This window comes from Pristiophorus japonicus, chromosome 2, assembly GCF_044704955.1.
Source record: "Pristiophorus japonicus isolate sPriJap1 chromosome 2, sPriJap1.hap1, whole genome shotgun sequence".
NCBI classification, from domain to species: domain Eukaryota; kingdom Metazoa; phylum Chordata; class Chondrichthyes; family Pristiophoridae; genus Pristiophorus; species Pristiophorus japonicus.
Window position 1 is genome coordinate 192971341 of NC_091978.1, and position 144179 is coordinate 193115519.

Here is a 144179-nt window from a genome sequence, read left to right on the forward strand (position 1 = left end):
TGAAGCCTTTGTTGAGCGGCTTGACCAGTACTTCATGGCCAACAAGCTGGATACGAAAGATACCGCGGTCAAGCGCAGGGTGATTCTCCTCACCGTTTGTGGGTCCATGATATATGGCCTCGTCAAAAATCCGCTAGCACCAACAAAACCAACAGGCAAGACATATGCAGAGTTGTGCACGCTGCTTCGGGAACACCTCAAGCCGAAGGAGACCATCTTAATAGCCAGGTATCGCTTTTACACGCACCATCGCACCGAGGGCCAGGATGGGCGAGCTATGTCACCGACCTAAGATGCCTTGCGGGACCGTGCATATTTGCTGGATTTTGGGGCGAAATGTTTTGCGGGACTTTTTTGTGCTTGGAATCAGCCACGAGGTCATTCTTCACAAACTGTTGCCTGTCGAATCCCTAGATCTGAGCAAGGCCATCACGATAACCCAGGCTTACATGTCCACGCACGAACGATAACACTAAACAGATATCTTTGCAGCATTGAAACTCACCGGCAAGTACTATGCATAAAATAACACCTTCAGCAGGCAGAACTGTACATGGCAGGCCCTACACGCCTGTAGAGGCCAGACCTAGGATAACTCAGAGACCGCTGTGAGGTGTGAATGCGAATCCATTAACACCATGTTGGCACTGCGGGGTAATCATCGAGCCCATCAATATCGATTCTAGTACTACGTGAGCAAGGGCTGTGGAACAATGGGGCACGTCCAGTGAATGTGCAGACGTGCTGCGACTCACCACGTGGTAGAGTCGGCAGAAGGTGACCGATCCGGCACGAATCACGCTTAACAAGTACGAAAGGCAACTCAACCTGAGGATGAAGAGGAAGGGTATGGGGTACACATCTTCACCACCAAAAGCCCTCTGATAATGTTGAAAGTCAAATAAACAGCATTCCAGTTTCCATGGAATTGGACACGGGGGCGAGTCAGTCAAATATGAACCAGAAAGCTTTTGAGAAACTGTGGGGCAACAAGGCACAAAGGCCAAAACTAAGCCCGATTCACACAAAGCTGTGCACTTACACCAAAGAGCTCATACCAGTCATTGGCAGTATGGCAGTGAAGATATCGTACGATGGAGCTGTGCATGATTTATCACTATGGGTTGTACCAGGCGATGGCCCAATGCTGTTCGGCAGAAGCTGGCTAGGAAAGATCCGATGGAACTGGGATGACATCAAAGCACTGTCTTTGGCGGATGATGCCTCGTGTGCCCAAATGCTAAACAAATTCCGGTTGTTATTTGAGCCAGGCATCGGCAACTACACAGGCGCCAAAGTGCAGATCCATCTAGTCCCTGATGCACGGCCCGTTCATCACAAGGCCCGAGCAGTTCCATATAGGATGCGAGAGAAAGTTGAGATCGAGCTGGACAGACTTCAATGAGAGGGAATCATATCGCCAGTCAAGTTCAATGAGTGGGCCAGTCCAATTGTTCCAGTCTTGAAAAGTGAATGGACGGTCAGAATCTGCGGGACTACAAGGTAACGATCAACCGAGTCTCGTTGCAGGATTACTACCCACTACCCAAAGCGGATGACCTGTTCGCAACACTAGCAGGGAGGAAGTCGTTCACCAAGCTGGATCAAACCTCTGCTTACATGACACAGGAGCTAGCTGAACCTTCGAAAAAATTGACGTGCATCAACACGCACAAAGGACTGTTCATATACCATAGATACCCTTTTGGGATTCGCTCGGCTGCAGCCGAGGTCATCCACCTTGGAAAAAAAAACAGTAAAAGGGAATATTATTTGAATGGGGAGAAATTACAACATGCTGCGGTGCAGAGGGACCTGGGGGTCCTTGTGCATGAATCCCAAAAAGTTAGTTTGCAGGTGCAGCAGGTAATCAGGAAGGCGAATGGAATGTTGGTCTTCATTGCGAGAGGGATGGAGTACAAAAGCAGGGAGGTCCCTCTGCAACTGTACAGGGTATTGGTGAGGCCGCACCTGGAGTACTGCGTGCAGTTTTGGTCACCTTACTTAAGGAAGGATATACTAGCTTTGGAGAGGGTACAGAGACGATGCACTCGGCTGATTCTGGAGATGAGGGGGTTACTTTATGATGATAGATTGAGTAGACTGGGTCTTTACTCGTTGGAGTTCAGAAGGATGAGGGGTGATCTTTTCAAAACATTTAAAATAATGATAGGGATAGACAAGATAGAGGCAGATAGGTTGTTTCCACTGGTCAGGGAGACTAGAACTAGGGGGCACAGCTTCAAAATACGGGGGAGCCAATTTAAAACCGAGTTGAGAAGTAATTTCTTCTCCCAGAGGGTTGTGAATCTGTGGAATTCTCGGCCCAGGGAAGCAGGTGAGGCTAGCTCATTGAATGTATTCAAATCACAGATAGATAGATTTTTAACCAATAAGGGAATTAAGGGTTATGAGGAGCGGGCGGGTAAGTGGAGCTAAGTCCACGGCCAGATCAGCCATGATCTTGTTGAGTGGCGGAGCAGGCTCGAGGGGCTAGATGGCCTACTCCTGTTCCTAATTCTTATGTTCTTATGTTCAGCCACCTTCCAGAGGAACATGGAGAGTCTGCTGAAATCAGTTCTGCGCACCATGGTGCTTCAAGACGACATCCTGATCACTGGTCGCAACACCACCGAACACTTGCACAACCTGGAAGAGGTTCTAAAGTGACTGGACAGAGTGGGACTCAGGCTGAAGTGCTCGAATTGTGTTTTCCTGGCGCCAGAGGAGGAATCCCATCCTCATCACCAATTGTTATGTTCAGAATAACTCCACAAGACTGTATACTCTAAGCTCAAACTTTTGTGACCTTGGTCTCTTTAATGTAACTCCAGAGTGTGGAAGCAGCATAATAGACTGCCTTTTATACCTGCTTCCCCAGGTGTGCAGGTTACCTTTGGGTCTCCAACAGGTGTGCCCCCTGGTGGCAAGTCTTACACACTAGTAAAGTATACATATATAACAATTTTTGCACCTTTATTTCTTGTGTAATAAATCTTTATTTTGTGTTCCCATATCTGCGCAGGTCTCTCATTCACTGTGGGCAATGATGTGTGAAAGGGCTCATTGGGATGGTCATTGGGATGGCCAGGAAGGGTGTAGGGCGCATGAACTCATTATAAATGAGCAGCAATGAGACACTTCTGCATTTCCCTTGCAGGATTTGGATGGCGATGCTACCTCCTGCGTGGTCCTCCTCCTGCACCTCCTCTTCCTGCACATCGTGCTCCTGTGCCTCCTCCTCCTGGTCCTCTCCTCAGGTGTTGCTGGTGGCTTGTCCTCCAATGGTTGTGCCCTCATGATTGCTAGGTTATGAAGCATGCAGCAGACAGCCATGAATAGGGAGACCCACTCAGACGAGTACTGCAACACCCCACCAGAGCGATCCAGGTAACGGAACCTCTGCTTAAGGATACCGATGGTGGCTGAACGAGTGCATTGTAGGCTTGCTGCACAGCAGTCCTGGAGTTGCGAAGGGGAGTCAGCAGCCAAGTGAACAGTGGATAGCCCCCGTCTCCAAGGAACCAGCCGCAATCTTGGTTTTGGCCAGCAAACATGCCTGGCACACTGGTCTGGCGCAGGAGGGGGGTGCGGGGGAGGGGGGGTAGCCAGAGAGAGAGAGAGAGAGAGAGATGCTGGTATACAAAACACTCTTTTTCTCCCCTCCCCCCCACCAAAACACTCTTTCTCTCTCCCCCCTCTAAACTCTCCTCCTCCCCCCCTCCCCAATACACTCTTTCTCTCCCCCTACCCCACCATTCACTCTTTCTCTCCCCCCACCCGAAAACTCTCCTCCTTCCACCTCCCCCAATACACTCTTTCTCTATTCCCCCCCGCCCCGCCCAAAACTCTCCTCCTCACAGCCCCCCAATCAAAACTCTCAAGCACAACCAATAAATAAAAAAAAAACAAAGTTCTACCTCGCCTGGGAACTCAGTGGGCCGGCCGGTGCGGGAGACCACTCGGCTGGGAATAGGGTGCGGCGAGATCGGGCGTCCCTTTGGCCGGAGATAGGGGCTGCAAGCATCGGGTCCTGCTCACAGCCCGCAGGACATGCTGGAAGGGCGGGAGCATGCGCCCAGCCTTCACTGAGCATGCGCGCAGGTGCTGGCACTGTTTTTGGCGCTGGCCTTTTTCTCCACCCCCCACTTTAGACTGCACGCCACGCCAGGACTCCAGGGACTCTGAAGAGCGGCCAGGAAGGGGCTCCTTTTTTCCAGCGCACTTTCCACTTCAGGTAAGTGCGCCGAAAAAAGGGGTTGAGCAAAGTTGGGCCCATAGAGAGCATCTCTCACTTGATAGATGGAGCGATGCGAGGCGAACTGAGAAATATTCGATATGTCTGCTCTAGCAACTTGGAAAGATCCTGTGGCACAGAAATTGAGTGCTATGGTCACTTTGGATGCGACAGTCAGAGTTGTCCTCAACCTTGTTTGTGGCTGGAGGTCTGGCTGCAGGAAATTGCACAGTTTCGTCATGATGTCCTTGCAGAATCACATTCTCCGGAGACACTGGTCATCCATCAGGTCCATGGACGAAAACTGCTGCCTGTAGACCCTTGAACAATAGTGCGGTCCCACCGCCGCCCCCCCCCCCACACCCCCTCACCCCCCTCGCCCAATTCTATGGTTGGGTCTTCCGATGACAGCTGCCTCATTGTCTTCTCCCTCATGCAATTGCTGCTTCTCATCCTCTACAGCCTGCAAGCATCAGCCTCCTGTGCATCCTGCCTTCTTTCGATTTAGCCCCCTATCTGGTTCGGCGGGGTCAGCATAACTGACCCTCCTCCTGACGGCAGGCACTTCCTGGGCCATCTCTCTGGGTTGAGGCCTGTCACCATTTCCATGGCCTTCTGCATGTTCGGCAGCCATGTCTGCTGCATCCCTTGCCGCTGCCTATGGAGCTGTTGCTGACGGCACTGCCTTCTCCTGCGTACCTTCCTGCTGCGCACAATGTGCAGGAGGTTTTCCGCTGCCAGCACTGAGCTGGGAGATCTCAGAGATGCAATGATCCTGACCATCTTCAAAAAAGGGGACAAGTCCGACTGCAGCAACTACAAAGAAATCTCCCTGCTATCAGCCACTGGGAAAGTTGCCGCTAGAGTCCTCCTCAACCGTCTTCTCCCCGTGCCCGAGGAGCTCCTCCCAGAATCACAGTGCGGATTTCTTCCCCTATGGACACAACGGACATGATTTTTGCAGCACGACAACTGCAGGAAAAATGCAGGGCACAGCACCAGCCCTTACACATGGCTATTTTCGACCTTACAAAGGCCTTTGACACTGTCAACCACAATCGTCTATGCAGTGTCCTCCTCCGTTTCAGATGCCCCCAAAATTTCATCACCATCCTCCGCCTGCTCCACGACGACATGCAGACCATGCTCCTTGCCAACGGATCCATTACAGACCCAATCCACGTACGAACCGGGGTCAAACAGGGCTGCGTCATCGCCCCAACCCTCTTCTCAATCTTCCTCGCTGCCATGCTCCAACACACAGACAACAAGCTCCCCGCTGGAGTGGAGTTAAACTACAAACCAGTGGGAAGCTGTTCAACCTTCGCTGTCTCCAGGCCAGGTCCAAAACCATCCCAACCTCTGTCGTCGAACTACAGTACGCAGACGACGCCTGCGTCTCCGCATATACAGAGGCTGTACTCCAGGACATAGTCGACGTATTTACTGAGGCGTACGAAAGCATGGGCCTTACGCTAAACATCCATAAGACAAAGGTCCTCCACCAGCCTGTCCTCCCGCAGAGCACTGTCCCCCAGTCATCAAGATCCACGGCGCGGCACTGGACACCATGGGCCATTTCCCATATCTCGGGAGCCTCTTATCAACAAGAACAGACATTGATGACAAGATTCCACACCACCTCCAATGCGATACTGCAGCCTTTGGCCATCTGATGAAAAGAGTGTTCGAAGACCAGGCCCTCAAAACTACCACCAAGCTCATGGTCTACAGGGCTGTAGTAATAACAGACCTCCTGTATGGCTCAGAGACATGGACCATATACAGAAGATATCTCAAGTCGCTGGAGATATACCACCAATGATGTCTCTGCAAGATCCTACAAATCCCCTGGGAGGACAGACGCACCAACATTAGCGTCGTCGACCAGGCCAACATCCTCAGCATTGAGGCACTGACAACACTTGATCAGCTCCGCTGGGCAGGCCACATTGTCTGCATGCCAGACACGAGAATGCTAAACATAAACATAGATAATAGGTGCAGGAGTAGGCCATTCGGCCCTTCGAGCCTGCACCACCATTCAATAAGATCATGGTTGATCATTTACCTCAGTACCCCTTTCCTGCTTTCTCTCCATACCCCTTGATCCCTTTAGCCATAGATGCCATGTCTAATTCCTTCTTGAATATATCCAATGAACTGGCATCAACAACTCTCTGCTGCAGGGAATTTAACAAGTTAACAACTCTCTGAGTGAAGACATTTCTTCTCATCTCAGTCCTAAATGGCTTATCCCTTATCCTTAGACTGTGTCCCCTGGTTCTGGACTTCCCCAACATAGGGAACATTCTTCTTGCATCTAACCTGTCCAATCCTGTCAGAATTTTATATGTTTCAATGAGATCCCCTTTCATCCTTCCAAACTCCAGTGAATAAAGGCATAGTCGATCCAGTCTCTCCTCATATGTCAGTCCAACCATCCCGGGAATCAGCCTGGTGAACCTTCGCTGCACTCCTTCAATAGCAAGAACGTCCTTCCTCAGATTAGGAGAACAAAACTGAACACAATATTCCAGGTGAGGCCACACCAAGGCCCTGAACAACTGCAGTAAGACCTCCCTGCTCCTATACTCAAAACCCCTACCTATGAAGGCCAACATATAATTTGCCTTCTTCACTGCCTGCTGTACCTGCATGCCAAATTTCAATGACTGATGTACCATGACACCCAGGTATCGTTGCACCTTACCTTTTCCTAATCTGCCACCATTCAGATGATATTCTGCCTTCGTGTTTTTGCCCCCAAAGTGGATAACCTCACATTTATCCACATTATACTGCATCTGCCATGCATTTGCTCACTCACCTAACCTGTCCAAGTCACCCTGCAGCCTCTTAGCGTCCTCCTCACTGCTCACACCACCACCTAGTTTAGTGTCATGTGCAAACTTAGAGATATTACACTCAATTCCTTCATCCAAATCATTAATGTATATTGTAAATAGCTGGGGTCCCAGCAGTGAACCTTGCGGCACCCCACTAGTCACTGCCTGCCATTCCGAAAAGGACCAGTTTATTCCAACTCTCTGCTTCCTGTCTGCCAACCAGTTCTCTATCCATGTCAGTACATTACCACCAATACCATGTGCTTTAATTTTGCACACCAATCTCTTGTGTGGAACCTTGTCAAAAGCCTTTTGAAAGACCAAATACACCACATCCACTGGTTCTTCCTTGTCCACTCGACTCGTTACATCCTCAAAAGATTCCAGAAGATTTGTCAAGCTTGATTTCCCTTTCATAAATCCATGTTGACTTGGACCGATCCTGTCACTGCCTTCCAAATGCGCTGTTATTTCATCTTTAATAATTGATTCCAACATTTTCCCCACTACTGATGTCAGGCTAACCGGTTTATAATTCCCCGTTTACTCTCTCCCTCCTTTTTTAAAAAGTGGTGTCACATTAGCTACCCTCCAGTCCATAGTAACTGATCCAGAGTCGATAGACTGTTGGAAAATGATCACTAATGCATCCACTATTTCTAGGGCCACTTTCTTAAGTACTCTGGGATGCAGACTATCAGGCCCCGGGGATTTATCAGCCTTCAATCCCATCAATTTCCCGAACACAATTTCCAGCCTATTAAGGATATCCTTCAGTTCCTCCTTCTCACTAGACCCTCGGTCCCCTCGTACTTCCGAAAGTTTATTTGTGTCTTCCTTCGTGAAGACAAAACCAAAGTATTTGTTCAACTGGTCTGCCATTTCTTTGTTACCCATTATAAATTCATTTGAATTTGACTGCAAGGGACCTACGTTTGTCTTCACTAATCTTTTTCTCTCCACATATCTATTGGAGCTTTTGCAATCAGTTTTTATGTTCCTGGCAAGCTTCCTCTCATACTCTATTTTACAGCTCCTAATTAAACCCTTTGTCCTCCTCTGCTGAATTCTAAATTTCTCCCAGTCCTCAGGTTTGTTGCTTTTTCTGGCCAATATAAATGCCTCTTCCTTGAATTTAAAACAATCCTTAATTTCCCTTGTTAGCCACGGTTGAGCCATTTTCCCCATTTTATTTTTACTCCAGACAAGGATGTATAATTGTTGAAGTTCATCCATGTGATCTTTAAATGTTTGCCATTGCTTATCCACCGTCAACCCTTTAAGTAACATTTTCCAGTCTGTTCTCGTCAATTCATGTCTCATACCATCGAAGTTACCTTTTCTTAAAGTCAGGGCCCTAGTCTCTGAATTAACTTTGTCACTCTCCATCTTAATAAAGAATTCTACCATATTATGGTCACTCTTCCCCAGGGGGCCTCGCACAACAAGATTGCCAATTAGTCCTTTCTCATTACACATCACCCAGTCTAGGATGGCCAACCCTCTAACCCTCTAGTTGCTTCCTCGACATATTGGTCCAGAAAACCATCCCTAATACACTCCAGGTAATCCTCCTCCATCGTATTGCTACCAGTTTGGTTAGCCCAATCTATATGTAGATTAAAGTCACCCATGATAACTGCTGTACTTTTATTGCATGCATCCCTAATTTCTTGTTTGATGCTGTCCCCAACCTCACTACTACTGTTTGGTGGTCTGTACACAACTCCCACTAGCGTTTTCTTCTCTTTGGTATTCTGCAACTCCACCCATACAGATTCCACATCATCCAAGCTAATGTCCTTCCTTACTAAAGCAAGTGCTTTACTCGGAACTCCTACATGGCAAACAAGCCAAAAGTGGGCGGAGGAAACGTTTCAAGGACACCCTCAAATCCTCCCTGATAAAATGCAGCATTCCCAATAACACATGGGAGACCCTGGCCAAAGACCACCCGAAGTGAAGGAAGTACATCTGGGAGGGCGCAGAGCACTTCGAGTCTCATTGCCGAGAGAATGCAGAAATCAAGCGTAGGCAGCGGAAAGAGCGTGCGGCAAATTTGTCCCACCCTCCCTTCCCCTCAACGACTATCTGTCCCACCTGTGTCAGGGACTGTGACTCTCATATTGGACTGTTCAGCCACCTAAGGACTCATTTTAAGAGTGGAAGCAAGTCTTCCTCGATTCCGAGGAACTGTCTATGATGATGATGATGCCTCCCTGCTGTGCACAATGTGCAGGAGGTGTTCCGCTGCCAGCACTGAGCCCATTGCCTCCATAAGCACGACTTCCACAATGAGGCCTCTGTGTGGTAAAAATTGAGGACACTAGCCCACTAGCACTCAATCCCGCTCTGAATAAGGCAACTGACAAACTTGTCAGAAGTCTGAAAAATTCTCGGCCGAAAAAATGGAGATGCACGCAACACACTTTTGAAGTCCGCTGGCTGTCTGTGCACTGACCCAAAAAACTGTTGGGGGCTCCGACATGCGGCCGGAAGACTTTTTGACCAGCATTTACCTTCCGGGGCAGAGCCGCTGCGGTGTGCGCTCTGATGGCATCGTTAAGGACGCATCTGCAGGAGCGGGGCGGAAGTGGGGGGAGTGAGCCGGATCCTCATACCGCAGCTTAGAGCCCGAGGGCAATTCTGTGAACGTTGGCCATTCTGTCGTGACTCGGTAGCCTTATTGGGAGGGGCAATTTTGATTCCTTGGTTTTGTATTCTCCAGAAAACATTATATATCAATAAATATATTCATTTGCTCACTTTTTTAAAATTAAATTTGCTTAATAATTGAACTTTAAACAAAATACGGTGTTGTCCTGCTCTATCATACATCAAAGACTGGAGAAAGCTCATAAGAACATAAGAACATAAGAATTAGGAACAGGAGTAGGCCATCTAGCCCCTCGAGCCTGCTCCGCCATTCAACAAGATCATGGCTGATCTGGCCGTGGACTCAGCTCCACTTACCCGCCCTCTCCCCATAACCCTTAATTCCCTTATTGGTTAAAAAATCTATCTATCTGTGACTTGAATACATTCAATGAGCTAGCCTCAACTGCTTCCTTGGGCAGAGAATTCCACAGATTCACAACCCTCTGGGAGAAGAAATTCCTTCTCAACTCGGTTTTAAATTGGCTCCCCCGTATTTTGAGACTGTGTCCCCTAGTTCTAGTCTCCCCGACCAGTGGAAACAACCTCTCTGCCTCTATCTTGTCTATCCCTTTCATTATTTTAAATGTTTCTATAAGATCACCCCTCATCCTTCTGAACTCCAACGAGTAAAGACCCAGTCTACTCAATCTATCATCATAAGGTAACCCCCTCATCTCCGGAATCAGCCTCGTGAATCGTCTCTGTACCCCCTCCAAAGCTAGTATATCCTTCCTTAAGTAAGGTGACCAAAACTGCACGCAGTACTCCAGGTGCGGCCTCACTAATACCCTATACAGTTGCAGAAGGACCTCCCTGCTTTTGTACTCCATCCCTCTTGCAATGAACGCCAACATTCCATTCGCCTTCCCGATTACCTGCTGCACCTGCAAACTAACATTTTGGGATTCATGCACAAGGACCCCCAGGTCCCTCTGCACCGCAGCATGTTGTAATTTCTCCCCATTCAAATAATATTCCCTTTTACTGTTTTTTTCCCCAAGGTGGATGACCTCACACTTTCCGACATTGTATTCCATCTGCCAAACCTTAGCCCATTCGCTTAACCTATCTAAATCTCTTTGCAGCCTTTCTGTGTCCTCTACACAACCCGCTTTCCCACTAATCTTTGTGTCATCTGCAAATTCCTGTGGGAACATAGTATAATTCCAGTAGGTTAAACTTTCTTAAGCAAAGCAATCACTGTCTGCCACCCTTTCTGTTCCCTCAGGTCTGAGGGGCATAAACTCAAGCGCATCTGGTGCGTATCTGGCCTAATCATTAATTTGCTCGTCTGGCATGATTACAGTAAGCACTAACTTGCTTTGCTCTCCTCAGTCAAAGCCAACCATTATTCAAGAATTATCCGAGAGCACAAAAATGACCCCAGGCTCCAATTTTCTGGAACTTAACCTAAGAGGTATGGTAATGTCGTGGTTGTGTTTCTGGACTTGTATTTCAAAGAATACAAGTTCCAATCCTACCGTGGCCGTTTAAGAATTTGAATTTAGATTAAAAATAGAGCTGCGATCAGGCTTTTAAGAAAAGTCATAGTGAATTTTACTGAAACTGGTGGATTGTCATAAAAGCCCAATTGGTTCACTAGTGCCTCTGATATGTCTTCCTTTTACTTCAACCAAGGATTCCCCTCCATCATGGTTAACAGGGCTCGCGACCATGTCCATTCTATTTCCCACATCTCTCTCTCACCCCTTCCCCTCTATCTCAGAACCATGATAGGGTTCCCCTTGTCCTCACCTTTCACCCCACCAGCCTCCACATTCAACGGATCATCCTCCGTCATTTCCACCACCTCCAGCGTGATCCCAGCTTCAATCACATCTTCCCCTCACCTCTCCCTCTGCACCTCCCCCCCCCCCACCGCCTCTCAGCATTCCAAAGGGACCGCTCCCTCCACAACACCCTGGTCCATTCCACAGTCACCCCCAGCAGCCTCTCCCCTTCCCATGGCACCTTTCCATGCAAGCGCAGGAGATGCAACACCTGTCCTTTTACCTTCTCCCCAAATACTCCTTCCAAGTGAAACAGTGTTTACTTGTACTTCCTGCATTTTTGTATACTGTATTCACTGCTCACGATGTGGTCTCCTCTACATTGGGGAGACCAAATGCAGATTGGGTGACCGCTTTGCGGAACACCTCCATTCAGTTCGTAAGTGTGACCCTGAGCTTCTGGTCACCTGTCACTTTAATTCTCCACTCCACTCCTACTCTGATCTCTCCATCCTCGGTCTCCTGCACTGTTCCAATGAAGTTCAACACAAGCTCGAGGGACAGCATCTCATCTTTCGTTTAGGCACTTTACAGCCTTCTGGACTCAACATCGAGTTCAACAATTTCAGACCTTAACCTCTGCCCATATTTTGATGTATTTTTTCTCGCTCTTTGTTTCCGATGGCAGCTGATAATTATCCTGCCATTCACACCCTATCTAAACTAATCTTTTTAAAACTTCTGCTATTACCATCTAAAGTCGGCCCATCATCCCTTTTGTCTCTCAAATCTCTCCTGTCTTCCGCCCCATCACAGACCTTCCCTTTTATTTTTTCTTCCCCTCATCCTTTCAGTCCTTCTTAAAAATGTGTTCATTTGGAGCATTCGTCAGTTCAAACAAAGGGTCAACGTTAACTCTGCTTCCTCTCCACAGATGCTGCCTGACCCGCTGAGATTTCCAGCATTTTCTGTTTTTATTTCAGATTCCAGCATCCGCAGTATTTTTCTTTTGTACCTTTATCTTTAACTGTTACCTCTACTTTTCAAATTTTATGTTGAATCTAATAATGTTATGATGGCTGTTTGCAGGACCCTTACATTACCTGCTTGTCCCAATTCATTTCCTAGAATTAGATCCAAAACTGCCTCTTTGCTTCTAGGACTAAAAATGTACTGATCTGGAAAGCATTTCTCTTCACGTTATACAAACTTTTCCTATTTGCCACTTTTTCTCCCCATTATGATTTTCTAAACAGCACAAATGAAGCAGAAACCCAGCAGATCCAGATTCAACACCAAATTGAAAACTCTTGCTGTGACTGCACCACATTTACTTCCTTCTAGGCCCCAGGAATTTCAGGCTTACTATGTTTATGTACTCTTATAAAATTAGGTTCAGAAATATGTATTAAGAAACATTATTGGCCCAAAAATTGCTGTGACAGGCTAACAAACGATTTTGTTAAAATTGCCATTGCCCATTTAATCTCTGATATTTTGCCCTGAGAGTTGCTGGAAGTGTGAGAAGGAAATGACACAGTACCCTCTACAGGCATCTGAGATATGTGTGAACAGGGAAAGCAACCGTGTATCTCCTTAACCAATCAGATTGAAGAATTGTGAAATTAACAGCGCAGGGTCTGAACAAGGAAGTGTAAGTTAGCGTGAGTGAATTCAATTTCAAATCAGAAAGTGAAATAAAGAGAGGGAAAGAAACATTAAGAGAGGGAGAAAAAAGAGACAGAAAGAACAAGTAAAGAAAATTCAGTTACATTTAAAAAAAAATTTCAAACAACAATTAAATCTTGAAGGAATGATACTTCACACTTGTAATAGTTAATTTTCAGTGCCAGAGAGGTCGACTGTCAGTAATGGACACTTATCACACCATACCATGCAACTACAGCAAATTCACTTCTGCTCACTGAATTTGAATTTGGAGCCAGACATTGAGATGCCATTTTTGCAAAGCAAACATCAGTGCGGCACATCTCGGAGAGCAACTTTTGGTTTTCCACATTTAATCACGCATCTGCTCTCACCTGAAGTTTCTTTAGTATTTGCATATAAATAATGCAGTTAAAAGTGCGAGCAGCCCAGACCCAACACTGAGCGCTGACCACCTGGACCTGTGATGAAACCACACTGGCCGAGCAGTTAAAAGTGCGAGCGGCCAGCCACTGCAGGGAACAGCACGAACAGGTAAGAGAGGGCGACAAAGGAGAATAGGGCAACTACATTCAACATCACAGGAAGGGAGGGAAGTGATTGGTTGATGAGTTTTCCTCTCTCTTTTCATTTCTTGTTTTAAATTAAGGATCTTACATTAGGGGCTGGGATTAATAACTAAAAACTAAATCTAATTAATTAAATACAATAGAGATGGCAGGACAGGTGATGTGTTTCTGCTGCAACATGTGGGAGCTGGTTGACCCCATTGAGGTCCACGGTGACCACATCTGTAGCAAGTATCTGTAGCTCGAGGAACTTCGGCTCCATGTTGATGAGCTGGAGTCCGAGCTGCAGACACTGCGACACGTCAGGGAGGGGGGGAGTTACCTGGACGCTGTGTTCCAGGAGGCAGTCACACCCCTCAGATTAATTAATTCAAATTTGGTCCATGGTCAGGGATAGGAGGGTGTGACTACAAACGAAGCAGGTAAGGGGATCCAGGATGTAGTGATGGAGGAGCCTCGGCCCTTGCTCTTGTCCAACAGGTTCAAAGCTCTTTCTCCCTGTGTGGACAAGAACAGTGACTGCAGGAAGCAAAAGCAAACTGACCACAGCACCGTGGTACAGGGGGCCATTCAAGCGGGGGCATGATAAAGAAATGTTTTAGTGGTAGGGGACAGTATCACTAGGGGGATAGATACAGTTCTCTGCAGCCTAGAGCGTAAGTCCTGAAGACTGCGTTGTCTGCCTGGTGCCAGGGTTAAGTACTTCTCCTCTGGGCTGCAGAGGAACTTGGACGGGGAGGGGGAAGATCCAGTTGTCATGGTCAACGTGGGTACCAACGACATAGGTAGGACAAAGAAAGAGGTTCTGCTGAAGGAGTATGAGCAGCTAGGGACCAAATTATAAAACAGAACCACAAAGGTAATAATCTCTGGATTACTACCAAGCCACGAGCAAATTTGCATAGGGTAAATAAGATCAGAGAGTTAAACACATGGCTCAAAGACTGGTGTGGGAGAAATGGGTTTCGATCCATGAGGCACTGACACCAGTACTGGGGTAAGAGGGAGCTGTTCCGTTGGGACGGGCTCCACTTTAACTGTGCTGGAGCTAGGGTTCTGGCGAATCAAATAACTAGGGCAGCAGAGAGGGCTTTAAACTAATTAGTGGGGGGCGGGGAGGATTCAGCTGAGCGAAAATTTAAAAAGTCAAAGAATAAGGAGGAGGCAATAGATCAGGGTAACATTGGGGGAACTAAAAACCAGAGCGTGCCAGGAAGGGACAGACTGTATAAGCGTAAAAATGAGTCAGAAAGTGGGGTCAAAGCAGCAAAAAATAGTAAAAACAAATTTAAAAGCTCTTTGTCTAAATGCACATAGCACTCGTAACAAAATAGATGAGTTGATGGCACAATTAGCTACAAATGGGTATGATCTGATAGCCATTACAGCGACGTGGTTGCAAGGTCACCAGGACTGGGAACTAAATATTCTGGGGTATTTTACAATTAGGAAGGACAGACAGAAAGGAAAAGGAGGTGGGGTAGCACGATTAATAAAGGATGGGATCAGTGCGTTAATGCGAAATGATATTGGCTCAGAGGATCAAGATGTTGAATCAGTTTGGGTGGAGATAAGGAATAATAAGGGAAAAAGTCGCTGGTGGGCATAGTCTATAGGCCCCCCCTAACATTAGCTACACAGTTGGATGGAGTATAAACCAAGAAATAAGGGAGGCTTGTAATAAAGAAACAACAATAATCATGGGCGATTCTAACTCTCATATTGATTGAACAAAGCAAATTGGCCAAGACAGCCTTGAGGAAGAGCACATAGCATGTATCTGGGATAGTTTCCTTGAACAGTACATTGCAGAACAAACCAGGGAGCAGGCTATCTTAGATCTGGTACTGTGTATGAGACAGGATTAATAAATAATCTCGTAATAAAGGATCCTCCAGGAATGAGTGACCATAAAATGGTTGAATTTCAAATTCAGTTGGAGGGTGAGAACGTTGGTTCTCAAACCAGGGTCGTAAGCTTAAATAAAGGAGACTACAAACGTATGAGGGCAGAGTTGGCTAAAGTGGACTGAGAAAATAGACTAAAGAATGGGACAGTTGATGAGCAGTGGCAGACATTTAAGATGATATTCCATAACTCGCAACATAAATATATCCCAATGAGAAGGAAAGACTGTAAGAAAAGGGATAACCATCCGTGGCTAACTAAGGAAATAAGGGAGGGTATCAAATTGAAAACAAGGGCATACAATGTGGCCAAGACTAGTGGGAGGCCAGAGGATTGGAAAACTTTAAAAAGCCAGCAAAGAGCAACAAAAAAAATTACAGAGAGGGAAGATAGTTAATGAAAGTAAACTAGCACAAAATATAAAAACAGATAATAAGAGTTTCTACAGGTACATAAAAAGGAAAAGAATGGCTAAAGTAAATGTTGTTCCCCAGAGGATGAGACTGGGGAATTAATAATGGAGAACAGGGAAATGGCTGAGACGTTGACCAAATATTTTACATTGGTCTTCATGGTAGAAGATACTAAAAACATCTCTAGTGGATAATCAAGGGGTTATAGGGAGGGAGGAACTTAATACAATCACTATCACTAAAGAAGTAGTGCTTGGTAAAATAATGGGACTAAAGGCGGACAAGTCCCTTCACCTAGGTTTACATCCTAGGGTCTTAAAAAAGGTGGCTGCAGAGATAGTGGATGCATTGGTTGTAATCTACCAAAATTCCTTGGATTCTGGAACGGTCCCAGCGATTGGAAAATCACAAGTGTAACACCCCAATTTAAAAAAGGAGGCAGACAAAAAGCAGGAAACTATAGACCAGTTAGCCTAACATCTGCCATTGGGAAAATGCTAGAGTCCATTATTAAGGAAACAGTAGCAGGACATTTGGAAAAGCATAATACAATCAAGGAAAGCCAGCCTGGTTTTATGAAAGGGTAATCATGTTTGACAAATTTGCTGGAGTTCTTTGAGGATGTAATGAGCAGGGTGAATAAGGGGGAACCAGTGGATGTGGTGTATTTGGATTTCCAGAAGGCATTCGATAAGGTGCCATATAAAAGGTTACTGCACAAGATAAAAGTTCCCGGGGTAGGGGGTAATATATTAGCATAGATAGAGAATTGGCTAACTAACAGAAAACAGAGAGGCGGGATAAATGGGTCATTTTCCAGTTGGCAAACAGTGACTAATGGGGTGCCGCAGGGATCGGTGCTGGGTCCTCAACTATTTATAATCTATATTAATGACTTGGATGAAGGGACCAAGTGTAATGTAGCCAAGTTTGCTGATGATACAAAGATGGGAAAGCAAATTGTGAGGAGGACACATCTGCAGAGGGATATAGACAGGCTGAGTGAGTGGGCAAAAATCTGGCAGATGGAGGATAATGTGGGAAAATGTGAAGTTATCCATTTTGGCAGTAAAAATAGAAAAGCAAATTACAATTTAAATGGAGAAAAATTGCAAAGTGTTGCAGTACAGAGGGACCTGGGGATCAGTGTGCATGAAACACAAAAAGTTATTATACAGGTACAGCAAGTAATCAGGAAGGCAAATGAAATGTTGGCCTTTATTGCAAGGGGGATCGAGTATAAAAGCAGAGAAGTCCTGCTACAACTGTACAGGGTATTGGTGAGGCCACACCTGGAGTACTGGTTACAGTTTTGGTCTCCGTATTTAAAGAAGGATATACTTGCATTGGAGGCTGTTCAGAGAAGGTTCACTGGGTTGATTTCCGAGATGAGGGGGTTGACTTCTGAAGATAGGTTGAGTAGATTGGGCCTATATACATTGGAGTTCAGAAGAATGAGAGGTGATCTTATTGAAACATATAAGATAATGAGGGAGCTCAACAAGGTGGATGCAGAGAGGATATGTCCAGTCAGAGGGGAAACTAAAACTAGGGGCATAGTCTCAGAACAAGAGGCCCCCCATTTAAAACTGAGATGAGGAGAAATTTCTTCTCTCAGAGGGTTGTAAATCTATGGAATTCTCTGCCCTAAAGAGTTGTGGAGGCTGAGTCTTTGAATATATTTAAGGTGGAGATGGACAGATCTTTGAGCCATAAGGGAGCAAAACGTTACGGGGAGCGGGCAGGGAAGTGGAATTGAGTCCATGACCAGAACAACCATTATATTGAATGACGGAGCAGGCTTGATGGGCCAAATGGCCTAATTCTGCTCCTATTTTTTGTGTTCTATATATATTCTGTGTTCTATTAGCCTTGCCATTATTTTGACAGCAATTTTTGGACCATTGTACATTTGTATTGGACTAACAAAGAAACAAGAGTAGTTCCATAGCCTTTTTGTTATTTTGACAATAATTTAGTATTATACAATACTAATAAGGGGGAGTGGACTTGGGGGTTGGAATCTGTGCTGCATTGATGGTGAGCTGAATAAAAGAACTGTGAGATAAACTGTTAGCCTATAGTTTTATTCCTGCTGACCGTCTATGCTGCCAGAGGCTTTAATGTAATGTTCCTAAATCATTCATTACCAGGTCACCAGTGCAAGAAAATATCAGGAGATATCGAGACATGTATATTTGAACATTATTCCACACACGCTTCTATTGATGGTGATTATAACTGTTAAGTGGATAGTAATACATTGCTGGGCATTCCTGGTTAAGAAGCTAAAGGCTGTTATTGAGTGTTCACATGATAAATGAATGCTCAGTTATTACCAATCAGAAAATCCTTAATTCTTAAAATGCCAGAAGCATTGGCAAGATGGAACAGTTTATAATTATCAGCTTTTTTGCATTCTATTGATCAGTCATTAGATAAAATTGTGATTGTTTTATTTTAGGTGTGATTTACATAATTCTTAGACTTTCTCACCTCCTGCATATCAGTAAACCTCCTGCTGATTACCACCTATCACTCTCCCTCAGCTGCTGAATCAGTACTCCTCCATGTTGAACACCACTTGGAAGAAGCACTGAGAGTAGCAAGGGCACCAAATGTACTCTGGATGGGGGACTTCAATGTCCATCACCAAGACTGGCTTGGTAGCATCAGGACTGACCGAGCTGGCCGAGTCCTGAAGGATATAGCTGCAGTAAGTGGCGAGAGATCCAACATGAGGGAGAAAACTACTTGACCTTGTCCTCACCAATCTACCTGACGCAGATGCATCTGTCCGTGACAGCATTGGTAGCAGAGAACACCGCACAGTGATTGTAGAGACAAAGTCCCATCTGCACACTGAGGACACCCTCCATCATGTTGTGTGGCACTACCAACATGCGAAATGAGATAGATTCAAAACAGATCTAGCAGCTCAAAACTGGGCATCCATGAGGTGCTGTGGGCCATCAGCAACAGTGGAATTGTATTCCACTGCAATCTGTAACCTCATGTCCCAGCATATCCATCACTCTACCATCACCATCAAGCCAGGGGACCAACCCAGGTTCAATAAAATGTGTAGAAGAGCATGCCAGGAGCAGCACAAGGCACACCTAAAATTAAGTTGCCAACCTGAGGAAGCTGCAACACGTCAACATGCATGCTAAAAAGTGATAGCAGCATGTGATAGACAAGGCTATGTGATCCTACAGCCAACGGATCAGATTAAAGCTCTGTATTTCTGCCACATCCAGTCGTGAATGATGGTGGACCATTAAACAACTAATGGGAGGAGGATTCTCCATGAATGGTAGCGGAGCCCATCTTGTGAGTGCAAAAGACAAGGCTGAAGCGTTTGCAACCATCTTCAGCCAGAAGTGCCGAATGGATGATCCATCTCAGTCTCCCCCTGAGGTACCCACCATCACAGAAACCAGTCTTCAGCCAATTTGATTCACTCCAAATGACATCAAGAAATGGCTAAGCGCACTGGATACAGCAAAGGCTATGGGCCCCGAAAACATCCCGGCTGTTGTGCTGAAGACTTGTGCACCAGAACTAGTCACCTCTCTAGCCAAGCTGTTGAAATACAGCTACAACACTAGCATCCACCCGACAATGTGGAAAACTGCCCAGGTATGTCCTGTCCACAAAAATCAGGACAAATCCAATCCAATTACTGCCCCATCAGTCTACTCTCAATCATCAGCAAAGTGATGGAAGGTGTCTCAACAGTGCTATCAAATGGCACTTACTCACCAATATCCTGCTCAGCAATGCCCAGTTTGGGATCAACCAGGACCACCCGGCTCCAGACCTGATTACAGCCTTGGTGCAAACATGGATATCATGTATCTTACATTATTATATATAACTGTATCCTAACAGGCTATACATGACTGCAATAAGATATGACCTGTAACCACTAGCATACATTACCACCAGGGGTGCACTTGCAAGAGACAGGTATATAAGGGCAGGTCTCAGGCAAGTGCAGCATTCCAGAGCTGTGAAATAAAGGTGCAGGTCCAGAGTGACCTTGACTTCACTACATGCCTCGTGTGAATCTGTACTGAGGGGACAGGACTTTACAGTGGCGACGGGTTACGGGATTACAGAATCCACAGAATGGCGAACAACGGATCAGATGAAAAGTACGATGCGGGAGACAATTGGGAGGACTTTATAGAAAGGCTCCAGCAAAGCTTTGTAACCAAAGACTGGTTAGGCAACGATAAAGCAGACAAGAGAAGAGCCCATCTCTTGACCAGCTGTGGCTCGAAAACATACGCTTTAATGAAGGATCTGTTGGCACCCGAGAAACCAGAAAGCAAGTCGTTTGAAGAATTGAGCACACTGGTAAGAGACCATCTGAAGCCAGTGAGCAGCCTATACATGGCCAGACACAGGTTCTACAACTACAGACGCTGTGTGGGCCAGAGCATACCCGACTTCGTGGCGGAACTTCGGAGGTTGGCTAGTTTATGTGAGTTCTCCGATGAACTGAGGAGAGAAATGCTGAGAGACTTATTCATTGAAGGAATAGGCCATGCAGGCATATTCCGAAAGCTCATAGAGACCAAGAACCTGACCTTAGAGGCAGCAGCACTGGTTGCACAGATATTCTTGGTAGGGGAAGAAGAAACGAGGTTGATTTACAATGCAGGTACAACAACTAACGAAATATTGGAACAAGAAGGTCACAGCACTAAACAAGCTGCTACCCCCACACACAGACAAAACCGGGAGAACAGGTTCTCAACAGCAGACAGAAGCCATCAAGGGCCACAGGAACGGCCGTTCACACGTCATCAACCCACAATGCAAGCAATCAACTACAAACTGAGAGAAGCTCAAGAGAGATCAGCCAGACGCAGCTCATTCTTTGGAAACTCTTTGAACAATGGAACAGGTCTGTGCTGGAGGTGTGAGAGTGGCCACTCGGAAAGGGGATGTCGATTTCAGCAGGCTGTTTGCAGAAATTGTGAATATACAGGGCATTTGGCCCGCATGTGCAAAAAAAAGGCAGTGCGGCTGGTATACGAATCGGATGGGTCGGAAAGCGGACCAGAAGATGGTGGGGACAGTACCAGGGACACCGGTGTACAGCAGGTCAACGCGATCAATGGCCGCTGCTCCTACAACAGGACGCCTCCTATAATGATGAGGGTCCTACTCAATGGGATATCTGTCAACATGGAGCTGGATACGGGAGCGAGTCAATCTCTCATGGGCGCTCAACAATTTTAACAACTGTGGCCGCATTAAAGAGACAGACCAAAACTCACAAGGGTCGACACCACACTAAGGACCTATACCAAAGAAATCGTACCAGTCCTCGGCAGCACTATGCTCTCTGTCACACACAAAGGGACAGTGAACCGACTTCCCCTGTGGATTATCCCTGGAGACCCCCCAGCACTGCTGGGGAGAAGCTGGCTAGCAAAACTAAACTGGAAATGGGATGATGTCCATGCCATGTCATTAGAGGAACGGACCTCCTGCTCAACAGTTATAAAGCGATTTGAACATCTCTTTCAGCCAGGTGTGGGCACTTTCAAAGTGGCCAAAGTCAAAATCTACATCACACAGGATGCTAGACCAGTCCATCACAAGGCCAGAGCTGTACCCTATGTGATGAGGGAAAAGATTGAACACGAACTAGACAGGCTTCTGCGGGAAGGCATTATATCACCTGTGGAATTTAGCAAGTCCCATCGTCCCAGTCATGAAGCCTGATGGATCCGTACGAATCTGTGGGGACTACAAATCTACCATAAACAGAGTCTCCCTACAGGACCAGTACCTGCTGCCCAGAGCGGAGGACTTATTTGCCACATTGGCTGGAGGTAAACTTTTCCCAAAATTAGACCTCACATCTGCGTATATGACGCAAGAATTGACCGAGGAATCCAAGCTACTCACCACCATCAACACACATCGAGGCCTTTTCATGTACAATCGATGCCCATTCAGCATCAGGTCGGCAGCTGCCATATTCCAGCGCAATATGGAGAGTCTGCTCAAGTCTATCCTGGGGACGGTTGTATTTCAAGATGACATACTTATCACGGGCAGGGACACCGACTCCCATCTCCGTAATTTGGAGGAACTACTAAAGCGGTTGGATCGGGTAGGCCTATGAGTCAAGAAATCCAAGTGCCTGTTTCTCGCACCCGAGGTTGAATTTTTGGGCAGAAGGATTGCCGCTGATGGAATCCGCCCAACAGAGTCCAAAACAGAAGCAATTCGCCTGGCACCCAGGCCTCGGAATGTCTCAGAACTGCGCGCCTTTCTCGGGCTACTCAATTACTTTGGGAACTCTATGCAGAACTTAGGCACGCTGCTGGAGCCTCTCCACGTGCTACTCAGAAAGGGGTGCGATTGGTTTTGGGGGGACGCCCAGGAACACGCCTTCAATAAGGCACGCAACTTTCTGTGTTCCAACAGTGTTTTGACTTTCTTTGACCCAGGTAAAAAGCTAGTTCTCACATGCGATGCGTCAGCGTATGGGGTCGGGTGCGTTTTGCAACATGTCAATAGTGCGGGCAAAGTACAACCCATAGCTTATGCCTCCAGGTCACTTTCGCGGGCGGAGCGCGGATACGGAATGGTAGAGAAGGAGGCGCTCGCATGCGTGTACTGTGTCAAAAAGATGCACCAATACCTTTTCGGGGCCAAGTTCGCATTAGAAACTGACCACAAGCTCCTCACGTCCCTCCTATCCAAGAGCAAGGTAATAAACGGCAACGCCTCGGCGCGAATTCATTGGTGGGTACTCATGCTGACGTCCTACGACTATACCATAAGGCACAGACCAGGCACAGACAACTGTGCCGACGCGCTCAGCAGGCTACCCCTGGCAACCACGGAAGGGTCTGACGAACAGGACTGTGAGATAGTCATGGCAATCAATGCCTTTGAGTACACAGGTTCGCCCATGATGGCTCTCCAAATCAGAGCCTGGACGGCCAGCGACCCCACGTTATCCTTAATAAAAAAATGTGTCCTAACCGGTGACTGGGCAGAGGCTCGCGATGCCTGCCCCGAGGAATTAAAACCCTTTCACAGGCGCATGCATGAGCTATCACTACAAGCAGACGAGGGGCAGCCGAGTAGTCATGCCTCTGCGAGGCAGAGAGGCATTTGTCCGGGAGCTCCACCGCGAGCACCCGGGGATCGTTCTTATGAAGGCCATAGCCAGATCCCACGTCTGGTGGCCTGGTATTGACGCGGACCTGGAGCTCTGCGTCCGAAGGTGCACCATTTGAGCCCAACTCAGCAATGCCCCCAGGGAGGCTCCACTGAGCCTCTGGCCCTGGCCTACCAAACCATGGTCGCGGGTGCACGTAGACTATGCGGGCCCATTCATGGACAAAATATTCCTCTTAGTTGAAGATGCATTTTCAAAGTGGATCGAATGCACCATTTTAAACTCGAGCATAACCTCCACCACTGTGGAGAGCCTCGCAACCATGTTTGCAGCGCACGGAATCCCTGACATATTGGTCAGTGACAATGGTCCATGCTTCACCAGCGCAGAATGCCAAGCTTTACAATTGACCACGGCATAAATCACGTCAAGACAGCAACATTCAAGCCGGCCTCCAACAGCCAGGCGGAGAGAGCAGTGCAAATCATTAAACAAGGCATGCTAAAAATCCAAGGTCCCATGCTGCAGGGTCGTCTGTCGCAACTGCTGCTGGCATACAGATCTCTACTGCACTCATTGACTGGGATCCCCCCCGCGCAACTGTTGATGAAAAGGACTTTAAAAACAAGGCTCTCATTAATCCTGCACAAAATCGTTGAGGCAAAGCGCCATAAGCTGACTGAGTACCATGACAGAAATTCGAGGGGGAGATGGAATGAGATAGGGGACAAAGTGTTTGTGCTAAACTATGGCAGGGGTCCCAAATGGCTTGCAAGGACAGTAACGGGCAAGGAACGAAACAGTCTACTGGTAGTACAAATGGATAATGGCAAAACCTGCTGGAGGCATGTAGACCAAGTCAAAAGCAGATTTACCAACAACACTGCGGAACCAGAGACAGACTACAATATGGAACTCACACCACACCTGGTGGACAGACAGAGGGAACAACCTGAGGACAGGGCAATCCCAACAGACAGCCCAGGCGAGTCAACAACAATCACACCAATCGGAACAGACAGCCCAGGTGAGATACCAGCAACCACACCCAAAGAAAAATAGACACCAAGGCAAACAACTGAACCACAAATCAGATGCTCCACGCGAGAACGTAGACCACCTGAGAGACTGAACCTATAAAGACAATAAGACCTTGGGGGAGGGTGATGTCATGTATCTTACATTATTATATATAACTGTATTCTAACATGCAATACATGACTGTAATAAGATATGACCTGTAACCACCAGCATACCTTACCACCAGGGTGCACTTGCAAGAGACAGGTATATAAGGTCAGGTCTCAGGCAAGTGCAGCATTCCAGAGCTGTGAAATAAAGGTGCAGGTCCGGGGTGACCTTGACTTCACTACATGCCTCGTGTGAATCTGTACTGAGGGGACACGACTTTACAATGGACAAAAGAGCTGAATTCCAGAGGTGAGGTAAGAGTGACGGCCCTTGACATCAAGGCAGCATTTGACTGAGTGTCGCACCAAGGAGCCCTCGTAAAAATGAAGTCAATGGGAATCGGGGGAAAACGCTCCAATGGCTGCAGTCATACCGAGCACAAAGGAAAATGGTTGTGATGGTTGGAGGTCAATCATCTTAGCCCCAGGACATCACTGCAGGAGTTCTTCAGGGCAGTGTCCTAGGCCTAACCATCTCCAGCTGCTTCATCAAAGACCTTCCCTCCATCATAAGGTCAGAAGTGGGGATGTTCACTGATGACTGCACAGTGTTCAGTACCATTCACAATTCCTCAGATAATGAAGCAGTCCATGCCCGCATGCAGCATGACCTAGACAGGCTTGGGCTGATAATTGACAAGTAACATTCGCAAGTGCCAGACAATTATTATATCCAACAAGCGTGAGTCTAACCATCTCCCCTTGACATTCAACGGCATTACCATCGCCGAATCCCCCACCATCAATATCCCGGGGATTACCATTGACTAGAATCTTACCTGGACCAGCTGCATAAATACTGTGGCTACAAGAGCAGGTCAGAGGTTGGGTATTCTGCGGTGAGTGTCTCACCTCCTGACTCCCCAAAGCCTTTCCACCATCCACAAGGCACAAGTCAGGAGTCTGGTGGAATACTCTCCACTTGCCTGGATGAGTGCATCTCCAACAACACTCAAGAAGCTCGACACCAACTAGGAAAAAGCAACCCACTTGATTGGCACCCAATCCACCATCCTAAACATTCAGTCCCTCCATCACCGACATACCATGGTTGCAGTGTGTACCCTCTACAAGATGCACTGCAGCAACTCACCAATGCTCCTCCCAAACCCGCGACCTCTGCCTCTTAGAAGGACAAGGGCAGCAGGCGCAGGGGAATATCATCACCTTCACGTTCCCCTCCAAGTCACACACCATCCTGACTTGGAAGTATATCACTGTTCCTTCATCGTTACTGGAAAATCCTAGAACTCCCTCCCTAACAGCACTGTGGGAGTACGTTCATCACATGGACTGCAGCGGTTTCAGAAAGCGTCTCACCACCATCTTCTCAAGGGCAATTAGGGATGGGAAATAAATGCTGGCCTTGCCAGCAATGCACACAGGAAAGAATTAAAAATATATATATAGATTGTTTGGGCTTTCATTTCAATGTGTGACGAGTCAGGAATAATAAACGATCTCCTTGTAAAAGATCCTCTCGGAATGAGTGATCACAGTATGGTTGAATTTGTAATACAGATTGAGGGTGAGGAAGTAGTGTCTGAAACGAGCGTAGCATGCTTAAACAAAGGGGACTACAGTGGGATGAGGGCAGAGTTGGCTAAAGTAGACTGGAAACACAGACTAAACGGTGGCACAATTGAGGAACAGTGGAGGACTTTTAAGGAGCTCTTTCACAGTGCTCAACAAAAATATATTCCAGTGAAAAAGAAGGGCAGTAAGAGAAGGGATAACCAGCCGTGGATAATAAAGGAAATAAAGGAGAGTATCAAATTAAAAACCAATGCGTATAAGGTGGCCAAGGTTAGTGGGAAACTAGAAGATTGGAAAAATTTTAAACGACAGCAAAGAATGACTAAGAAAGCAATAAAGAAAATAAAGTTAGATTATGAAGGTAAACTTGCGCAAAACATAAAAACGGATAATAAAAGCTTTTACAGATATATAAAACGGAAAAGAGTGACTAAAGTAAATGTTGGTCTCTTAGAAGATGAGAAGGGGGATTTAATAATGGGAAATGTGAAAATGGCTGAGACTTTAAACAATTATTTTGCTTCAGTCTCCACAGTGGAAGACACAAAAACCATGCCAAAAATTGCTGGTCACAGGAATGTGGAAAGGGAGGACCTTGAGACAATCATGATCACTAGGGGGGAAGTGCTGGACAGGCTAATGGGACTCAAGGTAGACAAGTCCCCTGGTCCTGATGAAATGTATCCCAGGGTATTAAAAGAGATGGCGGAAGTTATAGCAGATGCATTCGTTAAAATCTACCAAAATTCTCTGGACTCTAGGGAGGTACCAGTGGATAGGAAAGCAGCTAATGTAACGCCTTTGTTTAAAAAAGGGGGCAGACAAAAGGCAGGTAACTATAGGCCAGTTAGTTTAACATCTGTAGTGGGGAAAATGCTTGAAACTATCATTAAGGAAGAAATAGCGGGACATCTAGATAGGAATAGTGCAATCAAGCAGACGCAGCATGGATTCATGAAGGGGAAATCATGTTTAACTAATTTACTGGAATTCTTTGAGGATATAACGAGCATGGTGGATAGAGGTGTACCGATGGATGTGGTGTATTTAGATTTCCAAAAGGCATTCGATAAGGTGCCACACAAAAGGTTACTGCAGAAAATAAAGGTACGTGGAGTCAGAGGAAATGTATTAGCATGGATAGAGAATTGGCTGGCTAACAGAAAGCAGAGAGTCGGGATAAATGGATCCTTTTTGGGTTGGAAATTGGTGGTTAATGGTGTGCTACAGGGATCGATGCTGGGACCACAACTGTTTACAATATACATAGATGACCTGGAAGAGGGGACAGAGTGTAGTGTAACAAAATTTGCAGATGACACAAAGATTAGTGGAAAAGCGGGTTGTGTAGAGGACACAGAGAGGCTGCAAAGAGATTTAGATAGGTTAAGTGAATGGGCTAAGGTTTGGCAGATGGAATACAATGTCAGAAAGTGTGAGGTCATCCACCTTGGAAAAAAAAACAGTAAAAGGGAATATTATTTGAATGGGGAGAAATTACAACATGCTGCGGTGCTGAGGGACCTGGGGGTCCTTGTGCATGAATCCCAAAAAGTTAGTTTGCAGGTGCAGCAGGTAATCAGGAAGGCGAATGGAATGTTGACCTTCATTGCGAGAGGGATAGAGTACAAAAGCAGGGAGGTCCTTCTGCAACTGTATCGGTATTGGTGAGGCCGCACCTGGAGTACTGCATGCAGTTTTGGTTACCTTACTTAAGGAAGGATATACTAGCTTTGGAGGGGGTACAGAGACGATTCACTAGGCTGATTCCGGAGATGAGGGGGTTACCTTATGATGATAGATTGAGTAGACTGGGTCTTTACTCGTTGGAGTTCAGAAGGATGAGGGGTGATCTTATAGAAACATTTAAAATAATGAAAGGGATAGACAAGATAGAGGCAGAGAGGTTGTTTCCACTGGTCGGGGAGACTAGAACTAGGGGGCACAGCCTCAAAATACGGGGGAGCCATATTAAAACCGAGTTGAGAAGGAATTTCTTCTCCCAGAGGGTTGTGAATCTGTGGAATTCTCTGCCGAAGGAAGCAGTTGAGGCTAGCTCATTGAATGTATTCAAGTCACAGACAGATTTTTAACCAATAAGGGAATTAAGGGTTACGGGGAGCGGGCGGGTAAGTGGAGATGAGTCCACGGCCGGATCAGCCATGATATTGTTGAATGGCGGAGTAGGCTCGAGGGGCGAGATGGTCTACTCCTGTTCCTAATTCTTATGTTCTTATGTTCTATGTTCACAAGTGAAATATAAGTGCATGTCATGATGTAAAATATAGAGGATCACTGGTATTATAAGATAAAGAGAATCACTAAACGTTCTGAGACAAGCTCGATTTCTAATCCATTTTGAACTGGGTTAGATTTGTCAAACACTAAAAGATATTAACAATGTATTATTTATTAACCATGATTTAAACATTCTGACAAAGTACAACATTTCATACAAAAACAAAAAGATTGTAATATCATCAAACAGTTTTTCATGTACCCACATGGATGAAATAGGAAAAGGATTTGGATTTCTTCCAACAGAACTCATTTAAGCTTCATCTGATTCAAATAATAACTTGATCATGAGTTCAACCATTCCTCTCTGGCAATCAGCCTGATTGCTGACCTTTCTGACAATGCGTTTTGGGTTCTAGTCTTCCCCTATGAGTGCTCACAGGCAAATGGACTGTCTGGCTCATTTCCAGACTGCTGTTTGTTTGATCTATGCATTGTTTAGTTATCTGCACTGATGCTCTATTAACCTTTTGTCTGGCACACTTGCTGTCTTCTCTCTGGCTGGGTTATGGCCCGGCCCCTTGGTTCTCTCAATGCACATTTAGGTAGTGTCTTTCCGTATAACTGCTCTGCTTTCTCATCTAACAGTCTTCCTTGTTGGCTTTCAGGTCACCAAGGAAATAAGGGCTAAAATAAAAATGGAAGTTCCTATGAAAGGTCATCGCACTGAAACGTTAACTCTGTTTCTCTCGCCACAGATGCTGCCTTACCTGTTGACTATTTCCAGCATTTTCTGTTTCTAATTCAGATTTCCAGCATCTGCAGCATTTTGCTTTTGTAAGGAAATAAAGGCTTTCTGTCAACATCCTCCAATTCACCAATGCCAACAATCACAACTTTTGAGAGAACATAGTAGCCCAGGATAATTTTACACCAGACCAAAGCTTGACTATTGACAATACAAAGACAGGATCATAAAAACAATTGCCTCATTTCAAATATTGATTTACTTTTATTATGTATGCTGCTTTACTCAGCAAGCTACAGGGGGAAAGATTTGTGTTCGCCAGCAAAGGTGCTGGTCTCACCGGCAACTGCAGTTAACGGCCGCTGGAAATGACCACAACGCTAACCGAGTGAAATTGGTCTGGGGGGCAGGGAGATAGGTGGCACAGTGCTCACCTTCCATGCAACGCCGTCATGGTAGCATTGCTGGAGGGATCCAGGACAAAGTTTCTGTCCAGGGGTCGGGTGCAGCTTCCCACAGCGTCTGTGAGTGAAGCTGTGAAGCTTGCAGGAAATTGTTATCAATGAAGAGGTCTAAGATTTAAAGGGGCCAGGCACACTGAAATATAAAATAAAATGCAGTGTATGAATGGATTTTTCAGCCATTTCTGCATTATAAGAAATATTCAATATTTAACAAGAAGTTCTGAATGTGAATATTCAGCTGTTAAAGCTGAATTCCCTTCCGAACCTCAACAAATGTGAAAACTGCCACAGCACTAACACAAATGGCTCAGCAAGCCAGGGAATGAGCTCCCAGGGTCTCGCACACAGTACTCCAGCTTTGTGCAGGGAGTCCACACATAGAAAGAAGCAAATTAAAAGTGGAGGGCAGAGAAACCCAAGGCAAAAAGCAAAAAGGGCCACATTACAGCAAAATTCTAAAGGAGCAAATTGTGTTAAAAAGACAAGCCTGAAGGCTCTGTGCCTCAATGCGAGGAGTATTCGGAATAAGGTGGATGAATTAACTGCGCAGATAGCAGTTAACGGATATGTTGTAATTGGCCTCACGGAGACATGGCTCCAGGGTGACCAAGGCTGGGAACTCAACATCTAGGGGGATTCAATGTTTAGGAAGGAGAGACAGAAAGGAAAAGGAGGTGGGGTGGCGTTGCTGGTTAAAAAGGAAATTAACGCAATGGTAAGGAAGGACATTAGCTTGGATGATGTGGAATCGGTATGGGTGGAGCTACGGAATACCAAAGGGCAGAAAACGTGAGTGGGAGTTGTGTACAGACCACCAAACAGTAGTAGTGAGGTTGGGGACAGCATCAAACAAGAAATCAGGGATACATGCAATAAAGATACAGCAGTTATCATGGGCGACTTTAATCTACATATTGATTGGGCAAACCAAACTGGTAGCAATGCGGTGGAGGAGGATTTCCTGGACTATATTAGGGATGGTTTTCTAGCCCAATATGTCGAGGAACCAACTCGAGGGCTGGCCATCCTCTTCTAGGTAATGTCTAATGAGAAAGGACTAATTAGCAATCTTGTTGTGCGGGGCCCCTTGGGGAAGAGTGACCAAAATATGTCAGAATTATTTATTAAGATGGGGAGTGACACAGTTATTTCAGAGACTAGGGTCCTGAACATAAGGAACCTGAACATAAGGAAAGGTAACTTCAAAGGTATGAGACATGAATTGGCTAGAATAAACTAGCGAGTGATACTTAAACGGTTGATGGTGGATAGGCAATGGCAAACATTTAAAGATCACATGGATGAACTTCAACAATTGTACATCCCTGTCTGGAGTAAAAATAAAATGGGGAAGGTGGCTCAACCAAGGCTAACAGGGGAAATTAAGGAGAATGTTAAATCCAAGGAAGGGGCATATAAATTGGCCAGAAAAAGCAGCAAACCTGATGACTGGGAGAATTTTATCATACAGCGGAGTAGGTCAAACGGTTTAATTAGGAGGGGGAAAATAAAGTATGAGAGGAAGCTTACTGGGAACATAAAAACTGACTGCAAAAGCTTCTATAGATATGTGAAGGGAAAAAAAATTGTGAAAACAAACGTAGGTAGGTCCCTTACAGTCAGATTCAGGTGAATTTATAATGGGGAGCAAAGAAATGGCAGACCAGTTGAACAAATACTTTGGTTCTGTCTTCACGAAGGAAGGCACAAATAACCTTCTGAAAGTACACGGGGACCGAGGGTCTTGTGAGAAGGAGGAACTGAAGGAAATCTTTATTAGGCGGGAAATTGTGTTAGGGAAATTGATGGGATTGAAGGCCAATCAATCCCCTGGGCCTGATAGTCTGCATCCCAGAGTACTTAAGGAAGTAGCCCTAGAAATAGTGGATGCATTGGTGATCATTTTCCAACAGTCTATCAACTCTGGATCGGTTCTATGGACTGGAGAGTAGCTAATGTAACACCACTTTTTAAGAAAGGAGGGAGAGAGAAAACGGGTAATTATAGACCGGTTAGCCTGACATCAGTGGTGGGGAAAATATTAGAATCAATTATTAAAGATGAAATAGCAGCACTATTACAAAGCAGTGACGGGATCGGTCCAAGTCAGCATGGATTTATGAAAAGGAAATCCTGCTTGACAAATCTTCTAGAATTTTTTGAGGATGTAACTGGTTGAATGCACAAGGGAGAACCAGTGGATGTGGTATATTTGGACTTTCAAAAGGCTTTTGACAAGGTCCCACACAAGAGATTGGTGTTCAAAATTAAAGCACATGGTATTGGGGGTAATGTACTGATGTGGATAGAGAACTGGTTGGCAGACAGGAAGCAGAGAGTCAGGATAAATGGGTCTATTTCAGAATGGCAGGCAGTGACTAGAGGGTTGCTGCAGGGCTCAGTGCTGGGACCCCAGCTATTTACAATATACATTAATGATTTGGATGAGGGAATTGAGTGTAATATCTCAAAGTTTTCAGATGACACTCAGCTCGGTGGCGGTGTGAGCTGTGAGGAGGACGCTAAAATGCTGCAGGGTAAGTGGGCAAACACGTGGCAGATGCAGTATAATGTGGATAAATGTGAGGTTATCCACTTTGGTGGCAAAAGCACGAAGGCAGAATATTATCTGAATGGCGGCAGATTAGGAAAACGGGAGGTGCAACCAGACCTGGGTGTCATGGTACATCAGTCATTGAAAGTTGGCATGCAGGTACAGCAGGCGGTGAAGAAGGCAAATGGTATGTTGGTCTTCATAGCTAGGGGATTATAGGAGCAGGGAGGTATTACTGCAGTTGTACAGGGCCTTGGTGAGGCCTCACCTGGAATATTGTGTTCAGTTTTGGTCTCTTAATCTGAGGAAGGATGTTCTTGTTATTGAGGGAGTGCAGCGAAGGTTCACCAGACTGATTCCCGGGATGGCAGGATTGACATATGAGGAGAGACTGGATCGATTGGATCTGTATACACTGGAGTTTAGAAGGATGAGAGTCGATCTCATAGAAATATATAAAATTCTGAAGGAACTGGACAGGTTAGATGCAGGAAGAATGTTGCTGATGTTGGGGAAGTCCAGAACCAGAGGAAATAGTCTGAGGATAAGGGGAAAGCCATTTCGGACTGAGATGAGAAGAAACTTCTTCACTCAGAGAGTTGTGGAATTCCCAGCGCAGAGAGTTGTTGGTGGCAATTCATTGGATATATTCAAGAGGGAGTTAGATATGCCCATTACGGCTAAAGGGATCAAGGGGTATGGAGAGAAAACTAAAAAGGGGTACTAAGGTGAATGATCAGCCATGATGTTATTGAATGGTGATGCAAACTCGACAGGCCGAATGGCCTACTCCTGCACCTATTTTCTATGTTTCTATGTTTCTTGGTTTCAAGACATGCCCTCTACTCACAGGGGGACAGCAGGCCCTCCAGAAAGAACGATGTGGGACTACATCACCTAGGCCATCACTGCCAGCTGGTACGGCCCCACCACCTGGCTCTCGTGCCCAAAGAAGCTTCATGAACTCAGACCACTGGCCAAGGTCAGTGAATGCATTTTCAAAAGCCGTCTCCTACCAATTGTACTACTAGCCTCACACACTGCTCAATGCACAACCCCCAATCACTGACCAATCAGCAATCTGCACAAATGACGAGCAAATCTCCCATTCCTACCTTCACCTCACCCCCTTGGAGGAGATTGTTATATGTGTATACTTATATTTACTCTGTACAGCCACCAGAGGGCTCATCCCCTGGAATCCCAAGGGATCCCATAATCCCTTGAGAGCACAGGTATTTAAGGAGGCTTCACAGGTTGGAGAGGTACTCTGGAGACCTGCAATAAAACACTAAGATCACATTCTACGTTGAGCTCACAGTGTTCAGTCTGACTCTTTTTCCATACACAACAACTGGCAATGAGATACAGATATCGAACCCAAAGTTGCAGAGAACAGTGGGAAACCTGGAGAAATTCTCGGAGGGAGATGATTGGGAAACTTTTGTGGAGCGACTCGACCAATACTTCGTGGCCAATGAGCTAGATAGGGAAGAGAGCGCTGCCAAACGCAGGGCGATCCTCCTCATTTTCTGTGGGACACCAACGTATGGCCTTATGAAGAATCTGCTCACTCCAACGAATCCCATGGAGAAATCGTACGAGATTTGTGCACACTGGTCTGAGAGCATTTGAGCCTGAAGGAAAGCGTTCTAATGGTGAGCTACCAGTTCTACACCTACAAAAGGTCTGAAGGCCAGCAAGTGGCGAGTTATGTCGCCGAGCTAAGACGCCTTGCAGGACATTGCGAATTTGAAGGACATTTGGAGCACATACTCAGAAACTTTTTCGTACTTGGCATTGGCCACGAAACCATACTTTGCAAACTTTTGACTGTAGAGACCCCAACCTTGAGTAAAGCCATAGTGATAGCCCAGGTGTTCATTGCCACCAGTGACAATACAAAGCAATTCTCTCAGCACACAAGCACTGCTACAATACTGTGAACAAAGTGATGTTGTCTTCAAATCATAACATACAGGGAAGGTCACACATACCTGTAGCTACACGTCTGCAGATGTCTCAGAGTCCACCATCAAGGGTGATGAATGCAAGGCCATTAACATCTTCTTGGCGCTGCGGGGGAGATCATCGTTTCCATTCATGCCAATTCAAAGAGTACATTTGCAAGGGCTGTGGAACAATGGGACACCTCCAATGAGTGTGCAGGCGAGCTGCTAAGCCTGTTAAACCTGCAAACCTCCATGTTGCAGAGGAGGATAGATCCACGGAGGATCACAACAAACCAGAGCCTCAGATCGAGGAGGCAGAGGTATATGGCGTGCACACATTCACCACGAATTGTTCCCCGATAATGCTGAATGTTGAACTAAATGGATTCCCGGTGTCAATAGAGCTGGACATGGGTGCGAGCCAGTCCATCATGGGCAAAAAGACTTTCGAAAGGTTGTGGTGCAACAAGACCTCAAGGCCAGACTTAACTCCAGTTTGCACGAAACTAAGAACTCACATGAAAGAACAGATTCCTGTAATTGGCAGGGCTACCGTAAAGGTCTCCTACGATGGAGCGGTGCACAAGCTACCACTCTGGGTGGTACCGGGTGATGGTCCCACGCTGCTCGGCTGGAGCTGGCTGGGAAAGATACGCTGGAACTGGGACGACATCCAAGCGCTAACGCCTGCTGATGACACTTCGTGTGCCCAGGTCTTAAACAAATTTCCTTCGCTGTTTGAACCAGGCTTCAGGAAATTCCAAGGAGCAAAAGTGCAGATCCACCTAATTCTGGGGGCGCAACCCATCCATCACAATGCAAAAGCAGTACCGTACATGATGAGAGAAAGGGTAGAGATCAAGCTAGACTGGCTGCAAAGAGAGGGCATAATTTCCGCAATCGAGTTCAACGATTGGGCCAGTCCTATCATCCCAGTCTCAAGGGAGATGGCACCGTCAGAATCTGTAGTGATTACAAAGTAACTATCAATCGTTTCTTCCTGCAAGACCAATACCCTCTACCAAATGACGATGACCTGTGTGCAACGCGCAGAAAAAATGTTCACGAAGCTGGATCTGACTTCAGCCTACATGACGCAGGAACTGGAGGAATCATCGAAGGCCCTCACCTGCATCAACGCACACAAAAGTCTTTTTGTTTATAACAGATGCCCATTTGGAATTCAATCGGCAGCGGCGATATTCCAGAGAAACATGGAAAGCTTACTGAAGTCGGTCCCGCACACCGTGGTCTTCCAGGATGACATCTTGGTCATAGGTCAGAATACAGTTGAGCATCTGCAGAAACTGGAGGAGGTTCTTAGTAGACTCAACCATGTTGGGCTCAGGTTAAAATGCTCGAAGTGTGTTTTCCTGGCACCTGAAGTGGAGTACGTGGGAAGGAGGATTGCGGCGGATGGCATCAGGCCCACCAAAGCGAAGATGGAGGCAATCGAGAATGCACCGAGGCCACAGAATGTGACGGAGCTGCGGTCATTTCTGGGACTCCGGAATTACTTTGGTAACTTCTTACTTGGTCTCAGCACACTGTTAGAACCACTGCATGTCTTACTATGAAAAGGGGACGAATGGGTTTGGGGCGAAAGCCAAGAAAATGCCTTTGTAAAAGCGAAAAAATTGCTATGCTCAAACAAATTGCTTGTGTTGTATGATCCATGGAAGCGTTTGGTATAGCATGTGATGCGTCGTCATATGGCGTCGGGTGTGTATTGCAACAAGCTAATGATTTGGGGAAACTGCAACCAGTTGCTTATGCATCCAGGAGTCTGTCTAAGGCTGAGAGAACCTACAGCATGATTGAGATAGAAGCATTAGCATGTGTCGACGGGGTAAAGAAAACACATCAATACCTGGTTTGGGCTAAAATTCGAATTGGAAACTGACCATAAGCCACTTATATCCCTGTTCTCTGACAGTAAAGGGATAAATACCAATGTATCTACCCTCATCCAGAGATGGGCGCTCACGTTGCCCGCATAAAACGATGCCATCCGCCACAGGCCAGGCACAGAAAACTGCGCCAATGCTCTCAGTAGGCTGCCATTGCCCACCACGGGGGTGGAAATGGCGCAGCCCGCAGATCTAGCCATGGTTATGGAAGCATTTGAGAGTGAGCAATCACCGGTCACTGCCCGGCAGATCAAAACCTGGAAAAGCCAGGACCCCTTATTATCTCTAGTCAAAAGCTGTGTGCTTCACGGGAGCTGGTCCAGTGTCCCAGTGGAAATGCAGGAAGAGGTAAAGTCGTTCCAGCGGCACAAAGATGAAATGTCTATACAGGCAGACTGCCTTCTGTGGCGCAATCGAGTAGTGGTCCCCAAGAAGGGCAGAGACTCCTTCATCAATGACCTCCACAGTACCCACCCAGGCATTATAATGATGAAAGCAATAGCCAGATCCCACGTGTGGTGGCCCGGTATCGATGCGGACTTAAAGTCCTGCATTCACAGATGTAATACAGGGAGGCGCCGCTAAGTTTATGGTCTTGGCCCTCCAATACGTGGTCTTGGGTATACGTCGACTATGCAGGCCCATTCTTGGGTAAAATGTTCCTTGTGGTTGTCGACGCGTATTCCAAGTGGATTGAATGTGAGATAATGTCGGCTAGTACGTCCGCTGCCACTACTGAAAGCCTGCGAGCCATGTTTATCACACACGCCCTACCCGATGTCCTGATGCACGACAACGGGCCATGTTTTACCAGTGCTGAGTTCAAAGAATTCATGACCCGTAACGGGATCAAACATGTCACATCTGTCCCGTTTGAACCAACGTAACCTGAGTCCTGCTTAGCTACCACACGAAACTCCACCCTTGTGCCTTCCTCCTTTCATTTCACACACCCAAGAAATGCAGCCTGCCCAGCCAGTGGGATTATAGGTGGATTATTTCATATCAGATATCCCGGCCACACAGTAGCTATTTGGGATGCATCCTTCCGTCTGGTTCCTCCTTCTCTGCTTCTTCCTCTTCCCTCTGAAAGCAAATGCTTTAAATGTGAAATGACAGTTTAAAATGCTGGAAATACTCAGTTGGTCAGGCAGCATGTCCACCTGAGACGTGAACTCTGTTTTACTCTCCATAGATGTTGCGTGACGTGCTGAGTATTCGCAGCATGTTCTGTCTTCTCAGAGGCCTTCATTTACCATCCGAGCACTTGCAAATGTCGAACAGCACTCACTACACTTTTAAAAAACTTTTCACATCTATTGTAACTAGCCACCACTTCAATAAAATAAAAAAAAACAGTTCAAACCCTTAAATTCAAACTTACCTGAATGATGTTTGTGCCCCTTTAAGAGCTGCAGACATCGCCACTGTCAGTCACTGTCGGTCTGCTTGAACGTTAGGTTAACCTGGCGTGCTTAGGACCCAGTGCTGAATTCAGCACTAGTGTCGAAGATCATGTTGGTGACATTAAGTCGGTGTTGCACAACAATTGATGTCACTCGTCTGCCATTTTTTTTTACAGGCTGCAGCCAATTACCGGCAGTGCAAAGGGAAAGAGGAATATGGTAGCTGCCACAGGGACCTTCACCAACTGGCAAAAGAGCGGCAGCAGCCATTTTATTGCCATTTCATGTCGCTACGGAGTGGCGATGAGTACATGAATTTCTAGCCCTTTGTTAGGTTAGATTAGGGACCGAAAATCACTTTTCTTTATTTAAGAACCAGTAATCATGTTTACAGTAGGAACTAGTAAGGAAAGTTATTTGGCATAAGCTCCGATTGTAAACTCGGGTGCATTTGAGGTAGAGAAGGACATCCTGGAGATCAGTGGCCAACACCCAGGTAATGGATTCACTTGAACTCTTTTGGAACCATTGGCATACCAGAACAAGGTGTCAGCATTTTACTTACAACAGTCCTTTACTTCAGCCACCATACAGCCAGCTGCACAACTTCAACTGCATTCTCAAGACTGTTACCTACAAACATCCAGATTTCATCACCCAGCCTAACTCTTGTCCCTTTTCTCTTTCCTCTCAGTTGTTCTCAGCAGCAAGAACCCCAGTACAAGAAAGCACCTCCATCGATAAAAAATCTCCTGAGGATGCAATGTTCAACATTAGATTCCTCCCAGGTACCAGTTCAGCTTTTGGCACTCCACATGGTTTAGATAGTGAGTTTGAGGAGTTTGCATGTGGTGACTCACAGAGCACCAGTGAGGTGAGGTAAGAGTGACTGCCCTTGATATCAAGGCAGCTTTTGACCGAGTGTGGCATCAAGGAGCCCCAGTAAAATTGAAGTCAATTGGAATCAGGGGGCAAACTCTCCACTGGCTGGAGTCAAACCTAACACAAAGGAAGATTGTTGTGATGGTTGAAGTTCAATCATCACAGCCCCACAACATCACTTCAGGAGTTCCTCAGGGCAGTGTCCTTGGCCCAACCATCTTCAGCTGTTTCATCAATGTCCTTCCCTCTATCATAACTTCAGAAGTGGAGATGTTCGATAATAATTGCACGGTGTTCAGTGTCATTCGCAACTCCTCAGAAAATGAAGCAAGTCCATGCCTGCATGCAGCAAGACCTGGATGACATTCAAGCTTAGGCTGATAAATAACATTCACGCCAGGCAAAGACTATCTCCAACAAGTGAGAACCATTGCTGAATCCCCTACCATCAACATCCTGGGGGTTACCATTGACCAGAAACTTAACTGGACCAGCCACATAAATACTGTGGCAACAAGAGGTGGTCAGAGAGCTGGTCAGATGCTGGGTATTCTGCTGCGAGTGTCTCACCTTCTGACCGCCCCCGCCCCCCCCCCCCAAAGCCATTCCATCATCTGCAAGGCACAAGTCAGGAATGTGATGGAATACTCTCCACTTGCCTGGATGAGTGCAGCTCCAAAAACACTGAAGAAGCTCAACACCATCCAGGACAAAGCATTCTGCTTGATTGGCACCCCATCCTCGACCTTAAACATTCACTCCCTCCACCACCGGTGTACCATGGCTGCAGTGTGTACCAGGAGACCACCCAGGAATGATTTTAACCCCTTCGACCATTCCTTTCCCACCTGGCGGGCTGGGTTAAAATTGACACTTTTGCTTATCTATTTTTTTAGATTAAATATATCTATTAATTGTGACACAAAAAGAGTTTAAATAGCCAGAATGCATTACTTCTCATGTAAATATTCAAAATTCTCCATTGGAGGAGGTCCCTGGACACTCCAAGAAATTCACTGTGGCAGCATTCGGAAGAAGCATGTGCTGCCTGATTATGTTCAGTAAGACTTGAATGAACTATTTGTTACTGGGGATATATTTTTTTTAAATAGAAAATTAATTAAAACTTTTTTTTCTCCTGGCAATAAGTGATAGGGCTGATTCCATGTTGGAGCATTGTGGTGCTGCTCCTCTTCAACAGCCTGCCATAGCCAGTGGGATTGGGAAGAGAGGCCTCAGTGTATTGGATGGTGTACTCCCCATGCTGCAGGAGGAAAAGTCGTTGTGTTTCTGAGACAGAGCTTCTAATGTGCACTGGCCTAATTAGTGGCTACAAAATTATGTCGATCCATTCTAATGATTCCTGTGTATAATTCCCTGTGTCATTTGGCAGTGTGGCTCTTGATTTGCTGGGTCAACCTCAAGCTGTTCTTTGAAGATCTTTTCCATTTAAAGTGAGGTTACCATGTTATTGACAGTTTCCTTGTGACTCACTTCAGTTACTGAACAATGAATATTAGAGTGCTTCTGTTTTTGTTTCCTATTGCTTACTGTTGCTTTACTTTAGATCAACTTTCCATTGGATTATACCTCCAACACCAGCATTCCTGTTGCCACCCGTTCACCTCCACAGTTGCAAACACTACTGACCATGGGCATTTTCTAAATGCCCCCTCAGTAGGAGAGGCAAGTGTTGAATCAGTTAGGACTCTGTGACTTATCCATGATGAATGCCCTATTTCTTCTGGCTCATAAGATGGCAGCACGTCAGTGTCTGTGCTAACTAGCTGCTGCTGCCTCTTTCCTGCCTCTTCTGCAGGCTTCTGAAGCAGCTAACCTGCCGAGTTTATGGATCCTTATCCAGACTGGCGAAGCCCTCATCTGACTCTTTTCCTGCCTTTGCACAAACAGGAATCTGTGTGGTCGTAGACCTTTGTCCAGTAGTAAGCAACAAAGAGAAGGGAACATATGTTAGAATCGGATATGCAGCCAATGGTTTGGTACACAATAGTAAGGCTACGATGGTGATTTGCAGCAAAGGGCTAATATAGTTGCCTGTTAGACACTGACTGAATATGAACTGATAGCAAGAAGAGGACGTTGAAACAAATCTTTACATTGTTGGTCTGGCAGAAAGTCAGTAAGCTTTTCCTCACCCAGTTACTTGATGGCACTACCCCGATTATTTGCAAGGCCATGCTCCTTGTAATGGGTGAGGCAGCACAAGTAAGTTGTTCCGTCATTCATGCAGACTCACCGTTCATGGTTATGTTCAACTTTCATTCTTAAAAGAGAAGAAAGACCCTTCAGTACTAAAAGTAACACGTCAGGTACCCCAGTGAGCAGTGTACATTGTACCTGATATGAAAGAGTGATCAGAAAGAATAAAAATAATTTTCAGAGACATACAGTAAACTGGTGAAAAAACATGCCTGGATTGTGTGGATGTGAAAAAAAGTCTTTTTTTTCAGCCACCAAAATGGAGGTGCATCTTGAGAAATTTAGATGTTTAAAGAAGTGTGAGGTGGGACCATTGTTTTGTAGGCTGCATGACAGACATGATAACATTCTGTGGTCTAAGTATGTGATGCATGAATAGTCCAACCATCCCCTGGCATTGAGTGGGAATGCATGAGTGTTCCATACTTGGGTTCTCTTCCTTAGTCCCCAGAACTATTTATCATTTGCTCCTGTAAGTGATATATTAGGGGACAGCATTGACACAATCAGTTACCTTCTGCCATGCTAGGTTACATTGACTCTATTTGGAGAATCTCCCTCTGCTCCCAAAATTGCTACTTTCAGGGTTTCTATCTCGAACAAGACAAGTCAGCTGTCTTTGCTGAAGAAGACAGTTCTGGAAGATCCTCCAGCCATTTTTGGATCCTTAACTGAGCCTCTACAAAATCTGCTGCCTCGCTTTAAGAGTGTGTATTGCCTTCAAGAACCCTTCCCGGCTCCTTGTGCAGGGGGAAAAAATAGGAAGCATATTAAAATTATTCAAATTTCCTAATCCCACAACTTCTGGTGGTGTTGGGCTGCCCTTGCTTCAAGCACGGAAATGCATTGGAATACTGGGAACATTTTTGGCCCCAGCTGCAGAACTAACCCCCATTACATCCTCACCAAGTAAAAAGGAACAAACAAGATCAGTTGTCCCCAGAGAACGAATAGTGGAAAATTGTGAGAGAAAGCACACATTGAAATATTAATGGCAGTGATTTTCTCCAGTCACTTTGTGTATCAACATCATAAACAAATGCAGACACCTCTTCTCTGATCAGTATTTTCTAGCAAAATTGCAAAAAGGAACATGCTTATGATTTCGTTAGAAACCAAACTCAAGGGCCCCAAAATTGCTTGGGTTGAGGAGAGCAGAACGTCCCATTTCTCCCCGGGGTGGATTGGGGGTGAGGAAAGGTGGCAGAAATATAGGTTGGAACCAGTTTATACTAGCCTCATTTGCACTGGTCTTTTAAAATCCAGTAGGGGGAACTTTGGGTGGATATCCCACCGGCTCACCCTCATATGACCGGGGGAACCTCAATAATGTACCCACCCCAGCAATCCAAATGATCAACCCCACAATTTGGTTGGGGTCTCCACCTTGGGGTTAAGGCTGAAAGAGGGTGCTCCATCGCTTTTGAGTAAGCATAGCAAAACGCCACGAATCTGAGGGCTAAGAAGTCTTCCCCCAATCTTTTAAAATGTCACTGCATGGATGACTTTTTTAACAGATGAAATATCACTGAATTTAAAGTGCCTTCAGGAATTTAGGCTTTCCTGAATAGAGAAAGTATACAGAAATATTCGAGCTAGACCTCCCCAGAATCCTGGGAATTTTGGTAGATTATAACCAATGCATCCACCATCTCTGCAGCCACTTCTTTTAAGACTATAGGATGCAAGCCATCAGGTCCAGGGAACTTGTTCACCTTTAGTCCCATTATTTTACTGAGCACTTCTTCTTTTATTGATAGAGATTGTTTTAAGTTCCTCACTCCCTATAGCCCCTTGATTATCCATTATTGGGATTTTTTTGTGTCTTGTACCGTGAAGGCCGATACAAAGTATTTGTTCAATGTCTCTGTCATTTCCCTGTTCCCCTTTATTAATTCCCCAATCTCATCCTTTAAGGGACCAACATTTACTTTAACCACTCTTTTCCTTTTTATATACCTGTAGAAACTCTTACTATCTGTTTTTGTATTACTTGCTGGTTACTTTCATAATCTATCAACCCCCTCTTTATTTTTTTTTAGTCATTCTTAACTGTTTTTTAAAAGTTTCCCAATCCTCTGACCTCCCATTAATCTTGGCCACTTTGTATGCCATTGTTTTCAATTTGATACCATCCCTTATTTCCTTAGTTAGCTACAGATGGTTGTTCCTTCTCTTAAAGTATTTCCTTCTCATTTGAATATGAAAGAGCTGACTATAACCTAAGGCTTCTTCCTGGTGAATAATGATTAAGATAATTTCTTTTTGGTATTATAATAAATTTTTGTCTAGTGATATCTAACTATATTTTTTTAAGTTGAAGTCCTTTGTTTTATTAGTTATAAATAAAAGAACTAACACCAAACTAGATTAAAATAGATTTTGGTGCATTGACCTTTTCCTCACACCTATTAACAAACTTCGAACAAAAATGCCACGGCCAAGATAGTACACTCGATATAATTGCAACTATTTTTTTTTCGGTGACAGCTTAAAAAGAATTAAGTGCTCAATGTTCTTATTCTGCTGATGCTGCCTTTGAGTCACCGAAGCTTCAATGTCATGCTATAATTTGCTTTTATAGTTCCATACACAATATATTGTAATAAGCATATGAATTCATCTTAGCTAAACAACCTTGATGAACTATTACTTTAACTTTCAATACTTCCTTTAAAGTTAAGTCTGCCTCATTCTTTTAAAGTGTGATGAAAAGTGACACAATTTTTGTGGCAACACTTTCAGCACTGACTTCTGGACTTCACTTGTATCATGATTGATGGTATAAATAAAACTGCAGATGCCAACAAACCCATAGTCCATCAGTTCTTTTAAAAACCTATTACTGTAAAAATGAAACAAGCCTTGAAAACAAAATCCATTTTGTCCACAAATATTGATAGTTTGAAATCTTCAAATTTTTTTCTTGCTGTTCCCTATCCTGCAAATATTTTTCAACAATTTTGTCCAAGTGAAGATGACCTCAAGCTTGAGTTGACTGCTTCATCTTGCTTTAGATATAATACGGTATATGAACAACAGTCCGTGTCGCTGTTTATCACAGAAGCAATTTCCTTCAAGCTGTGACCAATTTTCATTAGCGTTCACAATAATGGTAAAACAGTTAAAATAAACATGTAACAGCATGTCCATTGCAATGGTAAAATGCATATCAAATATGCAGACACAAAACAAACCAATTAGTTATGATAGCTACACTGAAATAAAGTGATTACTTACTGTTGAGTGCAGCAGATTTCATTCTTTCCATAGTAGAGTGTATATAAGATGGGCATGGTCTGCCACCTCCTGCAACCAGACCTCGAGCCTCAGACCAGGGTGGGGACTGCTCTCTCAGTGGCAGTCAAGGTCACCAATGCGCTCAATTTCTACACCAGTGGATCTTACCATGTGCAACAGGAGACATGTCCAACATCTCCCAATTTGCCATCCATTGCTGAATCTGCGAAGTCACAGATGCTCTGTACAGAAGGACATTGTTGATTCTGCTGCTGCGATGGCTAGCTTTTTTTGATTTGCCCACAGCTCCAACCTCGCACTCCAAACTGCTCCTCTGACAATCAACAACATGGAGGTCTGAAGTGGGGAGGAGCGGAGGTCAGAAGTGGCGGCGAGCGGAGGTCAGGACTGGCGAGGAGCGGAGGTCGGGACTGGTGAGGAGCGGAGGTCGGGACCGACGAGGAGCAGAGGTCGGGACTGACGAGGAGAGGAGGTCGGGACCGTGAGGAGCGGAGGTCGGGACCGACGAAGAGCGGAGGTCAGGACCGACGAGGAGTGGAGTTCGGGACCGGCGAGGTCCGGAGGTCGGGACTGGCGAGGAGAAGAGGTCGGGACCGGCGAGTTCCGGAGGTCGGGACTGACGAGGAGAAGAGGTCGGGACCGGCGAGTTCCGGAGGTCGGGACTGACGAGGAGCGGAGGTCGGGACCGGCGAGTTCCGGAGGTCGGGACTGACGAGGAGAAGAGGTCGGGACCGGCGAGTTCCGGAGGTCGGGACTGACGAGGAGCGGAGGTTGGGACTGGTGAGGAGCGGAGGTCGGGACCGGCGAGGAGCAGAGGTCGGGACTGACGAGGAGTGGAGGTCGGGACCGACGAGGAGTGGAGGTCGGGACTGGCGAGGAGCGGAGGTCGGGAACGACGAGGAGTGGAGGTTGGGACTGGTGAGGTTCGGAGGTTGGGACTGACGAGGAGCGGAGGTTGGGACTGGTGAGGAGCGGAGGTCGGGACCGGCGAGGAGCAGAGGTCGGGACTGACGAGGAGTGGAGTTCGGGACCAGCGAGGTCCAGAGGTCGGGACCGACGAGGAGCAGAGGTCGGGACCGGCGAGATCCGGAGGTTGGGACCGGCGAGATCCGGAGGTCGGGACTGACGAGGAGAGGAGGTCGGGACCGACGAGGAGTGGAGGTCGGGACTGGCGAGGAGCGGAGGTCGGGAACGACGAGGAGTGGAGGTTGGGACTGGTGAGGTTCGGAGGTTGGGACCGGCGAGGTCTGGAAGTCGGGACCAGCGAGGTCTGGAGGTCGAAGCAGAGAGGAGAGGACAGAGGAGCAGAGAGATTGGAGCCCAGAGATGGAGCAGCCTGGACAAGACCAAGGGAAGGCGCAGCATGGGCCAATAGCGAGGCTGTGAGGTCATGAGGCTCACATTGCTTACTATGAGTTCCACGTAGAGAGAGGACCCATAGGAAGAAGGAAGGAAGGAGGACAGTAGGAGTATGTTTAAGTTTGTGTGTTTGTATTGGCACATGCGTCTGAGCCTGGTCTCCAGTTGTCTTGGATCCCCTTGCCACTGGACCAAGACCTTGCTCTGTCAAGCCCATGTGGCAGCTGGTGTGCAACGGTCACCACACGTTAAAATAATTCACACACAGGCGTCTTCCATCATTTAAAATGAGTTCATCAGTCTCCTGAGTACTCATTTTTAGTGTGGAAGCAAGTCATCCTCGACCCTGAGGGACTGACTGTGATGATGATGATGATGACAGAAGGACAGTGACTACATTTCCTTCCCCATTGTTCTGTATGCAACCCTATGTAACCAGCATTCTACCACCACTAGAGGGCATATCTGTTGGAGTCCCAAGGGATCCCAGCATCCCTTGGGAGTACTGTATATAAGCAGGCCTCCCATACTGTACCAGTACCCTGGAGTTAGAATAAAGAGACAAAGGTCACACTTACTCACGTCTATAGCACTCAGTCACATTGCTTTATTCAAGGCATAACACCCATCACCAGAGAGAGGCTTTGCCAGGATAGCGAGCTTCCCCATGATGCCGGGCATCATTGACTGCACCCAAGTCACTTTGCAGGCATTGCATAACAATCCTGAGATATTCTGTAACCACAAAGGCTACCAATCACTGAATGTGCAGATAGTGTGCGACCACACAAGTAGAATCCTCACCATCAATGCCACTATCCTGGCAGCAGCCATGATGCATTCATTCTGCGCCAGACCAGTGAGCCAGCTCTCTTCCACCCATCACATCAAGCTCACAACTGGCTGCTCGGAGACAAGAGTCTCCACCTGGCTCATGACTCCCCTCCACAACCTCAACACTCGTGCCCAGCACTCATATAATGAGAGTCACTTTGCCACCAGGAATATCATTGAGCAGACCATCGGAGTGCTCAAGCAATGGGTCCGCTGCCTTGACCGCTCGGGAGGAGCCCTGCAGTACTCGGTTGAATGGGTGTCCCTTTTTGTCATTGCCTACTGCAGGCTGCACAACTTGGCCATCACGAGGGTGCAGCCAATGCCACCCAGCATAGATTCACCAGCTTAGGAGGAGGAGGAGCAGGAGGACAAGGATGAGGAGGAAGAGGAACAGGACCAGGAGCAACAGCAACGCATGAGGCAGCCACTCAATCGGCCTTCTGGAAGGGTGGCCCACGACCACCTCATCAGACTTCAGTTCCAGTGAATTCCAGGCCACTTCCAGGTTGCTCAGCACATCCTCATCATTGCATCAATTTGTCATTCCATTACACACTCCAATACTGAAATGAGAGAGACCACCAAATGTGCAACATTCCAATAAGAAATAAATCCAAAAACATTAACAATATATATACACAATTACACATTTTAATAATCACCCTTGTGCAAAACCTTACTTCCCCTCTTAAAACTGCCTTTTCCTAATCTACCACTCCTACATAGTGTCTCCCCAATGGCTGCAGCAGGGCTGGTGGAAGGCTGTTGAGTGTTAGTGCTAGAGACTACAGATGGCCTTACAGGACGCTTGCGACCAGCTCTGGGACTGTAAGACCCGACTGCAGACTTCACCACCTCAGGCTGGGTGGCTGGATGACAGGCAGCAACAAGTGCAATGAAGGAGTGGCAATGGTGGGATCAGGAATGCTGTCAACCAGAGCAAGGCCAGGAGGTTCCTGTTCCACTGACCCACTGCCACTCCCCCGGGGCAGCACCTCAGCATCGCAGATTGGTTGACTGCTGCGACACCGTGAGATCCCCGGTAGACTGTGGTGGAGCCAGCGATGATGGCAGCTGTCAGAACTTGCGTGGCATCCAGTTGAGACTGCACGAGCACAGTCTGAGCTTTGATGCCAGACATCATTGTCTGCATTACAGCACTAAGGCATTGCATTGCTTCCATCTATGCTGCAATGAAAACTACCACATCGCCATGGCACATGACCTGAGGTCTGAATTCCCATGGTCTCTCTAGGAGTCCACCATCATCTGCAGACTGGAAATGAGGGGCACAATGGTGTACACTGAACATGGTGCAGTGTTGGAGATGGATTGCTCCATGCTGTTTACCATTGCTGAGAGGCTCTCGGACACCCTCGGACACCACCTATCACCTCGGAATGCATGGTCATCACCCTACTTGTGCACACCTCCCGATCGCAGTCCTCATCTGAGTCCTGTGCAGCAAAACTCGTGCATGAACTCGCCTTCTGGGGAGCTGGCTTCCGAGATACCCTTTCTTCTTGGCCTTTCTGCAGCCCACTCATCACCGTACATCACCCAGTGCAGACCACTCGACTAAACTTGCCTTTAAAGATTGCATAGTGCCAGTATCTGAGGTGGTGTTTGCAGCTGTGAGATGCAGTTACACGGTGCTTTGCTCATCCTCTTCTTCTCTTTCCTCACTCTCAGTGGGGGGTTCAGGGACAGGCTGGTCATCTGGTTGCTGATTATCTGAAAGCATAAAGGCACAGGACTCACGTTAAGGTGAGGGCAGAGGGGCAGGAATGGAGCAGGGAATGCAGACCGTATCAGGAATGATAAAGGCTTCTGGTGTGAGGGGGAAGTGGGATGAGAAAAGGAGAGGGGATGAGAATACCATTGTGGCCTCCCCAACGGGGTCCACGTTGTCAATAGCCACGGCGCCCATCACCTGCTGCCCAATGAGTTGCAGCACTCGCTTCTCCAGGCCTGAGAGCTGCTGGAGCTGAGCATCACACTAGCCTGTTCTCTACTGCTCCCTCCTAATGTGAGCATTCTTGGCCTGCAAAAGAAACAAATGTGTGTGAGTCAGAGTCCAGCTATGTGTCTGTGAAATATTCCTGCCGTTATTGAATAGGTGTGATTGTAGGTAAGGCGTGAGATGTGGATGTGAGTTTGAGTAGGCGCAGATTTTTGGTGGGTGAGTGGTGGCGGTGTGATGGTTTATGCAGTGTGCACAGACTGAAGGTCAGATGCTGGTATGTAGGACCTGTTGAAGCATCTACTCACCTTGACCACCCGACTGAGGTCAATGCAATTTTTCTGACACTGTGTCAGGCTGCGTTGCACCACACGACTGGCTGAGATTTCCATGCCACTTCCCTCAAAGTTGCCCTGAAAACGTGGGGCAATAGCCTTCTTCCACTCCTTTTCTTCACTTCTGCGACCAATGCCTCCAATGCCATGTCTGTGAAGTGATGAGCTCTCTCCCTGAGATTGGAATTGGGATTAGCCATTTCCATCAGGGGGTTCACTTCCTTGCAGGTCGCCTTCAGATTCAGCAATGCTGAAAATGAACAACTGCACAATGATATGACTTCCTCTTCAAGAGCTGGAGTGAACCAATGTGAAGAATGGAAGGATCATTACTGAACGCATTACAATTGAAATTCATTCGCTTTCTCGTGGTAGTGCCCCTGTAGTGCTCCACTGATGTCATTAATGCTTCATTTAGCATGCCACTTACTTCCTGGGGCGCTAAAGCCCAATTTAGTAGAAGTTCAGAATCATTAGCGCCAGTCGCAAAATTTTCGACAATTTCAAAAGATAATGTCCCAGATGGGGCACTATCAAATTTCCCCTTTAAGTGATGAGGAGGGACGTAGCTAAGCGTCAGTGCACCACTGATGACACTGATGTAAGTGCCCGCCTTCCACCCTGCTCCCGACTTACTTCTGACCCTCTGCCGCCCCAAACACTGCCCCAAGGATTTTCACAAGAAAAGAGGGCAATTTCCCTCTATTCCCCGCCCCATTGATTGGGCCGTTAATTCACCAAACAATTTTAATTATCCACCCCAAACGGGACGGTGGGCAATTTAAGCCCCCATATGTTTCTTTATTTGAATTGAATGGCTTGGGCCCTCCCTTGAATACCTGGAGAGAAACAATAGGGTACAAACTCCACCATTTTGTGAAATCCTTCATTCTCAGCCTGCTATTTTCCACATTTTGCAGTGTGGGCTGGCCTGTGCTGCCCCTGGCCCCTCGCATCTTCTGGGTCCCAAACTCACGCCTCACCTGGGCCCCAATCACATCGCTCCATGAGCACTTGCCGCTCCTGCTATACCTGCCCACGCTCCAATCACTAACCTAGACCTTGGTGACATTCAATCGAGTCGTCCTCTTCACAGCTGTCGTCTCCAGCTTTACCTTGAAGTTGCACTTTATCAAGGAGGCTTTGAGGGTGTCCTTGAAGCAGTTCCTCTGCCTCAAGTATCATCTGAAAGCCGGCACCTCCGATAGCACAGCGCTCCCTCAGTACTGCCACTCGGTAGTGTGGTGTTCCTTCAGTACTGCCCCTCCGACGGTGCGGTGCTCTCTCAGTACTGCCCCACTGACAGTGCAACGCTCCCTCAGTACTGCCTTGGAGTGTCAGCCTACATTTATGTGCTTAAGTCCCAGTAGTGGGATTTGAACCCTCAATATTCTGACTCAGAGGTGAGAGTCCTGTCCACTGAGCAACAGCTGCCAGAATTAAGGTGGTGAAGGGTCCTTGCAGGTTGGGGCCACTACGCCGAATGCCAGCTCAGGCCGGGTCAGCAGGTCAGGGCCTTCAAAGGAGCAGCGTGTGACCCGACCCGGCATTCGGCGTGGCGGCCTCGACCTGCAAGGACCATCAGCAGGTCAGAGCCTTCAAAGGCAAATGCCGGGTCGGGTCACACGCTGCTCCTTTGAAGGCCCTGACCTGCTGACCCGGCCTGAGCTGGCATTCGGCGTAGTGGCCCCAACCTGCAAGGACCCTTCACCACCTTAATTCTGGCAGCTGTTGCTCAGTGGACAGGACTCTCACCTCTGAGTCAGAATATTGAGGGTTCAAATCCCACTACTGGGACTTAAGCACATAAATGTAGGCTGACACTCCAAGGCAGTACTGAGGGAGCGTTGCACTGTCAGTGGGGCAGTACTGAGAGAGCGCCGCACCGTCGGAGGGGCAGTACTGAAGGAACACCACATTGCCGAGTGGCAGTACTGAGGGAGCGCTGTGCTATCGGAGGTGCCGGCTTTCAGATGATACTTGAGGCAGAGGAACTGCTTTAAGGACACCCTCAAAGCCTCCTTGATAAAGTGCAACATTCCTACTGGCACCTGGGAATCCTTGGCCCAAGACCGCCCAAAGTGGAGGAAGAGGATCCGGGAGGGCGCTGAGCACCTCGCGTCTCGTTGTCAAGAGCATGCGGAAATCAAGTGCAGACAGCGGAAGGAGCGTGCGCAAACCAGACTCCCCACTCACTCTTTCCTTCAACCACTATCTGCCCCAACTTTGGCAGAGACTGTATTTCACACATTGGAATCTGCAGCCACCTGAGAACTCACTTTTAGAGTGGAAGCAAGTCTTCCTCGATTCTGAGGGATAGCCTATGATGATGATGAGATCCGTGCAGCAGAACTGGTCTCCAGTCGTCTTGGTTAATCCTTGCCTCTGGACCAAGATCTATCTCTGTCAAGTCCGTGTAGTGGCTGGTGTGCAACGGTCACCACACGTTAAAAAAATCCATGCACAGACATCTTCCACCCTTCAGGATGTAGTTCGGGATCTGGAATATTAGGTCCTTCATTGAAACATCTGTGAACTCATCCCTTTTTGGTGTGGAAACAAGTCATCCTTGATACAAGGGACCGCTTATGATGCTATTTTCCAGTTGTGAGTTTTTAAACATAATGTCTATGTTCCAGGGCTATTGGGGTAATTTCTTGAGCCCTGCTCTCAATGGGAAACCTCTCCCAACAGAAGCACAGATCAGATAGTTAGGCACACATTGCTGACTATTTTCTGACATAAGTTTAATGGTTGAAGAAACCGTTGGCAGCTACTGCATAAATCTCACTGTGCATTGCTGGCAGGAGAGACTACCAGCAGGGAGCATAGACCCATAATGTCAAGGCCACGTCTGTGAAGTGCCAACACGGATTTGTTAAAGGCAAATCATGTTTAGCTAACTTGATCAAACATAAGAACATAAGAAATAGCAACAGGAGTAGGCCATATGGCACCTCGAGCCTGCTCCGCTATTCAATAAGATCATGGCTGATCTGATCATGGACTCAGCTCCACTTCCCTGCCCACTCCCCATAACCCCCTATCCCCTTATCGTTTAAGAAACTGTCTACTTCTGTCTTAAATTTATTCAATGTCCCAGCTTCCACAGCTCTCTGAGGCAGCGAATTCCACAGATTAACAACCCTCTGAGCCAAGAAATTCCTCATCATCTCTGTTTTAAACGGGCAGCCCCTTATTCTAAGATCAACCCCCTCATAATCTTATATGTTTCGATAAGATCACCTCTCATTCTTCTGAATTCCAATGAGTAGATGCCCAACCTATTCAACCTTTCCTCATAAGTCAACCCACTCATCCCCGGAATCAACCGAGTGAACATTCTCTGAACTGCCTCCAAAGCAAGTATATCCTTTTGCAAATATAGAAACCAAAACTGCATGCAGTATTCCAGGTGTGGCCTCACCAATACCTTGTGTAAATGTAGCAAGACTTCCCTGCTTTTATACTCCATCCCCTTTGCAATAAAGGCCAAGATACCATTGGCCTTCCTGATCACGTGCTGTACCTGCATACTATCCTTTTGTGTTTCATGCACAAGTACCCCCAGGTCCCGCTGAACTGTGGCTGATAGGTCCTTACTACACATTATAAATGCACACGAGGCCCATGCTTGAGAGAAGGTCAGTCTGTGACCTGTCCTTTATTCCTTAGCACTCAAGTCATGAAGGTGGGTGGAGCTTCCCCTTTTATACCTGAAGGTCCAGGTTAGGAGTGTCTCCCACCTAGTGGTCAGTGTTCTCACGGTGTACAACTTAGGTCAGTTTATACATGGGTTACAATGCTGGTTGAATACATGACATCACCTCCCCCCGCAAAGTCTTATTGGGATCACAGGTTGAGTCTCTCTGGTGGTTTACGCTCCCTTGTAGAGCGCCTGAGTTGGGGCTCCGGTTGTTGGGCGCTGGCCTGAGTGTCTGCTGTTTGCAGTGCCTCAGGCCTGTCCGGACTGCCCACAGTGACTGGGCTCGCCTCCCTTTGGTTCCGGTGTTCGGTCACCTGTGGTGGAGTGAACTCTATATCATGTTCTTCCTCTGCTTCTTCCATGGGGTTGCTGAACCTCCTTTTTGTTTGATCCACATGTTTGCGGCAGATTTGTCCATTGGTAAGTTTAACTACCAGAATCCTATTTCCCTCTTTGGCAACCACAGTGCCTGCGAGCCATTTGGGCCCTGCAGCGCAGTTGAGGAAAAAACAGGATCATTTACATCAATACATCGCGCCCTCGCATTCCTGTCATGGTAGTGATATTGTGACTGGTGCCTGCTCTCAACAATTTCTTTCATGGTGGGGTGTATAGGGATAATCAGGTTTTGAGCGTCCTTTTCATTAGTAGCTCTGCGGGTGGAACCCCTGTGAGCGAGTGTGGTCGGGATCTATAGGCCAACAGGAGGCGTGATAAATGGGTTTGTAGGGAACCCCCTTGGAATCTGAGCATCCCCTGTTTGATTATCTGCACTGCTCATTCTGCCTGGCCGTTTGAGGCCGGCTTGAATGGTGCCGTTCTAACATGGTTAATTCCATTGCCTGCCATGAAGTCCTGGAATTCAGTGCTTGTGAAGCACGGGCCATTGTCGCTGACCAAGATGTCCGGTAGACCGTGGGCGGCGAACATTGCCCATTGACTTTCTACCGTGGCAGAGGATGTGCTTGAATTTAAAATGTCACACTCGATCCATTTGGAGTAGGCGTCTACTACAACCAAAAACATTTTCCCCATGAAAGGACCTGCGTAGTCCAAGGATGCGTGACCAAGGCTTGGCGGGCCATGACCAGGGGCTAAGGGGCGCTTCCCTGGGCGCATGGCCCAGCTGGGCACATGTGTTGCACCTGCGAACACAAAGTTCCAGATCTGCGTCTATCCCTGGCCACCAAACGTGTGACCTGGCAATTGCTTTCATCGTGACAATGCCCGGGTGCCCATTGTGGAGTTCTCTGATGAACACCTCTCTGCCCATCTGGGGCATGACTACGTGGTTTCCCCACAGTAGGCAATCGGCCTGAATCGAGAGTTCATCCTTGCTCCTGTGAAATGGTTTAAATTTCTCAGGGCAAGCCCTGTACGTGGCTGCCCAGTCCCCATTCAGGACACATTTCTTGACTAGAGACAATAGCGGGTCTCTATTTGTTCAGACTTTAATCTGACGGGCTGTCACGGGTGAGCCTTCGCTTCCGAAAGCTTCAACAGCCATGACCATCTCAGCACCATGCTCGGTAGCCCCCTCAGTGGTGGCTTGTGGGAGCCTGCTGAGTGCATCGGCGCAGTTTTCAGTGCCTGGTCTGTGCCGAATTGTGTAGTCATAGGGAGCTAACTTGAGTGCCCACCTCTGTATGCAGGCCGATGCGTTTGCATTTATGGCCTTGTTGTCGGCCAAAAGGGACGTTGGAGGTTTGTGATCTGTCTCCAGCTCAAATTTCCTGCCAAACAGGTACTGGTGCATTTTCTTTACCGCATATACACATGCAAGCGCTTCCTTTTCTACCATCCCGTAGCCCCTTTCTGCCTGGGACAGACTCCTGGAGGCATAAGCTACCGGCTGTAACTGACCCTTGGCATTGACATGCAGCAACACACACCCGACACCATAGGACGACGCATCGCACGTTAACACAAGTTTCTTACATGGGTCATATAGCGTTAACAGATTGTTGGAACATAACAAATTGCGTGCTCTATTAAAAGCCCTTTCCTGGCTGTCCCCCCAGACCCATTCGCGACCTTTGCATAGGAGCACGTGTAGTGGCTCCAGCAGCGTGCTCAATTTGGGAAGAAAGTTACCAAAATAGTTCAGGAGCCCCAGGAACGAACGCAGCTCCATCGTGTTATGGGTTCTGGGTGCTCTCTGGATCGCTTCCATCTTGGATGCAGTAGGGCTGATCCCGTCTGCTGCTACCCTCATCCCCAGGAATTCTACCTCTGGAGCTAGGAAGACGCACTTCGCCTTTTTCAGTCGCAGACCTACCCGGTCCAGTCTGTGTAGCACCTCCTCCAGGTTGTGGAGGTGCTCTTCAGTATCATAACCCGTAATGAGGATGTCGTCCTGAAAAACCACCGTCCCTGGAATCGACTTGAGGAGGCTTTCCATATCTCGTTGGAAGATCGCGGCGGTCGAGCGCATCCCGAACGGACATCTGTTGTACTCAAACAACCCCTTGTGTGTCGTGATGGTGGTCAGCTTCTTCGACTCACTCGCCAGCTCCTGGGTCATGTAAGCTGAGGTCAGGTCCAATTTTGAAAAAAGTTTGCCACCGGATAGCGTTGCAAAGAGGTCCTCCGCTCTCGGTAGCGGGTACTGGTCTTGGAGTGACACCCGATTGATGGTGCCTTGTAATCGCCACATATCCTGACTGACCCATCCGCCTTGAGCACCGACCGGCACAATCGGGCTCGCCAAGTCACTGAATTCGACTGGCGAGATGATGCCTTCCCTCAACATGCGGTCCAATTCGCCTTCTATCTTTTCCCGCATCACGTACGGCACCGCTCTGGCCTTGTGGTGTACTGGTCTGGCGTCCGGGTTGATGTGAATCACTACCTTGGCCCCCATGAAAGTGCCAATGCCGGGTTGAAATAATGAGTCAAATTTGTCCAGGACCTGTGAGCATGATACTCGCTCCACAGAGGAAATTGCATTGACATCGTCCCATTTCCAGTTCATGACAGCAAGCCAACTCCTCCCCAGTAGTGCGGGACCGTCCCCTGGGACAATCCAGAGTGGCAACCTATTCTCCGAATATTTGTGGGTCACGAGTACCGTGGCGCTGCCTAGCACCGGAATGATCTGCTTTGTGTAAGTCCGTAGCTGTGCGTCAATCGCCGATAATTTTGGCCTCCTGGCCTTGGATGCCCACAACTTTTCGAACTGTTTGATACCCATCAGGGACTGGCTGGCACCCGTGTCTAACTCCATTGATACTGGGATGCCATTGAGGAGCACTTTCATCATTATCGGTGGCATCCTGGTGTATGAACTGTATACGTGCTCCACATGAACTCGCTGAACCTCAGCTTCCAGCGATTTCCGCCAGTGTCCATTTCTGCAATTTCTGCAGGTATTTTGCTCATCTCTGCAAACGCCGGCTGAATGTATGCCTCCACACCTCCAGCATGAGTTGTGGTTTGAAACAAAAGTTCCCTTGCCAGTCGATCGTCCCTGCCTGCCCCTGTTATTGCCCTTGAGTGCACCATTAACAGGTGTTGATGGCCCCATTACTGGCCGCATTGTCCCTTGCAATGGCGTGAATCACTGTTCAGCTTGCCATTGTCTCTGTCGAACTCCCCCTCTGGGTTCGACTATATGTTGGGGCATGCCTGACTGCCCTTGTCTGCCTGGAGAACTGTGTGCTGCTTTAACAATGTTGAATCTCTGTCCCAACCATTCCTTAACACAGTACCTCTCATCTGTTCTGCTAGTGGCCATGCTCGCGTGGTTTAAATTCCAGTTTCTTGTCGCCATTGATAGGTCCTTACTATACAGTATAAATGCACACGAGGCCCATGCTTGAGAGAAGGTCAGTCTGTGACCTGTCCTTTATTCCTTAGCACTCAAGTCATGAAGGTGGGTGGAGCTTCCCCTTTTATACCTGAAGGTCCAGGTTAGGAGTGTCTCCCACCTAGTGGTCAGTGTTCTCACGGTGTACAACTTAGGTCAGTTTATACATGGGTTACAATGCTGGTTGAATACATGACAGTGGCACTTTGCAATCTTTACCCATTTAAATAATAACTTGCTCTTTGATTTTTTTCTGCCAATGTGCATGACCTCACACTTTCCAACATTATATTCCATCTGCCAAATTTTTGCCCACTCACTTAGCCTGTCTATGTCCTTTTGCAGATTTTTGTGTCCTCCTCACACATTGCTTTTCCTCCCATCTTTGTATCATCAGCAAACTTGGCTATGTTACACTCAGTCCCTTCTTCTAAGTCATTAATGTAGATTGTAAATAGTTGGGGTCCCAGCACTGATCCCTGCAGCACCCCACTAGTTACTGGTTGCCAACCAGAGAATGAACCATTTATCCTGACTCTCTGTTTTCTGTCAGTTAGCCAATCCTCTATCCATGCTAATATATTATCCCAACCCCATGAACTTTTATCTTGTGCAGTAACCTTTTATGTGGCACCTTGTCAAATGCCTTCTGGAAGTCCAAATACACCATATCCACTGGCTCCCCTTTATCCACCCTGTTCGTTACAGCCTCAAAGCACTCCAGCAAATTTGTCAAACATGACTTCCCCTTCATAAAATCCAAGTTGTATGATAAGGAATCAAAAAGCGTTGATGAGGGCAATGTGATTGTTATTGTAAAATCCTTACACAATACCACAAATCCACACGAGGCACATTCTATGGACAAGGTCACTCTGTGACCTGCATCTTTATTCACAGGACCAAGAAGTGATGGCCCTGCATGAGACCTCCCTTTTTATACCTGGATGACCAGGTGAGGAGTGTCTCCCACAAGTTCACCCCCTGTGGTCAAGGTGTGCATTTCTTACATATATACATTATTGCAGTGTTGTTACATAAAGGTTACATACATGACAGTTATAGTGTACATGGTTTTCCAAAAGGCGTTCAACAAAGTGCCACATAATAGATTTGCCAGCAAAGTTGAAGCCCAAGGAATGAAAGGGACAGTGGCAGCATGGATACGGAATTGGCTCAGTGACACGAAACAGAGAGAAATGGTGAACGGTTGTTTTTGGGCTGGAGGAAGGTATACAGTAGTGTTCACCATGGTCAGTTCAAGGACCACTGCTTTTCTTGATATGTATCAATGATTTGGACGTGGGTGTACAGGGCACAATTTCAAATTTTGCAGATGACACAAAACTTGGAAGTATCGTGAAAAGTGAAGAGGAGAGTAATAGACTTCAGGAACACATAGACTGCTGAAATGGGCAGACACGTGGCAGATGAAATTTAATGCAAGAAAGTGTGAAGTGATAGATTTGGTAGAAATCATAGAATCATAGAAATTTACAGCATGGAAGGAGGCCATTTCGGCCCATCATGTCCATGCCGGCCAACAAGAGGCTATCGAGCCTTATCTCACTTTTCAGTTCTCGGTCTGTAACCCTGCAGGTTACGGCACTTCAGGTGCACATCCAAGCACTTTTAAAATGTGGTGAGGGTTTCTACCTCTACCACCCTTTCAGGCAGTTAGTTCCACACCCCAACAACCATCAGTGAAGATATTTCCCCCCAAATCCCCTCTAAACCTTCTACCAATTACTTTAAATTTATGCCCCCTGGCTGTTGACCCATCTGCTAAGAGAAATAGGCCCTTTGTATCCACTTTATCGATGCCCCTCATAATTTTATACATCTCAATGAGGTCTCCCCCTCCTCTGTTCCAATGAAAACAAATCCAACCTATCTAATCTGTCCTCATAGCTTAGGTTATGCACTCCCAACAACATTCTCGTAAATCTCCTCTGTACCCTCTCCAGTGCAATCACTTCCTTCATGTAATGTGGTGACCAGAACTGCACGCAGTACTCCAGCTGTGGCCTAACCAGTGTTTTAAACAGTTGAAGCATAACCCCCCTGCTCTTGTATTCTATGTCTCGACTACTGCAAAAGCTTCTATGATATGTGAAGAGAAAAAGATTAGTGAAGACAAACATAGGTCCCTTGCAGTCGGATTCAGGTGAATTTATAATGGGGAACAAAGAAATGGCAGACCACTTGAACAAATACTTTGGTTCTGTCTTCACGAAGGAAGAAACAAATAACCTTCCGGAAGTACTGGTGGACCGAGGATCTAGTGAGAAGGAGGAACTGAAGGATGTCCTTATTAGGCGGGAAATTGCGTTTGGGAAAATGATGGGATTGAAGGCCGATAAATCCCCGGGGTCTGATAGTCTGCATCCCAAAGTACTTAAGGAAGTGGCCCTAGAAATAATGGATGCATTGGTGATCATTTTCCAACAATCTATCAACTCTGAATCAGTTCTATGGACTGGAGGGTAGCTAATGTAACACCACTTTTTAAAAAGGGAGGGAGAGAGAAAGCGGGTAATTATAGACCGGTTAGCCTGACATCAGTAGTGGGGAAAATGTTGGAATCAATTATTAAGGATGCAATTGCAACGCATTTGGAAAGCAGTGACAGAATCGGTCCAAGTCAGCATAGATTTATGAAAGGGAAATCATGCTTGACAAATCTTCTGGAATTTTTTGAGCATGTAACTAGCAGAGTGGACAAGGGAGAACCAGTGGATGTAGTGTATTTGGACTTTCAAATGTCTTTTGACAAGGTCCCACACAAGAGATTGGTGTGCAAAATCAAGGCACATGGCATTGGGGGTAATGTACTGACGTGGATAGAGAACTGGTTGGCAGACAGGAAGCAGAGAGTCAGGATAAATGGGTCCTTTTCAGAATGTCAGGCAGTGACTAGTGGAGTGCCGCAGGGCTCAGTGCTGAGATCCCAGCTTTTTACAATATATAACAATGATTTGGATGAAGGAATTGAGTGTAATATCTCAAAGTTTGCAGATGGCACTAAACTGGGTGGCGGTGTGAGCTGTGAGGGGTACGTTAAGAAGCTGCAAGGTGACTTGGACAGGTTAGGTGAGTAGGCAAATGCATGGCAGATACAGTATAATGTGGATAACTGTGAGGTTATTCACTTTGAGGGCAAAAACACGAAGACAGAATATTATCTGAATGGCAGAAGATTAGGAAAAGGGGAGGTGTAACGAGACCTGGGTGTCATGGTTCATCAGTCAGTTGGCATACAGGTACAGCAGGCAGTGATGAAGGCAAATGGTATGTTGGCCTTCATAGCTGAGGGATTTGAGTATAGAAGCAGGGAGGTCTTACTGCAGTTGTACAGGGCCTTGGTGAGACCTCACCTGGAATATTGTGCTCAGTTTTGGTCTCCTAATCTGAGGAAGGACGTTCTTGTTATTGAGGGAGTGCAGCGGACGTTCACCAGACTGATTTCCGGGATGGCAGGACTGACATATGAGGAGAGAGTGGGTCAACTGGGCCTTTATACATTGGAGTTTAGAAGGATGAGAGGGGATCTCAGAGAAACATATAAGATTCTGACGGGACAGGACAGGTTAGATGCGGGTAGAATGTTCCCGATGTTGGGGAAGTCCAGAACCAGCGGACTCAGTCTTCGGATAAGGGGTAGGCCATTTAGGACTGAGATGAGGAGAAACTTCTTCAATCAGAGAGTTATTAACCTGTGGAATTCCCTGCTACAGAGTTGTTGATGCCACTTCATTGGATATATTCAAGAGGGAGTTAGATATGGCCCTTACGGCTAAGGGGGTCAAGGGATATGGAGAGAAAGCAGGAAAGGGGTACTGAGGGAATGATCAGCCATGATCTTATTGAATGGTGGTGCAAGCTCGAAGGGCCGAATGGCCTACTCCTGCACCTATTTTCTATGTTTCTATGTTTCGACTAATAAAGGCAAGCATTCTGTATGCCTTCTTAAGCACCTTATCTACCTGGCCTGCTACTTTCAGGGATCTGTGGACCTGCACTCCAAATCATTTGTTCCTCTACACTTCTCAGTATCCTACCATTTAATGTGTATTCCCTTTCCTTGTTAGCCCTCCCCAAATGCATTACCTCACACTTCTCTGGATTCCATTCCATTTGCCACTGTTCTGCCTATCTGAGCAGTTGCTTGATATCTTCCTGCAGTCTACAGCTTTCTTCTTCATTATCAATCACACAACAAATTTTTGTATCACCAGCAAACTTCTTAATCATACTCCCTATATTCAAGTCTAGATCATTGAAGTATATCACAAAAAGCAAGGGACCTAGTACTGAGCCCTGCGGAACCCCATTGGAAACATCCTTCCAGTCACAAAAACACCCAACAACCATTACCCTTTGCTTCCTGCCTCTAAGCCAATTTTGGATCCAACTTGCCACTTTGCTCTGGATTCCATGGGCTTTTACTTTTGTGACCAGTCTGCCATGTGGGACCTTATCAAAAGCTTTGTTAAAACCCATATACACTACATCATACGTTTTGCCTCCTGGTTACATCCTCGAAAAATTCAATCAAGTTAGTCAGACACGATCTTCCCTTAACAAACCCGTGCTGACTATCCTTGATTAATCCGTGTCTTTCAAAGTGAAGATTTATCCTGTCCTTCAGGATTTTCCCAATAATTTTCCCACCACTGAGGTTAGACTGACTGGCCTGTAATTACTCGGTCTATCTCTTTCTCCCTTCTTAAACAACGGTACAATGTTAGCATTCCTCCAGTCCTCTGGCACTGTACCTCAAGCCAGAGAGGATTGGAAAATGATTGTCAAAGCCTTTGCTATTTCCTCTTTTGCTTCACTTAGCAGCCTGGGATACATTTCATCCGGACCTTGGAATTTATCCACTTTCAAAGCTGCTAAACCCCTTAATACTTCCTCTCTCATTATGTTTATTTTATCAAATATTTCACACTTCTTCTCCTTGATACTCATATCTGCATCGCCCCTCTCTTTTGTGAAAACAGATGCAAAGTATTCATTAAGAACCATACCCATATCTTCTGCCTCCATACATAGGTTACCCTCATGTGGGCCAAAAATGATCAAACTACCGCCCGCTGCCGCTAGTTGCTGCCCACTGCCGCTGACATTGCTCTCGCAGATCCGCCCAGTGCCACTTTGGAGGTGGCCTGGAGCGGGCGGGATGGGAGAGCTGCCGGGAACCGCCAGCTGACGTCAGCAGACGCCGAGTGGTGTAACTGACCTCCCGCCCGCCGAGCTCCCATATCGATGCGGGCAGAACTCGACGGCAGAACGGGGGTGGGCCGCTGCGAGGAGGCTGGTCTGTCCCCAACAGTAAATATGAAGAACCTGAAAAAAAGGTTAGTGAACATTTTTATGAAAAATTCCACAGTGACTTACCTGGATGGGGTCCTCTGAACTTCTTCCGATAGTTTTTTAATATTTTACTGCTGCATTTTTTTTTCAGGTCTTCGACCCTCTGTGGGCCTGACTCCATCCTCGAGCGGCAAGCGCCTCTGCCGCCGAGAATGAGACCTCCCAACTGCTGTCGCCCAAATTGGCAGGATACATCAACCAGTTGCCGCCTGTCGACGTTCGAGAGACCTCGGCGATGAATATCCCACCCAAAGTACCGTCCGGTACCTCGGCGGCCATCGGCAGCACTTTGGGCGGCACTTGGGTGGGCGGAGGCCTTGAAGAAAATTGGCCCCGAGGTCTCCAATAGGCCCTATCCTCTCTTTAGTTATCCTTTTGCTCTTAATATATTTATAAAACATCTTTTGGTTTTCCTTGATTTTACTTGCCATGAATTTTTCATGCTCCCTCTTTGCTTTCTTAATCTTTTTAATTTCACACCTGGACTTTCTATACTCCTCCAGAGATTCTGCAGTATTTAGCCCTCGGTATCTGTCATAAGCATCCCTTTTTTTCTTTATCCTACCCTGTAAGTCCTTCGACATCCAGGGGGCTCTAGGTTTGTTAGTCCCTCCCTTTTTCTTTAAGGGCACATATTTGGCCTGATCCCTATGGATCTCCTCCTTGAATGCCTCCCACTGCTCTGACACTGATTTACCTTCAAGTCGCTGTTTCTAGACCACTATGGCCAAATCACTTCTCAGCTCAGCAAAGTTGGCTTTTCCCCAATTTAGAATTTTTTTTCATGGTCAATTCTTGTCCTTTTCCATAACTACCTTAAATCTGACTGAATTATGGTCACTAGCACCTAAATGATCTTCTACTGATAACTCTTCCACCTGTCCAGCTTAATTCCCGAAAACTATCTCCAGAACCGCTCCCTCCCGTATTGGGCTTGCTACATACTGGCTAAAAAAGTTCTCTTGATTGCATTTTAGGAATTCCACACCCTCTATACCACTCATACTAATTTTGTCCCAGCTAATATTAGGATAGTTGAAATCCCCTACTATTACTGCTCTATAGCTTTTGCACGTCTCAGAAATTTCCCTACATATTTGCTCTTCTATATCCCTCTCACTGTTTGGGGGTCTATACTGTACTCCCAGCAGTGTGATTGCCCCTTTTTTGTTATTCAGTTCAAACCACCTAGCCTTGTTTGATGATCCCTCTATCATATCATCCCTCCTCTTAGCTGTAATAGTTTCTTTAATCAATACTGCGACCCCTCTCCCATTTTACTCCATCTATATCCTGTCTGAAGATCCTGTAATCAGGAATTTTGAGCTGCCATACCTGCCCCTCTTTTAGCCATGTCTTTGTAATAGTTTTAATATCATACTCCCATGTGTCTACCCGTGCTCGCAACTCATCTACCTTATTCGCTAAACTCCTAGCATTGAAGTATATGCCATTTAGTACCGCCAGACCTCCTCATTAACTACTTTCTAGCTCTAGTTTCCTCTGTCCTTCAATTTCACTTTCTACATTTTTGCTTTCCAATTACAGCTTTACTCCCTTCCCTACTGAATCTATTCTCAGGTTCCCATCCCCCTGCCAAGCTAGTCTAAGCCCTCCCCCAACAGTACTAGCAAACCACCCCCCATGAGGATATTGGTCCCGACTCTATTGAGGTGCAACCCGTCTGGTTTTAACAGGTCCCATCTCCCCCAAAAGCGGTCCCAATGCCGCAGGAATCTAAAGCCCTCCTCCCGACACCATCTCTCCAGCCATGCATTCCTCTGCACTATCCTCCTATTTCTGTACTCACTAGTTCGTGGCACCGGGAGTTATCCGGAGATTACTATCTTTGAGGTCCTGCTTTTTCATCGCTCCTTGCTGGTTAACCTCTGCCTGCCGGACCTCATCCCGCTTCCTATCAATGTCATTGGTTCCGATATGGACCACGACCTCTGGCTGTTCACCCTTTCCCCCCAGAATGCCCTGCAGCTGCTTAATGACATCCTTGACCCTGGCACCCAGCGAGAGCCTTTTTTTCCCTGGTGGACCGCCTCGGTACAAATATCTGTTCTGGTGTATTGGCGTGTTGTTGGCCCTGCAGGGCTGCTGGGTGAGCCTGGCCTTGCTGGGCTGTTGGGCATGATGGGTTCGATTTCCTGGTCTGGAGTGGTGTCGTTGATCCTTTGGGTGTGTGTTGTGGGCTCGAAAAAGGTGGTGTCTGCTGTGAGTTGTTCAGGGCAGTCTGTGAACCACAGCCTCATTTGGTCGAGGTGCTTTCTGCAAATTTGTCCATTTTCTAGTTTGACTAAAAACACCCTACTCCCTTCTTTAGCTATCACAGTGCCCGCGATTCACTTGGGACCATGTCCATAGTTTAGCACATATATACAGGGTCAGTCAAATCAATTTCCCGTGACACAGTGGCGCGACCATCGTTTACATTTTGTTGCTGCCGCCTGCTCTCTACCTGATCATGCAGGTTAGGGTGAACCAGTGAGAGTCTGGTTTTAAGTGTCCTTTTCATGAGTAGCTCAGTCAGGGGCATCCCTGTGAGCGAGTGAGGTCTTGTGCGGTAGCTGAGCAGTACGCGGGACAGGTGGGTTTGGAGTGAGCCTTCTGTAACTCATTTGAGGCTCTGTTTGATTGTTTGTAGTGTCCACTCTGCCTGTCCATTGGAGGCTGGTTTAAACGGGGCCAAGGTGACATGTTTGATCCCATTGCGGGTCATGAATTCTTTAAATTCAGCACTGGTGAAACATGGCCGGTTGTCACTGACCAGTATGTCAGGCAGGCCGTGGGTGGCAAACATGGCCCTCAGGCTTTCAATGGTGGCGGTGGCGGTGCTTCCCGACATTATTTCACATTCAATCCATTTTGAAAAAGCATCCACCACCACCAGGAACATTTTACCAAGAAACGGGCCCACATAGTCGACATGGATCCTTGACCATGGTCTGGAGGACCAGGACCACAAACTTAGTGGTGCCTCTCTGGGCGTGTTACTCAACTGAGCACACACGCTGCATTGCCGTACACAGGACTCTAAGTCAGAGTCGATACCGGGCCACCACACGTGGGATCTGGCTATCGCTTTCATCATTACTATACCCGGGTATGTGCTGTGGAGATCCGAGATGAAAGTCGCCCTGCCCTTTGTGGGTAGCACTACGCGGTTACCCCACAACAGGTAGTCTGCCTGAATGGACAGCTCTTCCTTTCACCACTGGAATGGCTTGATTAGCTCTTGCATTTCAACAGGGATGCTGGCCCAGCTCCCATGCAGTACACTGTTTTTTACTAGGGACAGCAGAGGATCTTGGCTGGTCCAAGTCCTAATCTGGCGGGCAGTGACAGGTGATTTATCATTTTCAAGTGCTTCCATGACCATCAACAAGTCTGTGGGCTGCGCCATTATCAACAAGTTTGCAGGCTGCGCCATTTCCACTCCCATGGTGGGCAATGGTAGCCGACTGAGAGCATCCGCACAGTTCTCGGTGCCTGGCCTGTAGCGGATGGTATAGTTATATGCTGATAGCATGAGTGTCCACCTTTATATGCGGGCTGAGGCATTGGTATTTATCTCCTTGTTTTCAGTGAACAGGGATGTGAGGGGCTTGTGATCGGTTTCCAGCTCAAATTTGAGGCCAAACAGGTACTGATACATTTTCTTTACCCCGAACACACACGCTAATGCCTCTTTCTCAATCATGCTGTAGACCCTCTTGGCCTTAGACAAGCTCCTGGAAGCATAGGCGACAGGTTGCAACTTCCCTGCAATGTTAGCTTGTTGTAATAAACACCCGACTCCATACGACGATGCATCACATGCTAGCATGTGTCTTTTACACGGGTTATACATTACAAGCAGCTTTTTGGAGCATAAAATGTTTCTGGCTTTCTCAAAAGCAATTACTTGGTTTTTTCCCAATATCCAGTTCTCACCTTTATGCAATAACACATGTAGGGGCAATATGAGGGTGCTTAACCCCGGTAGGAAGTTACCAAAATAGTTGAGGGGTCCCAGGAACGACTGCACCTCTGTGACGTTCTGTGGCTTGGGCGCATTTCTGATAGTCTCTGTCTTGGTGTCTGTGGGCGGAATGCCGTCCGCCGCGATCTTTCTCCCCAAAAACTCCACTTATGTTATCATGAAGATGCATTTCGACCTCTTCAGCCACAGCCCTACACGATCCAGTCGCTGGAGGACCTTCTCCAGGTTTTGTAGGTCTCAACAGTGTCCCGACCCGTGACCAATATGTCATCCTGAAAACCCACCATGCGTGGCACCGACTTGAGTAGGCTCTCCATGTTTCTCTGGAAGATCGTTGCAGCCGACTGAATTCCAAACGGGCATCTGTTGTAGATTAACAGTCCCTTGTGCATGTTGATGCAGGTGAGGCCCTTCGAAGATTCTTCCAGCTCCTGTGTCATGTATGCCGAAGTCAGGTCGAGCTTGGTGAACGTTTTGCCACTATTTCTAGGGCCACTTCCTTATGTACTCTGGGATGCAGACTTTCAGGCCCTGAGGATTTATCGGCCTTCAGTCCCATCAATTTCCCGAACACAATTTCCTCAATAATAAGGATTTCCTTCAGTTCCTCCTTCTCGCTAGACTTTCTGTCCCCAAGTATTTCCAGAAGGTTATTCGTGTCTTCCTTAGTGAAGACAGACCGAAGTATTTGTTCAATTCGTCTGCAGTTTCTTTGTTCCCCATTATAAATTCACCTGATTCTGACTGCAAGGGACCTACATTAGTCTTCACTAATCTTTTTCTCTTCACATATCTATAGAAGCTTTTGCAGTCAGTTTTTATGTTCCCTGCAAGCTTACTCTCATACTCTATTTTCCCCCTCCTTATTAAACCTTTGTCCTCCTCTACTGGTCTAGAAAACCATCCCTTATACACTCCAGGAAATCCTCGTTCACCGTATTGCTACCAGTTTGTTTCGCCCAATCTATATGCAGATTAAAGTCACCCATGGTAACTGCTGTACCTTTATTGCATATATCCCTAATTTCTTGTTTGATGCTGTCCCCAACCTCACTACTACTGTTTGGTGGTCTGTACACAACTCCCACTAGCGTCTCCTGCCCTTTTGTGTTCCGCAGCTCTACGCATACAGATTCCACATCATCCAAGCTAATGTCCATTCTTACTATTGCATTAATCTCCTCCTTAACCAGCAAAGCTACCCCACCTCCTTTTCCTTTCTGCCTATCCTTCCTGAATATTGAATACCCCTGTGTTGGGGGAGAGAGGGAAGGCTTTTTTTCCCACGAGCGGGCCCACTGATATAGAGGGTCGACGCTCACCCCAGCCCATGTAGCGATACTCGAAGTTAGCAGACAGGAACGGATGGCAAAGTATAACGATCTTTATTACGAACGTCCGGGAACAACCCGCATCACAGCCGCCTGTGAGTGGGGATGCTCCCCGAACAGCACAATCATACTACTGTTATACATTTCAAAAACCCCTCTGTTCCCGGACAAGACCTCCTTAGATCTCTAATTGGACTACCTTATCAGCGCTACTTCCCTAATAGGACTACCTTATCAGTACTACTCCGGATTGACAGGTCATGAGCTCTGACTGACAGGCCATGATCCCGTGACCATCTTAGACCGTTCTCAGAATGGTATCATTACGTTGGGATTTGTTATACATTTCCTTTGGTGCCATGAAGTCTCTCCCTTGTCTCTTCTCACCGCCTTATCAGCGGTCTGTTTAGGTTCTCTCCTATTGACATTCCATGTTGGAATACTATCTGGTATCCTAACCCATAACAGTACCTTCTGGAGCCTTGGAGCTGGAATGTACAAGGCGTGAGAAGAAAAGCCTTTACCTCCTTATGCAGGGACCAGCACTTTAACCCTTGTCCCGCTGGTACCCCTAATGCCAAATTTCTCTTACAAGTCCCCCACTTTTGGCCCTTGGCTATACGCCAAGCTGGCCATAATTACCGACAACTATCTCCCTGTAGGCGAGTTCCAGATAAGTTTGTTCACCTGGGTGGCCATCTCCCAAGCTTCCCACAGAGTTATATAAGCTAAGTCCTTCCAGTAGGACTGCTTAAATTTTCATCCCTTATGGCCTTAATCATAGTGTCGTTTGGTCTGTTTTATTCGTGCACATGTTAATCCAATCATGACCAACAGAACAAGGCCCTGTATTACTACAAGTACGTGTGATATTATTCTTATCCATGGGTGAATTTGAATATTAAGTCCAATGTCCCACAGCTTTGATTACCAGGGCTGATCAGCCAGCATTGCGTTAGTGTCTCTCTGTAAATTGTCTATTTCTTCCATCAGCCGGATATACTGTCGTCTTTGAGTTTGGATTCCTTGCACCAGACGTAATTGTTCCTCATTAAATTCCGGTATCTGTTTGCCTTGCGGTTCCCATACCGCCTCTTTGTACACTTCTGGGAGGGTATCCGTGATTGTTCCGTGGATGATTTCCGTTGCCTCAGGATGAATATGATATCCGTCTATGTCTATTTCTCCCTTGGGTCTGAAGCAGAAGTTAGGACTAATGAGGACACAGGGGGTGACTCCTCCCCTGGTCTTAATGGTTAGGTTGGCTGCCCCCGTGCTCACGCACCACTCTCCGTTCCCTTGTGGGGCAGCGATGGTCTCCAGGTCGTGTTCAAGAGGAGTGATACTCAGCATACATCCGTTTATCTGGTGGAATCCGCACTCATCATTCGTCATTTGTGGCGTACCTCGACATAAAACCACTTGGTTATTTTTATAGCAGTCGATTATGGCAATGCCTCTGGTACCATTGTTAACTTTAATCACCCATCTGGCAGGCTGATGGTAACGCAACCGAGTTTGGTTTCTCACTTCAGCGATATTATCAATCTGGTATAAGGGGTCTCCTTTTGTTACATCATACTGTGGTATGGACAACACACATCCAATCATATTCACTCGCCCAGTAATACATCTGAATTTTGGCACCCATGCGTGACTATTCCTTCGTACCTCGCATGTGTTATTCGCCTTTTTATCTAGAGTACAATTGTTAACTATACTGTTAGGGATCCAATCTGGTATGTCCCCATTTTGGAGTTGCTCCAAATTATGTTGTACCTCACTTAATATCCAGGCCCCATACACGGAGCAAACTATCTCAGCTTGTAATCGTTTACTTATATCGTTCCCCATTGCGTGGATCAAATTTATTGTCTTGGCATGTTTCTGCAATGTATGGGCCACCTGTAACAGTTCCCCTTCCGCGCCATCTCCCAACCGCGCTCGTAGGACTTGGTTATCCATGTCCCTTCCCAGCACACCCCTCAAGATTTGCATCAAGGTATTGACCCTGTCATCTATTGCATACAGGTCTATGGTATTCACTGTTGCAAGGCCCGCAGCATAACCCGTGCCCAGCATTTCCAGTATATCCCTCTTCGTTCGACCTCGTTCTATCCCTTTTCTGGTATTGAATCTCATGGTTGTGGATTCCGGGCCTTCAAGGATTCTCTGAGTCAGATTCTGGTACAGACTTATAGTCTTATTCCCACAGAAGCTAGGAAGGATGATATCCGTGAGGTTTAGGACCATCGTAAGTAGCCGTTGCCGCACCCCAAAATGTATCTTCTTCTTAGATTTCCTTATTACTAATCCCCCTGTGACTCCCGTCTTTATGGACGGGCATGTGGGAGGGGGATGTGTGGTGGTACTATAAAGAGTTGTAGTTCCCAGACTGGTTGTTGGAGCAATGGTGGTGAATCTATTCCGGACTCGAATGTCCCAACACCACTGATCTGTACCCACACACGGGGAGGCCGGGCATATTCTCCACCTGGTATCCCCTGGTTGAGGTCTCTCTGAGAATTGGGCAAAGACAGGCATGCACCTTATTTGTGCTGCCTCCCTGTGAGTATAACTTCCCCGTTTCTTCTCTAACACGAAGCACACTGCGGTCTCGTTTACTATTACTGTTATGCCCTGGTTATTGGTCCACCCCCAGTGTCGAATGTCATCCGGGTTGAATTGAGTTATGCCCGTTAATCCAATGCTACAATTTAAATCTACTGTTGTACCGGCTACCACCACTAAGGCTCTCGAATCACAGTTAATAGTTTCAGATGTTCTATAGTATAGGCCTTGGGGTCTGTAGCTTCCTTCGTCGGATGATGTCCCGGCTCCAAGGAGGAATAGGATCCTGTAAAACACAACGTTTCCAGTGTTCACCGGTCGGTTAAGATCCAAATCGTTTCAACTGGGTCCAGTGCTTCCATCTACCAATACCCCCCATATCTATGCAAGCGCATGTGTCGCTGATCATGATCACTTGGTGGGGACCGGTCCATTTTGGTGAGAGTCCGGGCCTCTCGGGATTCAACCTCACCATGACCTGGCTCCCTATGGTTGGTACCTGAACCCTTTGTTCCTTCGTATCCCTTTCTAAATCTTTAATGGCTTGTTGGTCCCTAGCTTGCGCTCGTAATCCATGCAGTTGTTTACATAGCTCCATGATGAACCTCTGCATCTTGTCCTTGTAGCGTCCCATGTCCTCACTCCCAGATACTAATACTTCTGGCAATCTCATAGCTCTGCCTGTCATTAGCTCAAAGGGGGTCAGTCCGGTGGTTCGGTTCAGGGTGGCTCTTAATTTCATTAGGATTCGTGGAAGTAACTCCACCCACCCCTTCCCGGTCTCCTCGATTGCCTTGGCCAATGCAATTTTTAGTGTCCTCTTCATCCGCTCTACTAATCCGGACGATTCCGGATGGTACGGGATGTGGAATTTTTGTTTAATCCCTAGCAGGGCACAGGCTTGTTTCATTACTTGCCCTGTAAAATGTGTACCTTGATCTGATTCCAACTGCAGTGGCATCCCCCACCTGGGTATTATTTCCCCAGCCAGGATTTTAGCCATTGTATCGGCGGTGCAATTCCTGGTGGCAAAGGCTTCTACCCACTTTGAAAATTGATCTATTACGACCAGGCAGTACATTTTTCCCCTCTGGCTGGGCAGTGGCCCAGTAAAATCTATTTGTAGGGCTTCCCAGGGTCCCTTTGGGCGAGGTTGGTGTCCCAGTCGGACCTTTATCTTGTTTCCCGGATTGTGTTTTGCACATGTTATACACCTCCTACAATAGTTTTCTATGTCTCTCCCCATTCCTTCCCACTACCAACATCGTGACATGGAGTTTATCATGTCAGTCCTACCGGTGTGGGTGTACCCATGGTAGAGACCCAATAGATTCTGTCGGAGACATTCCGGGGCCACCACGTTGTCATCTCTCCTCCACACTCCATCCGCCCCCTTTCTTGCTCCGTTCTGTTCCCATCCTTTTATTTCTTGTGGGGTGGATTCTCCCTGTACCTTGAGTATGTTTATTTCTTCAGTTTGGGTGATACATGAGCCATACGGGGTCATGTCTGATTCAGCTGCCTGTCTGGCAGCTTCGCCTGCCCAGGCATTTCCCTGCTGGTGCCTGTCTGTGATTTTTGAGTGCGCTTTAATTTTTATTACTGCACATTCCTGAGGGAGGAGGGAAGCTTCTACCAATTCCTTGACTATCTCTTCATGCCTAATGGGTCCCCCTCCCGAAGTCACGTATCCCCGCCTCTTCCAAGCAGTCATGTAGTCGTGCACCACTCCGAAAGCGTACCGGCTGTCTGTGTATATGTTGACCCTTTTTCCTGCTGCTAGTTTCAATGCCTTGGTAAGGGCTACCAATTCCGCTACCTGAGCCGATAGATTTCCCTCCAGGGCACCCTTTCCCCTGTCTTGCCCATTACTGTCCACGACTGCCCACCCTGTCCGGGGGGTTCCGTTTACGTATCAACGGGATCCATCTACACAAAGATCCATATCTGCCCTTTCGAGTGGGGTTTCCCTAATCTGGCTCCCTTCTTCCTCGCTCCCCGTGGGGTCACACTGGTGCTCCTTGCCTTCGGTGATTATCCAGCCTGCGGGATTATTCCCGCTATCCTTTATGATAGTCAAAGTGCCATTTGGGGACAAAAGCATTGCTTCCCAATTGGCGCGTCGTGCGTCTGATATCGTCCTTAGTCTCCCAGTGTAAAGCAGTTCCACAAGGGTATGCGGCGTATGCAGGATAATCTGCCCGGTCATTACGATGGGCTCGCTAACCCTCACGGCCCATGCTGCACAATCAAGGGCTGCGACACATCGAGATAGCCCTGCGGCTACTGCTCCTTGTTTCGTGGAGTATTATGCGACAGGTCTCTGTCTATCCCCGTGTTCCTGGGTTACCACTGCATTGTAGTGGATCTCACTATTGTACATATACAGGTGGAAGGGCCGATTCTGATCCGGCAACCCCAAGGCGGGTGCGCTCATAAGGGCGTGTTTAAGCTGTGTGAATGGCGCCTCCTGAGGGCGGCCCCAGTCTACAGGCTCCTGGGATGGTTTACCTCCTTTCACTAGATCCTGTATCGGCTGGGCCATTTCTGCATATTCTGGGATAGAGTTCTGGCAATAATTAAATAGCCCCAATATCTGTCGAACCCCTCTCACTGTCCCTGGTCTAGGCATAGTTCTAATAGCCTCCTTCCTATCAGCGGGCATCTGTCTATTACCTTCGGATACTACGTATCCCAAGTATGTAACCTCCCTTCTTCCGACCTGGGCTTTCCTAGGGTTGGCCTTCAACCCCGAGCGCTGTAAGGCCCCTAATCCTGTAGTTAGGGCCACCAGGTGTTGTGCCTCAGTACCTGAGGCGATAAGAATATCGTCCACGTACTGTAGTACAGTGCTTCCTTCCCCTACATCCAGGGGTTCCAAGATCCCTGACAATGCCCGGTGAAATATTCCCGGGCTATTGTGAAACCCCTGGGGCACCCTTGTCCACGTATATTGTCTCCCCTTTATAGTGAAGGCAAACTTCTTCTGTGACTCCTCTTCTAAAGGTATGGCCCAGAACCCATTTGTTATGTCAAGTACCGTGAAGATTTTATGTTCTGGGTTCAGGCCGTTGAACACAGTCGAAGGGCTCGCCACAATCGGGTATTCCCTTGGGGTGACTTTGTTCAGAGCGGTATAATCAACAGTGAACCTATAAGTCCCGTCGGGTTTCTTCACAGGCCACACCAGTGAATTAGTGGTGGCTGTTACTGGCTTCACCACCCCTTGCGCTTCTAACTCCTGAACTATTTGGTGGACTGCTGCATTTGCCTCGGGTTTTAAGGGGTATTGTTTATGGGCCTTATACTCCGGCCCGGGAACATTGACCGGGTTCATCCGGGCCAGCCCACAGTCCTGTTTGTGCCGTGCCCACAGTGTCGGGTATAGTCGGCAGACACTGCCCCACACTCCTTTCGTTTCCCATTCGGGCTGTATTGGGACTATCCTTGCCACTCGCTGCGACGGATGTCCCGGGCAATCGAACTTCTGTTCGGTTTGATGTTTCCTTCCCCATATAATCCGATTCTGCTGGGGGTCTATAAGTGCCCCTACTTCCCTCAAAGTGTCTATCCCTAGTATGGTGCCTTCTGGGTTAGGGCAGCACCAGAATTGGGTAGGTATCATTATGCCCTGTATCTCCAGAGGTACTACTTCACTCAATGTTGCTTTTTTAAATCCCCCCCCTATTCCCTGAATATTAACCGTGGTCTGGGTAAGGGGGAGGTCTAGGTTGGTTATGGATACCGACGCTCCCGTGTCTACTAGCATGTTGCACTGCCGGCCCCCTAACACCGCACTAATGAACATACGGGAATCTAGCTTTGGCCGTTCCAACCGTCCTTCGGGGACCGGTAACCCCTAGCGGCCACCACTAGCCAGTTTGAGCAGGTTGAGGAGCTCTTCATTAGAGGGTGGCTCCGGCGGGGGCAATACCTTTTGCGGGTAATGGGCATCCCAGTTTGTTTCCTGGTTTGCTGGAGGCCCTTCCCCGCCTCCCCACCTTTCTGTGTTCGGCAGTTTCTTGCCATGTGTCCCGGTTTATTGCAATTATAGCACCTAAACATCCCCTTTCTGGCATCCTTTCCTGGGCATTCTTTGCTTGTGTGTCCGCCCTGATGGCACGTGTAACATGTCAAGGAGGCGGAGCGGAGGTCCCCATCCCCTTCCTTTCCTTCTGTTGCTAATGCTGTTGCCACCATCTTTGACACCTTCTCCTTCTGCTCAGCCTTTAGCTCCTCTACATTCTGTGCCCACTCTAAGATTTAATCATAGTCATCCCCTATCTTAAATCCTAGTTTAATTACCTTTTGATGCGCCTCCCCCAGCCCATCCTTAAACATTTCTAGAAATGCCTCGTCGTCCTTCTCGGGGTCATTAGCACTGGAGTGGTCCTTGTACTCGAGCCATTTCCGCTCCCCATACTCACCTGCAATTTCGTTTGGCTTCTGGGTTATCTTTAATATTCTGCTCCAGTTAGTTCTGATAGGTCCCCAACATCCATCCATCCCGTGTTTTAGGTCTAGCAACCGCTGTGGCTTGGTCCGGTTCCCTATCGTCATCCAGCCACCATTTTGCACGTTTAGGGTAGCCCTCTGCCAATATACACTACCGGTTTTGGCCTTTACCTAACTGTGTATGTCACCTAAGGTTAAGTTATGCGCATCGAACATTTCCTCAACCTTTTGCCAGAAGTCTGTATTTCTGTTATTGGGTTTGGGTGTGGGTAGATCCTTTAATAGTGTCTGTCTCTCATGCGGGGTAAGGGGAACTTCTTGTATAGTGACGTGAGCGCGTTGCTGTCCGTGTGCAGGGGTGGTAGTCGTGCGTACGGGAGCTGCCTGTATGTATTCATTATATGCCGGGGGCTCTCTCTGTGTTCCACCATCTGGAGGCTTTCCTACTGACATTTCCTCCAGGGAGGGGTACAGTGAAGCGGCTATCGGGGCTGCCTTTGGGTTGGATATTGTTGGTGCACACTGTAGGGGCTTACCGTTCTCCTTTACAGCCCTTTCTAAGGTTGCTATTTTCGTGTTTAATTTCTGAATCAGCTCAACATGGGTATCTATTTCCATTACTAGTTCCCGGTCGCAGGTGAGGATAATTGCCTGGGCCATTCTAACCTTGTTTTTGGTCTGACTATCCCACCATTTTTTCTGCCTATCAGGGGCATCCGTGGGCTGCCACCCTCTCCGCTTCATTCCTTCCATTAAGGTTGCATATTTGTTACTTAGTAATTCTAATAGAGACCCTTCGGGTCCCTGGTTACCCTCTCCCCTTTTCCCTTGTTTAATGGCCTGGGTCCCCATTCCCTCACCAGTTCCATTTGTTCCTTTTCTTGCCGAGTTACCCATCTTCTTCGGGCTATGAGGGTCGTGGGTACTCCTTTAAATTCGTGTCAGGTTGCAGGACGCTATTTATATGTCTTCCCTTGCGCCATATACTCATACCACTGCACGCTTTGGGTCAATATATCCCGTCATTGCTCAGGGACGATGTCTCTATTCCCTCTCTCTCTCGTCCCAGCACTGTGCGCTCGTACCGCTTCGAGTCAATAGACCTCCCTCTCCCTCGACATCTTCCCTTGCATCGTACCCTCGCACTGCCGTGCTATCTCCACGCGCGCGTTTTAGGATGCACCTTTTGACCCCCTTTCACCCCTAGATTGTCCTTGCCCTCCATCTCCGTCCCTCCGGGACTCACTACAGATGGTTCTTTTGTACGGATGTCCTTCCCTTGCGGTTTACAATGCCACAGCTCTAACTTGAAGGTGGTAAATTAAAACATACTCATCCCAACAGCTGGGTCATTGTTCCATTCGGGAAGTCCGTACCCTGATCGCAGCGCCAAATGTTGGGGGAGAGAGGGAAGGCTTCTTTTCCCACGAGCGGGCCCACTGATATAGAGGGTCGACGCTCGCCCCAGCCCATGTAGCGATACTCGAAGTTAGCAGACAGAGACGGATGGCAAAGTATACCGATCTTTATTATGAACGTCCGGGAACATCCCTCATCACAGCCGCCTGTGGGTGGAGATGCTCCCCGAACAGCACAATCATACTACTTTTATACATTTCAAAAACCCCTCTGTTCCCGGACAAGACCTCCCTAGATCTCTAATTGGACTACCTTATCAGCGCTACTTCCCTAATTGGACTACCTTATCAGTACTACTCTGGATTGATAGGTCATGAGCTCTGACTGACAGGCCATGATCCCGTGACCATCTTAGACCATTCCCAGAATGGTATCATTACGTTGGGATTTGTTATACATTTCCTTTGGTGCCATGAAGTCTCTCTCTTGTCTCTTCTCACCGCCTTATCAGCGGTCTGTTTAGGTTCTCTCCTATTGACATTCCATGTTGGAATACTATCTGGTATCCCAACCCATAACAGTACCTTCTGGAGCCTTGGAGCTGTAATGTACAAGGCGTGAAAAGAAAAGCCTTTACCTCCTTATGCAGGGACCAGCACTTTAACCCTTGTCCCGCTGGTACCCCTAATGCCAAATTTCTCTTACACCCTGGATGTTGAGTTCTCAGCCTTGGTCACTCTGGAGCCATGTCTCCGTAATCCCAATTACATCATATCCGTTAACAGAATTCTGCGCAGTGAATTCATCCACCTTATTGCAAAAGTGTGGAAATTAAAGCAGGAGTTCGAGGAGCGGCCCATAAAAAGGTGCGACCATTGGGGAGCAGCTTGCAGGAGTTCGAGGAGCCAGCTGCTGCAGGGGCAGCGGCACTAGGTAAACAAAGAAGTAAAAAGAAAACGAAGTGTGATGTCACAGCCAAGTGGGTAAGTGATTGACAGATGGATTGGTGAGTATTTGATCTTTTTCTTCTTTTAGTATCAGTAGGAAACCTTTGGCATTGTTGACAAATTAAGTTAATTTAAGGATTCAGTCATGACAGGAGAGCACAGACCCATGTCATGCTCCTCCTGTGCTATGTGGGAAGTCAGGGACGCTACCAGTGTCCCTGACTGCTAAGTGTGCAGGAAGTGTATCCAGCTGCAGCTCCTGACAGGCCGCATTGGAGGATTTAGTGAGAAGGAGGAACTGGAGGATATCCTTATTAAGCGGGACATTGTGTTAGGGAAATTGATGGGATTGAAGGCCGATAAATCCCCGGGGCCTGATAGTCGGCATTCCAGCGTACTTAAGGAAGTGGCCCTAGAAATAGTGGATGCATTGGTGATCATTTTCCAACAGTCGATAGACTCAGGATCAGTTCCTATGGACTGGAGGGTAGTTAATGTAGCACCACTTTTTAAAAAGAGAGGGAGAGAAAAAGGGGGTAATTATAGATCAGTTAGCCTGACATCAGTGGTCGGGAAAATGTTGGAATCAATTATTAAGGATGAAATAGCAGCACATTTAGAAAGCAATGATAGGATCGGTCCAAGTCAGCATGGATTTATGAAGGGGTAATCATGCTTGACAAATCTTCTGGAATTTTTTGAGTTTGTAGCTAATAGAGTGGACAAGGGAGAACCTGTGGATGTGGTGTATTTGGACTTTCAAAAGTCTTTTGACAAGGTCCCACACAAGAGATTGGTGTGCAAAATTAAAGCACATGGTATTGGGGTAATATACTGAGGTGCATAGAGAACTGGTTGGCAGACAGGAAGCAGAGAGTCGGGATAAACGGGTCCTTTTCAGAATGGCAGGCAGTGATTAGTGGAGTGGCGCAGGGCTCAGTGCTGGGACTCCAGTTCTTTACAATAAGCATCAATGATTTAGATGAAGGAATTGAGTGTAATATCTCCAAGTTTGCAGATGACACTAAACTGGGTGGCTGTGTGAGCTGTGAGGGGGACGCTAAGAGGCTGCAGGGTGACTTAGACAGGTTCGGTGAGTGGACAAATGCATGGCAGATGTAGTATAATTTGGATAAATGTGAGCTTATCCACTTTGGGGGCAAAAACGCGAAAATAGAATATTATCTGACTGGTGGCAAATTGGAAAAGGGGAGGTGCAACGAGACCTGTGTGTCATGGTTCATCAGTCATTGAAAGTTGGCATAGAGGTGCAGCAGGCGATAAAGAAGGCAAATGGTATGTAGGTCTTCATACCTAGGGGATTTGAGTATAGGATCAGTGAGATCTTACTGCAGTTGTACAGAGCCTTGGTGAGGCCTCACCTGGAATATTGTGTTCAGTTTTGGTCTCCTAATCTGAGGAAGGACATTCTTGCTATTGAGGGAGTGCAGCGAAGGTTCACCAGACTGATTCCCGGGATGGCCGGACTGACATATGAGGAGAGACTGGATCAACTGGGCCTTCATACATTGGAGTTTCGAAGGATGAGAGGGGATCTCTTAGAAACATACACGATTCTGACGAGACTGGACAGGTTAGATGCGGGTAGATTATTCCCAATGTTGGGGAAGTCCAGAACCAGGGGATACAGTCTTCGGATAAGGGGTAGGCCATTTAGAACTGAGATGAGGAGAAACTTCTTCACTCAGAGAGTTGTTAGCCTGTGGAATTCCCTGCCGCAGAGAGTTGCTGATGCCAGTTCATTGGATATATTCAAGAGGGAGTTAGATATGGGCATTACAGCTAAGGGGATCAAGGGGTATGAAGAGAAAGCAGGAAAGGGGTGCTGATTGATTGATCAGCCATGATACTATCAAATGGTGGTGCAGGCTAAATGGTTGAATGGCCTACTCCTGCACCTATTTTCTATGTTTCTATATTTCTATGTTTCAATCTGGAGCATCCACGATGCTGAGGATGTCGTGAATAACACTTTTAGTGAGTTGGTCACAATGCAGGTAAAGTTTACTCAGGCATATAGGGAATGGGTGACCATCAGGCAGAGCAGTAGAACGAAGGTAGTGCAGTGGTCCCCTGTGGACATCTCTCTCCAAAACAGATACACCATTTTGGATACTGTTGGGGAAGATAACTCATCAGGGGAAGGCAGCAGCTGCCAAATTCATGGCACCATGGGTGGCTCTGCTGCACAGGCGGGCAGGAAAAGTGTGAGAGAGCAATAGTGATAAGGGATTCCTTTGTAAGGGGACCAGATAGGCTTTTCCGCGACCGCAAATGAGATTCCAGGATGGTATGTTGCCTCCCTGGTGCAAGGGTCAAGGATGTCTCGGAGCGGCTGCAGCGCATTCTGGAGAGGGAGGGGGAACAGCCAGCTGTCGTGCTACATATAGGTACCAAAGATATAGGTAAAAAACAGGATGAGGTCCTACAATCTGAATTTAGGGAGCTCGGAGTTAAATTACAAAGTAGGACCTCAAAGGTAGTAATCCCAGGATTGGTAGCAGTGCCAGGTGCAAGTCAGATTAGGAATTGCAGGATAGTTCAGATAAGTACGTGGCTTGAGAAATTATGCAAAGAAGAGGGATTCAAATTCCTGGGGCATTGGAATTGGTTCTGGGGGAGGTGGGAACAGTACAAACCGGACGGTCTGCACCTGGGCAGGACTGGAACCTATGTCCTAGGCAGAGTGTTTGCTAGTGTTGTTGGGGAGGGGTTAAACTAATATGGCAGGGGGATGGGAACCTATGTAGGGAGGCAGGGGGAAGTAAAAAGGGGGCAGAAGCAAAAGGTAGGAAGGAGAAAAGCAAGAGTGGAGGGCAGAGAAGTCAAGGGAAAAAAATCAAATTACTTCATAATTCTAAAAGGACAAAGAATGTTAAAAAAACAAGCCTGAAGGCTCTGAGTCTCAATTCGAGGAGCATTCGTAATAAGGTGGACAAATTAACTGCGCAGATAGCTATTAACGGATATGATGTAATTGAGATTACGGAGACATGGCTCCAGGGTAACCAAGGCTGGGAACTCAACATCCAGGGGTATTCAATATTCAGGAAGGATAGACAGGAAGGAAAAGGAGGTGGGGTAGCGTTAATGGTTAAAGAGGAGGTTAACGCAATAGTAAGGAAGCACATTAGCTTGGATGATGTGGAATCTATATGGGTAGAGCTGCGAAACACCAAGGGGCAGAAAACGTTAGTTGGGGTTATGTACAGACCACGAAACAGCAGTAGAGAGGCTGGGGATGGCATCAAACAGGAAATTGAGCACGCGTGCAATAAAGGTACAGCAGTTATCATGGGTTACTTTAACCTACATATTGAATGGTCTAACCGAACTGGTAGCAATACTGTGGAGGAGGATTATCTGGAGTGTATAAGGGATGGATTTCTAGACCAATATGTCGAAGAACCAACTGGAGAACTGGTCATCCTAGACTGGGTGTTGTGTAACGGGAGAGGATCAATTAGCAATCTGGTCGTGCGTGACCCCTTGGGGAAGAGTGACCATAATATGGTAGAATTCTTCATTAAGATGGAGAGCGACAGAGTTAACTCAGAGATTAGGGTCCTGAACTTCAAGAAAGGAAACTTCGATGGTATGAGACGTGATTTGGCTCGGACTGGAGAATGATACTTAAAGGGTTGACGAGGGATAGGCAATGGCAGGCATTTAACAATCGCATGGATGAATGACAACTATTGTACATCCCTGTCTGGCGTAAAAATAAAACAGGAAAGGTGGCTCAACCGTGGCTAACAAGGCAAATTAGGAATAGTGTTAAATCCAAGGAAGAGGCATATAAATTGGTCAGAAAAAGCAGCAAACCTGAGGACAGGGAGGAATTTAGAATTTAGCAGAGGAGGACAAAGGGTTTAATTAGGAGAGGGAAAATAGAGTATGAGAGTAAGCTTGTAGGGAACATAAAAACTGACTGCAAAAACTTCTATAGATATGTGAAGAGAAAAAGATTAGTGAAGGCTAATGTAGGCCCCTTGCAGTCAGAATCAGCTGAATTCAAAATGGGGAACAAGGAAATGGCAGAACAATTGAACAAATACTTTGGTTCTGTCTTCACTAAGGAAGACACGAATAACTTCCCGAAAATACTAGGGGACCGAGGGTCTAGTGGGAAGGAGGAACTGAGGGAAATCCTTATTAGTGAGGAAATGGTGTTAGGGAAACTGATGGAACTGAAGGCCTGATAGTCTGCATCCCAGAGTATTAAGGAAGTGGCCCTAGAAATAGTGGTCATTTTCCAAAATTCCATGGACTCTGGATCAGTACCTATGGATTGGAGGATAGCTAATATAACACCACTTTTTAAAAAAGGAGGGAGAGAGAAAACAGGGAATTATAGACTGGTTAGCCTGATATCGGTGGTAGGGAAAATGCTGGAATCAATTACTAAAGATGTAATAGCAGCACATTTGGAAAACAGTGACAGGATCGGTCCAAGTCAGCATGGAGTTATGAAAGGGAAATCATGCTTGACAAAGTTTCCAGAGTTTTTTGAGGATGTAACCAAAAAAGTGGATAAGGGAGAACCAGTGGATGTGGTGTATTTGGACTTTTAAAAGGCTTTTGACAAGGTCCCACACAAGAGATTAGTGTGCAAAATTAAGGCACATGGTATTGGGGGTAATGTATTGACATAGATAGAGAACTGGTTGGCAGACAGGAAGCAAAGCATGGGAATAAACGGGTCCTTTTCAGAATGGCAGACAGTGACTAGTGGGGTGCCGCAAGGTTCAGTGCTGGGACTCCAGCTATTTACAATATACATTAATGATTTAAACAAAGTATTTGAAGGTAATATCTCCAAGTTTGCAGATGACACTAAGCTGGGTGGCAGTGTGAGCTGTGAGGAGGATGCTAAGAGGCTGCAGGGTGACTTGGACAGGTTAGGTGAATGGGCAAATGCATGGCAGATGCAGTATAATGTGGATAAATGTGAGTTATCCACTTTGGTGGCAAAAACAAGAAGGCAGATTATTATCCGAATGGTGACAGATTTGTAAAAGGGGAGGTACAAACAGACCTGGGTGTCATAGTACATCAGTCACTGAAGGTAGGCATGCAGGTACAGCAGGCAGTAAAGAAAGCAAATGGCATGCTCACCTTCATAGCAAGAAGATTTGTGTATAGGAACAGGGAGGTCTTACTGCAGTTGTACAGGGCCTTGGTGTGACCACACCTTGAATATTGTGTGCAGTTTTGGTGTCCTAATCTGAGGAAGGATGTGCTTGCAATTGAGGGAGTGCAGCGACGGTTCACCAGACTAATTCCCAGGATGGCAGGACTGACATATGAAGAAAGACTGGATCAGCTAGGCTTATACTCACTGGAATTTAGAAGAATGAGAGGGGATCTCATAGAAACATATAAAATTATGATGGGACTGCACAGGTTAGATGCAGAAGAATGTTCCCGATGTTGGGGAAGTCCAGAACCAGGCGTCACAGTCTAAGGATAAGATGTAAGCCATTTGGGACCGAGATGTGGAGAAACATTTTTCACCCAGAGAGTGGTGAACCTGTGGAATTCTCTATCATAGAAAGTTGTGGAGTCCAGTTCGTTGGATATATTCAAGAGGGAGTTAGATGTGGCCCTTGCGGCTAAGGGGATCAGGGGATATGGAGAGAATGTGGGAGTGGGTTCCTGAAGTTGCATGATCAGCCATGATCATATTGAATGGTGGTGTAGGCTTGAAGGGCTGAATGGCCTGCTTCTGCACCTATTTTCTATGTTTCTATGTTTCGATGTTTCGATGATGAACCTGTATAAAACAGTGATTATGGCCCTAAATGGAGTACTATGTCTAATTCTGGGCACCACACTTATGAAGGATGTGAAGGGCTTAGAGAAGGTGCAGAAAAGATTGAGGGACTTCAGTTACGTTGATAAACTGGAGAAGCTGAGGTTGTTCTCCTTGGGGCAGAGAAGAGTGAGGGGAAATTTGATAGAGGTGTTCAAAATCATGACAGGTCTCGACAGAGTAGATAGAAAGAAACAGTTCCCAATGACAGAAGGGTCGAGAAGATTTAAGGTGATTGGTGAAAGAACCAAAGGCGATATAAGAAAAAAACATTTTTACGCAATGAGTGGTTGGATTCTGGACTACACTGCCTGAAAGGGTGATGGAGACAGACTCAATCTTATCTTTCAAAAAGGAGTTGAATAAGTATCTGAAGGAACAATAATTGCAGGGTTGTGGGGAAAGGGCAGGGGAGTGGGGCTAACTGAGAAGCAGCACAGGCTCGACAGGCTGATTGACCTTCCGTGCTGTAACCATTCTATAATTCTATGAATGTGATCTTCATTGGATTAAAACAAAAAGAGCTTTTTCTGTGAGTGAACCCAATTTTTTAACCCATATTATATCATGACAGAAATAAATAAATCAATAATATCATAGAAAAATTGCTTCATTTTTGTCATGGGCACTGCATCAGACCTGAAAATTGAAAGATAATTGAGCTCACTTGAAGCTGGTCCCAAGGTATAAAAGATTGGCCGGTTATCAATATAATTTATAAAGGAAAGGGCAGTATTTATAATGTGCCACTGGATGTCATTGGTATATTTATTACAACATCATAACATATTTACAAAACAAGTCAAAGAATATTATAGAACATCAATATAATCTGACTTTTTTTTGAAACTATTATTGGATATAATGAACTTTGGTTTTAGAATCCTTGATATAACAGTGCCCTCCAATATTTCTCTTAGGCTCATCCACAGGATGAAAGATTAGATTAATTGTATGAGGACTGTTAGAATTCTGGCCCTCTCCAAATACCCTTAATTCTTGTTTACTATAAAAGGCAGCTTCAACAGACAGGCTTGGGTTTGAATATGAATTGAAATTTAACTATGTGTCGTGTGGCTCAGAATTCAGAATGAAATAACATGCATTGTCATGCTTGACAAATCTTCTGGAATTTTTTGAGGATGTTTCCAGTAGAGTGGACAAGGGAGAACCAGTTAATGTGGTGTATTTGGACTTTCAGAAGGCTTTCGACAAGGTCCCACACAAGAGATTAATGTGCAAAGTTAAAGCACACGGGATTGGGGGTAGTGTGCTGACGTGGATTGAGAACTGGTTGGCAGACAAAAAGCAAAGAGTAGGAGTAAATGGGTACTTTTCAGAATGGCAGGCAGTGACTAGTGGGGTACCGCAAGGTTCTGTGCTGGGGCCCAGCTGTTTACATTGTACATTAATGATTTAGACGAGGGGATTAAAAGTAGTATCTCCAAATTTGTGGATGACACTAAGTTGGGTGGCAGTGTGAGCTGCGAAGAGGATGCTATGAGGCTGCAGAGTGACTTGGATAGGTTAGGTGAGTGGGCAAATGCATGGCAGATGAAGTATAATCTGGATAAATGTGAGGTTATCCACTTTGGTGGTAAAAACAGAGAGACAGACTATTATCTGAATGGTGACAGATTAGGAAAAGGGGAGGTGTAACGAGACCTGGGTGTCAGGGTACATCAGTCATTGAAGGTTGGCATGCAGGTACAGCAGGCGGTTAAGAAAGCAAATGGCATGTTGGCCTTCATAGCGAGGGGATATGAGTACAGGGGCAGGGAGGTGTTACTGCAGTTGTACAGGGCCTTGGTGAGGCCACACCTGGAGTATTGTGTACAGTTTTGGTCTCCTAACTTAAGGAAGGACATTCTTGCTATTGAGGGAGTGCAGCGAAGGTTCACCAGACTGATTCCTGGGATGGTGGGACTGACATATCAAGAAAGACTGGATCAACTGGGCTTGTATTCACTGGAGTTCAGAAGAATGAGAGGGGACCTCATAGAAATGTTTAAAATTCTGATGGATTTAGACAGGTTAGATGCAGGAAGAATGTTCCCAATGTTGGGGAAGTCCAGAACTAGGGGTCACAGTCTAAGGATAAGGGGTAAGCCATTTAGGACCAAGATGAGGAGAAACTTCTTCACCCAGAGAGTGGTGAACCTGTGGAATTCTCTACCACAGAAAGTTGTTGAAGCCAATTCACTAAATATATTCAAAAAGGAGTTAGATGTAGTCCTTACTACTAGGGGGAATCAAGGGATATGGCGAGAAAAAGGAATCCGGTACTGAAGTTGCATGTTCAGCCATGAACTCATTGAATGGTGGTGCAGGCTCGAAGGGCTGAATGGCCTATTCCTGCACCTATTTTCTATGTTTCCATGTTTCTATTTACCTACCACCTTTCACAACCGCAGGACATCCCTAAGCACCTCACAGCCACTTAGCTACTTTTGAACTGTATTTACTATTGTAATGTCGGGTTCAGCTTGTTTGCAATTTATTATCACAGGATTCTGCTCATTTCAAGGCAGCTGTCAAAATGCGTTCAGTTTAAGGTTATCTACTATTCCACCAATAGTTGACACACAAAGGGAAAGACTATTTGGATCACCAAATTATTCTCTACACCTATGATACCTTTACAGCATGCAAGGGCACCAGAAAACACAGATATAAGGTGCATATCGCCATCAGAGTAATGATTAAACATACAATTGGCATGTTTAAAACAACACTTCAAGTGCTTGGTTAGGTCTGGCGCATCCTGCAGTACAGACCAGCGAACATGACAAGAGTTATTCTGTTATATACCTCAAAACTTTTCCCTGTAAACGGGCATCAATTTTGCATCTAAGAATGACTAATTGGAATATTTTCTAAATGGCGAGAGACTCCGAGCTGAAGTAGAGCAAAGTGATTTGGTGACCGAAATTGCCCCTTTTTTGCGCCCCATTAGTGCCTCAGGGAGGCGCTAATTGGACACAATGGCTTTTTAACCTGGGGGCGGGCAGCGGTAGCTCCTTGGGCGAATTGCCCCAGAGAATTTGGGGTGATTTGCCGGACGCGCGCAGTTAGCGCCCCGAGCCGGTTACAAGAGGCAACAAAGTCATCACCGTGTGCGCCGACCACTTTACAGCCCGCGGGGCAATTTCCCCCCTTTGCAGCATCACAGGGCGCTGGCATCTGCCTGGGGCGTCCCTTAAAGGGCAGGCAGTGTGTGCCCCGGGCTGCCATTTTAATTTGTCGGTTGATTCTTCAGTTGGACCGACATGCCAGCCGTCAACTCGACCAGGCGGCCATCATGCAGCCCGGCAATCGCTTTTGGGTGCCGGGCCACTGGCCTGGTCGAGTGTGTCCCTGGTGGCCCAGTGATGGCCACCAAAGGGCCTGCAGAGTGCACAGCTGCCCTCCCCTTTAACTGGAGCTTCCGCGTAGTGCTGAACTCATCAGCGCCACGCTGATGTCCTGGGACCACTGCCCAGCAAGGCAGAGTGCCTGAGATAGCGCTCTGCCTCATTTGAGGGGCGCAAAGCCCAATTGCACTCTGGGGCGAGACTTCCAGCCCATGTGATAGAAGTCTTGGGCTCGGAATGCTACAACCCCCAAATGGGGCGCGGGGCAATTTTGGCCCCATGTTGTTCGTGTACACAAATCACAAAAGATACAGGTACAAAAAGTAATCAACAAGGCTAATGGAATGTTGACCTTTATCTCAAGGTGATTGGAATACAAAGGGAATGAACTTATGCTTCACTTGAACAAAGCATAAGTCAGACCTGATCTAGAGTACGGGGGGCCAAAATTCACCGTCCCCGAAGGGACGGCTACCGCAGAGTTTGGGCGGTCGACCGAAAAAATCGATCGGCCGGCGTGGTCGGGTACTATTCCCTCCCTGTGCCATATTGAGCTCGATTTGGATTTCAGCGGTGTTCACTTCCGCCGGAAACGATGCGGTGAAGCCGCAGTAAAGGAGGGTTTCCAGAGGTGAGCTGTGCAGAGTGCGGGCCACTGGCAGGGACTACCACAGCAAAATTCACTGAGGAAAAGGTCGGACTTTTCCCGGCAGTGCCCCCGTGAGGTTTTCGATGTGGTGCTCAAACGCGACACCGCTGGGGCCCTTTGGTAGGTAAAAAGTTTTATTACTTATTATTGTTTTTATTTTGTTTTTCAGCATGTATCCGCAGTATTTATCTTTTGATATAGTTTTATTACATATTATTGTTTTTATTTCATTTTCCATGGTCCACAGTATTTATCTCTTGATATAGTTTTATTAATTGTTTTGGCTCCATTAAACCTGCTGAGTGCTGCTCAGAGGTTTGCACATACCCCTGTAATTTTGTATAACTTTCAGGTCTGACTCTTGAGTGGAGATCTGTGGGTTGCAGAGACCTGCTTGGCAGGGTTCACCCTGAGGATGGGAGGAGTGTTGGAACACCTGCTTCACCTGCTCAGAAGCAGGGCGGCACGCAGGAGAAGGCGTCACCGTCAGCACCGTGCAGACAGGCAGCGGGCAAAGGAGGCAGTAGCCATGATTCGTTCATTCTGTGCCATACCAGTGTGCCCACCATCTTCACTGGCCCGAATCAGGATTGCAGTTGGCTGCTTTGGGGACAAGGGATATCCTCCGTCCATTGGCTGCTCACTCCCCTGCACTGCGGAACCAGGACAGCACCAGAGCATGCATACAATGATGCTCATTGTGCCACAAGGTGCATCATCGTGCAGTGCATAGGTATCCTTAAGCAGAGATTCCCCTGCCTGGACCGCTCTCGTGGCACCTTGCAGTACTCTCCTCAATCGGTCTCCATAGTCGTCGTGGTCTGCTGCATGCTGCACAGCCTGGCCATCATGAGGGGACAGCCACTGGAGGTCGAGCCAGTAGTACCACCTGAGGAGGAGGAGGAGGAGGAGGAGGTGCAGAAGGAGGAGGAGGATTCCCGTTGCCTCAGAGCAACGAGGTGTCGACCCATCGCCACCCTGGAAGGGCCGGGTGCAGATTGTCCAGCACCCTCCTGGGAGGTTGCGTCCTCACATATATGGAGGTGCCTGATACCTCCCCTGTAATCTCCTTCCATGCATTATGCACTGCCTGTCTGCCAGGTCTCTCCATGTCACCAAACAGCATTCTTCTTCTGTCCTCCACACCATCCATCAGTGTCTCCAGCTCCATATCAGTGAATCTGTTGGCTCTCCTTGCACCCCTTACACCAGCCATCCTTCCTACCTCCTTCCCCCCTCAGGGCCTTGCTGCAAACCCTGGCCTTTAAAAAGGCCAGGGAGCAGCTAGCTCATTAGAAACCCTTACCTGCTGAATTTCTCAGTGGTGATAACGTTCATATTAAAACAGCGACACTGCTGAAAAATCGACTTTGGAAGGGTTCATTCATGCTGGAACCCACTTGTTCACTTTTGGAGCTGAATATGGGGTGGCCCAGCCACAAAAAAATGTTGGCGCTAATGAACACAAAAAGGTTGGGGGGAGCACCAGCTTTCCAACTGTACTGAATTTCGGGCCCCTGTAATCAGTTTTGGGCACCCAACCTCAGGAGAGATATATTGGACTTGGGACACAGTGCAGCTTCACCAGAATGGCAACAGAGCTTAAAGGGTTGAATTATCAGAACAGCTTGCATTAACTTGGTTTGTCTCCCCTTGAGTTTCGAAGGTTGAGGGGTGATTTTATCGAGGTCTTTAAAATGATGAAGGGATTAAGGGATTTGATAGGGTAGGTATCTATTTCCTTTGGTGTGGAAACAAGGTGATAAAATCTTGAAATTTGAGCTGGGCCATTTAGGAGTGAAGTCAAAAGAAGCACATTTTCACACAACAGGTAGTGAGAATCTGGAACTCTCTCTCCAAAAGGTTGTGGAATTTTCAAGACTTTAATTAATAGGTTTTTGTTCATCATCATAGGCAGTCCCTCAAAATCGAGGAAGACTTGCTTCCACTCTAAAAGTGAGTTCTCAGGTGACTGTACAGTCCAATACGGGAATACAGTCTCTGTTACAGGTGGGACAGACAGTCGTTGAAAGAAGGGGTGGGTGGGGAGTCTGGTTTGCCGCACACTCCTTCTGCTGCCTGTGCTTGCTTTCTGCATGCTCTCGGTGACGAGACTCGAGTTGCTCAGCACCCTCCGTGTTATTTATGCATGTAAACTTCACCAATATGTAAGACTTACCACCAGGGGGCACATCTGTGGGAGACCTAAGGGTCACCTGCACACCCCAGGCACGCAGGTATAAAAGATAATCTACTATTCTGCTTCCTTACTCTGGAGTCACATTAACAAGACCAAGGTCACAACAGCTTTGAGCTTACAATACAGTCTTGTGGAGTCTTATTCTGAACATAAAAATTGGCGACGAGTAACAGATCACAAACTTTCATGCGGCAATGGCTGCCTTTGGTATTCTTGAGAGATTTGTTGAGGGTGATGATTGGGAAGCCTTCATTGAGCATGTCGACCAGTATTTCGTGGCCAACAAACAGGACAAGGCTGATACGGCGGTCAAGCGCAGGGGATTCTCCTCACCGTATGTGAGTCTTCGATATATGGCCTCCTCAAAAATCTGCTGATACCGGACAAACCAGCAGACAAGACTTACACAGAGCTGTGCACGCTGGTTCAGGAACACCTCAAAGCTGAAGGAGAGCATCTTAATGGCCAGGTATCGCTATTACACACACCATTGCTCCGAGGGCTAGAACGTGGTGAGCTTTGCCGCCGACCTAAGACACATTGCGGGACAGTGCGAATTTGCCAGATCTTTGGGGGAAATGTTGCGGGACTTTTGCGTGCTTGGAATCGGCCACTCTTCATTCTTCGCAAACTGCTGTCTGCCGAATCCTTAGATCTGAGCAAGGCCATCACGATAGCTCAGGCTTTCATATCCACGAGCGACAACACGAAACAGATATCTTCACAGAATCAAAGCTCACCGGCAAGTACTGTGCATAAAATAATGCTAACAACAGGCAGAACTGTACATGGGAGGGCCCACACAACCGCAGATGCCAGACCTAGGGTGACCCAGAGTCTGCCGTAGGGCGTGATTGCACATCCATTAACACCATGTTGGTGTTGTGGGGGCAGTCATAGAGCCCATCAATGTCGTTTCAAGCACTATGTGTGCAAGGGCTGTGGAACAATGGGGCACCTCCAGCGAATGTGCAAATGACCTGCGACTCACCACGTGGCAGAGTCAAAAGAGGATGACCGATCCAGCGAGGATCACGGTGAGCGAGCAGGAGAGGCAACTCAACATGAGGATGAAGAGGAAGTATATGGGATACACACCTTCACCACCAAAAGCCCTCCGATAATATTAAAAGTTAAACTCAACGGTATTTCAGCCTCCATGGAATTGGACACGGGGGCGAGTGAATCAATAATGAGCCAGAGGGATTCGAGAGGCTGTGGGGCGACAGAGCACAACAACCCAAGCTGATCCCAATTCAGGAAAAGCTGCGCACCTACACCAAGGAACTGATACCATTTATTGGTAGTGTGGACATAACAGTATTCCATGAGGGAGCATTGCACGATTTACCACTGTGGATTGTTTCAAGTGATGGGCCAATGCTGCTTGGTAGAAGGTGGATGGAGAAGATTCGATTAATCTGGGAAGACCTCTGTGTACCTTCTCCGATGAATGACGGCTCCCTTGCTCAAAGGATGAGCAAGCCCCCACCCTCAGCTGAACCAGGCATTGAAGTGCAGATCCATTTGCAGATCCCCGAGGCACAGGCCGCTCATCACGACCACGAGGAGGTAAAGATCCACCAAGCAGCGGTACAGGTGCGGTACCCACCACCCAAAACCGATGACCTCTTCACGACGATGGAAGAGGCTCCAAGCAGAGTGGGACTCTGGCCGAAACGATCCGAATGTGTCTTCCCGACACCAGAGGCAAAATCCTGGGGAGGAAGTTCACAGCAGTCTGCATCACGGACACGGATGAGAGTGTATCCAGACCATGGAACAAAAGAGCATCCAGACCACGGGATAAGAGTGCGTCCAGACCACGGGACGAAAGTGCGTCCAAACCACGGGACGAGAGAGCGTCCAGACCATGGGATGTCATCGCAATGAAATAGAGGCATGTGTTGCCCAGCAAGGAAGGCGACTGGGCTTGGGACAAAGGTAAGGGGGAGGCCGCTGAGAAGACCAGGAATCCACTATGTTCCAATAAGTTGTTTGCACTGTGTAACCCATGTAAGTGCTCTTTCACGGTTAATGATGTATTATCACACAGGGTTGGGTGTATTGTACAGCAAGCCAAAGTAGCGGGCGAACCCCAACCAGTTGCATATGTATCTAACAAAGTATTTGTTGCAAGTGATCTGTTATCACACGGGGTTGGGCATGTTGTACAGCAAGCAAAAGTAGCAGGCGAGCCCCAACCGGTTGTACATATATCCAATAAGTTAACCAAGGCAGTAGCCTGCGTTCACGGAACAAAAGAGACGTACCAAAGAGTGTCACAATATTTGCTCGAGTCAGACAAGCTGCCAATCTCACAGTTTTTGGAGAGCAGAAACACTATTATCGATGCTTTGTTTCAAATATGTCTAACACTGTCTGTGCACTGTAACATGATGCACCACGGGCCAGGCACTGAGAACGGCGCTGAGTTGGCTACCGTTGCCCACCACTGTGGAAACGGCACAGCCAGCAGACCTCCTCCTTCTTATGGACGTGCTAGAAAGCGAGGGGTCAATCGTAACAGCTCCCCAGTTTAGGACCTGGACCAGCCAGGTTCCCACGTTACCGCCTGCTAACGGCGAACCTCTAGACGGGATGTTGCAGCTTATCCGTCGCAAAGACGAAATGCTCATCCCATCAGACTATGGGGCAACCCCGGCAACATTGCAAAGAAAGGCAGGGAGACTACACACAGTCGGTGGTCTGGGGCCTCCATACTATGGCCCCAGGATCCACGGGGATCACGTGGCCTTCCGCCACTACTGAAAGTCTCAAGGCCATATCAGCCATCCTTGGCTTGCCAGACCTTAGGGTCAGCGACAATAGTCTGGAGCGGGCAACCCAAATCATAAAGCCAAGCACCACACATGTCACGGTAGACTCCCTACAGACCCGGCTATCCTGGGTGCTACGCAGTCACTGGACAGAATCATACAGAACAGAGCCTTCCGTACGCTATCAGCCAAGGATGTACCATGATCACACAACTCCTCCATGCGACATCAGAATAAATTATGTAGATCATGTTCATGGCCCCAAATGGGCTGCTAGCACTGTATTAGCCAAAGAGGGGAATGGAGTGTTTGTGATGAACTGGAATGTTTGTTCTAAAACCATGTAATGGGCAAATGCAGAAAGCATTTGCACCAGACCAAACTGTGAACTACAGATAACCAAGAACCACTGTGAAAGGACTTGGCCCCCAGCGACCCACTAACACAATCGACCTCGCCGTCAACCACGAGGATGAACCCACCATGCCCAACAGTTTGTTCAGACTAACCGCGCGGCCGTGCAGCAATGATCAAACCAATTCACTCATGCCAGGACTTCAACTCGGCAATCGACTCAAGAACGCAGAGCGCCAGATCGCCTCAACTTGTAAATGACTTGTACATAAGACTTTGGGGAGGAGTGATGTTATGTATGTAAGTAAACCTCACCAATATGTAAGACTTGCCACCAGGGGTCACACTTGTGGGAGACCCAAGGGTAACCTGTGCACCCTGGGCAAGCAGGTATAAAAGGTAATCTACCATGCTGCTTTCTCACTCTGGAGTCACATTAAAGAGACCAAGATCACAACAGTTTGATCTTACAATACAGTCTTGTGGAGTTATTCTGAACATAACTGTTATGTATGCATGTTAATGTATGTACTGTAACACCTGACCACTGAATGTACCTTCACCCTATATACACTATACCAGAGGGTGCTGCTGCTGGAGACCTAAGGGTCACCTGTACACTGCAGGTAACCAAGTATAAAAGGGAACTCACCTCTTGGTATCCTCACTCTCAGAGCTGCAATAAAGGACTAAGGTCACTACTGTTCAAGTACTAATCCCTTAACTCGTGGAGTCATTATTAGAGTGCTTGCATATACTACAACTGGCGATGAGGGGTTACAAATTTCCACACACAATATGTCTAACCTAAGCAACTTCCAACAATTCACTGATGGGGAAGATTGGGATGCCTTTGTGGAAAGGCTAGAACACTTTTTCATCATGAACGACCTGGCTGGTTACTCACCGACCTCACTGGCAAACAAGCGCAGAGCCATCAGCAGTTGTGGGCCCAATGTCCATGGCTTCATCAGGGATCTGCTAGCCCCAGCGAAGACAACAACCAAGACCTATGCAGAGCTTGTAACTTTAATACAAGACCAACTCAAATCCAAAGAGAGCATCCTCACAGCCAGGCACCGGTGGCCCAAAGGCCAAGAAATTGCTAAATATGCTGCAGATCTGAGAAGATTGTCTGCACCGTGTGATTTTGGTGACCACCTCACCGAAGCACTAAGGGACAATTTCTATATTGGAATCGGCCACGAGAGCCTCCTCCATAAACTGCTCTCTGCGAACACTATGGTCACCCTGCAGAAGGCAATCAAAGTGAGCCAGGCATTCATGATTTCGGTCTGCGACTCCAAGATGATGGTGACTCACATCCAGGACTCTAACCCGATGAATACAGTGAACCAAATGGCGACTTTCAGAGGCAAGACTGCTGCCCCGAGTCCCGCAACCCTGAGTCCGCCACATGGGGCCAAGCGGCTAGCCCCGTGCTGGTGCTGTGGAGGAAACCACAGGGACCACCAGTGCTGATACAAAGACTATACCTGCAAAGGCTGCAACACTAAAGGTCACCTTCATCGAATGTGTAGAAGAAGTTTTACTCACCGGGTCGCTGAAGAGTTGGCCGATCACCCGGGCTCCAGCGCTTATGAAGACGAAGCTGCTCAGCCCCTGGAAGAAGAGTACAGAATAGTTACCTGCTCTACCGAGAGTTCCTCGTGGAAAATGGAAGTAGAAATCAACGGGGTTCCAGTCTCGATGGTGATGGACACAGGGGCGAGCCAGCCGTTGATGAATCAGACGGCCTTCGAGAAACTCTGGGACAATCCCGCCAAACAACCCAAAATGTCCCCAATCCAGGCAAAGCTGCTCACCGACACAAAAGGCACCACCCAGTCATTGGCAACGTGCAGGTCCAGGTATCCCATGGCGGCGCGATGCACAAGCTCTCCTTGTGGATCGTTGCCGGTGATGGTCCAACGCTGCTGGGAGGAAGATGGATGAAGAAAGTCCAAATCTGTCGGAGCGACGAAGGAATCCAGGCCCGGCAATCGACATCTTAAGCGGCCCAAACTTGGATCCATCGCAGCACCAGAAAATCCTACTGTCCGACTCGACTGCGTGACGACAACACAGACTGCACAACTCAACGGCGAGATGATCCAACCTGAACGACCAGAGCTCACCTTCCGGGTTCCAGTGGCAGGACTCTGAGGGAAGAAGATTGGCGCAGAAGGTAGATTCCCGACGTCCGTGGGAGAACCTTGGGAGAAAAGGATCGCGGCAGCATACCTCATGGAGAGAAAGAAGATGTCGCCTGCACCACGAGTCGAAGCACCTGGAATCAAGATGGCCCCGACCAGACCACGAGGGGCACATTGTGGGAGCAACACGTGTTACCGAGCAGTGAACCGGATTGGGGTAAAGAGTTCAAGGCCCTCTTAAAAGAGACCGGCAACCCAAAACAATTAAAGGGACAGTTCCACTCTTGGCACAGTGATGCCGGTGATATTAAAGATGAAAGTGTAATAAATGATTGGAAGTATATATGTGTGCTGTTGAATAGTGCTGCCGGCAATGCTAATGGGAGAAAAGCAATGAATTTTTCAAAAAGTGATGTAAGTGACAAGCTTGTACTGTTGAACAGTGATGCCAGTAATGCTAACGTGACAAATGTAACCAACAAAGGCAGGTATCCAAATGTAACCTTATACACAGATACTGATAGCACAGAAGAAAGCGTTGTAAGTGACAAACGTGAAAGTGTAAAGAGATATAACAATGTCGAGTTGGCTAGTTGCGATCGGAGCCAACATGTCATGTATGCTAATGATACAATTAGAAATGATACCTGGTTCTACATGTACACTGACAATGCCAAAGGTAACCCCCCGTGGGAAATACCCAGGTCCAGCGGGCTACCTGATCATGTAACCTGCGCTTCCGGGACCAATGTGATGCCCCAGGAAGGGTTCACACACTGCAGGGACAGCGGTCAATGGGCAGCACAGCCACCACCACTGGCAGCATGCCCAGATTGGCCCTACCCCCACTGGCCACCTGGGCCAGCACCGGGAGCAAGAGGTCAGTACCCTCCAGCTTTCCCGGTGGAACCTGGGATGACCAGACTTCCACCACCAATGGAGGACAAGGAGGCCACACGACCCTGTGGCCCTGCCCACCACTAAACGCCACCACCTACCCATTCAACAATGTATGTAGCTTACCCATAACAACATGTACTTGCTCCACCACTATGGAATCCTCCAACAGTGACACCCAAATGGTCTATGTATGGGTAGGGAAATGGATGTGTATAGCCACGAACACATGGATCACACCCGGCACCCATACAACGCTCACCACAACCCGCCACCATCCACTACTGATCACCTCCCCATGTCATGGCAATAAGGACTTGGGAAAAGCTTAGTGGGGGGGAGTGTTGTTAAGTATGCATGTTAATGTATGTACTGTAACACCTGATCACTAAATGTACCTTCACCCTGTATACACTATACCTGTACCACCAGAGGGTGCTGCTGCTGGGGACCTAAGGGTCACCTGTCCACTGCAGGTAACCAATTATAAAAGGGAGTTCACCTCTTGGTGTCCTCACTCTAGGAAGTGCAATAAAGGATTTTGGTCACTACTGTTCAAGTACTATACCCTTACCTCGTGGAGTCATTATTAGAGTGCTTGCATATACCACAATAACTCTCCCGGATGCTCTTCCTCCACTTAGGACGTTCTTTGGCCAGGGACTCCCAGGTGTCAGTGGGGATGTTGCATTTTATCAAGGAGGCTTTGAGGGTTTCATTGAAACATATCCTCTGCCCACTGGAGCTCGTTTGTCGTGTATGAGTTCCAAGTAGAGCGCTTGCTTTGGGAGTCTTGTCAGGCATGCGAACAATGTGGCCCGCTGAACGGAGCTGGTCAAGTGTGGTCAGTGCTTTGATGCTGGGGATGTTGGCCTGATCGAGGAGACTAATGTTGGTCCGTCTGTCCTCCCAGAGGGTTTGCAGGATCTTGCGGAGATATTGATGGTGGTATTTCTCCAGCGATTTGAGGTGTCTACTGTATCTGGTCCACATTTCTGAGCCATACAGGAGGGTGGGTTTCACTGCAGCTCTGTAGACCATGAGCTTGATGCCAGATTTGAGGGCCTGTTCTTCGAAAACTCTTCCTCAGGCAGCCGAAGACTGTGCTGGCGCACTGGAGGCGGTGTTGAACCTCGTTGCCGATGTCTGCCCTTGCTGATAATAGGCTTCCAAGGTATGGAAAGTGGTTCTCGTTTTCCAGGGCCGCGCCATGGATCTTGATGACTGGGGGGCAGTGCTGTGTGGCGGGGTCACGTTGGTGGAGGACCTTTGTCTTCCGGATGTTTAGTGTAAGGCCTATGCTTTCCTACGCCTCAGTGAAGAGACTTGGAGTTCAGTCTCTGAATGTGCGCAGACGCAAGCGTCGTCCGCGTACTGTAGCTCGACAACAGAGGATGGGATGGTCTTGGATCTGGCCTGGAGATGACGAAGGTTGAACAGGTTCCCACTGGTTCTGTAGTTTAGTTCCACTCCAGCGGGGAGCTTGTTGAATGTGAGGTGGAGCATTGCAGCGAGGAAGATCGAGAAGAGGGTTGGCTCCATGACGCAGCCCTGCTTGACCCCGGTCCAGACATGGATTGGGTCTGTGGTGGATCCATTGGTCAGGATCATGGCTTGCATGTCATTGTGGAAAAGGCGGAGGATGGCGACAAACTTTTGGGGGCAGCCAAAATGGAGGAGGACGCTCCATAGTCCCTCATGATTAACTGTGTCGAAGGCCTTTGTAAGGTCAAAGAAAGCCATGTACAAGGGTTGGTGTTGTTCCCTGCATTTCTTTTGCAGTTGTCGCGCCGTAAAGATCATGTCCGTTGTACGCCGTAGTGGTTGGAATCTGCACTGTGACTCTAGGAGAAGCTCTTCAGCCACAGGGAGAAGACAGTTGAGGAGGATTCTAGCAATTAATGTCCCAGTGGCTGATAACAGGGAGATTCCTCTGTAGTTGCTGCAGTTGGACTTGTCCCCTTTTTTAAAGATGGTCACGATTACTGCATCTCTGAGATCTCCTGAAATGCTCTCCTCCTTCCAGATGAGAGAGTTGAGGTCATGCATTCGTGCCAATTGTGCCTCTCTGCCATACTTTATTGCTTCAGCAGGGATTCCATCCGCTCCCGTTGCCTTGTTGTTCTTGAGCTGATGGATAGCCTTTTCTACCTCGTGCAGGGCTGAGGTTTTGCTGAGATGGTGGCGGGTAGCATGCTGCGGGATGGAGTCAAGGACACGCGAGTCAAAGGCAGAATCCCAGTTAAGGAGATCTTCGAAGTGCTCCTTCCAGCGGGTCCTGACTGCCTCGGTGTCCTTCATTGTCTCCCCGTTCTTGGCCTGCAGTTGGGTGGGGCCTTGACTGCTTGGGCCATAGGTGAAATTGACTGCGGTGAAGAATCTTCGCACATCATGGCTGTCGGCCAGCTGCTGAATCTCCTGTGCTTTCTCCACCCACCAAGTATTCTTTAGGTTGCGGGTTTTTTGTTGAACTTCGGCCTTAAGCTGTCTATAAAGCTGCTTTGCTGCTCCCAAGTTGAGTTGTTGTTTTAGGTTCAGAAATGCCCTATGCTTGCAATGTATTAGCTCTTGGATCTCCTGGTCATTCTCATCAAACCAGTCCTGGTGTTTCCTGGTTGAGTGACCGAGCGTCTCTTCGCAGGCACAGATTATGGTGGCCTGGAGGGCAGACCAAGCGTGGTGGGCATTTTCCATCTCGGGGTCATAAAGTGTCGCCAGGTTATCAGTGAGGCACTGTCTATATAGGACTCTTTTAGCTGGGTCTTTGAGTTTCCTGGCATTGATTTTTTTGTGGCACTGTTTCTGCTGCCTTCACTGCTTTGGGGCTATGTTGATGTTGATGATGAAATCTGAAACTCTCTTTCCAAAAGGTTGTGAAATTTTCAAGACTTTAATTAATAGGTTTTTGTTCAGTGAGGGTATCAAGGCATATGGAGTAAAGGAGGGTAAATGGAGTTGAGATACGGATCAACCATGATCTAATAGAAAGGTGGAACTGGTTCAAGGGACTGAACGGTCTACTCCTGCTCCTATGTTCTTATGTATAGAGATGATAGCCAATGATTGTCATGAAAAATAAGAAAAGTCTATACAGTAGATAAATGCAAACTGCAGGATGAAAACTGGCTGTGACTCTGCAGAGGTAAATGTATGTATACAATAAGGGGACATCATGTATCTTATCCACAGCAAGAATATTAAAGGAATCAGTGTTTCCATGATTTTTCTAGCTGCATTATTTACCTTATCTACAGTTTGTATAGTTCAACAGAATGGATAAGAATACAATCTACAGATTCAAACCTGAAAAACAAGTCAAAATGCAATCTAGCTGCAAAAGTTAACTATCTGATTAAGTTGAATATTGTGAATAATACTTAACTTCAACTGCATGACACAATGCATGCATCTTACAAATTCTAACAGTCTGCTCACTATCAATTGTATAGCACTACTGTAATCAAACCCAGACAAATTTACACCTCAAAGTCTCTTCTCCTTTGTGAGGATATCCTTCATCATGTAGTCTGGTACTACCACTGTGCTAAATGGGACCAACTAAGGACAGAGCTATCAGTCCAAAGCTATATATTCATGAGGCGCTGTGGGCCACAATCTATAATCTCATGGTTTTTTATATAATTCACTCCTGCATCAGCATCAAACTGGGAAACTAACTGTGGTTCAATGTGGTGTGTAGAAGCTTCTGCCAGGAGCAAAACTAGGCATACTGTAGAATGAGGTACTAACCTTGTGAAGCTACTACACTGGGCTACCTGCATGATTAACACCAAAAGCAGCAGCCTATCGTCAGAACAAAGTGTTCTTACAACCAATGTATCAGAGAAAAGCTTTCTGACCCTCGATTTCCAGTTAGAATGATGGTGGCCTGGAGGGCAGACCAAGCGTGGTGGGCATTCTCCAGGCCCCAAACCCATTCGCCCCCTTTTCATAGTAAGACATGTAGTGGTTCTAGCAGGGTGCTGAGACCTGTTAAGAAGTTACCAAAGTAGTTCAAGAGTCCCAGAAAGGACTGCAGCTCCGTCACGTTCTGTGGCCTCGATGCATTCTCGATTGCCTCCGTCTTCACGTTGGTGGGCCTGATACCATCCGCCGCAATCCTCCTTCCCAAGAACTCCATTTCAGGCGCCAAGAAAACGCACTTCAAGCGTTTTAACCTAAGCCCCACGCAGTTGAGTCGACTAAGAACCTCCTCCAGGTTCTTCGGGCGCTCGACTGTGTTCCGACCTGTGAACAAGATGTCGTCCTGGAAGACCACAGTGTGCTGAACGACTTAAGTAAACTTTCCATGTTTCTCCAGAATATCGCCGCCGCTGATTGGATTCCAAACGGGCATCTGTTATAAACAAAAAGACCTTTGTACGTGTTGATGCAGGTGACGGCCTTCGATGATTCCTCCAGTTCCTGCGTCAAGTAGGCTGAAGTTAGATCCAGCTTCGTGAACGTCTTTCCTCCCGCGTTGCAAAGAGGTTGTCGGCATTTGGTAGAGGGTATTGGTCCTGCAGGAAGAAACGATTGATAGCTACTTTGTAATCGCCACAGATTCTGACGGTACTGTCTCCCTTGAGGACTGGGATAATAGGACTGGCCCACTCGCTGAACTCAATCGGTGAAATGATGCCCTCTCTTTGCAGCTGGTCTAGCTCGATCTCTACCCTTTCTCTCATCATGTATAGTACTCTCGTCTTGTGATGGATGGGTTGCGCCCTCGGAATTAGGTGGATCTGCACTTTTGCTCATTGGAATTTCCCGATGTCTGGTTCAAACAGCGAAGGAAATATGTTTTAGACCTGGGCACATGAAGTGTCGTCAGCGGACGAGAGCGCTCGGACGTCGTCCCAGTTCCAGCGTATCTTTCGCAGCCAGCTCCTGCCGAACGTGGGACCATCGCCCGGTACCACCCAGAGAGTTGCTTGTGTACCGCTCAATCGTAGGAGATCTTTACAGTAGCACTGCCGATTACAGGAATCAGTTCCTTTGTCTAAGTTCTTAGTTTCATGCGAACTGGAGTTAAGACTGGCCTTGAGGCCTTGTTGCAGCACAACCTTTCGAAAGTCTTTTTGTTCATTGATGGAGAATCCTGGAGAAATTTTCGGAGGGAGATGATTGGCAGGCGTCCGAGTCCAGCTCCATTGACACCGGGAGTCCAGTTAGTTCAACATTCAGCATTATCGGGGGACAATTCCTGGTGAATGTGTGCACCCCATGTATCTCTGCCTCCTCGATCCGAGGCTCTGGTTCGTCGTGAACCTCCGTGGATCTATCCTCCTCTGCAACATGGAGGTTTGCAGGTTTAACATGCTTTGCAGCTCGCCTGCACACTCGTTGGAGGTGTCTATTTGTTCCACAGCCCTTGCAAATGTACCCTTTGAATTGGCATGAATGGAAACGATGATCACCCCCGCAGCGCCCACAAGGTGTTAATGGCCTTCCATTAATCAACCTTGATGGTGGACTCTGAGTCATCTGCGGATGTGCAGCTGCGGTATGTGTGAACTGCCCTGTAAATTACGATTCGAAAACAACGTCACTTTGTTCACAGTACTTGCAGCAGCATCTGTGTGCTGAGAGATTTGCTTCGTATTGTGACTGGTGGCAATGAAAGGCTGGGCTATCGCTATGGCCTTACTCAAGGTTGGGGTCTCTACAATCAAAAGTTTGCAAAGTATGGTTTTGTGGCCAATGCCAAGTACGAAAAAGTCTCTGAGCATGTGTTCCAAATGTCCTTGAAATTCGCAATGTCCCGCAAGGCGTTTTAGCTCGGCGACATAACTCACCACTTCCTGGCCTTCAGACCTTTTGTAGGTGTAGAACCGGTACCTCACCAGCAGAACGCTTTCCTTCGGGTGCAAATGCTCTCGGACCAGTGTGCACAAATCGTTGTACGCTTTCTCCGTGGGTTTCGCTGGAGTGAGCAGATCCTTCAGGAGGCCATACGTTGGTGCCCCACAGACGGTGAGGAGGATTGCCCTTCGTTTGGCAGCGCTGTCTTCCCCATCTAGTTCATTGGCCACGAAGGATTGGTCGAGTCGCTCCACAAATGTTTCCCAATCATCTCCCTCCAAAAATTTCTCCAGGATGCCCACTGATCTCTGCATCTTTGTGTTCGCTATCTGTATCTCGTCACCAGTTGTAGTGTATGGAGAAAGAGTCAGACTGAACACTGTCAGCTCAAAGTAAAGTGTGATCTTAGACTTTTATTGCAGGTCTCCAGATTGCCTCTCCAACCTGTGAAGCCTCATTAAATACCTGTGCTCCCAAGGGATTATGGGATCCCTTGGGTCTCCAGGGGATGAACTCTCTGGTGGCTGTACAGAGTAAATACAAGTCCACATATATAACACATGTGACAGAAAGGCATTGTAATTATGGGGTAAAAAGAGAAGAGAAATGAAGAAAATAGCCTAGAAATTGGCCTCCTTAGCGCCTCCTGTTATTGCCTCCAGAGGGGCGACAATGGAGTGCTAATGACTTAACAACCAGTCGTGGCAAAATTAATGACTCCCATTAAATTGGCCAAGAGGTTTGCGGTGGCGGTAACACGTTGCGCCATGATCTCCTGCACCCGGCGATCATGACAGCATTGTCCTGCGCATTGCCCAGTCATGTATCGGACCCGAACTTTGGCTCTGCCCCCTGCAGCATCGCCAGGCACCAACACCGACAGCTGCAGGAGGCATTGTTTGTGAGGCCGGGAGTTTTGGGGGCGATCAATGAGCCCGGCACTCTGCTGGGGTGCATGGGGCTGATTGGACTGAATCGCAGCTGCCATCGGGGACCAGCTAACTAATCCCAATGCAGAGCCTGCCTCAGATCTCGGCAGCACTGCACAGGACATTCTGCTGCACTGCACCACTACCGCCTGCATCTTTTAGCACTCCAAGAAGGAAGTGAAGCGCTTCCTTCCTGGAGCGCTAACACCGAATTTGGAGAAAGCTGAGAATCATGAGTGTCTGGTACTAATCTTTCCAGCTTTCAAAAGCTAATGCTCATGAATTTATCACCCAATAACTTGGGAGAGAAAAGAACAATAGAAAATACAGGCACAGCCACAACAGAATTATCAAAACACAATTTCAACTCCTCAATGTATTTTATACTTGAAACAAACTTTCACCTTTGCAGTATGCACAATAGGAGGTAATTTGGACTTTGGACGAGAGTGTAACATGGGAGATATTGAATCTGCCACATTTACTTTAATAGAAATGAAAATCGGGAGTGATGCATATTGGGCGGCTAATCCGATATTGCCCATTTTACATTAGTGCCCAAAGGCAAAATTACCGCTGAAGAGTTTGGGGATTGTTTTTATTTCTGACAATTGCTGATATCATTGGCAGATGTAGACCTGTGCCAGAGTCTTCTGATCAAGTCAGATAGGTTATGCATATCGCAGGATGGAGAAGCTAAGATATGAAATGGGCAGAGATTACCAACAATGGGCCCGAGTTTCGGCCTCAGTTGCTCCTGATTTTTTGGAGCAACTGGTGTAGAACGGAGTATCTTAGAAATTTGAATTCTCGGCATTTAGTTTGCTCCAGTTCTAGTCAATTAGAACAGTTTCACTTTGGAACAAAATTTTTTTTTCAAAAGGGGGCGTGTCCGGCCACTTACGCCTGTTTTCAAAGTTTCGGCAGTGAAAACTTACTCCAAACAAAATTAGAATTGAGTAAGTGAAGATTTTTGTACGTTCCAAAAAAAACCTTATCTACACTTTAGAAAATCAGGCGTAGGTTACAAATCAGGCATAGGGAATGTGGGGGGAGGTTTAAAGGGAAGTTTACAAATAAAGAGCTATCATCAATAATAAATGATAAAAACATCAATAAATCAACCAATAAATAAACCCCCAAAAAATTAATAAGAAATAATGTTTTTTTTTAAATCAATAAATAAAACATTTTCTACTTACAGACTGCAGCACCGGGAGCCCTCCAACAGCTGGGATGCCCCCCCCCCCCCCCCCCAAGTATGTCTCTGTCAGTCTGTCTGTGTGTGTCTCTCACACTCTGTCTGTCAGTGTCTGTGCTTCTGACAGCGAGGGGAGGGGGAGGAGGGGGGTAGAGGGAGAGAGGGGGGGCAGGGGGAGGGGAGGGAGGGAGGCAGAGGGGGAGGGAGGGATGGGAAGAAGGGGGAGGGAAGGGGGAGAAGGGGGAGGGGGAGGGGAAGGGGGAGGAGAAGTGGAAGGGTGGAAGGGGGAGGAGGAGAAGGGAACGGGGGAGGAGGAGAAGGGGAAAGTGGGGGGAGAAGGGGAAAGAGAAGGGGGGAGAAGGGGAAGGAGAGGGGGAGAAGGGGAAGGAGAGGGAGGGGAAAGGAAAGGAGAAGGTGGGGAGAAAAGGAGAAGTGGGGGAAGGAGAGGGAGGGGAAAGGAAAGGAGAAGGTGGGGAGAAAAGGAGAAGTGGGGGGAGGAGAAGGGGGGAAAGGAGAAGGGGGGGAAAGAGAAGGGGAGGAAAGGAGAAGGGGGGAAGGAGAAGGGGGGGAAAGGAGAAGGTGGGGGAAGGAGAAGGGGGTGGGAGGCTGAACGGGCCGGGCCCGGCCGGGCCCAAGACTTCGGGCAGGGCCCGTCCCCAGCACCAGATTTACAGGTAGGTGGCGTTGGGTCGGATCGGGTCCGGGGTCCGGGGTCGGAAGGAGCGCGGGTCGGGGTCGAGAGCGCGGGTCAGGTCGGGGTGGGGCGGAGGGAGGACGGGTCGTGTCAGGTCGGGTCGGGTACGGGGGGCGGGGGGAGGAAGTGGCGGTCAGAATCACGGGTCGGGTTGGGTCCGGGTCGGTTCGGTTCGGGTCGTGGGGTGGGGGGGCAGAGGGAGGTCGGGTCGGGTCGGTTTGTGTCGGGGGCGGCAGGAGGGAGATCAGGTTGGGGCGGGTCAGGTCCGGGTGGAGATGGGTGGTCGGGAGCGCGGGTCGGGTCAGGGGGGTGGTGGGAGGGAGGTCAGTTCGGGTCAGGGGGCGGGGGGAAGCGGGAGTCGGGTCGGGTCGGGAGGAAGCAGGAGCTGGCCGTGGGAGGCAGCCTTATGCACGCAGCCCCAGTGAGGCCATTCGGCCAGGGCTAGGGGCTGCGTGCTTTGGGCCCCTCCCACACAGTTTTGGGCATCTGGAGCTACTGCACATGCGCGCCCACTGTAGCGCGCATGTGCAGAGGTCCCGGCACTATTTTCAGCGCAGGGACCTAGCTCCGCCCCCCACAGCCCGTGCTGCGCCGCGCCTGGCTCCAGAGGACTAGCAGGGAGCCGGAGAATCTGTAAGTTTTTTTTAGGCGCACTTTGTGGCACGATAAACGGGCGTCCAGGTCGGGGCTGCGCCGTTCTAGGAGCGGCCCGAAACTTGGGCCCTATCTGAGGTTAAGTAGTCATAGGCTAAATTCTGGACTTCTATTCAGAAAATCCCTTCGAAGTTAAATGTTGGTCAAGTTCTTCCAGAGTCTGCCACTGATATTAACCATATTTCTCTGACAGTTCTTTTTGTGTTCTCTCTCAGTTATGCATGAAATCATTAGGTACCTCTGCTTCACCAAGTGCTGTCACCTGTTGCAGCACAATATTGTTTCTGCCTCCAAACCAGGCATAAACAGCATGGCCTGTGGCGATCAAGATCACCATGGCCCTGAATAGATATACAACAGGATCCTGTTCCCCCACCTCCTCCCCCCCTCCCCCCTAGTAACCCGCTCCTCTGGTAGATTACCACCATCAGGCACCCCAATGCAGCATCTGACAATCTGGAGGCCCTCACAGTGGCTGTGTCAGACATGTCTGAATCATCCATGGCAGATTCCAGTGTTCAGTAACCAAAGTGCACTTCTCATTTGAGAGATGCAGGCTGCATTTAAATAGCATCATAGCCAAGTCATTTTCAGATCCCCGATTCAGCGAGCTATCAAGGAACAGTGTGAGCTGTACTGGAAACTCACTTGTTCAAGGTTAATGAGCCAAGGGGACCAATTTCCAAGTAAATGGCACCCACGTGTTCAGATGTGGTTTGCATGCACAGCACCAATTTCCCACCCTCAAAATATTAACTCTAAAGCCAGGACAGAGGGAAGAATATGATTTGTACTGGTTCTTATGCTATATTGTAAAGATAGCAGGAATATATCCCATGTTCATTATTTTTCCCCAAATTGTAAAAGCTTCCAAAAGAAAGATTGTTTGCTTTAATTGCAAATAGCCATCAGAGGATATGTTGCTGCTATCATCACAGCTAGCACAGTACTATTAGTGACCGGAGAACATTTGGATTGTGCTTTGCCTGTACTTGATACTCTCACCATATGGAAAATGGAAGAAAATGTTCCATTCTCCAATGCTGACATTTTCTGTGCAGATAAATATATAGATGTTTTCACAAAATTTGGAATAATGTGCTCATTTTAGTATTTTATAAATACAAGATATAAAAAATGGATCATTTTAATGTATATGTAATAATTGTAATATAAATCATACATTTGTGATGTGTTGCAATCTGAAACAAAATCCATTACAAGACTGAAAAATGTGTTCATTTTTTATTTATTTTTCGATGTATGCCTGCTGTATTAGCTGAAGGAAATATCCTTGAAGGTGAATGGTTTAACACTGAAAATTTAAAAAGGCAGTGAAGTAAAACACAATATAAGTACATTTGATAGCTTGCATATCACTCACTATTATGTGAAAAGGATTAATACTTGGAGCACAATGCCAGGAGAATGTATGGATGTTAATCTGAGGTCATATGTGAAGGTAAAAATGAAAGCGCACACCAAATAACTTTTTGTTCACAATGAATCAAATATTTTTTTGTTTGAATGTCAAAAAAAATTCAAATATAATTCGTGTGGATTGTCCCTGTTCATTGAAGTGATGCGTTTTGTTTAACATTTAGGCAGTTTTAAATTAACAGTGGAAGATCCTTAGTTTTGCTGTGTGACCTTTGACCTTGCTGTATCAAGCACAATGTGATAATGTTACTTGTTTAAGATTGATATCATGCACAAGTGTGAAATAAAAACAAATCTGATACACTTGTTAAAATAGCTAGTTTAATAAAATCCCTCAGAAATCATGTTCATACTTGATCTTGTCAAATGCTATTTAACGGATTTGAAAGTTGACCTCCTACTTGTGTAATATGAAATGCGTAATCAAAAGAAAATAATTATTCAATATAAAGAACAGACAAGTGCTTATTGAAACATTTTAAATATAAATGTAAAGCATATAGGGAATCATTTGATGGATTATTCATAATAAATTTAATCAAGATCAAACTGTTACATGCCTGAAATGCTGTATCAGAAATGAATATGTGTCTTACTTTATAGACAGAGGCCAAAGAAAATAATAGGTATTAAAATGTAATAAGTAATTGCTTAGTGCAGAATAACTGCTATTGAAACAATAAATCACAATTGCCTCTTCTATCATCTCACTCTGATATTTCCCTGACGTTAAATGACAATATGATATTTGTTCCAGTTACACAGAAGCCACATCAAATTGAGAATTGATTTAATCAATCCACTGTACAATAGATTCATTTCAGCATAATCATTTTTGTCATTGTAGATGTCTTAGTTCAATCTATATCTAACAGCACTGTTGTTAAATAAAGGCATTGTGCAAGCTAACTATATCATTCCAATTACACATGAAATTGTCCAACCGTCCAGTTGTAAAGATGATTGCAAAAGATTGTCAGTCTACTCATCCTTTACATAATGTGACAGGTATAGACGTATTAAACAAAGACCTAGAAATTCGATAAGGCCCGAAAACGGGCGGTGGCACCGCGGGGTGAGGTTTGCTCATGCTAATTTAGACAGCGCAGACAGCATGTTATTTTGATGTTGCCTGATGAATGGTATGATTTTAGCGCACAGCCCAGTGACGAACGTGTTGCTTCAGGCTGTGCACTCAGCAGGAGAACCAATATCGCGTCACTGTAGCGTCGCTGGAGTGAGGCTGCATTCTCTTAAAGCAAGGATGTCATTTCTGAAATCAGTCTCGAGCCCTTAAAGCTCAACTGCCTTCTGAAAAAAACCATTAAAGATCATTACAAATTAGGCAGTCTTCAGAACTTAAAGCTGAACTGCCTTCTGCACCTAACAAATGGTAAAAGTGCTTCAGCACTAACACAAATGGCTCAACAGGCCAGGGACAGGGTACCCAAGGTCTCTCACGCAGCATTCTAGCCCTGTGCAGGGGGTCAAACCTTGAGCAGGGGACCACAAGGGCCAGGAAGCCCTCCAGAAAGAAGGATGTGGGAACAAATCACCGAGGCCATCACTGCCAGCAGTGTTGCCTCACCGCCACACGCCCCCCCACCCACCTGGCTTCAGTGCCAAAAGAAGTTTAATGATTTCAGATGAATGGTCAAGGTCATTGAATGCATCTTTAAAAGCCTTCACCTATCAATACAATACAACTATGAATACAAGTGTCAATTGAGCTTTCAAAAATAAAGAATCTCTTAAAGTAGAAGAAAATAATCTTTAAAATACCATAAAGTTAGAAACTGTGCAGAGGAAGGACGGGGCTGTGGGGGATTTTAATGGCCAGTGGGTTTCTGGCAAGAATCTGTTGGTTTTAGTTAGATTCAAGTCTAGCCGCGGCAGATGTAGGCTGTGGTGAATTTAATCAATTTGTCTCATTAACATGCTAACCGGCTGACTTCCCCTTCCTGATCCCCCTGACCCCACAAAGGAAAGTAAAAAAATTACCTTGAACTGCTCCTTATGATTCCGATTCTAATCTTACTTGAGTTGAATTTGGAAGGAAGGAAGGGATGGAGTGAGTGGGTGAGTGAGTGAGTGAGTGAGTAGGTAGTCACTATTGTAATCTGGGAAACCTGGCAGCCAATTTGCGCACAACAAGATTTCCCACAATCAGCATTGTGATATTGAGCAGATAATCTGTTTTGTTATGTTGTTTGAGGGATAAATATTGACCAGGACACCGGGGATAACTCCCCTGCTCTTTTTCGAAATAGAGCCATGAAGTCTTTTACGTTGACCTGAGAGAGCAGACAGGGCCTCGGTTTAGCATCTCATCTGAAAGACAGTACCTCCGACAATGCAGCACTCCCTCAGCACTGCACTGGATTGTCAGCCTAGATTTATGTGCTCAAGTCCCTGGAGTGGGACTTGAAGTCACCTGGTCAATTTTAACAGTCTATGTTTCCGATACTACAACAGTTAAAAGCAATTCACTGGCTGTAAAGCACTTTGGGACATCCACTGGGCGGGTCAGCATAAAGTTGATCCACAGTATCAGTTTAGTTTGTGTGTGTTTCTCTCTTTTATTATCTTGAGTTCCTTGTTTCTATGAATCCTGCATTGCCTCATTGAACCAAACAGCTAAAGCCATTCAACAGCAACCAAACGAATCATTCTATGTTCATTTAAAGATTAAATGCTCTTCTTTCAGAAGGGATTCTTAATTTTAGAAATAATGTGATTTGGCTTCTGGTTTTGAATTTCTTTTTGACTTGGCTTATAAATATTGCTCGATAAGAACAGATGGGGAGTTTGATTTATATATGAATCAAAACATCAACGATGAGGGCCTATACAATTTAAAATATCATGTCTCTAAGGAAATTTGCTGTTATCTTTTCTGAATAATTTAATCAAAGAACTACAGGTACTATTTTTAAAAATGATGGACAGCTTTATATTTTTTTTTTATGTTGTTTGCACCACCAAAAATGTTTCTATTTAGTTTTCTCCTTCCTCTTTCTGCCTTTCTGCACTACACAGTTTTTCCCATCTAAGAAGACTATGGGCTAGAACCTCCACTTTGTGCTTATCGCCCAAAAATGGGCATTATTTCTGGCGTGAGCGTTAAAAAAGGGTTTTCAGATCACCGGCTTCTCACCTATTTTCAAAACACTTAGTTTACAATTTTGAAAATGGCCGTTACCGCGAGTGATATCAAATGGGCAGTAGCGTTAATTTTTTTTGACCTTCTGCCATAAAGTGTGGCCGTCCTTAGCAACGGCATGACAACGCTCGATTCCCGCGTTTCTGGAGGTCAAGGGTCACCATGACATGCGCAGAAGGGGAGACAGAGAGAGAGGGAGCACAGAGAGACTGAAGGCGTGGCTGGGTGTGGTGTGACTGATTTCGGAGGAAGGAGGGAGACTTTAGAGCTTCACAGCAAGTAGGCAAAGAAAAATTAGCAGTTACCAGCCACATATTTGACCGAATTTGCCCTATAATGAAGGCAGAGGAAGAGGCATCATAGCATGCTGTACAGACTGATGCTGGAGAGAGCAGTGAGGTGGGAGAGGAGCACATTGGAGGCCACAAAAGAGCCAAGGGGTTCTCGGACAAGGCAAATGCCTCCCTCCTGCAGGATGTCGAGTCACACTGGGGTGATTTGACACAGGGAGGGTGTGGGAAGCCCACCTCAAAGGCCTACCAGAGGATATGGGCCGAGATAGCAGAGGTGGTCTCGTAGGCGACCAACGAGGTGCGTGATGGCAACCAATGCCGCAAACGATGGAACGACCTTGTGGGATCCGCAAGAGTAAGTTTTACATTGATTTACATGTACTTATGTATTTATATAATTTGATTTGTAACAGTCATGAATGACTATCAGCAGATGTGAGGTCTTGCACTTTTACCGGGAATGTTTTACTCAAAGCCTGCGGTAACAGTGTACGTCTTTATGTAAAAAATGATAATAATCATAATAATTCTGATTACATCTGTCGGTTATGTGTTGTATCAGTATCTGTGACAGTACCTAGCAATTATATCATGCAATGATCTCATGCCATGTCATCCTGTCATCTTTTACAGAAGAAGCTATTGACTTTGAGGTCCAAGCAGAGGCGAATGGGTGGGGGGCTACCAGTCCCCAGCAACATCACAGAGATGGAGGAGCGAGTGCTCACACTCGTGGGGAAGCACAGATGCATCTGCAGACCCTGAAGTGATGCCACATGAGTAAAGCTTACACCATTGCGTGATGTAAAGTTAATAGATGTCACACCAACTCATATCCGAATAATCATATATGATAGATGATTTCTAAAAATGTCATAGAAATAATGCTGGCCGAATGAAAATCATTGCAATGCACAATGTGTTGATAGGCATGAAATGTGATGTCTGCGATGATTTTGAGAGCATTGGTGCTTTTGTCGTGCACATGCTGTGTGTAGCGCTGAACTCACCTTGTGACCCTAGCACCACCTTCTCCTCTAATAATCTCATTTGTGTTTTGCAGCTCAGCCAGCAGCACGGCCACAGGCAAGACCACAGAGGCCAGAAGGTGGGGGCGTGGAGCAGAAGATGATGGATGATCCTATTACATCTGGTGCTGAGGAGCTCTGATGGTCGCCCATCAATCTGCTTGGTCTGTTCTCGACGGATGACAGGGCGGACTTTGAAGATCCTGCATCGCTACACTCCAGAACCCATTCCACCCCAAGGACATCTAGTGGTCCTCCGGTCATACCCCCTTCACTCTGGAGGTGCTGGCCCTAAGCTCCTCTGCACAAGGCACCCCATTTGTCCCCAGGACGGCGCCGACCCCGCGGAGGCCTCGTGGATATGGCAGGTCTGATCCACGAGCGCCACATGATAGCGAAGAGATGGTACAGTTGTCCAGGAGGACTGTGCCAGATCATCGAGGCATTGGGGAGCATATGCCGACACCTGGCCACCATGACCGAGTACATTCCACGCATGGCGGAGTCCCTGGATGCGATAGCCAGGAACACTGCTGCCACAGGCCTCCCAGTGGTCCCACAGCACGGCACTTCACCCCTAGGTTCCGCACCACCACTGCAAACGACAGATGAGAGCAAGGACCAAGATCCGGCTTCTGCATCAGAGAATGTTGCCCCCTCGGCACGCCCCGCTCCCGTACCCATCCAACCAACGCATCTGCCTTCATACCTCCCAATGAGGCACTGCCTGAGGATCTCCTCGACCAGGTGCCTTGAAGTGAGGAGGAGAAGGGGTAGAGGTGGGGAGAAGAAGGAGAGGGGGGGGGAAGGAAAGTGAGGTGCATGTCTGCAGGTGATGGCTGTGTTATATCTCCATCTGGGTGTATGCAATTTGTTACAATGTATGGGTATGGAGACCACGCTGCTGCTTTGCCTTTGTATTTTGTGTTGCTGGACATGTTGAACATGTGATTTATGTCAATGGTGGAAAAAGTGGGATGTGGGCGGGGGTTGGGTGTTATTGGCTGAGATACTTATGATTTCAGATCAATGTTGATATCAAACTTTTGTTATTGAACAAAACCTTTTTGCACATTGTCTCAGATAGCTGGTGATTCCTTACAATGAAAGGGTTAAATACAACTTAACATCAATCAATGTAAACTTTAACTGGCACCAAAGTGATGGGCACCATTGATGTCTGAGCTGCACACACACAGCAGTGTGTCAGCGTTGTCATTTACATCAGCACTCTTTCAGGCAAATCTTTCTGATATCAGCTCCTCACGTAAGAGTGGGATTTAACAAATGCTAGCCATACCGATGGCGTTCGTTCCGATTAGTTCCACTTTTTGTGAGCGTTTTTTTGAGAGAGCGATATTATGGGCGATATGTGTGCGAGGTGGTGAAATTGAAGATGGGCAATCTCCATGGCCACTAGTTTGAGTAAATATGCTCTTTACGACAAAAAAAGTGGGCGGGCGTTAATATTGAATCTCGGCGTTAATTCCGTGTGGAAAGTAATGCTGGCCGATAATATAGGTGTTGAATTCGCCCATCCTGCTGATTCCGTCCTAAAAAAGTGGGCGGGCAGTAATATTTTTTCTTGGCGTTAAGCCCATTGGGTGTCATGTATCTCACATTACTGTTTATAACTGTATCTTACCATGCTATACATGACTGTAACTGGATATGACCTATAACAATAAGCATACCTTACCACCAGGGGTGCACTTGCAGGAGACACTCCATACCTGTCCCACTGTGGTATATAAAGGGAGGTCTCAGGCAAGTGCAGCACTGGAGAGCTGGAATTAAAGGTGCAGGTCCTGAGTGACCTTGAATTCAGCATGTGTCTTGTGTAAGTCAGTACATTAGAGTCAGGACTTAACAGCGGCGACGAGCTACGGGATCACAGAATCCACAGAATGGCTACCAACAGCTCAGATGAGAAATACAATGCTGGAGACAATTGGGATGATTTTATGGAAAAGCTCCAGCAAAGCTTTGTGACCAAAGACTGGCTGGGCGACGATAAAGCAGACAAGAGAAGAGCCCATCTCTTGACCAGCTGTGGCTCGAAAACATACGCTTTAATGAAAGACCTGCTGGCACCCGAGAAACCAGCAAGCAAGTTGTTTGAGGAGTTGAGCACACTGATGAGAGACCACCTGAAGCCAGCGAGCAGCCTACACATGGCGAGACACAGGTTCCAAAACTACAGACGCTGTGTGGGCCAAAGCATACCCGACTTCGTGGCGGAACTTCGGAGGCTGGCTAGTTCATGTGAGTTCCCCGATGAACTAAGGAGAGAAGTACTGAGAGACTTTTTTATTGAAGGAATAGGCCTCACAGGCATATTCCGAAAGCTTATGGAGACTAAGAAATTGACTCTCGAGGCAGCAGCACTGGTCGCACAGACGTTATTGTCAGGCGAAGAAGAAATGAGGTTGATCTATACTTCGGGTACGACAACCAATGAGGCATCGGAACAAGGGGTTCACATTGTGAAGCAAACCGCTAACCCACACACAGACAAAGGCAGGAGAGCAGGCCTTCAACAGCAGCTAGTGGTGCCAGAAGCCATCAAAATCAAGGGCCACATGAATGGCCGATCACACCTCATCAACCCACAATGCGAGCAATCAACAACAGATTGAGAGAAGCTCAAGGGAGATCAGCCAGATGCAGCTCATCCTTTGGAAACAATTGAAACGGTCTGTTTTGGAGATGTGGGGGAAGGCACTCAACCAGGGTGTGTCGATTTCAGCATGCCATTTGCAGAAACTGCATCTACACAGGGCATCTGGCTCGCATGTTCACTGTTCTTACACCAAGACGCCTCCAATTATGATGAGAGTTCTACTCAACGGGATACCCGTCAACATGGAACTGGACACGGGGGCCAGTCAATCCCTCATGGGCGTTCAACAATTTGAACAGCTGTGCCCGCACAAAAGCAACAGACCAAAACTCACAAAGATCGACACCAAACTAAGGACCTATACTAAAGAAATTGTCCCAGTCCTTGGCAGCGCCATGCTCTCAGTCACACACAAAGGGATGGTGCACCAACTTTCCCTGTGGATTGTCCCCGGGATCTCCCAGCCCTGTTGGGGAGAAGCTGGCTAGCAGAATTTAATTGGAAATGGGATGATGTTCACGCCATGTCGTCAGAGGAACGGACCTCCTGCTCAACAGTTCTAAGCCGTTTTGAACATTTCTTTCAGCCAGGTGTAGGCATCTTCAAAGGGGCTAAAGTTAGAATCTACATCACACAGAATGCCAGACCGGTCTATCACAAGGCTAGAGCTGTGCCTTATGTGACGAGGGAAAAGATTGAAAACGAACTGGATCGGCTTCTGCGGGAAGGCATTATCTCACCCGTGGAATTCAGCGACTGGGCAAGCCCTATCGTCCCCGTCATGAAGCCTGATGGATCCGTGTGAATCTGTGGAGATTACAAGTCTACCAAAAACAGAGTCTCCCTACAGGACCAATACCCGCTGCCCAGAGCGGAGGACCTATTTGCCACATTGGCTGGAGGAAAACTTTTCTCGAAACTTGATCTCACATCTGCGTATATGACGCAAGAATTGACCGAAGAGTCTAAGCTACTCACCACCATCAACGCACATCGAGGCCTTTTTATGTACAACCGATGCTCATTCAGCATCAGGTCGGCAGCTGCTATATTCCAGCGCAACATGGAAAGTCTGCTCAAGTCCATCCCGGGAACGGTTGTGTTTCAAGATGACATATTCATCACGGGCAGGGATACCGACTCTCATCTCCGCAATCTTGAGGAAGTACTAAGTCGATTGGCTCGGGTAGGCCTCAGTGTTAAGAAATCCAAGTGTCTGTTTCTCACGCATGAGGTTGAATTTTTGGGCAGAAGGATTGCCTCTGAAGGAATCCGCCCAACAGAATCCAAAACAGAAGCGATTCACCTGGCACCTAGGCCCCGGAATGTCTCGGAACTGCGCGCCTTTCTCGGGCTACTCAATTACTTTGGGAACTTTATGAGCACTTGAGCACACTGCTGGAGCCTCTCCACGTGCTACTCAGAAAGGGGTGCGATTGGTTTTGGGGGGACGCCCAAGAACACGCTTTCAATAAGGCACGCAACCTTCTATGTTCCAAGAGTGTTTTAGCCTTTTTTGACCCAGGTAAAAAGTTGGTCCTTACGTGTGATGCGTCAGCGTACGGGGTCGGGTGCGTTTTACAGCACGTCAATGATGCGGGTAAATTGCAGCCTGTTGCTTATGCCTCCAGGTCACTTTCGCAGGCGGAATGCGGGTACGGTATGATTGAGAAGGAGGTGCTCGCGTGCGTGTACGGTGTCAAAACGATGCACCAATACCTTTTCGGGGCCAAGTTTGCGTTAGACACCGACCACAAACCCCTCACGTCCCTACTATCCGAGTGCAAGGCAATCAACGCCAACGCCTCGGCGCGCATTCAGCGGTGGGCACTCATGCTGGCGGCTTACAACTACACGATAAGGCACAGACCAGGCACAGACAACTGTGCCGACGCACTTAGCAGGCTATCCCTGGCGACCACAGAAGGGTCCGATGAACAGGACTGTGAGATGGTCATGGCAATCAATGCCTTTGAATCCACAGGTTCACCCATGACGGCTCGCCAAATCAGAGCCTAGACGACCAACGACCCCACATTATCTCCAGTTAAAAGATGCGTTTTAACCGGTGACTGGGCAGAGGCTCGCGATGCCTTCCCCGAGGAGGTCAAACCCTTCCATTGGCGCATGCATGAACTCTCACTACAGGCAGACTGCCTGATGTGGGGCAGCCGAGTAGTTATGCCCTTACGAGGCAGGGAGGCGTTTGTCTGGGAGCTCCATCGCGAGCACTCGAGGATCGTCCTTATGAAGGCCATAGCCAGATCTCATGTCTGCTGGCCTGGCATTGACGCGGACTTGGAGCTCTGCATCCGTCGGTGCACCATTTGTGCCCAACTCAGTAATGCCCCCAGGGAGGCCCCCCTAAGCCCCTGGCCCTGGCCCACCAAACCGTGGTCGTGGGTGCATGTAGACTATGCATGGGCAAAATGTTCCTCGTAGTCGTTGATGCATTTTCAAAATGGATCAAGTGCACCATTTTAAACTCGAGCACCACCTCCACCACTGTGGAGAGCCTTAGAACCATGCTTGCAACGCATGGCATTCCTGACATATTGGTCAGTGATAATGATCCGTGCTTCATCAGCGCAGAATTTTACGATTTTATAGTTGACCACGGTATAAATCACGTTAAGACGGCACCTTTCAAGCTGGTCTCCAATGGCCAGGTGGAGCGAGCAGTGCAGATCATTAAACAAGGCATGCTCAGAATCCAAGGTCCCACGCTGCAGAGCCGCCTGTCGCGACTGCTGCTGGCATACAGATCTCGTCCTCATTCGTTGACTGGGGTTTCCCCCGCGCAACTATTGATTAAACGAACCTTAAAGTCCAGGCTCTTGTTAATCCTCCCAGACATGCATGAAATTGTTGAGGCTAAGCGTCAAAAGCTAACTGAGTACCATGACCGAAATTCGAGGGGGAGGTGGAATGAGATAGGGGACAAAGTGTTTGTGCTAAACTATGGCCGGGGTCCCAAATGGCTTGCAGGGACAGTAACAGACAAAGAGGGAAACAGGCTACTGGTTGTACAAATGGACAATGGTCAAACCTGCCAGAGGCATGTAGACCAAGTAAAAAGTAGATTCACTGATAACACTGAAGAACCAGAAGCAGACTACAATGTGGAACTCACACCACACCTGGTGGACAGACAGGTGGAACAACCTGAGGAAAGGGCAGTCTCAACAGACAGCCCAGGCGAGATACCAGCAATCACACCAAACGAAACAGACAGCCCAGGCGAGATACCAGCAATCACACCGAACGAAAAACAGGCACCAAGGCAAACAACTGAACCACAACTAAGATGCTCCACGTGAGAGCGCAGACCACCTGAGAGACTGAATCTATAAAGGCAATAAGACCTTGGGGGAGGGTGATGTCATGTATCTCACATTACTGTATATAACTGTATCTTACCATGCTATACATGACTGTAACTGGATATGACTTGTAACAATAAGCATATCTTACCACCAGGGGTGCACTTGCAGGAGACACTCCATACCTGTCCCACTGTGGTATATAAAGGGAGGTCTCAGGCAAGTGCAGCACTGGAGAGCTGGAATTAAAGGTCCAGGTTCTGAGTGATCTTGACTTCAGCATGTGTCTCGTGTAAGTCAGTACATTAGAGTCAGGACTTAACATTGGGAAAATAATGCTCAGCGATAAGTCTCCTAAAAAAGTTTCCATTTTGTGCCAAAATGGGCGATATTTGGGCGTTATATGTCATTTCAGCGGTAAAATGGGCATTAAGTCAGTATTAAGCATGCAAAAAAAAAGGAGGCTCTAGCCCATAAAGTTAAGCTGCTCCCAGGCATCAGCCCATACTGTTCTTAGTTTAACTGTTTTGATTTCTTGCTTCTTTTTGCTCTGAATTTCTGTCTTCCAGTTGTCATGAAGATTTTGGCTCCTCACTGTGGTATAGTTTCCTGAATATAAGATGCCGGCCCTCCTATTCTTCATATAGGAGATGAACAGTGAGCATTGCAGGCTATTCCGGTCTGGGGTGTATCACTGTGAGAACAATCCAATCCTCATCTGATGTTCACACATCCTTACTTCCAACAGGGCCAGGTGGATAATGTTCAGAAGCAGGAACTCAGGCCAATTATTGTCACTTCAAGCCAGGGGTACTGAAGGCAACTGCCGTGTCCCTACCACCACCCTCATTGAGATTACTAACTTAGGATAGACAGCGAATGAAACCAGGGGTGCTTTGCTGGTCTTTGTGGCTCGTTGAATTGTCGAGGGAGTCACGATGCATCTGCTCATGTGGTATATAAATAGAGTTTGTGGTGACATTCTTTCAATTTTTTCCAACTGAGAAAAAATAGGTCTCTACTTGCTGTGTCCCAACTATAATGAGAATCTGGATGTGAATTTAAATGTATACTTCTGCTAAATTGAAGATAGGCTGGACAATGGGCAAAGTCAATATTTGGGCATATTTCTTAAACTCCATCTGGAAAAACTGTTTAGATGGACTTCTGTTACTGTTTAATAATGTCCAACTAAAGGACATTGAAATAACTTTGATTCAGTTTACAATCTCAATGCTGCTTGAAAAGGGAAATGTTTGACATGTGCCAGTGCACTTGCCACCATCTGTCAAGTGCAAGTTATTCAATATTACAGGATTGTGGAATCCTTTAAGACTATCCCTGATAACATAATTTTCCTCTTTGGTCCATCTTTTAAAATACCCCAAGCTATTATTTTCATGCAATTTCATTTCTAATAAATTGCTTTATTTCTAAATTGCATTTTGAAGCTCTAGTCACTCTATAACATGTAAAATCGGTTTCCGCCAATTGCATCCACAAGAATCCATTTTTTATCAGTAAAAATCAACATCATCATAGGCGGTCCCTTGAAACGAGGATGACTTGCTTCCACGCCAAAAAAGGATGAGTTTACAGGTGTTTCAATGAAGGACCCAAACTACATCCTCAAGGGTGGAAGATGCCTGTGCGTGGATTTTTTTAATGTGTGGTGGCCATTGCACACCAGCCACCACACAGGCTTCACAGAGCTAGGTCCAGTGGCAAGGATTACCCAAGATGATTGGAGATCAGTTCTGCTACACGGACCTTGTGCGCACACATATCGTAGTGTGGGCTGGCCCGTGCTGCCCCATGGCCCCTGGCCCTGAACTCACGCCTCCCCTGGGCCCCGATCACGTCCCTCTACAGTCTCTTGCCACTCCTTCGCCCCGATCTCGCCGCTTCTGCTGTATCTGCTCTAATCACCGACCTGGACCTTGATGACATTACTCTTCGCTGCCATTGCCCTCCTGCACCAGTTTGCACTGCTCCCTAAAGTAGTATACCACCACGCTGCACCCGAGGCCTCCACACCGCTCCTTTTATGGCCCTGACCTGCTACTGGTGTTTTCACGCAGGTTGGGGCCTCCACACAGCTCAATAAAATTATAGAGCACAGCAATAGCATATCATCACAGATAATTGTCATCAAAAGTACATGGATGTTACATGAGAAACGGAAATGTATTATTATTTTATTAACACACTCCAGTAGTAAAGTGACCTTGTCAAACCTATGTTATGCCACAGGCCTTAAAGTATATTAAAGGGACATAAGCATGATATGCAATAACGGTGTTCAATTTAATGAATGCTTTAAATAGAAAAGGCACCATGTTCAGAGATTAACACATTTTGTAATAATACTTCAATTTCTCCAGAGTATTCATTAAGAGTGTGAATTGAGGATTTAGCACAGAAAAACTATTAGATGCAGTCATTCGTAATTTTAGAGGTGACTGTGGAAAGCTCCTATCCAGCGTGACTTCATGTAAGACACAAGTTGATTATATAGTTTTATATACATCAGATACAGATTCAGATACTGTATTGTTGAAGGTAATAAGGAACAAGCTAATCATTTGCATGTGATACTTCTTGCACAATATGCATAAAAGAACCATTTACAGACAGTTACATTAAAAAGTTGATAGCTTATATTAATTAGAATTTAAAATGGTTTAAAAATCTAAACCTAGATTAGAATTAAGCACAGAAGTGTTGCTAAGCAAAGACCTCTTTTGGAGGTGGCAGTCCAAGCTTAATTTTCAGCGCAGGGCTATTAAACCTTGTAATTTAGAAAGACAGCCATTTCCTTATCCTATTATGACATTACTTTGAATTTGAAGTATTTCTATGATTATCACTGATGGAGGGATGAACGATCAGCCGAATTTATAGACTGCCATGATCCAAATTAGCTGTTTAAGATTCCTCCATGAATTTGGCTCCAGACAGTCTCCACCAACTTTATTTTTTTACGTTATTTAAAAATGCATTCTTTCCTTTTTACATTTTAGTTCTTGTTGCATCACACACTGCATCCCAGGAGAAAGGGCAGATGAATGTTTCCAATGCCACCCTGTAGGTGGCTACCGGAAGGTGCATGAAAACACCACAGTGTGACTAATATTTTCCTTCCCTGTGGGAAGCAGCTGGCCCCTGCTCTGCACCTCCCTGATCACACACTGAGGTCAGGAACTAGTTATGTGGGGATAACAGTTGTGAACCTATGTTCTATCACTTTGTAGCACAGCATGTTAGATTCGACCATGCTGTGCCTCAGATCCATCTGTGCCTGTCTCCTTACAAAGAATGGTGTACCCATGCATCATGGGTTTAAATCTTTCTCTGTTCCAAGTACGATGTTTCAATGTGTCCATTATTTGCTATTTTTCCTCTTTGACTTGATAATTTTTTCTTTCACTTAGAACAGAAAACGAACAAAAATTGACGATTTATTAATATTTCAATAAAACAAAATCTGAGACAAATGTGCATAAATTACTCAACACAAAGAGAAAACTAATAGAAAATCTTGTATTCAAAATAATTGCTAAGAACTAGACAAACTTAATTATTGGGGGGAAAATTGCGGTCGGAGGCTTCCTTTGTACGAACTCATCAGACTCGAAAAAAAGCTACGAAACTACCTGATGGTCCCGGAGAAACGTAGAAGAAATGGCCTTCATTTGCTGCACAGCGCAGCGTACGGGGATCTGTCTTCCACGTACAGATGCCTATGTTGCAATCATGTGGGCCTGGACCACCAATCACTAGGTAGTATTCTCATTGATAATAATGGAAACTCCATTTGTACGAATTCCCATTACTATCAATGAGAATAACCCCCTTAAACACAGCACAATAAATAAAAAAACACCTCACATATTTAAAATTAATTTAAATTAAATATAATTAAATGTTTTAGAAAAAAAAATATTTGGGGGTATTTTTTTAAATGTGTTTTAATAGGGTTAAATATAAACTTACATTAATGGAGAAGGTTTTTAACATAAAATTGAATGATTCAATTTAATTTTTCTATGTTTCAAAAGTGTTATGCTGGTAAAAGTAAGCTATGTGCCTGCTTTTACCAGGTGTAAAAGTTTGAAAGTCATTCGCTGGGTATGAATTGGGCAAATAGCCCAATCTCTGCCATGCAGTCATCCTTCCTGCAGGGAAGCGTAGAATCTGTCTGAAGAAATTTTGACAGATCAGAAATCCTGTTTTCGGCACATAAGCATCGCACCCCGAGACTGGCTTTTACGAGGCCTCGCCGAGTCCGTGTGCACTTCGTACGTCCCTGGCGAAGCCAGAATTTCTGGCCCATCATCTTCAACACATAAATTAATGAAATTAAAAAAGGTAAATATCATTTAAAGATATACTAACTTCCGGTGGTGTTGGACATGGATTGGAAGTTATGATTTTAGCTGCCACAATGGAGTGTTTAACCAAGTCTGCACCTTTAAAGGAACTGCTCAAGTGCTCCTCCTGGAAAATGGTCTAAATAGATACATCTGGAGGTCAATTGATGCTATTGTGGTGGGGAGTTTCTGTCGATTGGCAACTACTTGTAAATAGGCAGATTCTGCAGCTCAGACGTAGCCTAATCAAAGGCACCAACAGAATTTTCTATGATTGTGGTCATGATGCATTATCCCTCTTTGTCCCGCTTGACCATTCAACAGCCATTAACATAGACAACCACACCATTCTCCTCTGATGCTTCTGCTTTGTTCTCCAGCTTGGTGGGACTGCTCTCGCTTGGTCCCTCTCTTACCTGACCACTGATTGCCAGAGCATCTCCAGTAATGGCTTCTCTTCCAATCCATGCACCATCTCCTCAAGAGTCCCCTAAGCATCCATTCTTGTCCCCCTCCTTTTCCTGATCTACATGCTGCCTCTAAGCAGCATCATCTGTAGATATGGGGTTCGCTTTCACATGTATGCTGATGGCACCCACGTCTACCTCTCTACAACCTCTCAAACCCTCCCTTGCCTCTGGGCTGTCAGAGTGCCTGTCCGATATCCAGTCTTGAATGAGTTGCAATTTCCTTTAGCCCTCACAGTGGATGAATGCTAGGAATGAACAACTCCCCACTCCCCACACATTCTCTTTTCCTACCATTTCACTATGCTATGTGCCAATCCCTGAGACCAAGGGTGGTAATGATCGAGTGAAAAATGAAGAGATTGAAGCACAGTTTTCACATGAAGACATTCTCACCATGGATAGCCCAGACATACGTGGGTGAAATTAAATATTGGCAGGAATTTTCCCAGTGCCAAGCAAGTGGGTTTGGGAGTGTGTTGGCAGTTAAAATCACAGGAATTGACAGCACGTCAGGAACCTGCCATCATCCCGCTGACATCCACATTTAACTCGTGCGCATTTGGAGGCAAGTAACAGTCCAATTCAAGTACTTAATTGCTGTTGAGAGATTTTTAAAAGGGTTTTATGAGCAGCTTTTGCTATTACTTCAGGAGCAGGGGACTCAGGCACCTCAGGAACCTCACCTGTGAAGGGGTGCTGGAAGCTCAGAGGCCATTGTGTGAGTTCATTAATTGAGAGCTGGGAAAAACATATAAATATTCCCACATTGCACCTGATTACTTGTCGAATGGAAAGGCTCTTGCTGACTCCAGTTTGTGCAGAGATTTAGTTGTCAGGAGTTTGCAGGTCATTACTGCAACCTCGTAAGCCATTCTCAGACATTACTAGTCACTATCACAACATTGAGGGATTGGGCCTCTGATCTACACTTAACTGCCATCTATTACATCAGCATGGGTGCAGTTTATGCTGTCTCGCCTTGGACCTTAGAATCGGACCAAGATGAGCCCCAGTACCAACAACACCACCACACCAGCAGCAGCAGCCACAACACCAGCATCCTTCACCTTAATGATCTGATGGTCCCCAGGAGAGGGGGGGGGGGGGCGGTGGTGGGAACACAGGAGTGCACTGCTGCAGAGGCGATACCCCCAACACAGGGTATACAGGCAGAAGGTGAGCTTTCTGGACATGACTAAACATCAGTGCTTCAGGAGACTCGGGCTATTGAGCCAGGTTGTCACATATATTTGTAGCTTGCTGGAATAATACCTGCTGCCCAGAGGACCTGGCAGTCACTCCTTACCAGTGGCTGTCAAAGTTAGCACAGTTCTCAACTTCTTCAACTCAGGCTTCTTCCAGGGATCTGCAGCAGACATTTGCAAGAGCTTGCAGTCAGTCACCCACAGAGGAATCACCCAGGTGACTGATGCCATGCTTCACAAGTCGGCCAGTTATGTTAATTTAGGCACTGAAGAAGCCAATGTTACTCATCGGATGTCCTCTTTGCAGCTCTAGTTGGCTTCCCACAGGTGCAGGGAGTCATCAACTGCCCACATGTGCCCATCAAGGCACCCCCACATCACCCAGGAGTGCTTGTGTACCACAATGGCTTCTGTTGTGTATGAATAAAGAGTCTGACTGGATACTGTGAGCTCAAAGTAAAGTGTGACCTTAGTCTTTTATTACAGGTCTCCAGAGTGCCTCTCCAGCCCGTGAGGCCTCCTTAAGTACCTGTGCTCCCAATGGATTGTGGGATCCCTTGGGACTCCAGGGGATGAGCCCTCTGGTGGGTGTACAAGGTATATACAAGTTTACATATATAATAACACTCCTCCCCACCCAAAGTCAACAGTGTAACTATTTACAAGGTGAGTCGATCTGGAGCCTTTCATTCCCTGATTGATCGTCTTGGAGCAAATGCTGGTTTTGATGAATCGTTTGTTGGGCCCTCGCTGGGCTGCTGTGCAGCTGGCCTTGCTGGGCTGCCTGGTGTGGTGAGTCCTGCTGGGCTGCTGTGGGTGATGGGTTCTGCTTCGTGGCCAACCGCGGTGTCGGTTGCCACTGGTGTGTATGTTGGGGGGTCAAAGAAGGTAGAGTCCAAAGTGGGTTGCTCAGGATAGTCCGTGAATCTGAGTTTGATTTGGTCCAAGTGTTTCCGGTGAATGAGTCTATTTGAAAGTTTGACCCGAAACACCCTGCTCCTCTCTTTGGCCACAATGGTGCCAGGAAGCCACTTGGGACCTTGTCCATAATTCAATACAAATACAGCATCATTGATTTCAATTTTGCGTGACACATTTGCACGATCATGATATGCACTTTGTTGGAGCCGCCTGCTCTCTACCTGTTTATGTAGAACAGGGTGAACTAACGAGAGCCTTGTCTCGAGTGCCCTTTTCATGAGTAGTTCAGCAGGTGGAATCCCGGTGAGCAGATAGTAAAAGTTTTTACAGATATATAAAACGGAAAAGAGTGACTAAAGTAAATATTGGTCCCTTAGAAGATGAGAAGGGGGATTTAATAATGGGAAATGTGGAAATGGCTGAGACCTTAAACAATTATTTTGCTTCGGTCTTCACAGTGGAAGACACAAAAACCATGCCAAAAATTGCTGGTCACAGGAATGTGGGAAGGGAGGACCTCGAGACAATCACTATCACCAGGGGGGCTAGTACTGGACAGGCTAATGGGACTCAAGGTAGACAAGTCCCCTGGTCCTGATGAAATGTATCCCAGGGTATTAAAAGAGATGGCGAAAGTTATAGCAGATGCATTCATTATAATCTACCAACATTCTCTGGACTCTAGGGAGGTACCAGCAGATTGGAAAGCAGCTAATGTAACGCCTCTGTTTAAAAAAGGGGGCAGACAAAAGGCAGGTAACTATAGGCCAGTTAGTTTAATATATGTCGTGGGGAAAATGCTTGAAACTATCATTAAGGAAGAAATAGCGGGACATCTTATAGAAACATTTAAAATAATGAAAGGGATGGACAAGATAGAGGCAGAGAGGTTGTTTCCACTGGTCGGGGAGACTAGAACTCGGGGGCACAGCCTCAAAATACGGGGGAGACAATTTAAAACCGAGTTGAGAGGGAATTTCTTCTCCCAGAGGGTTGTGAATCTGTGGAATTCTCTGCCCAAGGAAGCAGTTGAGGCTAGCTCATTGAATGTATTCAAATCACAGATAGATAGATTTTTAACCAATAAGGGAATTAAGGGTTAAGTGGAGCTGAGTCCACGGCCAGATCAGCCATGATCTTGTTGAATGGCGGAGCAGGCTCGAGGGGCTAAATAGCTTACTCCTGTTCCTAATTCTTATGTTCTTATGTTCTTATGGATCTCGTGCAGTAGCTAAGCAGGATTCGGGATAGGTGAGTCTGCAGTGAGCCTTCAGTTACCCTCTTGATGGTTTGCACTGCTCTCTCTGCCTGACCATTGGATGCTGGTTTGAACGGGGCAGATGTAACATGTTGAATCCTGTTACGGGTCATGAATTCTTTTACCCAGCATTGGTAAAACACGGCCCGTTGTCCCTCACAAGGACATCAGGTAGTCCGTGCGTGGCAAACATGGCCCACAGGCTTTCAGTGGTGGCAGCGGATGTGCTTGCCGACATTATCTCACATTCAATCCATTTGGAGTACGCATCTACAATCACAAGGAAAATTTTACCCAAAAACGAGCCTGCATAGTCGACATGAACCCTGGACCACGGTTTGGAGGGCCAAGATTATAAACTTAGTTGCACCTCCCTGAGTGCATTGCTTAACTGCGAGCATGTGTTACATCTGTGCACGCAGGACTCTAAGTCCGCATCGATACCGGGCCACCTCATTTGGGATCTGGCTAGCGCTTTCATCATTATGATACCTGGGTGGGTACCGTGGAGGTCACTGATGAAAGTGTCTCTGCACTTCTTGGGGACCACTACCCAATTGCATCTCTGAGTTAGTGTTGTAATGTAAATGTCTCTTGTGGAGAAGGGTTTTCGAATGTCCATTCCTCCAGACAAGTTAACTTAGTCTCAACACCCAGACAGTTCCAATGATCAAGTGGGCTTCTTTAGTTCTTTAGGCCCGCCCACAGACTTGAATTTGTCTCTTAAAAGTCTAAAATTCGATTAAAGTTCGTAGTTTCTTCCATAAGCACTTTAGGATTTCAAACTTTCTGGTAGATAGTCCCAAATTAAATTTCCTTTTGAATGAGCCCAAACACTCGGGGCGATGTTCTCGTGAATTTTGCTCTCTGCAGTCCCCCCTGTTGACACTCCACATTCTTGAGTGTCAAACAATGTAAGCAAAATTCCTGATCCCGAGAGTCAACCTTCCCTGCTTTTATACTAGCTAAACATTAACGTACATCCCCCGTTGAAATGCAATGCAATAACCATGCGAATACAATCACTACAATTCGGTTACAGCATACTGGGACAGGGTAGGCTTCAGAGGCTAGGCGGAGCTGGCACGGGCTTAGTGAATTGTTGTATGGGTGGAGGGCTGCGAGGTGCTCGTTCCTGATCCAAGAGGGGATAAAACCTTGCTTTAATCCTCCAGGTTGTTGCGGACCATACAGTACGCACACCTCTTTCTATGCAGTCTGGTCCGAAGCGTTTCTATCCTCCCCTATGAGTGCATTCACTGTCTGTGCATGTTTTTCTAGCTCAGCCACTATTTCTTTTCAATGTACAGTCATAGCCTGGTCCTCATGTAGTTCTGAACCTACTACTGTGTTCTCTTGCTTCAGGATTTTCCACAATTGGTTCTTTAAATCTGTGTTTGTAGTGCTATATCATCTAGGCTGTTTATTACAGAGGATCCTGTATTGTAGGCAGTGAAAACATCATTTATGATTCCGCTTTTAGGTCTCCCTGAGCCCATGATGTCCCTAGCGTTTAGGGTGTATAGGTCTGCTCTTCTGCATTTCCAAAATCTAACTCATAAAATTTATTGAAAATAGATTATTTTCCTTACCCCAGTAACTAATACATATGAACTTATCATTACACAGATAATCTTACACTATTCTAAATTACTCACTAAGCATACTTAAATTCATTTTGGACTATATATGTACATGTGTCCGGGTGGCCAGGATAATTCCTGCCTTTTTTCTTTCTTCTTTTGCCCCCGGGTGTCCAGCGGGGCCGGTAATAAGTCGGCCTGTACCGCCAGACCCAGAGTGTCCTGACCGGAGGTGGGTTTGAGTCCCACACTATTGGGGGAACGTCCCCTCCGGTACTACAGCACACTGTTCATTTGGGGATGGCTGCCTGGTTCGTTTCTTCCCCTGGTGGTTCTGCCTGGTTGTGGACTATGGGCTGGGGACTCCCACTTGGTGGCTGGTCCAACGCTATCTCTTCTGGGGGTCCCTCGTTGCCCGAGGCTACCGGCTGGGTGTTCCTGCTCGCGGGCTGGTCTCTGACCTTAGGTACCCTTTTGCATCTGGTCCCTTTCCCGGGGCTGAACCATTCAAATTGGAGCGCTGGTGAACACGGTGTCTTTGGCCATGGTGTGCGGAGAGTCCTTCTTAAGGCCCTGGCTACTGGGGGTGCGTCTGAGTCCCAAATGATTGGGGGGACAGCTCCTCCAGTAACACAGTCCACCGCCGCTCTAGGTACAGTCTGTGGGTCTGCCATGTCCCCTGTGGGATTTCCACAGTCGGGGGCTGTTGGCTGGGGGTCTATATCTTTAGTACGGTTTACAGGTTTTGGCTGTCCCTTACGTTTAGCTGCTGCCCCAGGTTGAAAAGTTTGCACTGATTTATGTGGAACCACTTTGTTCGGTGGGACAATTTTATGGCATAGACCATGGGGCTTGCCTTGTCGACAATGTGGTACGATCCCATTTACAGTGCCTCAAAGACCCCTATTCTAGCGTAGTTCCTTACCATAACCTGGTTCCCTATCTCCCACTCATGGTGCTTGTGGGGCTCTAGCAGCAGTCGGTTGCTCCGATGCTGTTTTCCCATGTTGCTAGCAGCCTGCCAGTGAATCTGTTTAAGGTTCCTGACAAAGCTGTCCCGGCTCGCTTCCCTAAGCTGACCTTCCGTGAGTATCAGGGCTAACATATGGGTGGGAGTTCGCTGGCTCTGCCGGTCATGAGCTCGTACGGGGAGTACCCCGTGCTCTTTGACTGGCTGGCCCGGATCCCCATGAGGACCAATGGTCGGACCTCTACCCACCCTTTGGGTGAGTCCCCTGCCCCTTTGCACAGCCTTTCTTTGATAGTGCGGTTTAAACGCTCCACAGGCCCGGATGACTGCGGGTTGTGGGCGACATGCCATTTTTCTTTCATGCTGAGCATCTTAAGGGTCTCCTGCATCATCTGCCCGGTGAAGTGACTCACGTGGTCGGACTCCATGTATTGTGGTAGTCCCCACTGGGGGAAACACCTCTCTGATTAGGATCCTAGCTGTTCCCAGGGCAGTGGCTGTTCGGTATGGGAAGGCTTCCACCCATTTGGTGAATACATCCACCAATACTAGGCAGTACTTGTAGCCTCCCTGGGCAGTGGGTAGGGGCCTGATAAATCGATCTGGATCGACTGCCAGCGTCCCTCTATTCTCCTGATATGTCCCATAGACACCTTTCTTTTCTGGGGTTCGGGGTTGTTGGCCAGCTAGCACAGAACTCGCGGACGTCTACCCTGCATCCTAGCCACCACCCTGCCTGTTCCACTCGTTGCCAGCTGGTCTCAGGTCCGGGGTGTCCTGCTCCTGGACCCTCGTGGGCCAGCTGGAGGAATTCTCTCCGGTGTTGTTGGGGTATTACCCATTGCTCCCCCCTGAACAGCATATCTTCTTTAATGGCAATTGCTGCAGTGCCATACGGGTCGTCTATACTTTCCCCTTTTGCTAGCGTGTTCAGGACATTTTTGAGGACGGGGTCTTGGGTCTGAACCATTTTTAGATCCAGGGGCAAAGCTATCCCTGCCTTCCCTGCCATCCCTATCCTGCCCCTGACTGCTGCAATGGGTCCTGAGTTGTACGGATCCCAGAGCTTGCCCGTGCAGGCCTCCTGCTTGGCCAACATGTCAGCCTGCTGGTTTCCCTCACGACGGGGTTCAATGGTGGAATGTGCCTTCACCTTATATATATAGATATTCCCTTCCTCCCCTATGGCTTTCATGATCTTTTCCAGTAGGGGCTTAATTGCCAGGGGTCTCCGGTCTGCGGATGTGTATCCGCGGCGGGACCAGATAGCAAGTACTCCGTACACGAATTGCATGTGAACATACTGTCCGAGCAAATCGTGTATGGGGTAGGAAATTCTTCGGGGTGTGTGACTACGGACACCACCACAGACAGTTCAGCATGCTGGGCGCTCATAGTACTGGGGAGTTTAATCGCCAGGGCAATGCCTACCTCGGGGTCATAAACTCCGCAGCCTGTGAGTCGTTCACCCGCAGATACCGTGCTTGAACCGTCCACATAGATCTCTCGGCATGTGGGATGTAACCCAGCCCGAAAGCCGATGTTAATTTCCAATACCCATTCTACGGAACACTGGTGGGCTGTCCCTGGATAGATCATGTTGGCTGCGAGCCTTGGCTCACAGGGACCCTTTACCCTTTGGTCCATTTGAGAGAGGAGCAGGGTCCAGCGAGCAGTGCGAGCACTGCTCACTGTCCTGTCCTTTATTCTCCTATCCAGGAGCATTTGGGTGGGCGTATGGTTGGTAAGGAGTGTGATAGGGGACCCCCCTGTGAAGATCAGTGATCTTTTCACAGCCCAGTGAGTGGCTAGGAGATGCCGCATACAGTTGGAGTATCCCTTCTCCACATCCGTAAGTATCCTGGTGGAGTAGACCACTGGTCTCAGCCGGCCGTGCCGTTGTTGAAGCAGTGCTGCGTTCAGGCTGTCCCCACTAGCTGCTACCTCCAGAAAAAACTCTTTACCCCCATCGATGGCCCCTGGAGCTGGCGCGGTCTGCAGTTCTTTCTTGAGTTGAATAAATGCTGCCTCACAACCTTTGTCCCATTCCCACTGCACTCCCTTGTGTAGGAGTCGGAGCAGAGGGGCTGCAGTGGCTGCATAATCCTCAATGAAATCTCTGCAGTACCCGGTTAGCCCTAGAAAAGATCTTACTCTTGTCACTGTGTTGGGGGCGGGTAACTTCTGCACTGCTTCCCTTCTAGCTTTGTCAATGGCCCTTTCCCCAGCGCGCACAGCCAGTCCCAGGAATTTTACTTCCTTCAAGCCGATCTGTGCCTTCTTGGGGTTTACTTTGAACCCTTGTTCTTTCAGCAGCTCCAGCAGTTCAGCCAACAGTGGGCCATGCTCCTCCCCCTCATTGGTGAACAGGAGCAGGTCATTCATATACTTTACGAGCTGCTGGGGTCTGCTGAAACTCTTTAAACAGTTGGCCATACACAGATGGAAAATACTGAGACTGTTGTGGAAGCCCTGAGGGAGACAGTTCCAAGTATATTGCTGTCTCTTAAAGGTAAAAGCAAACTTGTACTGATCGTTCCTTCTTAAAGGTTTTGGACCAGAACCCATTGGAAATATCCAGCATCGTGAAGGTGGTCGCGGAGGCTGGGATACTTCCAATGAGGTCGGCGACAGCAGGAACGGTGGGTGCACAGGCGGGGATGTTACGGTTGAGTATTCGATAGTCCATTGTGGCTCTCCAGGAGTTGTCCGGTTTCTTAACCGGCCACAATGGAGAGTTCATATGGGTAGCTATTGGTCTCAATATCCTCTGTTTAACCAGAGAACGCAAGGCTGTTTCCATGTCTGCCTCTGCCTCCCTGGGAAAGTTGTACTGTTTCTGTGGTCGGGTCATGGGGTCCCCATCTATGCTAACCTCGACCCCGCTTATTCTCCTACAGTCGTATTTGTGAGTGGCAAAAGCTGCAAGGTTTTTCCTCACATATTCTTGGTATTCTATCAGAATGTTACTGACCAGTGATTCAAGGTCGTAACCCTCCTTTGGTTTCATGGTGCACACCGTCCCTTTTCCCTGTTTTCCCGGGATAACCATCATCTCACTCTCATGTCCCGTACAGACTGACGCCCAAAGACAGTGGTTTCCTAGAATGAAGTCAGCCCCCAGGATCCCTCTCCCTTCCTGCTCCCACTTCATCAGGACACAAGTCCACTTTGTGTGGAGTGTACCTAAATGAATGGAGAGCAGAACAGAGAATGAGCCAGTTTGTTCAGTGCCTGTGAAACCCACCAAGCTTTCGGGGACCCCGTTAGTCAGAGGTGAGGCGGTGGGGTTAGCTGCATCGACAAGGGTGCTTGAGGCACCGGTGTTCAGTAGGTAAGTCCCTTTCACCTTTTCCACTTCCATCTGAACGGTCAGTCTCCCCCACGCATCATACTCGAGGGCACACAGGTGAACAGGCTGCGCCTGTCCTCGTCACTGTTTTGGTTGGGATGGGGCAGATGGGATTTCAGTACCGGTGGCGGTAGCTACCTTCCCAGGGCCATCTCACATGGTCTGGAGTGCGGTTAGAAAGGTATCAAATGAGTGGGGAGGGACTGCTTATCTGTATCGGCCTTTTTGGCCAGGGCTAGAACTCTTTCCTGCGCTACTCTTCCATGGATTTCTATAATCCTTTCTCCAATGCCCACGTTTTCCGCACCAAAAGCAGGTACGTTTTGTATCGGAGGGATTGTCCTCCTCGTGGCACCATTCCCTCTTATCCTGGCTAGGTCGGATTTCATGGACCGTTCCCTTTTGTGGGAACTCTTCCGTCCCTCTGCCGTTCCTGTAAGCTGCGGTCAGCTGCCTAACCACTCCCTGTTCGGTGGCTTGGGGATCTCTTGGGTCGAACCAGGCCTCAGCCTTGGCTCTTATTTGGGTAAACTGTTAGCTACGAGGCTTCGGAGCCAGTGGGCTAACTCACCTGGGCTTAAGTTATCTCGGTTGATGTCCCCACTACAGGCGCTCCAGTACACAGGCCACAGTCGGTCTGCGAACGCCTGTGGGGTTTCCCTTGCGAGCTGCACCGTTTTGTCTAGCTGGAGAAGGGACTCCCGTCATTGCAGCCCATGGCTTCTAAAATGTCTTTCTGGACGGCGGCAAGTGTTCTTCGTCCCCTCTTGCTCACAGTAGAGAGGGACTGGTACAGCTTGCTGTCCAGAGATAGGAGGAGCATCTTTGCCATTTCTGCATCGTCGCACCCATTAATATCCCCTGCCTGTTCCACCTCCATAAAGTGAATCGAGGGTTCTCCCTTTGCAGTTAGCTTTCCCAGGTGGCTTATCATAGCTCTTAGCTGTTGGGGAGTGTGGGGGACCAGAAACTGACTTTCCAGAGGCCTTTGACCCCCAGCACTGGTGGGCGGACCAAACTTCTGTTGCCGGACCGGGCACATTGGCCCTGGTTCTGGCTCTCTCTGTTCTGGCTCGCCTACCCCTCCTCCCTGCTGCCAGACCAAGCTGAAACTTGGTGCCACAGGTGGCGATTGTTCACTATCCCTGTCTGCCTCACAGCTTGTTCGCCCCTCCTGCTGCTGCACCAGTGTAGTCACCGGTGCCACAGGTGGTGCTGAACAATTTCTTCCTTCTCTTCCAGGCTTACCTGGGGCATACCCGGGCTTATTAAGCATACCATGCCTTTTGCCTTGAACAGAGGAAGCTTTAAACTTTTGATTTGTTGCTTGCAGGGACCATGGTCTCCCAATTCAAACCCATTAGTGCTAGCTATTTTATACGCTGCCTGTACATCTTTTAATTTTTCCTGGAGCTCTTTTACTTGTAGGGTGAGACGAGTGCTCTCCTCCCTCAGCGACTTTTCATTACTTTTGGCCTCGGTAACCTGACATTGAAAATAGTCCTGACTGTTTTTAAACCTTTCCATTATCTGGGTCCTTTCCTGTTTTAGCTTACCATGTTCTCCCCGTAACCTTTTTTCTGCCATAGCCCTTTCCTGATAGTTCTCTGAGCTTTCGCATAACTCTGCCTGTAGTGTCTCATTGGTTTTGTCTCAGAGTTGGACCTGTCACTGTAGACAGACCAACCAAATTGCCTTCTAACTGCTTCCTTGTGATCTTTGCTTGCTGTCCACTGGGCTGCAGCGTCAGCTGGACACTCAGCGCGCAATAGACCAAGCAACCATTCTTTAGTGACATTGACCTGCTTATACCCATAGGAGGAAATCCTCTCTTTCCTCTTGGTTCTTTGCCCCAAACCAGCACTCTCCGCATCACACCCCTTGTACCAGAATCCTGCCGATGTCACCATTTTGTAAGGGGGTGGTCCCGGGGGTCAGGATCACCTCTGACCTACTTGAGCAGTTCGAATCGCTCCCACTCCTTTGGGTTCTAGACTCTGGATTTGTTTGGGGGATGTGATAAAGTGCAAAGGACAATCAGATGTATACAAAGCTGCTTTAAATATCAGCGCTGGAAATCAGTCATCGATGATGTCATCAGACCCGCTTCATTTAATTGGGCTGGGAAACGTGCATGACTGGTTTCATTGGGCCCATTAAGTTAACGTTGCACTGAAGCATGCGCTGCTCACAATATCGGGTTCCCGAACCGCTACGCGACCCGCATGCACCCCAACTCCACGGTAAAGATTCTGGTGTCTAAATCAGTTTCCTTACTTCATCTGTTCATAGTAAAGGGATTGACGGGGCTCCCTCAGTGTCTCATGGTCTAAAATGAAAACAGTGATTAATCTTTATTGGAAACAGTTGTGGAATATTTCCTGACATATTTTTCAAACAACTACCAATGCTTTTATCAAAAGTTATTCCTTTCCCTCCTGTCCAACCTCAGTATGATCTGGCAATGGAGGCCTCTTCCTTCACCCATCTCCTGACCTTCTCATCATCACTTGGGAGGACTAACCCTTCCAAAGTGGCCTAATTGCGCAACATGTAGCAAACAATGAATAATTATGAAAAGCTTGCCAGCTGCACTGCAGGGATCCTGCAGACATATGAAGGTACCTGAAATGTGATTTAACCTGCCGATTTTTTACTCTATTTTAATTCAGGTGGATCGCAGGGCACATTATATCTATTCTCTGTTGCAGAGATTGGATGCTAGAGGGGAGTCATCAGTCAGATTTACAGGGTGGTACGCTTGGTCACCAATCAACCAACCCACATCAATGTTCCAGCTTACTAATATAGGTATAGTTGATTGTCGAAGTATTCTGACTGTGGCCTCTTGTGCACCACCATCACCTCCCCCGCACCTCTCACCCCACACCTCGTCCACCACCTCGCCCTTTCCTTGTGCCTTTACCTGCCTAGGGCCTCAACTCTGGACTTTCCTACATAAACCCCTCTGCCTCTCCATCTCTCTCTCCTCTTTTAAGACCATGCTTAAAGCCAAGAGTGGTCTTTGAGATGACTATCGGGATCTTAAAAGGAAGCTTTCTCGTCTTTGACTAAGTTCTTCGTCACCTTAGGATCAGTGTCATTAATTTAAAAATTATGCCACTGTGAAGAACTTTGGGATGTTTTTCTATGGTAAAAGATTTATATAAAGGCATGTGTTAATGTTGTAGATGATGGTGAAACGGTTACCACTCACTGAATATCCACATTGTGTGTGACAACGTGCAATCAATTCTACACATATACACAGGATTTGTTGTGAACTCTTCAAGGAAGAAAATCATGTCAATGAATGGCTTATGGATGACAAAGCTTACCCCCTGTTCCCATCGATACTGACCCACTAAGAGATCCACAAACAGTAGCAGAGGAGTACTACATTGAGGCATTCACATCTACAAGAGTGATCATTGAGAGTATCATCAGGATTTTAAAGGGACGTATTCACTGCCTTCAGAGGTCAAAAAGGGCTCTACAATATGCTCCAGCTCACGTGTCCCGCATAGCTGTAGCCTGCTGTTTGCCATCCAAAAGGACATCGGCATTCCCTAGGAGAAAGTCCTGGATGCTTTGGAGGCAGAAATACAAGGAGGAGAGCACCAGCAGGGTAAATAGTCTGAGGACTATTCAGTAATTGCTGCAAGGTCCATCAGAGCATATTTGATAACTGAAATTTTCTCCTCTATCTAAACTTTTCCACTATGGCTATTCTCCTTCTCCATCACTTTCAAATAAATCCTTCAGTCCAGTAACAACACATGGAACCTCTTTAGATATGACTGCCAATAATAATTATCTGATTGAATAAGGCAGCATAAAATAATTTACTCCTTTCTCGTATGGCTCCAACAACCATAAATAACAAAGCACAACATAAGTGCATGTTCAATTTTATTACAAGGAGTTCGAAGTGAACACAAACCAACCTAGCAGCGGTGATGGAGAACTGGCGGTAGTGGATCAGCTGCCCAATATAGTCCCCTCCTGATTTTCTTTTCCATTGTACTCAAAATGTTATAGAGGAAGGGGATTAGGGCTGTACTTGCAAGTAATTGCTGTGAGGGCAGATGGAAAGCCATTGTACATGAACCCAAGTTAGTGACCCCTTAACCAGAGTGTATTGTGAAGCGTTAGTTGCACTGTTATTACTTTTCAAAGGTGAAGAGTGTTCTGGTGCCCGAGGAAGAAAAGAGAGAATGGCTGCTGCACTACCTTACCTGCAACACTGCATGGAATGTGTGGAACATCACGTTTTGCATTTTCGATATGTGATGAATGAACCTCTAAGGTTACAACTTCAGGCATTTTCATGTGTGATGCTTTTGAAAGTTGTGAGATGATTCAAGGGGTATGCTAGATTCATAGATTCATAGAATCGTAGAAATTTACATCACAGAAGGAGACCATTCAGTCCATTATGTCCGTATCAGCCAACAAAGAGCTATCCAGCCTAATCCCAATTTCCAGCTCTTGGTCCATAGCCTTGTAGATTACGGCTCTTCAAGTGCACATCCAAGTACTTTTAAATGCTATGAGGGTTTCTGCCTCTACTACCCTTTCAGGCAATGAGTTACAGACCCCCACTACCCTCTGACTGAAAACATTTCCCCTCAAATCCCCTCTAAACCTGCTACCAATTACTTTAAATCTATGCCCCCTGGTTATTGACCTCTCTTCTAAGGGAAATAGGTCCTTCCTATTCACTCTATCTCGGCCCCTCATAACTTTATACACCTCAATAAGGTCTCCCCTCAGCCTCCTCTGTTCCAAAGAAAACCACCCCAGCCTACCCAATCTTTCCTCACAGCTAACACTTCTCCATTCCAGGCAACATCCTCATAAATCTCCTCTATACCGTCTCTAGTGCAATCAAATCTTTTGTGTAATGTGAACTACATGCAGTACTCTAGCAGTGGCCTACCTAGTGTTTTATACAGTTCAAGCATAACCTCCCTGCTCTTGTATTCTATGCCTCGGCTAATAAAGGCAAGAATTCCATATGCCTTCTTAAGAACATAAGAAATAGGAGCAGGAGAAGGCCATACGGCCCCTCGAGCCTGCTCCACCATTTAATACAATCATGGCTAATCCGGTCATGGACTCAGATCCACTTCCCTGCCCGCTCTCCACAATCCCTTATTCCCTTATCGTTTAAAAAACTGTCTATTTCTGTCTTAAATTTATTCAATGTCCCAGCTTCCACAGCTCTCTTAGGCAGCGAATTCCACAGATCCACAACCCTCTGAGAGAAGAAATTTCTCCTTATCTCAGTTTTAAATGGGCGGCCCCTTATTCTAAGATTGTGCCCTCTAGTTCGAGTCTCCCCTATCAGCGGAAACATCCTATCTGCATCCACCTTGTCAAGCCCCCTCATAATCTTATACGTTTTGATAAGATCACCTCTCATTCTTCTGAATTCCAATGAGTAGAGGCCTAACCTACTCAACCTTTCCTCTTAAAGCAACCCCCTCATCTCTGGAATCAACCTTGTGAACCTTCTCTGAACTGTCTCCAAAGCAAGTGTATCCTTTCATAAATATGGAAACCAAAACTGTACGCAGTATTCCAGGTGTAGCCTCACCAATATCTTGTATAGCTGTAGCAAGACTTCCCTGCTTTTATACTCCATCCCCTTTGCAATAAAGGCCAAGATACCATTGGCCTTACTGATCACTTGCTATACCTGCATACTACCCTTTTGTGTTTCATGCACAAGTACCCCCAGGTCCCGCTGTACTGTGGCACTTTGCAATCTTTCCCCATTTAAATAATAACTTGCTCTTTGATTTTTTTCTGCCAAAGTACATGACCTCACACTTTCAAACATTATACTCGATCTGCCAAATTTTTGCCTACTCACTTAGCCTGTCTATGTCATTTTGCAGATTTCCAGGTGTGGCCTCACCAATACCCTGTACAACTGTAACAAGACTTCCCTGCTTTTATACTCCATCCACTTTGCAATAAACACCAAGATTCCATTGGCCTTCCTGATCACTTGCTGTATCTGCATACTAACTTTTTGTGTTTCATGCACAAGTGCCGCCAGGTCCCGCTGTACTGCAGCACTTTGCAATCTTTCTCCATTTAAATAATAACTTGCTCTTTGAATTTTCTGCCAAAGTGCATGACCTCACACTTTCCAACATTTTCTCCATCTGCCACATTTTTGCCAATTCACTGTATATTTCCTTTTGCAGATTTTGTGTGTCTTATTCAGACATTGCTTTTCGTCCCATCTTTGCATCATCGGCAAACTTGGCTATGTTACACTCAGTCACTTCCTCCAAATCATTAATATAGATTGTAAATAGTTGGGATCACAGCACTGATTCCTGCGGCACCCCACTGGTTACTGATTGCTAACCAGAGAATTAACCATTTATCCCTACTGTCTGTTTTCTATTCGTTAGCCAATCCTCTATCCCTGCTAATATCTTACTCCCAACCCCGTGATCTTTTATCTTGTGCAGTAACTTTTTGTGTGGCACCTTGTCAAATGCCTTCTGGAAGTCCAAATACACTACATCCACTGGTTCCCCTTTATCCACCATGTCCATTACATCCTCAAAAAATTCTAGCAAATTTGTCAAACATGACTTCCCCTTCATAAATCCATGCTGACTCTGCCTGACTGAATTTTGCTTATCCAAAAGTTTTGCTACTGCTTCTTTAATAATGGACTCCAACATCTTCCCAACCACAGATATTAGGCAAAATGGTCTATAGTTTCCTGCTTTTTGTCTGCTTCCTTTTTGAAATAGGAGCATTACATTTTCAGTTTTAACCTCCTTATCTCCCTGTCCTGCTACTTTCAGGGATCTGTGGACATGCACTCTAAGGTCCCTTTGTTCCTCTACACTTCTCAGTGTCCTACCATTTAATGTGTATACCCTTGCCTTGTTAGCCTTCCCCAAATGCATTACCTCTCATTTCTCCGGATTGAATTCCATTTGCCACTGTTCTGCCCACCTGACCAGTTTACTGATATCTTCCTGCAGTCAACAGCTTTCGTCTTCATTATCAACCAGATGGCCAATTTGGGTATCATCTGCAAACTTCTCAATCATACCCCCTACATTCAAGTCTATTGATATATACCACAAAAAGCAAGGGATAGAAATATGGAGCCCAAGTTTTTTACGCCACAAAGTGCGCCTAAAAAAAACTTACAAATTCTCCGGCTCCCTGCTGGTCCTCTGGCCCTCAGCGCAGCGCAGCACAAGCTGTAGGGGGCGGAGCTATGTCCCTGCACTGAAAACAGTGCCGGGACCTCTGCACATGCGCGCTACAGTGGGCGCGCATGTGCAGTAGCTCCAGATGCCCAAAACTGTGTGGGAAGGGCCCGAAGCACGCAGCCCCAAGCCCTGGCCGAATGGCCTCACTGGGGCTGCGTGCATAAGGCTGCCTCCCACGCCCAGCTCCTGCTTCCTCCCGACCTGACTCAACTCCCGCTTCACCCCCCCGCCCCCGGACCGGACCCGACACCGACCCCCCCCCCCCACCCGGCCTGAGCTCCCTCTCCCTCCCTCCCTCCATTCCCCCCACCTGATCTGACCTCCCCCTCCCTCCCTCCCTCCCCTCCCGACCCGACCTGACCTCCTTCTCCCTCCCTCCTTGCGCCCCCCTCCCGACCCGAACCGAACCGACCTCCATCCCACCACCCCCCCGACCCTACCCGCGCTCCCGAGCCCCCCTTCCCACGCCACCCGGACCGGACCCGACCAAACCTGACCTCCCTCTCCCCACCCCCGACACGAACCAATCTGACCCGACCTCCCTCTGGCCCCCACCCCTGACCTATGCCCCCTCCCTCCCCCCCGACCCGACCCGTGCTCCCGACCCCGGACCTGACCCGACCCAACGCCACCTACCTGTAAATCTGGTGCTGAGGACGGGCCCTGCCCGAAGTCTTGGGCCCGGCCAGGCCCGTCCCGTTCAGCCTCCCCCCCACTCTCCTTCCGCCCCCCCCTCTACTCCTCCCCCTCTCCTCCCCCCCAACTCTCCTTTCCCCTACCATCCTTTCCCCATCCCCTTCTCCTTTCCTTTCCCCCCTCCTTTCCTACCCCTCCTTTCCCCCCCTCCTTTCCCCCTTTCTCCTTCCCCCCTTCTCCTGCCCCCCTTCTCCTTTACCACCCCACTTCTCCTTTCCCCCCTTCTCCTTTCCCCCCCTTCTCCTTTCCTTTCCCACCCCCTTCTCCTTTCCTTTCTCCCCTTTTCTTTCCCCCCCTCTCCACCGCTTTCCCCTTCTCCTCCCCTTCTCCTTCCCCCCCTTCTCCTCCCCCCTTCCTCTTCTCCCCTCCCCTCTCCCCCCCACTCTCCCCCCCTTCTTCCTCCCTTCTCCCCTTCCCTCCCCCTTCCCTCCCTCCCCCTCTGCCTCCCTCCCTCCCCCTGCCCCCCCCTCTCTCCCTCTACCCCACTCCTCCCCCTCCCCTCGGTGTCAGAAACACAGACACTGACAGACAGAGAGTGAGAGAGACACACAGACAGACAGAGAGATAGAGACACTGACAGAGACACACTGGGGGTGGCGGGGGGCATCCCAGCACGCTATTGGAGGGCTCCCGGTAAGTAGAAAATGTTTTATTCATTGATTTAAAATAAATTATTTCTTATTAATTTTTTTTGATTGATTTATTGGTTGATTTATTGATGTTTTTATCATTTGTTATTGATGATGGCTCTTTATTTGTAAAACTGAAGTGTTTAATGTTTGTAATCTTCCCTTTAAACCCCCCCCCCACTCATTCCCTACGCCTGATTTGTAACCTACGCCTGATTTTCTAAAGTGTAGACAAGGTTTTGTCGAGCGTACAAAAATCTTCACTTACTCCATTCTAAGTTAGTTTGGAGTAAGTTTTCACTGCTGAAACTTTGAAAACAGGCGTAAGTGGCCGGACACGCCCCCTTTTGAAAACAAAATGCTGTTCCAAAGTGAAACTGTTCTAACTGACTAGAACTGGAGCAAAATGCCGAGAATTTGAATTTCTAAGATACTCCGTTTTACACCAGTTGCTCCAAAAGATTAGGAGCAACTGGGCCCATAGAAACATAAAAATTAGGTGCAGTTGCAGGCCACTCAGCCCTTCGAGCCTGCACCACCATTCAATAAGATCATGGCTGACCATTCAACCTCAGTACCCCTTTCCTGCTTTCTCTCCATGCCCCTTGATCCCTTTGGCCTTAAGAGCCATATCTAACCCTCTTTTGAATATATCTAACAAACTGGCATCAACAACTTTCTGCTGTAGAGAATTCCACAGGCTAACCATTCTCTGAGTGAAGAAGTTTCTCCTCATCTTGGTCCTAAATGGCTTACCTCTTATTCTTAGACTATGACCCCTGGTTCTGGAAACCCCCCTGCAATGGGAACATTCTTCCTGCCTCTAACATGTCCAACCCCGTCAGAATTTTATATGCTTCTATGAGATTCCCTCTCATTCTTCTAAACTCCAGTGGATACAAGCCCAGCTGATCCAGTCTCTCCTCATATGTCAGTCCTGCCATCCCGGGAATCAATCTGGTGAACCTTCGCTGCACTGCCTCAATAGCAAGAACATCCTTCCTCAGATTAGGAGACCAAAACTGAACACAATATTCCAGATGTGGCCTCACCAAGACTCTGTACAACTGCAGTAAGACCTCCCTGCTTCTATACTCAAATCCTCTAGTTATGAAGGCCAACATGCCATTTGCCTTCTTCACTGCCTGCTGTACCTGCATGCCAAACTTCAATGACTGATGTACCATGGCACCCAGGTCTCGTTGCACCTCCCCTTTTCCTAAACTATCACCATTCAGATAATATTCTGTCTTCTTGTTTTTGCCACCAAATTGGATAACCTCACATTTATCCACATTATACTGCATCTGCCATGCATTTGCCCACTCACCTAACCTGTCCAAGTCACACTGCAGCCTCTTAGCATTCCTCCTCACAGCTCACACCACCACCCAGCCCAGTGTTATCTGCAAACTTGGAGATATTACATTCAATTCTTTCTTCTAAATCATTGATATATATTGTAAAGAGCTGGGGTCCCAGCACTGAACCCTGCGGCACCCCACTGGTCACTGCCTGCCATTCTGAAAAGGACCCATTTATTCCCACTCTCTGCTTCCTGTCTGCCAACCAGTTCTCTATCCACATCAGTATATTACCCCCAATAACATGTGCTTTAATTTTGCACACTAATCTCTTGTGTGGGACCTTATCAAAAACCTTTTGAAATTCCAAATACACCACATCCACTGGTTCTCCCTTGTCCACTCTACTAGTTACATCCTCAAAAAATTCTAAAGATTTGTCAAGCATGATTTCCCTTTCATAAATCTATGCTAACTAGGAGCGGTCCTGTCACTGCTTTCCAAATGCGCTGCTATTTCATCTTTAATAATTGATACCAACATTTTCCCCACCACCGATGTCAGGCTAACTGGTCTATAATTATCCGTTTTCTCTCTCCCTCCTTTTTTAAAAAGTGGTGTTACATTAGCTACCCTCCAGTCCATAGGAACTGATCCAGAGTCAATAAATGTTGGAAAATGATCACCAATGCATCTGCTATTTCTAGGGCCACTTCCTTAAGTACTCTGGGATGAAGCCTATCAGGCCCCGAGGATTTATCGGCCTTCAATCCCATCAATTTTCTTAACACAATTTCCTGACTAATAAGGATTTCCTTCAGATCCTCCTTTTCGCTAGACCCTCAAACCGGAAGGTTATTTGTTTCTTGCTTCGTGAAGACAGATCCAAAGTATTTGTTCAATTGGTCTGCCATTTCTTTGTTCCGCATTATAAATTCACCTGATTCTGACTGTAAAGGACCTACGTTGGTCTTCACTAATCACATATCTATCGAAGCTTTTGCAGTCAGTTTTTATGATCCCTGCAAGCTTCCTCTCATATTCTATTTCCCCCCTCCTAATTAAACCCTTTGTCCTCCTCTGCTGAATTCTAAATTTCTCCCAGTCCTCTGGTTTGCTGCTTTTTCTGGCCAATTTATATGTCTCTTCCTTGGATTCAACACTATCCCTAATTCCCCTTGTTAGCCACGATTGAGCTACCTTCCCCGTTTTATTTTTACTCCAGACAGGGATGTACAATTGTTGAAGTTCATCCATGTAATCTATAAATATCTGCCACTGATTCTAATACTAAGCTCTGTGGATCCCCAAAGGAAACAGCCTTCAAGTCACAACATCACCCATCGACCATTAACCTTGCTTCCTGCATCTGAGCCAATTTTGGATCCAACTTGCCACTTTGCCTTGGATCCTATAGGCTTTTACTTTCGAGACCAGTCTGCCTTGTAGGATCTTATCTAAAGCCTTACTAAAATCCATATAGACTTCAACAAATGCACTACCCTCATCGACCCATCTTGTTACCTCCTCGAAAAATTCAATCAAGTTAGTCAGACATGACCTTCCCTTAACCATTCCATGCTGACTGTCCTTGATTAATCTGTGTCTTTCAAAATGAAGATTTATCCTGTCCCTCAGAATTTTTTCCAACAATTTTCCCACCACCGAGGTTAGGCTGACTGGCCTGTAATTACTTGGTCTATCCCTTTCTCCTTTTTTGAACAAAGGTACAATGTTAGCAGTCCTCCATTCATCCAGCATCACACCTGTAGCCAGAGAGGATTGGAAAATGATGTTCAGAGCCTCTGCTATTTTCTCTCTTGCTGTTTTTAACAGTCTGGGATACGTTTCTTCTGGGCCTGGGAATATCCACTTTCAAAGATGCTAAACCCCTTAATACTCCCTCTCTCACTATATTTATTTCATCTAATATTTCATACTCCTCCTCCCTGATTGCAATGTCTGCCTCGTCCCTCTCTATTGTGAAAACAGACACAAAGTGTCCATTAAGAATCATACCCACATTTTCCGTCTCCACACACAGATTACCTTTATGTTCTCTAATAGGCCCTACTCTTTCTTTAGTTTTCCTCTTGCTCTTAATGTATTGATAAAATCCTTGATTTTACTTGCCAACATTTTTTCATTCTCTTTGCTCTCTTAATTTCCTTTTTAATTTCTATACTCCTCTAGAGTTTCTGCAGTATTGAGCCCTCGGTATCTGTCATAAGCTTTCCTTTTTTTCCTTTATCCTTCCCTGTATGTCCCTAGACATCCACGGGGCTCCAGATTTGGTAGTTCCGCCCTTTTTCTTTAAGGGCACATGTTTGTCTTGAGCCCTCTGGATCTCCTCCTTGAATGCCTCCCACTGCTGTGACACCGATTTACCTTCAAGTAGCTTTTTCCAGTCCACTTTGGCTAAATCACATCTCAGCTTAGTAAATTTGGCTTTTCCCCAATTGAGAACTTTTTTCCTGGTCTATCTTTGTCCTTTTCCATAACTACCCTAAATCTAACTGAATTTGATCATGACCACCAAAATGCTCTTTCACTGATATCCCTTCTACCCTCCCAGATTCTTTCCTTAAAACTACGTCCAGAACCGCCCCCTCTCTTGTTGGGCTTGCTATGTACTGGCTAAAAAAGTTCTCCTGAATGCATTTTAAGAATTCAGCTCCCTTTATACCTTTCACACTAATTCTTTCCCAGTTACTATTAGGGTAGTTGAAATTCCCCACTATTACTGCCCTATTGTTTTTGCACTTCTTCAAAATGTGCCTACATATTTGCTCTTTGACTGTTTGTGGGTTTATAGTAGATTCCCAGCAGTATGATCGCCCCTTTTTTGTTCTTCAGTTCAACCCATATGACCTCATTTGATGATCCTTCCAACATATCATCCCTCCTCACAGCTGTAATTGTTTCTTTAATTAATATAGTGACCCCAGCTTTGCTTTTCTCCCTTCTGAATCTACTCCCCAATTCCCATCCCCCTGACAAGCTAGTTTAAACCCTCCCTAACAGCACTTGCAACCGCCACCCCCCCCCCCATTGATCCCGACCCAGTTGAAATGCAGCTCGTCCGGCTTGTCCAGGTCCCACCTCCCCCAGAAACGATCCCAATGCCTCCAGAAGCTGAAGGCCGCTCCCCTGCACCATCTCTCCTGCCACGCATTCATCTGTTCTATCCTTCTATTTATATACCCATTAGCACGTGGCACTGGGAGTAATCTGGAGATTATTACCTTTAAGGTCCTGCTTTTTAATCTCTTTCCTAGCTCCATAAAATCTGCACGACTTCATCCCTCTTTCTATCTATGTCATTGGTCCCGATATGGACCACGACCTCTGGCTGTTCACCCTCCCCCCTCAGAATGACTTGCAGCTGCTCTGTCACATCCTTGACCACGGCACCAGGAAGGCAACATACCATCCTGGAGTCACATCTGCGGCTGCAGAAACACCTGCCTGTCCTACTAACTATCAAATCCACTACCACTATAGCTCTTCCACTCTGCTTCCTCCATCCCTGTGCAGCTGAGCCACCCAAGCTGCCATAGACTTGGCTCTGGCTGCAATCCCGAGAGAAACCATCGCCCTCACCAGTATCGAGCTCTGAAAACCGGTTAGCGAGTGAGATGCACTCAGGGGACTCCTGATATACCTGCCTGGTCCTCCTTGTCTGTCTGGCATTCACCCATTCCCTCTCTACCTGCACACTCTTAAGCTGCAGGGTGACCACCTCATGAAACGTGCTATCCACAAATCTCTCAAACTCATGTATTGACTTTAGTGACACCAACCGCCGCTCAAGCTCTGAAACCCGGAGCCCGAGTTGCTCTAGCTGGCGACGCTTCCTGCACATGTAGTCGTCCAGGCCACGACAAGCTTCGAGGACTTCCCACATGGCACAGGATGTGCATTCCATGGGACTGAACTGCCCTGTAATGCCCCTATTCATTAGATTATTATTCATTAGATTATTATTAACTAAAGTTTTTAGTATAACCCTCTGCCCGAACAGAGAGAAGAAAGGGGTCAAATTAATTGGGGCCTCACTCCACTACCAGAAGCGCTGTGGGGTGATAATCCTGGCTGTCAGTCTACTGTGTCCCTGATACCATCCCAAACCCTGGATGGGTATCCCTGCCATTTGCAAAATTGCTAGCTCACCCGCCCTAGGTGCGTGTGTCGATGCAACAAACACTCACTCTCACTTCCAGCGAAATTTGGCAACTTACTGAAAAAGGAGCTGGATCTGCCTCAAATTCCAGCCCGCCCACTCCGATTATGCTGTTGCTGTTCAGTGTTTGGTTTAAACAGTCTACTCATTTAGAAGGTGAGAGCTGCAAAATCTTGCCTCTGCATCAAAAAGTCATGGAATCTACTCCCACTTCAGGAATTTGAGCATATAATCTAGCCAACACTACAATGCAATACTGAGGGAGTACTGCATTGTCGGAGATGCTGGCCTAGAAATTCAGGTGTGCTCATTTTTAGGTTGTTGGGGGATGCAGGGAGCAATCCCTGTGCCTGAATGGTGAGGTCTGAGGCACCCCATTATTGCGCACTATGGCCCCAAGTTTCCACATGATTTGCGCCTGATTTTTAGGAGCAACTGTTGGAGAACGGACTATCTTAGAAATCGCAATTCTCCACATTTTTTTTTCTGCAGTTCTAGTCATTTCGAACAGTTTCACTTTGGAACAGAATTTTTTCTTCAAAAGGGGGCGTGTCCGGCCACTGATGCCTGATTTCAAAGTATCCGCAGTGAAAACGTACTCCAAACTAACTTAGAATGGAGCAAGTGAAGATTTTTGTAGAACTGAAAAAACCTTGTCTACACATTAAAAAATCAGGCGTAGGTTACAAATTAGGCGTCCAGAACGAGGTGGGGGGAGGGGGGGGGGAAGGGAAGTCATTAAATTCTACAATAAATCCTTATTTATACATACAAATATTATACAAATAAATCCAACCTGAATAAACATTTATAAGCAAAGAAAAGATTAAATAAACCATCTTCCTACCTGTGTGAAAGTGCTTCAGCCAGGGAGAATGCTGCAGGAAGCCTCACAAGTTGAGGCAGCCGTTCGTTCCCGACCACAGCAGGGGGGAGGAAGCCGTTCCTGACGGCGGGCGGGGGGAGGGAGGGAGTGTGGGCCCGACCGACCGCAGCGGGGGGGGC